The following is a 144,179-nucleotide window of genomic DNA, read 5'->3' as shown; positions in this document are numbered from 1 at the left end:
ACCAAATATCTCGGGAAATCATCGAAATGGTAGCGGAGAAACAACTATTGGTAGAACACGAAGTAGTTGCCCATCAGGCCATCAATGAAGAATGTATGTTTGAAGAAACAAGATTACGAGGCAAAATAGAAACAAGCGAAAATTGACAGTGATTATGTACCGCTGGATTACAAGATTAGGGTCTTCAACATAGCGGAAGATCATAAAAAAATGTTCAAATGTGTGTGAAATCTTATGGGACTTAACTGCTAAGGTCATCAGTCACTGAGGTTACACACTACTTAACTTAAATTATCCTAAGGACAAACACACACACCCATGCCCGAGGGAGGACTCTAATCTCAGCCGGAACCAGCCGCACAGTCCATGACTGCAGCGCCTGAGACCGCTCGGCTAATCCCATGCGGCAGAAGATCATTGAGGATGGAATTTCACCGCTCATCATAAAAGGGGAGCATCACGCCTTAAAAGCATTAAATATTTGAAAAAATGAGAGGAATACATAAAACAGTTGATTCGCGGACCTACGATCTTTTCGTAGACGCTCGAGAACATAATCATCAGGAGACGACGACAAACTTGCATAAGTGAGGTGTTGCTGCTGCTAGCCAATTTTCTCATTTGAATTTTGAAGCTTCTCACTAGTGGGTCGTGCTCTTCAAACGCAGACATCGGGTTCGATAGAGAAAAATCGCTAGATTTGTATTCGAGAGTGAAAGCGCTTGACTGTAGAAAGTCCTTCATGCAGCATCAAGTTTCCGAGTCTAGACTCGAACCCTTGTACCGACAAGAATTTGTGAGTAACACTGATCAAACGGGTATTACAGAGAGAAGTAGCTAATTCATTTACATCATTTGAAATACAATTTTTACATACTATACGACACTAATTTGTGAACTACATATGTTTTAAGGTGCCAATATCAGTCAACTTACGCCCAAACACACGCTAAACGCGGAACAAAGGTGATTCTTGTACAGCGAAAGGATAAACATGAGGTGAAACATCCGTACACTTCACAATAAGCTGTAACCTTATCCGGAAAATTACTATCGACGGTCTTTGTTTGGTTCAAAGAGATCATTGGCTCATTTGAACCAACGGTGATAAAATCAACTGATGACTAAGCACAAAATACAAAAATGTTACGGTAACATCTCCAAAGTCAGGAAAACTTACAACAGCGTTACACAAGAAATTTCTAATCGATATTTTGAAGCCGTACGTGAGAGAACAACAACGTATTTTGCTCCTCTATTTATGTTGGTAGCAAACGAACCCGGGTTTTCTCCGACGAAACTTTTCAAGAAGTATAGGGTCTGCCAACGTGCAGTACTAAAGTAATTCCTCCAAAATGTCCTCTTCTAGTGCAGCCTTGCGCCATTTACTTTTACAGGCAGGTGGAAAAACCTTACAAAGTGACTACAGAATTGATCACATATCAACGAACGAAATAGAAAGATAGATTCTAGAGCAGACTGCGTAAAAATGTAATCAGTCACACATCAGTTGTCTGCACCAGTTCAAATGGCTCTGAGCACTAGGACTTAACTGCTGAGGTCATCAGTCCCCTAGAACTTAGAACTACTTAAACCTAACTAACCTAAGGACATCACACACATCCATGCCCGAGGCAGGATTAGAACCTGCGACCGTAGCAGCAGCGCGGTTCCAGACTGTTGCGCCTAGAACCGCTCGGCCACCACGGCCGGCTCTGCACCAGTATTTGGTGATATGCTTCGATATGTGTGGAACGCTGCAAAATTGTGAGATGACTGTAAACGCTTTATGAACTTAAACCTAGTTTGTATTGGAACAGACACATTAAAAAGCCATGCACTTGCAAAAATTCGGCGTTCATTACATTGCTGTGTGTTGGAAAAATTATTGTTTTCCATGTTTTTACGCTCACTATCATGCTGATTCACGCATTTCTCCATAGGCTACATATTATGCTTGTCACATACGTAGTCACAATACACGAATAAGAAGACTATATTGATCTAATTGATTATTTCCAATCATCTTGCAAAAAATTGTTTTCCTTTTTAGAGATGAATATGAAAATAATAAATGAGTCATTAAATTTTGATAATTTGGACAGTGATAATAAATCTGTAGTCGGAATCATCTACTCGTGACCACATTCAGTTTAAAATCTCCCTGAAACTTTCAAACTCGATTTTCTCGAAGATAGTTGAGAGTTGCATCTTCCTGTTTACATATCTTGAAGTCATTCCCTCCACGCAGATATCAACTTGAACCAAACCGCTGACTGGAATTTGTGCAGTGCCCTTGTTAACCGCTTCTGTCACCGTTGGAATCTTGACAGTCAACTGCAACAAACATGTGTATTCTGACCAATGACAATTTAATAAACATGCAGATAAATTTCCTACTCTCACAGATTTTGTCGTGGTTAAGCAATACACTATATTTGGTATGTCTAAAAAGTTCGGCGAATGCTATCAGACAACCAACAAAACAAAAGATGCAAGCAATGTTTTTAATGCCCTTCAAAATAGTCGCCACCCGCTATAAAACACTTTTGACAACGTTCGTACAGCTTCTGGAAACTATCAGCAAAGGGCCCCTGTGGCAGAACTTCTTTCACACGATCTTTGATGCCATTCACGTCCGCACGACGTTCACCTTTCATGGCCACCTTCAAGCGGGGAAACAGGCAGAAGTCCGCAGAAAGTATATCAGGAGTGTACAGTGAGTATTAAAGAACACTTACCATCTCCTAAGCCAGGAACTGGCGCACGCGGTTCATGCAGTGTGCAGTGGCATTGTCATGGAGCAGCAACCATTTTGGCCAAACGTGCCGGATACACTATACTAATCGGTTGAAAACGAACTGGTAAAATGCAGCATTAATGGTTTGACCTGCAGGAACAAATTCCTTGTGGTTGATGCCATTGTTGTCGAAGAAGGCGATCAACAGCGTTTTCACCTTGGATTTTTGTAGATGGCTTTTTTTTATCACGGGGAAGATGGTGAACGCCTTATCGATTGCCGTTTTGATGCCGGATCGAACTGGTAGCACCAGGTCTCATCTCCAGTGACGTGTTCAGAAGCAAAGGAAATGAAATCGCCAGCAGTTTCCATCTATTTTACTTTCTACTCGTCTGTGAGCTTGTGCGGCACAAATCGGTAGCAGATCTTCCGCTTACCCAAATCATCGGCCAGTTCCTCCGCAATCAATCTGAGAGTCCGTCGCCGATCTTGTGCCAGCATTTGTCGCACTTTCTCGATCTTTTCTGGGGTTCTGCTTGTCGATGGCCGACCTGGACGTGGCTCATCCTCAGTTGTTTCCTCCCCTTCACGGAAGCGTTTAAACCATTCGCAAACACATTTTATAGTTACGGCTTCCCTACCGTACACCTGCACCAACATTCCATGTGTCTCCGCTGCAGTCTTCACCAACCTGTAGCAGACCTAGATGTTTAGACGTTGCTCCATTGCGCTGTGACACTTCCTCTTACACTGACTACGTTCAACTGTCGCAGCCTGTTTACACAGCCAGTCACATGCAGAGCATGCCGTGTGTCGATTCTCCTCAAGTCTCTGAAGACCCAAGTGCAAGCACCCACACATGCGCCAAGTTGCCGTTCAGATATGACACCATTCACTGTACTTTGTAGAAAGACCATGTATTTCTCCCTTGGTGCTGGGAAAAAAGCTAGAAAATCTACTGTACTGTGCAACGGAATTCTAGTTATGCCCAATGTGAAGATGTCCACACACACAAATGTGCGAGAACTCTACCCCGCTACCAAAATAATTACTATGCACTAACCACAGGTCTCCTTACTAAATTTTGAAGAAACGTTCCAGCTGGTTCCTCCAAGCCTAATGACTCACCCCCCGTTCAGACCCTCCTCTCCTGTCTTTCAAATCTCTATCTTTGCTAAAAGAGATTCTTTTTGCTTTGCGTACAATGATAGTGATATCGGGCTCTCCACATTGACTAGTTCCCCCCCCCCCCCCCCCTCCTGCTATTCTTGTTCGGAAGAGGGGTCTCCCCTGCATTTACATGTAAAAGAATCTGGCTTTCAGCAGAAACGTTTTTAAGACCTATGCGATCCCACCAAGTGGCTCTTCCCTAAAAAGCCCAATCGGTGATGTAATTACAAGACTCCTTCACGATACCATAAGGAAAAGACATGGAGTTGATTAGAATTTCAGTCATTGGCATTTGCTATTAATTCTTGTAGTTCTCATGTAGCAATAGTGATTTGATTGTATTTACTAGGCAGATATGCATATTGAATTATTAAACTGGCTACGTAAGACATTTTGGAAAAAGCTGGCACAGAACAAGAGCACTGAAAGATCTAAGCTGAACACCATTAGTTTAGTAAGTTATGGTTGTAAAATGCAGACATAAATTGTTTACACAAGATTGGAGGCACTGGAAGAAGCCGACTTTTGGGAAGATCAGCTTCTGTTTTGGAGAAATGTAGGAAGATACAAGGCACTATGAACCCTTACAGTGTGACATGGGATACTTTAGCATAACATGTTCCACTCTTATCCTCTTGGATCAACGAAAGATGTTTTTCAGAGCTGAAAACGTAATTTCAATTGTTGGTAAGGGTGAAACATCCCACTGTGTTTGCTCTCGTTTTTATGTCTGTGCAGGTAAAGTGTATGTCATATCAAATTCGAACATTGGCAAGGTGCGACAGTGAATAAATCTCTCCACCTGCAATGATAGAACGCTTGTTCTTTGGATGTAGCGGCTTGGTGGTACATTGGAGGTCAAGGAACAGAGAGACGCACCCAAGAGTGTAAACAAACAGAAAACAAATGAACATCGTTTCAGGAAAGGTTGCTTACTCAGCAATCGTTCTCTAACGTCAAAGCGAGATCATCGGAAAATCATCTTTTCCGACGAGTCGACTTTTCGTTTAAGTGGCAAGGTTAACACACATAACTGTAGGGTTTGGGGCAGTGAAAATCCACGTCAAACGTTGCAATATGTTCGTGATAGCCCTAAACTGAACGTTTTTCGTGCATTGAACAAGAACAAAGTGTACGCCCTTTTTTCCGTGAGAGAACCATCAATGTGATAGTATATTTGGTTAAGACAATTTTTGATACTACAGATCGATGAGAATCACCAAGAACGAAATGTCTGCTTCATGCAAGATGGTGCACCACCCCAATACCTAGCTGACATCTGGAATATCTCTGTGACCGCTTTCCAGGTCAATGGAGTGACCATGATGTGCCAATTGAATGGCCCCCACGTCCCCCAGACCCGGCACCACTCGATTTTTTTCTTGGGATTTATCAAAGATATTGTGTTTGTAACTCCGCTGCCGGATTCTCTACCTGAAGAGCAAGAATTCACGCTGCCGCTGAGCAAGTTATACCTCCAATGCAACAGCGAGTTTGGGAAGAAACTGTCTTCCAATTGGATGTGTGCAGGATAACCAACAAAGCCACGTACAAAAATTTTTAGTTTAAGATAAAAAAACTTAAGGGAATTTGGAACGCTCTATCCCGACAACGTTAAATTTAGTGACTTGGCTTCCCTGTATTTCAGGAACCACTGTAGTCATTGTCACGAAACTTTTACAGGGCATGTTCTGAGTCTACTAAACTACAACAATTGCATTCAGCCACTGCTTTCGGAAATACAATTTTTTAATTACACAGTTAAAATTTTGTGTACTTTTTTTGTACGTTATCCTAAATAATTATAATTATATATAAATTATGTTCTTGTTTCAGTTCAGTAGACTCAAAATATGTATGTTATTACTCCCTGAAAATTTGAATACTCTGCTTGAAGTGGTTTATGAGATTTAGGGTAAAATGCCACAGAAAATGTAAATTTTCAGGACCTGCTTCTAAAGTTTCAAAGACTGTAACTCACTTAATATATGCTTAATTTTTTATTTTTAGTAACTCAGAAGCGCCATGCACCATACTGTATGTCATCCTCTTGGTCTTATCCCAAGTTTTTTTCTTCTTTCCGTCTTTATGGACTCCGTAGTGGCCAACTGTGTTGTATACTCTACTTCATCAATGCGAATCTTGTCCATACGTTCAAGTTCTCTGATGCAGTTTGTTCCAGGATTAAATCCCATATGCTGTAGCCCTTTCACCCTACCAATTTTGCTATCATTAAAAGCAGCAACATCATCACTGAACCCCCACTTTAGTGTCTTCATTCCAACGAAAACATCTTTTAGTAAGTGAGTCCATATAAGATTATTGAACGACTCATTGGGATTTTGAGTCTGACCATGCAGACACTTCTTCGGTAATTCAGGATTTTCCAGGTCTCTGTAAATAGGTTTTATGATATCCATGACTGCTGCTGGATGGAATGTTTATGGCTGTATGAACTGTTTGAGTACTCGGCATTGCGGTAATTGCACCATGAATCAGGTCCAGGAGGGCAAAGGTGGTGTACTGGTTTTTCATCAGTTGACAGTCTGTGGAAGAAGGTAGCCAATACTGCCTGCTACATTTTCAACAAATCCTCAATATTATTTCTAATGGCCATTCCATAATTCTCCTGTAGTTCATCAATCATTTTGTCTGTCAGCCTGCCTCTTATGGTTTTACCATCAGAAAGTTTCTTGTCTCTCAAACTTTGTTCCAACTTCCTCAACCTGATGTCCACCCTCTTCTGGGCATGAGCAACATCCACAACTTTCTATATAAAAAAATGCCGATTTTATTAGATATTGAAGTAACACACGTAAAAAAAATGGCTCTGAGCACTATGGGACTTAACATCTGTGGTCATCAGTCCTCTAGAACTTAGAACTACTTAAACCTAACTAACCTAAGGACATCACACACATCCATGCCCGAGGCAGGATTCGAACCTGCGACCGTAGCAGTCGCGTGGTTCCGGACTGAGTGCCTAGAAACGCTCGGCCACCGCGGCCAGCTGCACGTAAAAATTTTAACATTTTCAACCGGTGTAGATTGTATTTAAAACAATAAAATAAAATACCTCCCATTTGAGTTTGTAATATTCGGAAAACTGCAAATTTTATAATGACACAAAAATCCGAAAACGTGAAGAAAAAAATTCCGTTCTAATCCACCTTAAAGTGTTTCCCTACAAAACAACACTAAACACAACTCTGTATTTTCTTTCAGTAAATTTAGATGAATATTTAAAGTTGTAAAGTCCTTTTTGAAAGACCCTGTATAAGTGACACAAGGTATAGCAACGCCCAAGCAAGCGCAGCCAGAAAGCATGTAAGTACCTAGACATTTTGTACTAATGTCACTTGTGTTAGTGTCGCAACACTTCCACGAAGGAGACTCTTACACTTGGAGTGCAATCTAGAATGCTGTTCCGGGGCCGCAACTCATCTCACCGTCAGGGCAGCCCCCTCTGAGGTCACGGGGCGATTGGTCGCGACCACATCGGGCCAGCCCGGCCCAGGGAACAGCGCGCTGACCATCAATGCCAGTCAGTGGGTCACAGCCATTACGTCACCCACCGTCGCCTGGTGGCTAACGAGAGGAGCGCAAGACGTGGTGCCGCTACACACCGCCACACTTGGAATTCTTGGCCAATTGGCTGGCGCCGCGTGGCGTCCCCATGCGCCTCCCTGGTTGTAGACCTCTTCACCGGTGTCAGAGTACTGAAATCGCCTTTTCAGTGCAGCATCTGAAGTTACTCCCAACGGCACAGTGAGGATACTGCCAATCTTAGATTTGTTGTCGAGAGTTTTCGAGACCATATGCCGCTTTAGTTGAAAGCGCCCGTGTGCATGTGCAGATGTAACTGACGGACCTACAAGATAATTCCAGTTTTTATTACAAGTTTTTAACGTTAAATTGTCCAGGAGGTCTACGTTGCTTTTCTGAGACAGATTTTCTAAGTCTCCATAATAAGTTTGCAAAAGTGTACAATCAATATCAAGACCTTTTGTGTGAAGTAACTGTTTTCAGTTATGAAACTAAATAAGTCACGATTAGGTGGCAACTTGAGAGAGAAAGTCCGTGAAATTGTCTGCGTCTTTCGGCATGCCGACCGTTTGTGCCAGACAAAAATTATACTGTGTCTTAAGCGAGCCAAAAATAATTAATTAATGCTGAAAAATAATTTTGTTTCTAGCTAAGAAACGTCAAATAAAAAACCAATTAGTATGCAATAAGACTGTACTGCCATTTACAGGGTGACAGTTACCGAACCATACGAAAAAAACGTAGATTAGTTACGAGCTACGGCGTACACACACTTTAGTCAGCATGTAAACGTCACTATAGATATTCCGATTTCGGTTATGACTTGTTCGATATGCCTGCCAACGTTGGCGATGTTGTGGTGCAGACGAACAACGAAATTACATGACACGCTGAAGTGTTGGGAAATCTATGCTGTCGATGACCTGTGTGGTGTCACCGCCAGACACCACACTTGCTAGGTGGTAGCTTAAATCGGCCGCGGTCCATTTAGTGCATGTCGGACCCGCGTGTCGCCACTGTGTGATCGCAGACCGAGCGCCACCACAAGGCAGGTCTCGAGATACGGAATAGCACTCGCCCCAGTTGTACGACGACTTTGCTAGCGACTACACTGACGAAGCCTTTCTCTCATTTGCCGAGAGATAGTTAGAATAGCCTTCAGCTAAGTCTATGGCTACGACCTAGCAAGGCGCCATTAGCCTTACAGAGTTTGATAGTTATCGTATGAAATGTCTCATCCAGAATGCTGTACTCACATGAAGGAATTAAAAGATAAGTATTCGAGGAGCTGCCTACTTTTCGTATTAGAATTCACTACTTATCCTGTTCCAGAATTCCCGCCCGTCTGCGTTAGATAGCGTGCATTTCGGCTTCCTCTATCTACAAGGTGTTGGCACATTTGCCAACACATCAACCTGAATGTCTGTTTTCAGCTCAGCAGTGGTTTTGCAGTTATTGCTGTACACCTTGTCTTTAATATAAGGGAGTCGCATGTGTTCAGACCCGTCCTCTGTATACCCCAGTGCCAGAATGCGGTGCCTAGATTACTCCTCCATGACATCAAAGACGCCTGCTTCGATGGGATCTAGCTCCGTCTTGCATGAACCACATCTTGTCGAAATCAAGGTCACTTTAGACAATGGGGATGAAATCATCTTCCAAAACCTTCACGTACCGTTCGGTAGTCACCGTGCTATCAAGGAATGTCGCACAGATTATTCTGTGACTGGACATTGGCACCACACAGTCACCTGTTCAGGGTGAAGAGACTTCTCGATCACTAAATGCGGATTCTCACCCCCCCCCCCCCCCCCCAATGGGCCAATTTTGCTTACTAGCAATCCCATCCAAACGAAAATGGCTTCGTCGCTAAACCGTGCATGCATGCATGCGCATACTAATTCACATCATGACCCGCGGCCAAAGGCGCAGTTTGAACGTCCTAACACAAAACGTTCAGAAGTTATTACAATTTTATTTCGCATAGTTAAATAATTGTCAGCCTGTAAATGCGGCGCTTTCGTTGTTTTCTCCTCTTCCCCCTCCTCAAGCTCAGACAGTGCGTCCTGGCAGTGGGGGAAACGTGAAGCGAGGCTGAGCGATTTTGCATTCGGGCTCGGGCGTGGCCCGCGAGCCGAAATTTTGGCCACCCCTGGACCAGAGCAAATGAAGTAAACAACGAAGTTTTTGCGAACACTTGCTGCAGTGTCATCCCATATAACTGCTGCAGTTGGTGTAGATTAGTTTAGGAACAGGTAAACTTGCATATACATAACACAAATAACAGCTATAGAGAACTAGTCACAATCAACTAGCAACCAAGATACACGTATAATAGAGTAATAGTAAATCAGAAATGCTTGTATTGGTGAAATAATAAAACTACATTGTAATATGACTATAAATTTAGGACCCACTGATGTAATTAGGTAGTGGGTTGATATGTATCATTGTAGTTATCTTTATATAATTGTTTTATTTAGGAAGAAGTTCTTTGGTGACTTGATGAAAACCAAAGAAGTGTGATTTAGCACAACAGAAGACATAAGTGAAATTAGTTGGCCATAGCAACCAGGTCAACTACAAAAATATTTATATGTTGAAATAACTGTCGACACAGGAGTGAAGAAACAATACATCTACAAAACAGAAGATTTCGACCTCCTACTTCCGTGCCTGCGATCTACAAGACAATTTTTGCGGCAACCGAGCAACATAATAGCAATGCAGCCTCACATCCCTGTGCAGGCAGTGTCTAGTTAGCTGACTAGGCTATCAGTGCACAGCAACTACCCAAGATATCGCATTGCCCGTGCCCGACGAAGTAGCAGTGCACTGCGTGGCCAATCAGGTGAGCTGTTAGCAGCTACAATATATTTTTTTAGTTAATCCGTTTGAGAAGTGTGGATCACATATGTGTTATTGGTCCTTTACGTTGCCATGTAAGCGAAGAAAATAGGCTTTAAGCGTTTGTAGGGGTAGATATTATTGTTGTTATTATTATCATTGTATGTCGGTCACCACTCCAAAAATGGGTTACAGAATGTGAGACATGTTATTTATGAAATAGCAGTAAAGCTCTAGCGGAGCAATTAAATAAATTAGTTGAAATATTTAATCGTATTAAAAATTTAATAACACCAGGGGGGAGATAAGTACGACCACAGTAAAATTACATAAGAATCTACAGTTTGAACAGGAAAATACCGTAGTTTACGCAGGAAGTAGATTCAAGAAAAGTTCGAAGAGGCAGACAATAAGATGAAACGTATGCAGGATTTCGGAGAAATGCACAGTCATATCTCAGATACTCAAGGCCAAGTAAAGGCAATAGAACAGAACAAACATTTTGTGGAAACATGTGGTGCCAAACGCTTTGAGAAGCTTGGAGGGCACTTATGCAGTTTAGCAGGTACGGAAAAAATTTTTCATTCCAAATGTATCTGGCTTGGAGAGCTTTGTGGGTGAATATGTAAAGTTTGTTGGTGATTGTACTTTGTATTTTCATAAATAAAGTGATCTGTAGCGTAGCCCACTTGAGGTTAGGTTGGGAGTTTTTTTTTTTTTTGAATGCGGCCGCGGCAGCGGCCGCCTGTGATTTGAAAATACTGATTAGTTAGTGTATTACGCAATGTTGCGTCATCGGCAGCGCCGCGCTTATCGGGCAGAAGATATCGCCGACGGTCAAGGCAAAATGAAAACGGATGTTATATTCGAAATCAGCGCATCAGAATTCACTATATCGACAAAATATTGAAAAATAAAAAAATTAAAAAAAATTTAAAACAATTTTTTTGATGTAAATAATTGACTGGGGCGAAAATAAATATCGTATTTGTAATCAGCGTATCAAATTTGACTATAATCGATCAAATTTTGAAAAAAATTGATAATTTTTTTCCGTACCTGCTAAACTCCATAAGTGCCGCTTGGAGGAATGGATAAAACAGTTAGTTAAACAAAACGTACAAAAGATGTTGTGTCTACTAGCTCTATCACCAATTCTTTGGGCAATATTATAGTAGGCCAGAAGGAATTTCTTAAGTGCAAAACTGATGGTACTGTGCATCCAGTTGCATTTTTCAAGTCAGGTTACCCTAGGATTTTGCGGATTCCACTAAAATTAACTTCACTGTAAAATATGTACAACGAGAAGCTGCAAATTTGAGTTCCAAATACCAGTATAAGTTGAAGACTTTGTTTCAATTTGAAACTGTGTTTGAAAGGGAACTTCTGTATCGTAATAAGTTTACTAAAGTCAGTGATAATAGAAAACGTATCTTAGACAAATACTTAAGATATAAAAAGTTTGAGACGGATGATTTATGCTTTGAAAACAATGTATTTGAAGATCGTGTAAGTACATGTAATAACATAATGTGTTTGTATTTCAAAATGAATGATAACAGGCGTTACTTTACGGATTTTCCCGAGGGTAACTTGAAGTAATAATTACGTAGTAAGCATGCAGTCATATTATTCGTCATTGAGGAGAAAAGGCAAGTTAATGAGCAGTGATTTTCGTAAGTATCAAGTATTCTACGTTACGTAGATGCAAGGTACTTTCTAAGAAGAAACGCACTAATTAACAGAAGAAAATAGATGGGGAAGATTTATGATGCATTTTCTCACCTACTCCTGGAGGAGGTGATCATATATTATTTTCAAGGCAGTTAAAGATCATTACGGATGCGGTGTGCCTCACATTACCAGTCACAGCGTTTGAAAATGGATTTTATTTATTTGTACTGTTTATTTTACTTACGCGATTATGTTGACTTGAATGATTTACCGGAGGCGAATTTGGCCTTAATTTCTTTTTTCCTTTTGGTTCGTAAACTAAAAGAATGTATTGCAAAAAGTTTACGTATTTTCGTAATTAAAAAAATGTTATTATGTGTTCTTAAGTTTTCGTCTGCCAAAAGCTGTGGAGGTAAAAATGCTTCCATGGCTACAGCAGGGAGTTAGTGTTAAATGTAATCGCTGGTTCAGCAATGAAGCATAAGCTGTCACGCGTCCGGGGCATCCAGAGAATTCGTTCATGACGTCAGCTGAAATGCCGAGAGCCTGTTACAGCCATAGAGGTAAAAATAATTGGATGTAGCACCACAGTCTTACACTGTACGTTGTTTTAAGACAGCGCCCTCACGCTATGCCCCAAATCATTAGCAGTCTACTGGTTACAGGGAGATTGTTCACGATTCCTTTCCGTTCGTAATTGCTGTTGTGTATATGCAACAGTTGTTTTAAATAGTAAATACAGTGCATACCTTAATAACACAGTGCCGAAAATGCATTTTCAAATCTTTTTCTAGTCTTAGATGCGTATTTGAACGAATAATACGACACACATGTCCCTGTAAATATTACTTTTTTTTATACATTCCAGATAACCAAGAAGAGAAGTAAGCTGATTTGAAAAGAATTCTTTTGTAATACTATTTTAATGTATGTGCGTCGATAGCTGATGAAGCTAGTACTCCAAAAACAATGCTTGTTTGATTAATTGTGCCGGTTCTTACTCGTTACGCTATCAACTTTCAAACCATATGCACAACGTGTTTCATGTTCACGTTTGCAAAATCTTAGCTACACTTTCTTTGTTAGCCCATAAATGTGTACAGTGAGGAAAGAAGTAAGCAAGTCATGCTATCACGACTTGTGTGTGTCAAAAAATTGGAAGATTCTTGAAATGTCGAAGGGACTGAAATGTCAAAGAGACTGAACTGCAAGGAGCTACGGGTATATCTCCATGCTGAAGAAAGTTCTAGTTTCATCAGATTGTCAATGCGTCGTTGTCATCATAGTTTATACATCTTCTCACTTCGAATTTTTGTCTATGAAACGTCATTCAGTGAGTGGCCAATAACAGCAAAAGACGACAAATTCATTTTTTGAAAGCATGTTCCAGCAATTCACAATTCAATAAATGTCACTATCTGGCAATTCTGATGGTATTAAAGAGCATTTAGACCAATACCTCCTATATTAGTTAGTGCAAAAGACCGCATTGTGAATAAAGGAATGGTCTCAATAGCCTAGGCCCCACAAAAGAATATTTTGTTCCAACAAGTAACTCGTTTTCTTACATAATAGCCTAACCTCTGTAAAATGTATATGTTTCTTAAACAGGTGTTTCACATGTATTTTAGAAAATAGCATGTAGTTTCACACTTCGTTTATTCTGTCTTTTTAACAGTAGCCTATTTGCTTTGTTGTCCGAAATACTTCTTGCCAGGACATCTCTGGTTCAGTTTTTCAGGAATAACTTGCTTGATTTTACTTTTTAATTTCATTTTGAGGTTTACAAAGTACATAAGCCTACACCAAGCTTTGTGATAAGAGAGTAGTAATAGTATGATGCAATGCAACTACTGCCTTTATTCGTTATTTCATCCATCATAGAAGAGATCAAATTTACTTCAATGTACTTGTCAGATACAATCATAATTAGAAATGCTTTGTGCGTATGAACGGCACACCGAATAACGATAATGTGGCAAGGTTTGTTTTTTTGTAAAAAACAGTCAAGGTGCTCGAACTATCTGTGCTAAGATTTTGTGGTACTTAGCTTCTTCCTTCTCCTTTTATGTTCCACCTTATAATACTGTAGCTTCATGTTACTAGGCTTCCAACAATACTTGCCAGTAACTAACACAAGGTATACGAAGTCCGAATTGTTAGTAACAAAGCAAAGACCAACATAAAATTGAGCCAAATTGTTCACTCAAAGTAGGCAGGAAAATAAGTTTTCTCAGTAAGTTGAACAGAAACACTCAATGACGCTGTTATCGATATTGCTCCGAAAGTTATTTCTTAAGGCTACAGAATACTTTTCTGGCTCAATATTATGTAAAAATCAACACGTGTTTCTTTCAGGCACTGTTTATAGTGAATATGTTTTACAGATTTTTTGTTGATATCAGGTAATGCAGCACACTTTCTAAACAAATTAGAAGTATTTTGAATATTTTTCAACCTGCTTAGGGTTATTAAAAAATTACAAAGAAATTGATGCAATTTTTTCCAAACACTTCCTCAAATTGAGGTACCATTTAATCCAATGTTATACATTTGAAGGAGACCAAATTTTTACCAGATATGCATGACATAATGGCTCAGGTACTAAAACTATTTAATTCCACCTATTATGTATATTACATGGATAAAAAATATCACATCTTACATTTTAATGTTTATAAAATTTCCAAATAAAATGTTATTTTTTCTATAATTTAGTTGATTCTGCAATAAAGCTTAGGTCTACTAAGTATGGTATGGACTATTGCAAGTTACAGAAAAATTAGAGCAATGCTTTATAAACTTTAGGAAATATTTATACTTGAATTCTGAAAAATACAACTTGCGGGAAATTGCAAATGAAGATATGAGTAGTTAAACTGTGCCTCGGAACACGCCTGAAGTATAGTCTTCATCCTGCAGCATTTCTTCATCTTCAAGCTTCCTCTTGGCATTCCTGTTAGCACTTCTTGCTTCTTTGGTAACTTGAAGAGCGAATCTTTTAGCTTCGTGCACCCGTTGTCTGTCACACACAAGCAATTGATCTACCATATTAGAGCCACATTTTATGCCTAAACTTCTCAGGACTTCCAAACTTCGTATCACTCCATCACTGAAACATATCACTGAATCTAGTACACCAACATTTAATGTATTTAGCCCTGCAAAGACATTCTTGGGTAATCTTCCCTATATGCAATGGTTGAAACTTTCACTTGTATTCTGAGTGCCCCCATGAAGACATTTACTAAGCAAAACATGGCCACTCAGGTCTATAAAAATTGGTTTTATTTATTTCATATCAGGCTCAGGAAGAGATTGCTTATGATGGTATATTTGACCACTTTCTTTTGCTTTTTGGTAACCACACCAAGAATCTGCTCCTTTAGGGCAAAGTCGGTGAACAGGGTGGTCATCTGTGGACAACTTATGAAAGTAGGTGGCCCATACAGCTTTTCTCATTGCTGTAACATCACTCAGACGTGCAGTTCGTCTAATGACTAGTCCATAATAACTCTGAAGAAGGTCTATATCAATTTATGTCAATTTGCTTTAGCCAGACAAAGATTTTCCATCATATAGCAACTTTCCTTTCATTTCTCTTCCTTTAATGCTCTTCGTAGCTTTCTTAATGTAGCACCCATCCTCTTTTGCACATGTCCACAATACTCCAGTTTCGTTTCCAGGTATCACCATAAACACTGAACTCATTAATTCTATTTGAAGCTTTAAGAGTCCCCATCGCCTAGGTACTTCGTATATCTAACGTTATAAACGGGCACTGACCTCTGAAATACTATTCGAGATCCATCACACTTCATACCATCATAATTCTTAGAACACTGATGTTCAGTATGTCCTTCAGTGTTACCATGGCAGGTGTGGCAGTACTTACATAAGTACTCAACATCAACAACTTTTCCGTTCTCCAGAGAAGTAGTACTTACAAAACCATTCAAGGAACGATGTCCTCGACATTGCCATGTCCCATCAAATGCAACAGCAATGTCCCTGGTTCGACTAATATTTGCAGTTTCTTTTACTGCACGTTTCATAGATGCTTTAGATATAACCATCAAGGGACCTAAAAGTGTTTTTATGTACTTGCTGAACATACTGGGAGGAGGAGAAAGGTCCATCAAATCACAAAACGTTTGAGCAGCATTTCTTTCTTTTCCTATTGCACGCATTGCATACACTAATTTCAAATTCGCATCATATGAATTATGCACAATGTTCGAAGTCATTTTCGAGGTAGATTTATTGCATTATCTACACAGGACAACTAATTTTGACGATAAATCCTTCCTGCTACTGTGTTGCTCAGCTATTTACAGATAGCCTACACCATCACATTGTTTACATTTCGCCACTTCCTTTATCAAAGAAGATAAGCTGCCCACATCAAGAACAACAAATCCGCTACAAATAGTGTCATTAAAAAATTTCGTGTGACTAGGGTCTCCCGTCAAGTAGACAGTTCCCCAGGTGCAAGTCTTTCCATTTGACGCCACTTCGGCGACATGCGCGTCGATAGGGATGAAATGATGATGATTAGGACAACATAACACGCAGTCCCTGAGCGGAGAAAATCTCCGACCCAGTCGGGAATCGAGCCCGGGCCCTTGGGGTTGACATTCTTTTGCGCTGATCACTCAGCTACCGGGAGTGGACACAGCATCTTTGTTAACACAAAAATTTGAATCACCAGGATGCGTGCCATGTGGGAGTTTCTTCCCTGAAGAACTGATACATAGGTTACTTTCGACAGTGTGGCTTGCTTTGTTTGTGAACTGGTTACCACGGCATTTCCTTTTATTGAATTTCTTGATGCGTGGCATAGTTCGTATTTATTGCAAACTAGAGGATATGCATTTCCACAAATATATGTAGCACTTGGGCAACAAACATTCAGTAAAACGTGAACAAACTGCTTCAGCGAAACAAAAGTAAATACTAGCGAAAATAATCATTTACAGACACTAGAAACCTGCACTGTTACCATCATATACAATGTATCATACGTATAATCGCTGGAAACAGAAAGTTCATAGTTCTTTTCGAAATAATACTGGTCTCTGTAACAGAAATAAAGGGGGCATGGAGGCACACATGAATGTAACTTTAAAATTTGGTATATGAGGGTAATTTTTCATTTGAAAACCTATAATTTACATATCAATGTAATCAGAAAGGACTATAGAATTTTATAACGTCATAAAAAATATCCATTTTTCCATCATTTACAAGTACCCTGTATCCTTAAATGAAGTGAAGGCATCAGAAACGTCAAAATATGGGAACGAATATTCCAGTCTAGTACAGAATAGAAATACAAAGAAAATTAAAGTGTTATTCCTAACACTCCCATCTCTCACTTCAGATTCTTCAAAAAGATTACAGGACAAGAATGTCGTTATAGATGCCCGTTATAAATGCTTCAGATTGAGACGTTTTCAGAATGTTTCATCTATAGAAAGAAACAGATTAATCAAGAAATTCATTCAAATAGCTTCCTATAGTACACTAAATTCGCCTGAATAGACTTCCCACGGTAAAATCTGTAATGCGAGGAAGACCAAAGAAAGGTCCACAAATACAGGATGTTTACATAAGTCAACCAGCATTGTCGGCATTGCGTAGCGTCACCAACAGACATCTTTTTACTCTTAAAAAGGCATTAGCTACAAGGTAAGCACATGAGGAGACCAGAGGAAAACATAACACTAGACCAAACAAACGTAACGAAGAAACCGTACCTAAAGTGTATCAGCATAATTATACGGTTACTGAGAGGTCACAAATCACATTTAGCATTCATGACCAGAAGAACTTAATATTCGAAAGTTACATCTGTTATATTCAGAGAAAAAATCTTGCAAAACCTGTGTCATACGAACAATATCAACTGATTTTTGTGAATAACTGCAAAATAAGTTTTGAGTACCAGTACCCTAGAACTGATACACGTTCAGCGTGTGACAAATTTAGAGCCGACTGTTCTAACTTGAGTTACAGATAAACAACGAGAAAGATGCAAGTCGGACACAAACTTTGAATGTGCAGAAACAACGCCTAAAGACTTAAAATGAATTAGATAAGAGGAAAGCAGACAAGTTTTACGAAATTACACGTCCAGAACGGTAATTTCCCAGAAGCGTTGTCTATGGAACGGGCGTGCTCCGAAGGTGCATATCGACAGCGTGCTCTTGTGGCGGCAAATATGGATACTAGGGCTAGGCAAACGATACTCGGGCTCGAGATTTCCTGACACGAAAACAATCACGTGACATTTCACTAGCGCGGCGCGTGCGGAAGGGATACGTGAGAAAATACGATTTAGCCACAATAATATGCTATGCTCGGCATAAATTTGACAGTTTTGTGAAACAGTTGAGGAAATGACACTAAATCCTACCACTGCACCAACTCCTATTGAGTTTGAACAAATTTATGGTACGAGTGCTCATAGAGTACCAGTATTTGTAGAGATATAAATATTATGCTGACTGTTAAGTAAAGATCCCCACCCTCTGGTTTCCTCCTTCCTCTCCACCCCTCGCCCGTTGCCGCGCCTCTATCGCTGTATCCCTCCCTCTCTCCACCTCCACACCCTCCATCTCCTTCATCAGGGCAATTTCCAACGCCTCCCCCTCCCGGATGACGAACTTCGCCGTGACATATACCCTTCCTTCCAACTATAACCCGGCCTTGTTCCCCCCCCCCCCCCCTCCCCAGGGCCCCCTTCTCCTCTTTCCTCCTTCTCCCAGAGCGGATTTTCCTCCATCCCCCCCTCCCCTGAGACCCTGCACCCCATACTTGCCTCTCTCCTTCCCACATCCCTCCCTACCTGGCCCTCTTCCGAGCGCCCCCCATTCCCCTCCCCCATCTCTTCCCCTCCCTCCCTTCTTCAGGTCTCCCTCATCTCCTTGAACCTGGCAGATCCTCTGTATTGATCATCATCAGTGTGCCACGTCAGTGTTGTGTTTCGTGCTGTTTCTCGTGTGCGTCCAGAGGTGTGATTTTAATTGTGTACTGCCTTGAGGTTCGCCGTCAGTGTTACGTTGTGTGCTATGCCATCCGTCAACACCTTTATGCTCCAGTCATACTGTGCCTTGTGTTCTTTTAATCGTCGCAGTGTGTGGCTTTTTGTGTGTGCTACTTTTAAACAGTTTTTTTTTATCTCCATTTTACAGTCACCCCGTTTTTTGTATATTGCCTTCCATGATGTTCTCCCTTTTTTATATCTATGTTCGCCTTCTTCTCTCCTTTGCTGTTTTTTAAATGTCTTCTATTGTTTTGTTCTATGTCTTTCGGCTGAAGAGCAGCGCATATGCTGCTGCCAGCCCGCCCCGATGGGGAATTGAAATACAATAAAGAAAAAAAAAAAAAATTAAGTAAAGATGACAGAGACGAACATATCGTCCTCCAAAAAATATTGCTTGAATGAACCCAGTGTCATATTTCATTCGTTTATGAGAGGTGGTCATTATTTACCAGATACGTTCATGTATTAGCGAAACAACAAAAATATTATCACATTTAAATCAGTTTGAAAACAAGACGGCAACTTTCAGATGAAACACCTGGGACAATTAATCAATAATTAAATGCAGAACAACGAAACATATCGTAATAAAGTGAACGTAATTTTTATGGCGAGAATAAATTACAACGGAATTACCCACCTTGGAAGTAGTATTGTCAGACCTCACTAGATCACGAGACGTACGAAAGCTCGAGAATTGGACAGAATCATGACTACAATATTTTATTTAGTCAGAAGTTGCCGGTGTTACGCTTGACTGTACCCTAGAAGAAATTTCAGTCTGTCTTTCATAGTTGCTTTTATTATTAAAATTCGCAGTGTTTTAAAAACTCTAAGACACGTCATTCTGACACTACCAACAAAAGCCACTAATCATAAGCCGATCAAAATATCGAACAGAAATCGAGATTTCCCGAATTGTGACTAGAGCGACGACAGAAACGAACTTTTACTAAGTTAACATTAATTACGAAGGAAACCAGTAATTTCACTTACTTTACTCGTCAGCTAAGTGTTCTTCACAAACCACTGCAGAAGTTGTTTACAACGCCGGAAGTATTCCATGTTTCCCATAACCTGGATATACTCAATATATGCCTCTGAGGAATGTTGGGAGAATTTCAGAAGATTGAACTTCCCCACGCCACCACAAACTGTGGAACTACAGATACTGGAAGCGGTACAATTCACTCCTCCCTCTCTTTCGATCAATAATGTGACATAATTCCACTCCATATTCTATGTGTGGACAGATTGATAGTCAAAAGAGACAAATTCCGCGGAATGATTGACAAATTCATGTTGGACTTCTTCTTTCTTCAAGATGTCGTAGGACTTAAAACATCAGTTATAACTTTGATCTCTGATATTGTGAAGTGCTTTATGAGAGACAATAAAGTTTCTTGCTCCTCGAATATACTCGAAGCATGAACCACTTTCGGGATCTCTTTCAGCACCTCTGAAGATTCTTGCTTCTTCAATTTCGTTTTTTCGTGGTTGTCCTTAGTAGTAGAGCTTACAGGGGTGTGGAGCCATTTTGTGGGTTGCCTACATTAGGGGTAGGTAAGCGTTCAGGGGCGAACATATTGTTCTCCTTTGATTGACAGGTACTTAACCTATTGTTCTGTTAAGTGGTTTTCCATGACACTGCACTTAACCTATTGTTCTCCCCACCCCCACCCACGCACTCACACCTTCCCCCGCCCCTTCACTGCTAGAGTATACTTTCAAGTCTGAGTTACCTATTGTTCTCATTTGATTGACATGTACTTAACCTTTTGCCCGGTTAAGTGGGTTTCCATGTGACCACACTTAACCTATTGTTCCCGCACCCCCTTCCCCCCTCACTGCTACAGGTATACTTTCAACCGCGGCCGATGTGGGCGAGTAGTTCTAGGCGCTTCAGCCTGGAACCATACAGCAGCTACGGTCGCAGGTTCGAATCCTGCCTCGGGGATGCATGTGTGTGATGTCCTTAGGTTAGTTAGGTTTAAGTAGTTCTAAGTTCTAGGGGACTGATGACCTCAGATGTTAAGTCCCATAGTGCTTAGAGCCATTTCAATCAATTAAACACTTGCAGGTCTGAGTTATTGGAATAGCCCCTGTCACTACTATCAGTTTGATTGACTACTAAATTAAGTTGATCAATTAATTAACCCCACTCCCTAGTAAACCGCCTCCCCACCCATCCTGCCTCTCTCCCAGAAAAAGGTTGCGGAAAAAGACTCAGTTGATCGGTCATTTGGAGCAAAATCGTTTGCTGTGTATGGAATATTGTTTTAGAGGATTCAAAGCTGTGTAAGGAATATATGGAAAGGGTATATCGTTTATTTATAAAAAAAATCATTTTTGGGGCGCTGGATTTCTCTTACTCATCATTCTCTGCTGTTTGGAAACATGTACGTCTTGCAAGAAGCAATTACATTGGGAAAACATGTTGCATAACCTAATGTTCAGCACTGTTCTCTGAGTGTCTTAACCTAATGTTTGGGCCTTTGTCAGCACTTAACCTATTGTTCTGTTAAGTGGTTTTCAGTGTCACCACACTTAAACTATTGTACCGCCACTGATACAAAATTAAGGAATCATGTATATCCTCCCACTATTTTCTGGTACACTTTGCGAATTTCACATGCTTTTGAATACCATCTCTGGCACATTCTTCTTTGCCACCCACCCCCTTAAATTATTGTACTATGTTTTACGTAAAAATTATTCTAATTAACTTAGTGTTATGCACTTAACTTGCTGTTATGCCCCATGTCACCCACTCACACACAGCCTCCCCTTAACTATTATACCGCTAACACCACGTTGATATAAAAAAATTATGCAAATTAATTAAACCGATATTCTTCACGTGTATGGGGTAGTTTTTTTAATTCGTGGCATCCTATTGATGTTGTCTTCATCATTATTTCATCCCCATCCAGCACGCAGGTTGCCCAATGTAGCGTCAAGGCGGCCGGACCTGTCTATAAGGGGCCTCCTGGCCAATGACACCAAACGCTCATTTCCATTTCTATTGGTCTTAGAGTATTGTTCGTCTGTATGAGGTCCTTACTAGTTGGGTCTGATTCAAGAAGTTGATAAGGTTCAAAGAAGAACGGCAAGATTCGTGACTGGTACATTTAACCATCGCAAGAGTGTTACAAATCTCATTGAAAGTTTGAAGTGAGGCACACTTGCAGATGGAAGGGGCTGCTCACTAAATTCCAAAATCCTATCTTCGCCACGGATGTAGAGCATATATTATTACCACCAACTTTCATATCACGCAATGATCACCATTCAAAGATAAAAGAAATTAGAGATCGTACTGAGACGTTCAGACAGTCGTTTTTCCCTCGTGCGAACCGCGAGTGGAACAGGAGGAGTGAAATATGACTTTGGTGTGAGTAGTGCCCTCCACCACACACCGCTTGGTGGTTAGCAGAGTATATATGTAGCTGTAGATGGAATACAGTTTAAACAAAAGGTCGCTAATAATAAAAAACACATCCCACCACTTGACGCCCGAAGCTGACGCAAGAGTCCGGGTGCACTCACTGCTGCTCCCAACGATGCTACGATGCGGACGTTCGGGCCCTGCAAGGATGAGGCAGCGACATCTCTTTCATACTTTACACTTGAGAAATTCCTATCAAAATACGTGTTCACCTAGTTACCACTGTTAGTGTGATGATGCATGCATAGCTGCGGTTCGGTCCACAGCGTAGAGATTTCACAATGCTTCCCAGAATAGCACGGGACACATTCCTAACGGGACAACTTGTCCGTCAGTGAATTTCCCCATCAAACTGTCAATCTGGGAGCACCGTTGTTTCTCGCAGACACTACATTCAGATGCAAAATTATTTTGTACAGATCGCTACATCGCACTGAGAGCTAAACCCCACAGAAGTTGTCTACAAATCATCAAATACATACAAGACTCACAAGAATATTTAACAGTCAAACTACAATTAACTATTACAATTGCTGCTGCAGTCTGACATCGGTTGATGTACAGGTAGGTTTCCTCTGGAAAAATCTCAGTATATATAGCGCACATAATTTTCCACGCAAAAAATCTCTTGCGGTTATCGATGTCCTTCATCCTTACGTCTCTCACGATAGGACACACACTCATTTTCTCTGGTCGTGCCACAACATAAGCCACAGTAACTTTACACTGCAATATATACACATTTTACACAAACAGTGCAGTTATCTTTTATATCTGTACAGCGCCCGAAAAAATTATGGTATACCTACACTCACACATGCTATATGTCTCGATTCTCCTCAGTCCTTGAAAATTATCTGACAAAGTCGTTGAATCAGCGCTTCTGGAAGGTGTTGCCAAGATTCTCTCAAACATGAGTTGTGAAGGACAGATGTCCGAAACTGTGTGTGATAACGAATACCGCACCCGCGGACGTAAACCTTCACTTTCAAGCAGCAGCATAACATTTCTGACCATCAATTATAGGTGTATAAAAAATTATGATACGTCCACACTTGCACCAGCTGGGTATCGTTTTCGCACTGCAAAAAAGCATCCCGCCATTGCGTTTTTGTCGATGAATAAAGGATGTAATTACAATTTAAGAGCCCTAGAGTATTTTCGCTTTATCGATTTCACCACTTCCACGAAGCCTTTTGGCATTTTCTATACTTGTAAATCCAGCCAACACACAGTGAAGTCTTTTATATATTCAGACAGCCAAGTTTGTGTCAGTGCGTCCCATGAATAGCTTCCACCGCACACAATTTTCCCCTGACTGAGAAATCACTGTGAGTGCGAAATATACTAGAGTACATTCATTCTGAGTTAATTTTCACAGGCGGAGCAGGTGGTGGAGAAACCGATAAACTGTTTTAATCTAAGCACCGTACCTGTTTAACGCTTTGGAGTAGGAGCAGGATCATCGCGGGACGGATATGTTGTTTCAATTGGTAAAATTGAGTTCGTTACGAAAAACGAAAGAGCCTGTTAGAGCGTCACACAAATATTTTGTTGGTTACATGTGCGAGAAATGGTGATACAGCCCTGCTTAGATCCTTTAACGAGTATGTGTGCAGGAGCTGAATTTTCAAAAACGAATACCATACCGGTATTATGTAGAAACCTCCTATAGACCTGAATGCAAATAATGCTTTAAAGGTAAGTACTGTAAGACCTTCGGTACACACACCATCAGATTATTTGACTTGTCACTCTAACGAAGTAGGCGAGTGTCAGCAATATGTCTCGTGGTCTTATCGTGGCGTGTTTATCTTCTGCCGTTAGGTCAGACGATAGAAATGCCACCTTCACACTCAGAGTAGCAGATTGACGGTGACCAACTTTAAACAGAACTTGATTAATTTTCACACACATTTATTAAAATAATAACAAGCATAAAAATAACTTAACTTGGTTCTGGATGCTATTTACAATTGACAATCTGAAGTTCCTTTGGTCTTAGTACGTTAATCTTATTCTCACATATCTCTGATACTTGTCTATACATTTACCTTCATGGCTATGTACAGGAATATGATAATCTTCTTAGGTGCAGACTGAAACTTGACTATAGACTGGTACAGATTAATGCAGACTAAGGCAGACTGGTACAGTCTGGTGCAGACTGACTAATTGGAGGCCTGTACACTCGTTATAATACCTCGCGTGTTCAGGTATCACTGCGCCAGTGTGATCCGCGAGGAGAAAAGGTTCTACGTTAGCAGCAACCTCATTGGCTGCGTTACATATTAATACGCGGATCGGTGGAAGCAGCATTTGGTCCATCTCTAAGACAGCGCCATCTCATAGTGCGGAGACGGACGAGCGCTGCGCCTGCGCTGTTGTGCTTAGCGGGGCGCGCTCTATTGGGAAAGTTGTGTACGCACTGACTACGTGGAACTATGTACACAACAGCTTTATTACAAGCATACTATAGACTCGTGATTATCCCTTTCAGCGCACTAGCTTTATCTAATTGAATAATCACTACGGTTCCATTGTCAATAACTTGTTGTGCCTCTTAAGGCTTGAATCACAAAATGCAGGACCAGCTAGAAAAAGCACTGATCACAAACAGACATAACTGCAGCAAAAATATTTCTTCTGAAAAGTGCAGGTAATGCACCACTTTTCTCCATATCATTGTAAAAGCCGGCCGGTGTGGGCGTGCGGTTCTAGGCGCTTCAGTCTGGGACCGCGTGACTCCTACAGTCGCAGGTTCGAATCCTGCCTCAGGCATGGATGTGTGTGATGTTCTTAGGTTAGTTAGTTTTAAGTAGTTCTAAGTTCTAGGGGACTGATGACCATAGATGTTAAGTCCCATAGTGCTCAGAGCCATCTGAACCATTGTAAATATTACAATAATGCGTGAAGTTGGTTTCACAAGCGGCCCTCGACCTAAATAAAACTGCAAGCGGCTTTCGATATTATATTTTTCTGAATCTTATTTTTTACAAAAAAATTATCACATTTGGTAACTATCATTATTATGAAGAAAATGATAAAAATGTGATTGAAAGTATTAAACATTTTCAGCTTTGCAACAGCACAAAAAATCAATTCGTATAGCTGCTGAGAATAAAATAATTTTATAACAAAATTATAATTCCATGTATATATTTTCAAGGGTACACTCAAAATTACAGCTATATCTGTAAATGGTCGTGGAGTATACAGTACTTTAATGTCATCGAATGACATCATAGACCGTTGTTCACGTTTAATTTTTGCATGTTCTTGTAGTAGAAGTTAACAGTCTGAAGATGATTAGGGGTGAACAGTGCTATCTAATGTAAGAAATATTGAGTCATGTATCTATATTATGAAAAGGAACGATTCCGCCCACCATATAGCGGAGATGATGAGACACAGATAGGCACAACAAAAAGACTGTCACAAATAAAGCCTTTGGCCCAGAAGGCCTTCATCAAAAGTAGATGACACACACACACACATTCGCGGAGACACAACTCACACACATGCATGACTACAGTCTCAGGCAACTGTAGACACACTCAGTGTGACTGCAGTTGCCTGAGACTGCAGTCATATGTGTGTGTCATCTATTTTTGACGAAACACTTACAGCCCAAAAGCTTTATTTGTGACAGTCTTTTTGTTGTGCCTATCTGCGACTCAACATCTTCACTATATGGTGAGTAGCAACTTTCCTTTTCGTAATGTTGTTACAGCCCATCCTGGATTTTCCATTGTTTTAGTCAGGTCTCTGTGTTTCAGTGTATTTTTAAGACTGACACAAATGTGAAAACAAAGATCTGAGTAACTTTGGTAATCAATACATGGATGTATATTGAATTCAATAGAAGATAAACAGAAGTCAGTAATAAATAGTGATCTGTTAAGGGAAATAATTAAAAGTAGTTCATGCATCACAGTGTGTACAAGGAATGGTATACCCTTCACAGCCCTGTAACACGGCTAATGATCAGTGATTGAAAAAAAATCCTAACCAGCCAAGACTGCAGACAAGTGTTACACATTTTCAGCGACATTTGGTTTCAAACCCGACAAGAATTGAGGCAGTTAGTGAATGACATGCCATGAATGGACTGGTTTTCCAATGGCTTCCAAGATGCACACACACACACACACGCACACACACACTCAGCCTTACACAGGTTTTGTAGAGCCCAACACGTGTCTGGTAATTTCAATGCGTTGCTAATGAGTATGTTAATTTTAGTGGGAGAAAAGTTGTGGACAGCTTCCGAGAGGCATTGAGGCTGGACAGGTATTATGCAAAGATCTGGTGTCTTTATATAAGCCATTTGGTAACATTTGCAACAAAAACTTCATTAATTGTGACACTTTGACTTGTGGATCACTGGCATAAGTGGAAGCAGTGACATTGGCAGAGGTGAATATTTAGCTGAGACTGGAAGAAAGGAAGGAAGAAAGAAAAATTTGGGATTAATATCCTGTTACCAATGTGGTCATTAGAAATGGAACTCCAGTTCAGATTGGGAGAGGATGGCAAAGGAAGTCAGCCATCTACTTGTCTCAGATGGATTAGGTTAACTGTAGAACACCTAAATCTGGATGGTCAGGCAGTGATAGAACTGCTGTCCTTGTGAATATTAGTCCTGGAATTATGGCTTACAGAAGGCTCTTGCCCTGGGAGAAGTGGTGAAGGCTGACTGCCAGTATAGGTACTGGGAACTAAATAATGAGGAATAGGGAATGGGAGAGGTGGCAGTTCACATCTATGTGGCTAGTGCCCAGTCATAATGAACAGAAAGTAAGAGGCAGATGGCACAAAGCCATCTTCTCTGGATGACAACAGTAATCTCATTTTATTGTGATGAGTGAGATTTTATCTACACTGCTGTGTTCCCCCAAAGGATTTCTTGAAAGGCAGTCAGTGTACTTGTGTTTGTGTCTGCTTTTGTATACCACTGTGACATCACATCTCCTGAAGCCTCAGCACCCATCTTGCCAGTAGACCTGATGAATCTGCAGGCTTGTCAGCCAGCATAGAGAATGGGGGTCCCTCACAATGGTGAACAGTTTGGCAAAGCAATACTGCTGGAACTTGGTGGCCCAAAAAACTATAGCTACTCTTTGTCAGTTGTAGAATAGTTTGAACTCTGCTTGGAGAGTACTCTGGGAGCATAAACATTTTTTCAGCATCAACCTGCACTTGCACTAGGACTGTACATATCCTATAACTGGTCTCAGTATGATGTCCTGGCTCTGTATTCTCATCATGCAATGCTAGGAGTGGAGATGGTGTTAGCACCTTCTTAAGGAAAATCCAGGATCTTCCTTTCTCTTCATTCCAGGAAAATTTTGTCTCCCTGCAGTAGTTCTTGCAAGGGACATGCCTCAGTACAGAAGTCCTTTACGAATCAGTGGTAGTATGGGCACATTCTGAGAATCCTTATCACATCATGAATGTGCTAAGGAGTCAGAAAACCTGTGACTGCTCTTATTTACTCTGGATTCAGAGGACTCGATCTCCATTTGCTAGGTGCCCAAAGACTTTTATTTCTTGGCTAGTGAATAGGCATTTTTTTTATTCAGATGGAGGCCTGCAGTTTGAACACGCTTAAACGCAGCTGTCAGATGACTTAGATCTTCTTCAAATATCTTGGAAAAAAGGATAGTGTCATTCAAATAGCAAAGACACATCTTCTATTTTAAGGTGTTGAAGCTTGTCATCCATTGTACACTGGAAGATGGCTGGAGCTTACACAATCCAAATAGAATAACTTTGAACTTGGAGACCTATCAGGAGTTATGAAGACAGTCTTTTCACTTTCAGCCGTGCCAGGCTCAATTTTCCTGTATCCTGTCTGCATGTTTGTAGCTGAGAAACACTTTGATCCTTTCAGACAGCCTACAGTGTCATGAACTTGTGCCAATGGGTAGGCATCATTTTTTTTTTTTATTCAGTCATTGGTAGATGAGTCAGTAATGCCATGGGTCATACTTCTCCTTAACAATAACCACAGGAGAGAACCAAAGACTCAACAGGTTTCATCAATGACAACTTGCATCTTTCTCACTTCCTTACGAATTACGTGTCATTCTGCTGCATTATGTAATAACTGACTAATTGATGGATGATCCCCAATATGGACAGGTTTCACCATGGGCTGTTTGAGTTGTCTTTTCTCCACTCTGGATTTTAAAGCATCTGAAAACTGGCAAAGAATGGTAACTTTGTTCGTTGGTCAGGCTAGTTTGATAATAGCATCACCCACTGCTTTAACAGTTGTGGTTTGGGAGCATGACTCTTTATTGATGGCACTCGGTTGCTCACCTGGATTGGTTTGCCTGTTCCTACACATGTACCTTTAGGAACATGTTGTGGCTGTTTGTGACAATTAGTGGTGTAAAGTTTTCCTCAATATCCTGAAATGCTTGTGATCATCACAGGCATGTAGATTTCTCTTGTGAGCCATAATAGCTTACTGCAGCTGACAAAAGCTTTGCAGTTTGACTGAGCATCTGCATAGACAGCTGGAAATCATTATGTTAATGATGATGGGATCAGAACCCCAGTCGGTGGTAAATGACTACCCAGAACAATCCTTGTGATTTGTATGTTCTGGAATAGCTTTGTCAGTCACAAGCTCAGATCTTCCACAGTCTATAACTGCTTGTCATGCTTGTGAGGTATCCCATCCGAGATTAACATTATGACTGCATTTTGTTAAAATGATAAATTTGTAGGGCCATGATCTGTCGTGGATAGTTGTTCTTGTAATACACTTCCTGTCAGCTGGTCTCGTATCCCTTTTGTGACCTCCAGCACAATTGCTTTTCTATCACAGGATGTTGTTCCTTTAACTGGTGATATTAAGCTTTCAATGTTATAGAAAAGAAGCCTAGAATCGATTTGTGTTCTGAGAGGTGATGCGATTTCCTGACTTCTTGGTACCTGTTGCCATGGAGGATTTTTGTCTATGGCAGCCTCATGTCCATAGACAACCACCTTATTGAATTTTGGTCCTAAGGTAATGGCTGGTACTTCAGTATGGCAATGGTTAATGGTGATGGCTACTTGGGGAGCGAACTCGTCCATTGTAAGGCGATGGGCTTTGTCTTGCAGATTGGCTGTAATTGCCTGCATTTGACTGAAGTAAATGGAACTGCAATGATGGTTGACATATTTTGGTGTTGACATATTTTATGTGTTGAGGGTAGAATGTACCAGTGTGTTGTTCCCTGTGATCCAAATGTTAGTTCTTGTATGGGGTATTATACTTGGCGGTTGTAGTGTCGCATGGATGCTGACTTGTCATTTGATGGCTGACGCATAAGTCAGAGTAGTGTAGTCCATTTCTCTAGATGCAGTGGACTGGTGGTGGAGAATGGTGCTAAAGATAAATACACCTCTACTTGAACAGTCTATAGTAGCTCCTGATATATGGGATTGATATTAATGGGTGCTATCTTCTGTGTACTTGGTCCCACATTTCTGGCTACTTCAAACTGCTGTCTCTCATCTTTTACTACCTGGTGCATGAAGAAGACAAGGTCGGGTGGTCTGCCACAACTACCAATTTAGTCCTGCCAACTCTCTTTCGCCAGACGTCCCCCCCCTCCCCCCGCTCCCCCTGCCTGTTACATATTCTTGATGGGCTGGTACCATATGATGGATTCCTCTTTCATTGTGACATCAGTGATCAGAAGAGCCTGATATAAAGCCTCTGTGACTACTTTCATCAAATGTGACTGTTTGTCATTTTCTATATTTTCCGGATTCACGATGTGGAAAATGATGAAAATGTTCTGCATTCAAGTCAGTGACGTTTCCATATTATGTTGAGCTCTGTTCTTGAATCTGTTCTGATAAGTAGACAAGCTGCTGATTATCACCAAATGTTTTCTTCAGTTGGACCTGGAATTTCTCTGAGCTACAGAGCAAATCACAGCTGTGCTATCCTATCCACATAAAAGAATATCTCTGCCAAATGTATCATGTCACTTGGCCAGGTCAAATTCTGTTGGCTGTTTCCTCAGGCCCTGAAGAGTGTCTTCAGGAGACACTATTGGATGTCTGACGTGCCGCTGACTTACTCATGGTTTGTGATCCATTGGTCTCTTGAATATACAGATGTTGGGAGCAATGTACTGCTTGTACTTTGGCTCTTGTCCATGCAGGCAATGGCTTTTGTGTTGCCTAATTGGAGTCATGGTGATGTAGATGTTATAAAGTATTCCATGCTTCCACCACATGAAAGCAGGATCATTAGTGAAGTATGATACTTAGCACTGGAAGCACATTGATTAGGAACACCACATACAGACAGAATAAATCTCAACTCCTGTATTGAGAATGCTGCTGTTTATACAAACATCTAATATTTCAGAGCATGCAAACGTTACAAACTTGGGAAATTTTGAGAACTTGCTGGAAATTATAAATATGGAATTACAAATATTTGCTGGTGATTGGATTTGTACTGGCAGTCTGCAGTATGCAAGCCAGTGATGTTAATCGACCACTAGTTATTATTCTTGTATTGTCATCATCATTACATCATCATACATGCACAAGTTGCTGAAGTGGCATGAAATAGAAAAACTAGAATTGGTAGCCAAATTAACATAGACGGGGGTCTTCTGGCCAATAATTCCATTGGGACATTTCATTGTCTATTGAAGGCATTTGATGGTGTAAATGAAAACACTTAAGAAAAGCTTGTGTTATGGAAAGATGGTGCTGCAGAGAGTAAAATCGGAATTTTTTTCTTGGAACAAATCTCAAAATGTCACACAAGGTTTATATTTTTGTCCTCTTTTTATTTCTTTTACATGTGAATGACTTTGACTCTTCACATATACAAAACAGTAGAAACAATTAAGCATGTTACAGAGACAGAATCAGAAACTTTTAATAATGTTGCAAGGACTCTACCTTCCCCTTGAAAAAGAAAAAAAAGAAGAAAATTATTCACTTATATGAAAAAAGAGACTAATAGCAATAATTTATGAATCAAGTTAACATGAATTAGTGGATAGGATGCACAAAATGTTTGTTTTTGCATGTTGTTGCATGTTTGATGTGGAAGAAACATGTTAGTGAGGCTGTCAGACAGCTAAATTAACAAATTTTGCTGCTTTTGTAATTGCTTGCTTTATTTTTTAGACAAGGAAGTCCATATCTTAACATATTTTACATATTGTCAGTAATGAATTGTAACATACATTTCTGGGATAACACACCACCTAGAAGAACAGTTTTGATTGCAAAAAGAAGGCAGTGAGAACAGCATGTGGTATTTGCCCACAAACATCTTTAGGAGCACATTCAAGAATTTAGGCATTCCAACTGCACAGGGGCACCTGCAAGGGGTTGGGGGTGGGCAATGGGGGCAAAATTTCCTAGTGAGAATCCATTTAGTGCACAAATATGAAAAACAGACCTTTAACTGCAGGACCTGATTTTGTGATCTGAAATATCTGGAAAATTATCACAAAATACCATAAAAGTATTGCTAAAATGTTTGGCACAATAATGATACAGATTATCAGTATTTTTGTTGCAGTACCTATATGTGGTCAAGTTAATAGGTAGTGTCCTGATGATGTTGGTCAGCAGATGAACCATCAGTTTATTTCCAATATGTACTAATATGTTTCCAAGCAACATAGTTGGGTTTTTCCCAGAGGCATGGGCATTGTTTGTTATTGCCAACATTAAGAGAATGCACTGTTATCATAAATGGATACAAAACACACACATATAAAGAATGAAGTAAAATCTTAAAAATGACTCCCTTCAAAATTTTTTAAAAATATAGGGTACATTTGACAAAAAATCAAAAATTGAAATGACATATTCTGTGACCAAATTATTTAAGATTTTAGTACTTATGCACAAGGCATAGCTCATAAGGAAAGAAAAAATACGTGTCAAAAAACCTCTAGGCATTACAATTAAACTGTAATAAAAGGAAATGAAGCTGCATATCGACTGAGTGACAAAACTGGTACTGTAAAGAAGAATTTTCATGTTGAGAGATTCATATAAAAAATATTGTCTTCCTAGGGAATGAAAGTCACCTTCAAATCCTATCACTAGGTGCACACACCTTCATAACCTGTGAATGGTTATTGGTGTAATGAAGCAATTGCATGACAATACACTTCAGCAAAAAGTCACTCTTTTGAAATTCAGAAACAGGTTAACAGCTTTCAGGCACTAATTTAAAGTAGTACATTGTGTTATGTTTCTTTTCATTTGCTGCAGGGGTGTTTGCCTGTACTTTATGGCCACTAGTCACTGCTTGGCTGAAGTAGGATGTTGTCATCATTGGAACTACTGCCGTATAACAAACGGTGGAACTCATTGAGTACCCATTCTACAGCAGCCTACACATAGTTAATTTCATAATAGTGCTCTTTGATCAGTATTTAAAATGTCAGAAATTATGTTGAGAGGGAGTATGTTGAGGGGGAGGGGGGATAACGATTCTTAAAGTACAGGGTTTTATTGAGTCAATGGTAACCTAATAAAAATTACAATTTTAAGAATGATATGGCTGTCATCAAGGGAACTTTCCAGTTGGTCATTATGCTGATGGTCCACCAATGTAAAGCAATTAAATGTCTGTTTCCTAAGTTATGTGCTTTCTGTTCATGTAAAATGTGTGGTAGTCATGGCATCTACATCTATATTCCGCAAACCACTGTGAAGTGCATGGGAAAGGGTAAATCCCATTGTACCTGTTGTTACAGTTTTTTCCTGTTCCATTCACTATGGAGCATGGGAAAAAATGATTGTTAAGATGGCTCTGTGCATGCTGTAATTAATCTAAACTTGTCCTTGTGATCCCTACAGAAGCATTGTGCAGGGAGTTGCAGTATATTATAGGATGGGTCGCATGAGGGACTTGTAAGAAATCTCCTTTGAATGACTGATAGCATTTCCCTAGTATTCTATCTGCTTTACCCATGACTGAGCCTATATGATGATTCGATTTCATATCCCTATGAAGTGTTACATTCATGTATTTGTACAAATTGATAGATTCCAATTACTAACTAATACTATAGGCATGATATACTACTTTTTTTTGTGTGTGTGTGAAGTGTGCAGTTTTACATTTCTGAACATCTAAAGCAAGTTTCCAGGCTTTGCATCACTGGCTGAATATGCATCTGCACATGAACAGCAAGGATCCCAACACACTTCCCTGATGTACACCTCAAGTTAAGTTGTCCGTTAATGACATGCTGCATCTGCAATATCTATGTCAGACCCTGTGCTCCATCTGCACCCATCTCCCTACCCTATGGCTCCTAGCCCCTGTGACCATATCCACTACAAGACTTGCCCTATGCACCCTTTTACAATCACCTATACCAGCCCTGTAACTCGAAAACCATATACTATCAAAAGGAGAGTCACCTGTGAAACGATACATCATATACCAGCCCTTATGTAAACAATGTTTGGCCTTTTACATCGGCATGACTGCTATCCAGATAACAGTTAGATTGAATGGGCATAGGCAAAGGGTGTGTACTGGCAACACACATTATCCTGTTGCAGAGCATGCTTTACAACATGACAGTTGTGACCTCAGTGCCTGTTTCGCCACATGCGCCATCTGGATTGTTCTCCCAGACCCCAGTTTCTTAGAACTCCACAGGTGGAAACCAGCACTACAACATGTCCTTGGTTCTTGCCACCCACTTGGCCTTAATTTATGTTAATTCCTTCCATTTCAGCATTTATTCATGGTAACTACTTCTTTCTCCACTCCATTTTAGTTTTCTACAGCTCTCATTTTCTGACCTGTCTATTTTTCGCCATCCCCCCATCCCATCTCTGTTAATGCAATGCACTTATCTTTTCACTCTTATTAACTCATACATGATGTTTTAGTAGTAATCTTGGTCTATAATTTTACCCTGTCTTCCAACTTTAAGCTCTCAGGTTTTTGAATCTTGTCCAGTGCAGTCCCCAACTACCATCTTTCCTTCTCATCTCATCTGGTAAATCTCCCCTGATCTGGGGTTCTGGTTGACTTTTCCAAACTGAACCCCTTTTTATGAACCTCTCCAGTCCTTTCCCTTCATGCCTCTTCCTTCCCCTTCAACACTTCTGTTGGAAGGAGGAGCCACTGACTCTGAAAGTTTGCTTAAGTTAAACCTTTGTGTGTGTGTGTGTGTGTGTGTGTGTGTGTGTGTGTGTGTGTGTGTGTATTTATGCAACTTCATTCATAGAGCACTTCATTATAGCTAGTTAACTTTATCATCTGCAAAAAGTCTGAGATGGGTACTATACTCGGGCCGGTGAAACATGTCACTTGACAGCTCGTGTGTGGTTGGCTACACTCTGATTGTGAGGTTGCAACAGCTGCCACCACAAACGCCCACAACTCCGTAGTATGTTTTGTATATGTAAGCTACAACCAATGTTTATATGTAAGTGCAACAAAGTATGTTTTTCTACCAATGGAGAGAACGACAACAGAGACTAAGCGTTTGATAGTATTGAAACCAGGAAATAAAAACACCCGAAGTAAATGACAATATCTATGAAAAGTCGTTTCAAATTGTTACAGTAATAGCTGGATGTAAAACATTGTATAATAATGTAAATATTAGCATACCAAATAACATGCTATCCACACTCATAAAAAGAAATAAAGCAAAACATGCAGAGCCTACACGATTGCAGAGAGAAAAAGAATTAATTCTGTATACATTTACGCTCACCAATTTATGATGTCAATGGCGCAATTCCATCCAGTTCTCCTTCACTATCATCAGAATCAGCTCCAAAACCGTTGTCATCATCATCATCATCATCACCATCAAGAGAAATCATTAATTGTTTGTTTTCATTTATAATGCCATCTATAGTCTGTGCTTTTCTTATGAGTTTAGCAATGTGGTCTACTTTTTTCCTCCATGAGGTACCATCTACCGTAGCAAGATCTTCAAGTAGCAGTCTTTCCACTTCTGTTGTAGTAAAGGTCTTGTTGTTACTTCTAATGTGTGCCTTGACTTCACTCCAATTCAATTGGATTAAAATGGCAGTGATAAGGTGGTAGCCTAATAACCAATTGCCCTTGTTCGCTTGCAATTTCATCTACAACATATTTAAGCGTGACAGGCTTATTTTGTTTCACGAGTGAGTATAACAGCAGCTTTGTCATGCTCATGTCCACAGCAAAGTCTCGTGCCTGCAACCACTGCACCATAGTTTCCTTACGGTGTGTTATGGTGCACTGTCCATCACAAAAACTGTCGGAACATTAAACTGGAGCAACAAATTTTTAAACCACGGTAGAAACCTTGGGTGATCCATATCCTCATGGTCATCAGTTTTTTTTATCCGAAAACTAGAAGACCTTCAGGCACAAAGCCGTTGGAAGATCCTGCATGGGCCACAATTAACCTTGATCCTCCTCCTGTTAGCTGGTGACCACTGCTATTCAGAGTATCATCTGTCCAGCACTTCTGGGCTGATTCTCCAGCATTCACTCAGGTTTTGTCTAACCATATTTTGTGTAAGAAAATGTTACGAGCTGCAATGACATGGGCTTTTTCTAGTAACAGTTTTCATCCATATAACTTTTTAAAATAGAAGACCATACTTTTTAATATCAACTTAACTGACGTTTTCCCCCTTGAGAAAAGTTCACTTTCTTTTAAAGAAATTAGCAACTTCGCTATTGTGGGGTATTCTTTCCTTTTTTAGTATCCGTATATGTGCCAACGAATTGAATCGGATTGGAAACTATCTATGAGGCTGCTTTTTTTTTGCCCGGAGTACTTAAAAACACACTGTTTCTTCCACAGGGGCTTTCTTCCACACTGTTTACTTCACTGTCTTGTAAGTCTTGAAGTAGCACCCCTTTCCTCATAACTGTTCTTTCACTGAGTCCTAGAGTTTTTGAGGTACGCTCTAAAACTTTATTGGCAGGAATTGACGCATGTCCATGAACAGAAACTTTCTTTTTCTTGTTCATAAAACACACACATTCTGCATAGCAGTTCCAAAGACTGACTTTTCAATGGCACTCCACGGCACAACGGACTGTCGCTTGGTGAACGACATCGTTTTGGTGACATTGTTTAACAAACAAAAACTGTAGTCGAGGTGGTAACACAACACAACAGCAGGATTTCATGGACTAACATGCAATGTTTACACGGAAGCCAGCAACATGTAGTGTTGGCGCTGGAACCGACTTCTGTTCGGTGCTGTTATTGGTTCACCTCCCGTTCCTCAGTTGTTTGTTAGTTATACTACCAACTCTACAGCGCTTGGGGAGTGACCTTGAAGTGAAATGTTTCAGCGTCCCAGGTTTAATATTGTCACAAGGTCATTAATATACAATATGAACACAAGGATTCCAACACAGTTCCCTGGTGCACACCTGAAATTAATTCATCTGTTGATAACCCTCCATCAAAGATAACATGCCTCGTCCTCACTACTCACTACCCAAGAATCCTTAATCCAGTCACAAATTTTGTTTGATAGTTTCAATAATAGGTGTGGATGGGAAACAGAGTGAAATTCTTCTAGGAAATCAAGAAATACTGCATCTACTCGACTGTCATGATCCAAAGTCTAAGTACGTCCTTTGAGAAAAGTGTGGCAGTAGGGAGCTGGTACCAAAATAAACACAGTCTAAGGCTAACACTAAATTAGTTAACAATTTTAGGAAAAAAGAATCTTTCCAGAAGTTCACAAATTTTTGATCATGAATTTAAGACAGCCAAAATTAATCTCAGTTTAACTTTACCATGCATACACACTTCACCAAATTTTTAGTAAGTTGTTTGTAATACAAAAATTTAAATGATGGAGCCAAACTACAATAATTAACAGCTGTCCAAATTTAGACACAGTGCTCAAATAACACACTCCAAACAACAATAATTACCATAGGAATAGCAACAAAAAAAGAAGAGCCAGTTTGTGGGGCTTGAGGGTGGCTAACAAGAGTCCAAAATAGTCCTAATCTGAAACACAAAGCAACAAGTCTCCATATAAATGACAAACAGTACAATAACAATTATGACAGGTTGGTGACATAGCTTTATCATTAAACACTATGGGGCTCTGGATCCCAAACAGGAGCATAAACATTTTGCTGGATTTTACATGTGACAGAGGCAATTTTAATTGAATTTATGCAAGAGTTGAATCTGACACCTGGGTGTTTGAACCTCCACCCTGAGCAAGGGCATAAAACATGTTACAAAATTAATTTGCATTTAATATGATAGAGGGAATTAAGATACTTTTTATTTGTGAGACCACACTGTTTTGTATTAATTAATTAATTAACACACAGAGACCTGCTAAATTTCAATTAAATTACTTGATAATTAAGATAATTGCACATGGCATGGCTCAAACCTGGAAGCTTTAGTCTCGACAGCTTAGAATTAGCTATCAACATATACCATTGGGCACTTACACTATTATGTTACGGCAGTGGAGGCCAATTCACACACACACACAAGATCATGAATCACAGGAAACCAGATAGTGGACAACTCAGATTGGTCTGGCTGTCATTATACCAATGTCTGGTATATTTTGAAGCAGATAAATGTGTGATGTCAAAGCTGTGTGTGATTTTTCAGTCATATTTAATGAATGGCAGTCATCATAGCAGAACTGAAAGCCATCCACTCATCAGTTTCAGAAAGTTTCACAAATCTGCAAAATTTCATGTGAATTTCAAATCATATATATATATGCAGTTGAAAAGTCAAGTAATTTTGTCAATATTATGACAAACCAAACTAAGAGTGTAGATAATGAATTAGAATCTTGTGAAATTATTACAAACTAATAAAATGTTTCTTGCATATAGTTTTGTATGCTACATGACTTGCCTTTAAGAGGAAAAACAAATTTAAATGCTGTATTTGATGATTTATTGCAGTGTAGAGTAGGGAAGAATATTTTCAGAATTTCCTAAGTCCATTTTTAAATTATTGCATTCACTTTGTGTATTGCAATCTTTTTCTGAAAGTACAATAATTACTGCGGAGAAGTAAGACTGCTGAAAATGTGAAAAACTATTGCAAATTTTCATGTGGTCATGTACTTTGGAACAAATGTCCTATTCAAATTTGAAAATGTTGTAATTGGGAAAATTGTGTTAATACTGTATTTAATAGTGTGTGTTATGTTGTTGATCTACTACACACTGATTATAAGTAAGCAATATCATTTTAGGAAGTTGTATTATCAGAACTCAGTTAAAAGTTTAAAATATTTTGAAATACAAGCTGTTGGCAGCTAACACAAATTTCCATTTTCAAGACAAGGGAAATCATTTAGACATCATTAAAGAAACTGACTTGGTATGAAAACATCAGCATGGTACAAGGCCTCCTCCTGTTTCAAGGTACAAGATGGTGCACAGCTGATGACACGTGGATAAAAGTGCACCTGTTATGTAATATATTTAAAAAATGTATTAATTACATTCACCACAGATCTCTGTAGATGAAGAATGAACAATTTCTTCCAAATAGCCATTACTATAAATTACTTAAATATGTAGAACTCATAATATTTACAAAAGCTGCACCCGTGTCTCAAAAAAAGCAAAAACAATGACCAAAGTAGTTTATGGCACATTCTACTGTACATTCCATTATGTGATTGTAAAATTGGTCAATGAACCTCATCTTTCACCTCGTCATCGGAGCTGAATTGCTTTCCGGCCAAATGTTCTTTTAACCTAGGGAACAGGTGATAGTCACTGGGAGGCAAGTCAGGACTGTAAGGTGGGTGGGTGATTATGTTCCACTGAAACTGTTGCAGGAGAGCAACGATTTGCCAAGCAATGTGTGGGTGAGCATTGTCATGGAGAATGTGTATGCCATTCCTCTTTTCTGGTTTTGAACTGCCCGTTTGAGTTTTTTCAGAGTCTCACAGTACCAGTGAGAATTAATTGTCGTCCCAGCTATTCAGCTCCGAGGACGAGATGAAAGAAGAAGTTAAAAACTTTCTGAACAGCATGGCGGTGAGCTGCTATGACATGGGCATATAAAAACTGCCACAGCGTCTACAAAAATGCATCAACAGAAATGGTGATTATGTCAAAAAATAGCTAAATGTTCAAGCTGTAAACTAATGTAAACCATTGCAGAAATAAAGAGGTCTATGTACTTATAAAAAAAATAGGAGACCTTACTTTTGGGATTGCCCTCATAGTATATTTACAACTGGGAGAGTAACTAGTGCTTCATGGACAAGCCTCACTCTCGACTTTGAAGAGTACATCATTCATCACTAAGAAGGGAACCCGTTGAAGAGTACTCAAAACACAGTCCATGCCTTGGCCCCCTGTTCAGCCCACAGGTCAGAGGTAATCATTTCTGCTGTTTGTTAATCCTAAGCAGGAAAATTGAAAGTGCTGCAATCTTCAAACCAAGTTCCAGTGAAGCATTTTGTGCTTAAATTTTCTTATTTCGTTTTCTTTTTTGTGTATAGTTTAATGTAAAATAATACACAAATCTAACTCTTTTTTTTATTTCTACGTTTCTTAGAAACCTCAGCAGCACCAAAATGCCATATGTGACTGCAGCAATGAAGACCAGAGTTGTCGAAAGCTGCAGTCACATGACGCTTGAGCCTGCCAACTTGTCAGTGAGTTGCATGATGTTTGTAATCGTAAGTATTTCAAAGATTACATATACCATCAAGCAGCTGTAATTTTTAGAAATGTATGCATTTGGAACTTGCTTTCTTTCTGATGTTTTAACTTTTATTTGTTAATTTTTTTCTACCTACTATTAATTGGCATTCTCATTCATGTAATGACATCTGGGGAACTAAAAAAATTTATGGAGGGGAAATTAGAAAACGCTGAATAAGTAGCAAAATAACCAGGTGTTTGTGTTTCCTGTAGTAAACACACTGTCACAGCAATAGTGTCGTGCAAGCAGATCAGGATCAGAGCTGACTGATGTTAAGTTGCAGTTGTGTAGTAGGCTCACCCAATTCTTAGGGTCACTGTCTAAAAGGATAAGCTGGAAAGTTTCCAAGCTAGGAAACTTGGTGAAGAAGGACAAGGAAACTCTGACCAATATCTGAGAGCAGACAGCTGTGTAGGATAAGAAACTGAAATTATTCCCATGAGGTAGTAGCACACTGACTTTGCACGAGGTGTGATCAAAAACTAACAGGAATTTTTTTAATTTTGTGGGCTTTATACACCCTATTCTCTTGTTTTTGTCTTGTTAGTCACATATTCTTGGTGTATGTTTGCATTTTCAGCTGTTTTGAATATTTAATTTCCTTGTTGACAGTTGAAAAGGTTACACATTGTTGTCTAATGCTCGATGAATTTTTACTTTCTAAACAGATGGATCAAAGGATTTGCATTAAAATTTACTTAAAAATGGAATAAAGTGCAGCACCACATTCAAAATGTTGGCTGTGGGTTTTGGAAAATCTTGTCAAGTTAGAAAAGAGCATATTAGTGGTGTAAACATATTAAAGAGCGTCGAAGATATTAAAGACAGTGACTGCCCTCTACATTCTAGCATACGAATTACAGATGATGACGTAGAAGTACTAAGGAAAATGATAGTGGAAAATCAGAGAGGTTGCTGATAATCTCAGCATATCCTTTGGCTTGTGCCAAGCAATTTTTTTTTTGGATGTTTTAGGCACGAAACTTGTAGCAGAAAAGTTTGTTTCTGAAATTGCCGAATTTTTATAAAAAATGTTGCATAGACAACAGTGATCCAGAACTTCCAAAGAAGAGTATAATAGGTTACAAAACATGGGTATATGGGTATGATGTCAAAACCAAGGCCCAGTTGTAGCAATGGAAACTGTGTGAAGAGCCAAAACTGAAAAAAAATTCTAGAAGTTTGATCTCCTGTGAAGATTCTCCTCACAGTTTTCTTAGATTAAAATGGGATAGTGCATCAGGAGTTCCTGTCTTATGATTGTACAGTCAGTAAGGAATGCTACCTGGATGTTAACCACCATTTGTGTGAAGTCATTCAAAGAATATCACCAGAATTGTGGCAGAACTACTCATGGAAATTGCATCATGATAATGATCCCACTCACACCTCAGTGCCTGTTCATGATTTTTTGGCATAAAACAAAACCGCTATGTTGCCTCAGCCACCATATTTGCCAGACATGGTCCCCTGCAACGTCTTCCTATTCCTGAGCCTGAAGAGAACCAAGTATGAAAGTTGTTTTGCTACTATGAGGTGATAACAAAATTTATGAAGGAGCTGAACAACATACAAAAAGTGAGTTTCATAAGTGCTTCCAAGATTGGAAAAAGCACTGGCACCAAATGTATTATACCTTTCGGGGATTACTTTGAAGAGGAAAAATTTGATGTTGATGACTAAATAAATTGTCTTTAACAAAAACAAAAAAATTCCCATTACTGTAACACCTTGTACATTGCACAATTCTGTGTCTATGTGGTGCAGCTAAGTGCTGTGAGGAAGTCTGTCCCAGCCAAGAAGCAGAATATTGCAGGTACAGTGTCAGAGGCAAGCTGTCGTCAGAATCCCTCACAAATTCTGTTGCACTGTCTATATAGGCTCCAAATGTGACACACGTGCATCACGTGCCACCCGTTTCACTTGGGCTTCTTCAATCCCAACTTCTGTTTCTTGCCATGTAGCCATGCTATTCTGAGCCAAAGGACAGCTTCTCAGCACACTAGTTGACATTAAGCTTTCCTTCTGCATGTATACATTGTGTATTATTATTATTATTATTATTCCTTGAAACTACATGAGATACCTAATGTGAATCATTTGCAATACTTCCTCCTTGAGTGGAAAATTTTGTGGTCTGTCCTCAGACTGCAAAATTTTTTTTCAGTCAGTTTTGTGTTGAAACTTCCTGGCAGATTAAAACTGTGTGCCTGACCGAGACTTGAACTCGGGACCTTTGCCTCACGCGGGCAAGTGCTCTACCAACTGAGCTACCGAAGCACGACTCACGCCCGGTACTCACAGCTTTACTTCTGCCAGTACCTCGTCTCCTACCTTCCAAACTTTACAGAAGCTCTCCTGCGAACCTTGCAGAACTGGCACTCCTGAAAGAAAGGATATTGTGGAGACATGGCTTAGCCACAGCCTGGGGGATGTTTCCAGAATGAGATTTTCACTCTGCAGCAGAGTGTGCGCTGATATGAAACTTCCTGGCAGATTAAAACTGTGTGCCCGACCGAGACTCGAACTCGGGACCTTTGCCTCTTTTGTGTTGCTCTGTTCTTCCTGAGATCATATTCTTTATTTACAGTTTTCTTTACAGATGTACATATGTTTCTCTTCTTTACGTAATTATTTTTTCTTTAATTTCTCCATAATTTCTTCAATATAGATATTAACTTCTGTGTATATTACTTTGTCTCTTTCAAGTACCCATAAATCCTTCATGAAATAATTTTACCAGTATGCATAATGAATTCATCTTTTTCGGTTAGCAGTACTCCTTTCATACATGACTATTTAAGAAGCAATCTTTTATCCTGAACATAGAAAATAGTTCTTTATACTGATTTATATGTAACCTTCTTCAGTACATGCATTTATATACATTAATTTATCATCCTCTTATCAAGAATAATGCATAATACCAGTATAGTATGTACTTATATATAAAGGACCATTATAATTACAATATTAATATACTTGTATCTTTTAACACCTGTTTACCTCTCCTTTTCATCTCTTGTCTGTTCTTGACATTATCGTCAGCAGTTGCCTTCTCTATAAAACTCTGAATATTGAATATTGCCTTGCCACTTTGTTTATTTCAGATGTTTCTCACTTTATCTAATGGGTATTCTTTTAAACACTTCTTCCTTATCATCTCTGAAATAGTTGTTTTATATTTCACCGTTTCTCTTTTAGCATAATGATTCATAGTTGTACCTTGCCACAGCATTCATAGCCCACAGTTCTAAACAGGAACAAAAAGGAATCTCGACAACATTTGCAGTGTCAACAGATAAACAAAAATGTAAGTATAATCAGTACACCTGATCTACATAACTCCTTATTGGGATATGTCTTAGTGAAAGGACATTTCAAAGCAGTCATTTACTGATACAAGATTTCATTTTCTAGCTCAGCAGGCTTATGTCCTGCTCTAACTGCTGAACCTGGTCAACAAGACAGTACCCTATATCCATATTCAGCTTTGGCATTGTATCATTCTTTGTTACATTTCTCTGAATAATCTGCTCTGGTACTATCACTATTTGACCACCATATTCTCTGCGTTTAAAAAGAAAATTCAATTTGTCTGCAAGCTTAATAACAATGTCAATGGTTTTATCATCACTACAGAACACAGTAAGTCTTTCAGTCTGTAGTGCCACAACCAACCACCCATTACTCTTTATCCACATCCAAACACTTTCATTTATTACATTATATTTTGAATGCATTCTTTATGGGTCTCTGTTATAGACTGCAATGTTCTTGGTTCAGATATCTCATGGTCACATGTGGGAAAAAGGAACAAATGTCTGTTTTCATATGCTGACTGTGATCATTTTTAAATGATTATCACTTAAATATGCTTCCTTAAGTTTGATTATTGTCTTTTGGCATCATGTATTAACAGCATTTCCTTTTCTTCTGCTATGTAAGAAATTACTGTTTCATAGCATCAATTTCAATGGCAAGTGACAAAATTTTGTGTAAATGAAACACACCCTTGTCTGCCACAGAAATATTTAACACATAAATTAAAATATTACAAACAGTGAATAAATAAAGTTCAATTGTTAAAGGCAATTGGTAACTGTTGTCCCCTCCAAGTTCTATTATGAATGATTTGTCTCAAATGTCATCCTTCATCAACTCCAAACATCTAACTACTGGAACAGAATGAATTAATTGTTGTTCTAAAATACTCTTTTGTGCATTTATAGTATCTATAATTAGTGAGTCATACTCATTTTCCAGTTTTCTAAAGATAGATGTGAGCAGAATTCACTACAAATTCATGGTATTAATACAACAGCTCTTCACAGCATTCGATCAGTGTTGTTTTTGAGTTGTTGCTGACTGAGCCTTTTCAGTCCCTGACTAATAATTTGTTCACTTCTTTCTATAAAGCTTACTGAATAACTGACATTTGTTAAAGTGGCTCTTGTTATCATTATCTGTTGCCTGGTCAACCTCAACAGGAACACACATGACAGCATGTGCTACCAAGCCATTCCACATTGCATAAAAATGGGACTTTTCCAGGACTAGACTTTGGGGTCTGTTGCTGACGGAAAGGTAGGGTCCTGTGTTTTGGATAGGCCTTGGGCTAGGGACCATTTGTGTGCCCAGTAGAATGATCATCTTACTGTAATTATCTTACAGTGCAGGATCAATTTTTTGAATACTACACATGTCCTCCAGCTTAGGCAAAAGGAGTAAATAGTTTGGTTGTTTTTGTGTTCAATGAGGTCTACAGTGTACCTTAAGGGGCTTATAAACGCACAATTTAGTTCACGGGCAGTTCCTTGAAAGACCTAAGAAAAGTGTTTTTCAGCCTTTTCTTTGACATCAGCAGCAGAACTAGGCACAGCAAATTGTTCAAGTTTTAAGGATATATTCTCTATGCATTTATCTAGAGCTGCCATCTTCCTGTTTACAAACATAATTATTCATTATCGTGAAATACTCCAAGATGGCTATGCACAGCAAATGGTTGTAATTTTTATGACACATCCTAAGTTTCCAGTTCTGAACAACCTTGAAAATTTTCTTGATATCTTTATCCATTTCCAAGATACGGAGTTTCAAAGTACCCTACCTGTCTATGTAAAATACATGTAAAATGCAGTGTCAGGCAAAAACGTAGTTCACGAAGTGAATAAAGTAACTTAGTATGGAGTATGGAGACTGGAGATGTAAAGCATCTTTTGTCATCAGAAGTTGTAGGACTGTACTTAAGCACATGCAAAAGTTTTGTTAATGTAAATTCTGGACTGAGGTATAAAATTAACTTTGCGTTGTTTCAATTTGCATAAGTACATTGTCAAAATTTTACTGACTCTTGAAGTTCTTGTCATTTGAGTGACATTTCCTATCATAGTGGGGAAAAGAATGGAACCAGCAGTAAAATGCTGTAAAAGTAATAAATAATGGAAGATTATATACAGTATTTGTGGTATAGAAGGAGCAAAGGATACAATGGCAGTGTGAGAGAAAGTGAGGGACACAGTGGCTGTGGAACACAGTTGACAGTGATGGAATAATGCTAGGAAAAGAGTGAAAGAGATAGTGCCAGTGGGAGAGAAGTACAAAGAAGAAGAAATTGGTGCAAGACAGAATCAGTAATAATGAAAGACAGTCCAAGACAATGGCAACAAGAAAGAGAGGCAAATAATGACAGTGAGAAGACAGCAGCAGTGGAAAGGAAAGAATGAGATAGTTATCAGTTAGAGGGGGACAGTGACAGTGGGAGGAGACAGTAGTAGAACAGAAGGAAGGACACTGTGGCTATGTCACAGGAGACATTGACTGAGAGACAGAGAGATAATGAGTGTGACTGGATGAAAGACAGAATGGGCAAGTGGGAAATAATAGGTATGAGTGAATTACAGTGATGGCTAGTGAGTGTGTGTTGCAGTTAGTGGAGATCATGGGAGTGAGAAGTGAGATGTGTATTGAAAAGACAGTGATATGTCTGCCTGCCAAAATTTTTGGGAACATTTTTAAAGGGAATCAAGAAGGTAGAATAAGGTAACTGGTACCCCACTTTTCAGTCAGTATAAAAACAGGAGCATGTTTGCCTTTTTGTGCTCCAATAGGAGAATTTTTCTGCTGGTAACTGATTTTTTTCCGCTTCTGATACCTCATCTTTGCATTCCAAATAGAATTTTATGTATTTCTCCAAGGAAATTCACTCCTCCCCAGTTTCTTAATTTTTGCTCATGTTGGTCCAATTGTCTAATTAGATTTTGTGACTTTCTCTCTTTCCTTCAGTGCTGCTCTAAAGTCTGCTTTGTGCCAATGCACTCAAAGGCACCCATGTTAATTACAAAGGTTCCCATGACAAAATTCTACAGCTCTCTTAGCAAGTATCCCTGTGGTTTCAAATTTATTCCTTAATTCCATCAAATTAAAATTACTTAGGACTCTCTATATCTGGCTGTAAACAGTGACTACTCCTATCATCACAGTGTGATTCTGGGGATGAATGGACTTCAGTAAGTTGTAGATCTGGATGATACTCCACATTGTGACCAAAGAAATCCTGAGTTCCATTATAGTTATTCTCACTTCCAGATATGCTTCTCCCATCCTGTAATTCTAAGAACTCTTTCAGGCAATTTGTGTGCCCTATATGATATTTATTTGCTCTTAATTGAATTACTACATTGAATCCTTTAATTTGTTTCTCAATATGTGGGCTGTGCCACTGACTGGTTTCTTTGGCCTCCCATGCCATAGACTTTCATCAAATAAAAGAACTTATTCTCCATTTCTGATACTGCGTACCACAGCAAGATGTGTATTCACTGAAAACTCTCATTTGTGGCTGCATCTGGCAGTGATTGTCTTTAGCTTGTGGTGCTGTTGTGGTGCACCAGCTGTAACCTGGGACCTCACTCTTTAGACAACACAACTACAGAACTATTTTGGATGCTAGGGCAACTGCAGTGGGATAGGAGAAGAGATTCTTAGTGCAATGTGCCCAGGCTATGTAGGTTACATGTAAAAGACATGAAGATCACTGGACAAAAGGCAAAGATTTGTGCCCTTTAAGCTCAGATTGAGGCAGCATAAATTGAATTAGAGATGTTGAAGGGGGAAAACAGAATAAAGAAAGGGAAGGAAAGGGAGTAGTTTGGGTAATATCCCTTACTGTTGAACTAAAGAATGAATACAGCCTGTTACCGGTTCAAGGGAAGGAGCCCCATTCAGCTCCAGAAAAAAGTAGGGTGTAGTGTACTATTAAGTTCTTATCATAAGGGATATCAGAAATGATGTGAGTAGGAAAACCAAGATCTGGCTGCTAGGTAGCAATCATGGTACAGGTACAACTGCAGAAAAGCTGTGGTTGGGGTATCCACATTACATGTCTATGATAGTCTCAGACAAGAAATAGGGAATATTGAGTCACTGACTAAGAATGTGGATGAAGTAGTCTGGTGGAATGAATAGTTGGGGACTGCAGGAAACATACAGCCAAGAAGAGATAGTATATTATCTGTAGTCATGTGGCTAAGCTAGGTGCAACAACATCACAAACAAAATTTAAGTTTTGTAGAGGTTATCGTGGCATGATCAATCCTAGATGACAGCTGCCAGTGAGATAACACAGAACTGAAGGAGTTGCTGCTGATTTAGGTGGGACTCAAATTTCAGCTGTACCAGTATCTGCTATTAACAGACAGATAGGGATGGAAAAGACACAGAAGAAGGGAGAAAGTTTGACTGAACTGATAGCTGAAAATATAAGGAAGTGTACTGACATCATCTGTAGAATTCTTGTGTGTGTGTGTGTGTGTGTGTGTGTGTGTGTGTGAGAGAGAGAGAGAGAGAGAGAGAGAGAGAGAGAGAGAGAATAAAAGGCATGTCTTCGAAACATATACATATTGCACATGTTGTTAAAACAGCTGCATATAAGGCAATATATCATAAACAATGTTTGTACATCTGTTCTGACATTACATGAACTTAGTTTGACAGATGAAAGATAGTTCTAAAACTGACTGACCTGCCACACATCTTCACAACAGGACACTGTAGTATGAAATAATGGAATGTCTTGCAGGTACCATGCTGTACCATGGTGTAAATCGTGGTAAAGCTGCATGCGCTATCCTATCCTGAAGAGGTGTGGTGCTGGTCCCTATCAGCTTTTATTCATGAACAATAACAAAGCTTATAAATTATGTAAGTAATAAAAATACCTTTAACTGTTGTGATTACCTTTCATTGGTTAGGTAGATGTTGAGTAACACATGACTTTACCAGAGTGATATGTGATACACTACAAGTCAAATGCTGATTCTTCCCCCCCCCCCCCCCCCCCCATGTGCACACACACACACACACACACACACACACACACACACACACACACACACACACACACAAAACACAACACAACACAACACATATGTGCACTGTACTGTTAAACATTAAAGGTTTTGGACAAAGCCTTCTTCAACAAAGAAGATAATAAGATTGTGTCTAAGGTAACTGCCCATAGCTACCTTTCCCTTATTGGTTCCAACATAGCACTACAAATTTCACTCATTCCTCAAAGCTGCACACATTGTAAATGTCATTTTACTGCCAAGCACAAGCAACAACATACATAGCTCCAGCTACAGTGACTCATTGCCACTGACCAAAGGACAAATATACATCACTTATTGTGTGGGGCAGGCACAAGTAGAAGTGGCCTCACACACACTCCAACTCTCTTTCTTCATGTCACATAAACAAATTGTGGATGATTTACTTATACAGGGTTATTACTAATGATTGAAGCGATTTCACAGCTCTACAATAACTTTATTATTTGAGACATTTTCACAATGCTTTGCACACACATACAAAAACTCAAAAAAGTTTTTTTAGGCATTCACAAATGTTCGATATGTGCCCCTTTAGTAATTCGGCAGACATCAAGCCGATAATCAAGTTCCTCCCACACTTGGTGCAGCATGTCCCCATCAATGAGTTTGAAAGCATCGTTGATGCGAGCTCGCAGTTCTGGCACGTTTCTTGGTAGAGGAGGTTTAAACACTGAATCTTTCACATAACCCCACAGAAAGAAATCACGTGGGGTTAAGTCGGGAGAGCGTGGAGGCCATGGCATGAATTCCTGATCATGATCTCCACCACGACCGATCGATCGGTTTTCCAATCTCCTGTTTAAGAAATGCCGAACATCATGATGAAAGTGTGGTGGAGCACCATCCTGTTGAAAGATGAAGTCAGCCCTGTCGGTCTCCAGTTGTGGCATGAGCCAATTTTCCAGCATGTCCAGATACACATGTCCTGTAACGTTTTTTCCGCGAAGAAAAAGGGGCCGTAAACTTTAAACCGTGAGATTGCACAAAACACGTTAACTTTTGGTGAATTGCGAATTTGCTGCATGAATGCGTGAGGATTCTCTACCGCCCAGATTCGCACATTGTGTCTGTTCCCTTCACCATTAAGAAAAAATGTTGCTTCATCACTGAAAACAAGTTTTGCACTGAACGCATCCTTTTCCATGAGCTGTTGCAACCGCGCCGAAAATTCAAAGCGTTTGACTTTGTCATCGGGTGTCAGGGCTTGTAGCAATTGTAAACAGCAAGGCTTCTGCTTTAGCCTTTTCTGTAAGATTTTCCAAACCGTCGGCTGTGGTACGTTTAGCTCCCTGCTTGCTTTATTCGTCGACTTCCGCGGGCTACGCGTGAAACTTGCCCGCACGCGTTCAACCGTTTCTTCACTCACTGTAGGCCGACCCGTTGATTTCCCCTTACAGAGGCATCCAGAAGCTTTAAACTGCGCATACCATCGCCGAATGGAGTTAGCAGTTGGTGGATCTTTGTTGAACTTAGTCCTTAGGCACTGTTATGACTGACTGATGTGAGTGCATTTCAAGCACGACATACACTTTCTCGGCTCCTGTCGCCATTTTGTCTCACTGCGCTCTCGAGCACTCTGGCGGCAGAAACCTGAAGTGCGGCTTCAGCCGAACAAAACTTTATGGGTTTTTCTACATATCTGTAGTGTGTTGTAACCATATGTCAACGAATGGAGCTACAGTGAATTTATGAAATCGCTTCAATCATTTGTAATAGCCCTGTAGATGTGGTTCTCTATTTGCATAATTCTCCCTGCAAATAGTAAGCAATTTCTATGCTACAGTCACAAAGGAGAATTGCATATCCTTGATGTGGTACTGAAAAGACAGTTCAGATTATTTCATTTACATTTATCAAATGAAATAAGGAAAAGGTGCACTGAGAGGTGGAATAAGGATGGGATGAACAGAGGGGGGAGGGAGGATGAGATTTATGAAATACGAGTCAAATGCATATGCAGGTGAAGCCATGAGGAAAAGCAAAATTTATATATAATCCTGACTATTCACTATACTGCAGCTGTGCTCACATATGCGTTTTACACATACATTACACACATCACTGTCTCCCCTCTTACTGTATCTACTTCTTCCTCCCCTGTCTTTGATCACTGAACAATCTCACCTCTATACATCCATCTCCTCCATCCATCTCTTCCCCTCCAGCTCTGTCCACCTCCTTGTACCCTGCCCCGTCCACCTCCTAGTACCCCGCCCTGCCCACCTCCTAGTACCCCGCCTTGTTGCTTCTGCGCCGCCCACCCCGTAGTCCCTCATCCTGTCCTCATCTCAGACTCCCTGTTCATCTCCTCCTCCCTATCACCCCCTGCCCTCATCACCTTCTCCATCCTGTACATCTCCTCACCCCCTCTCCTCCCACCCCTCGCCATATTACCGTCTGCAGCCACCTCACTAGACATCTCTTCCACTTCCTCTGTAACCCGCTCTCTGTATCATCCTCCTCTGTGCTTGCCCTGTTCATCTTCCTTCTCCACCCACTCCTGCCGCATCTCTGTGTCCATTACTGTTTCTCTCCATCTCAGCTTTGCACCAGTCATTGCCATCTGCATGTGTAGCCCTGCAAAACAGTTAAATAAAGAAGGGTGATACTACTCCAACAAGCACACCTGCTGAGAACGGGGGTCTACTCATCAGGTGCTGAGGAAACTTTTTTGCCTGCCCACATCTCAGTTCCTCTATGAGCCTGGAGTTTGTAACACCCACACTGCAGATGCCTGTGAAGTGTACTGTTAGTGTGCGAAATCTGGTTGAAATAGATCCAGGGGTATTGGTGTAGATGATTGGGAGGGGGCAGTAGATAATAATAATAATAATAATAATAATAATAAAAGAAACCTGATTCAATCTGCAGCCTGGTGAGTTGTCACATTTGAAGTCATCAAACATGCCAATAACCAACTGGATTAAGAATACTTATTCGCTGCAATTAAAACGCTTGAAGTGTTAGTTATAAATCAATGCTTGTATGTTAAAAAAGATTACTTGTGACAATTATGTAAGCTTTTAGCAAGTTACCATATCTTGACTTAAAAAGCGTACAGTCATTCTAAACCTACCCCAATATACAGCCTAGTGAGAGCTCGCATTTTAAGCCATCAAACAAGCCCGTAACAAATTGGATTTACAACAGCTACTTCCCTACAACTAAAACTTTGAAAGCAAGGGGAAAAAGTAGTCTGTCAAGGTAGCTGAGATTGTAAATATGTTCATTTAGTAAACTGTAAATATGTTCATTGAGTTATTATTTATTCCCTCCCACATCCAGCAAACTAGTCCAGGTCTGCAACCACATTCTCAAACGTTATTTCTTGTAATGAGCCAAGCTGTTCGGCTGGACCAGGTGTGAATATTAATACACATTTCTGACCTTGACATCGTATTCATGTACATCCAGTTGGTTCTCACCCTCAAGTAGCATTTCAGGATTATCACAGAAGTATGGAAATCCAGTAACAGGTGTAGATGCACACTGGAATCCAGTTGATAAATTACCCAATGCCACATATTAGTCAGGTTATACATCAGCGAAAAGCTACTGTTACATTGTTGGATTTTGGTAGTTGTTTTTTATCTGGTTGGTTGTAACTGAGCCAGACACTTAATAAAAAGCACATAAAATATACTAAATCTCCAGTGAGACAGGAAGACAGCTGAAACTGTTCTTTTCACAGAGTAGCCACATTAACATCAGCTTTTGTCTAAACAAGCTGGGATGATTTTAATTCCCCTCTTGTTTTGTCATCTGCCTCCTTAAAATTCATTTTTTCATTTTGACCCAATTAACATTAACATAAGTGGGTATAATTTGTATTTTCATAAAAGAGAAAGATTGGTCCTTAGTTTTTAAAGAATAGAACACCAGATCTAATTTTGTGCTTAGTTTTACGTATGTAATTGATTTTCTAATTTATTTTGACTATTACTAGTTAGTATCTCTCATTATATGGCAAAATCGTAGGTAATTGTTTCGTAACTTAAATTATATTGTTGACATATAAACAAATGTAAATTCTGCACTAAGTATAAACATTTGGAGGAACAGCTAATAGTAATTTTAAAGGATCTATTTGGATCTATTTGAAAATATGTTAGCAAAGGAAGCCCTTAATTAATTCCAAAGTAATTAACAGATTTGTCAAAAGTATTGTTTGCAAAACTATATATGTTAATTTCATGATTTAAACAAATAATTCGGCATAACCTTTGTAGTTGAAGAAACTGTTAAGAAGATGCAATTTTTTGATGTATTCAGTTAATTTAATGAGTTAAGTTTTAATTGCAATTTCTGTAAATTAAGCTTCAAGCAGTGTGTAGTTTCAGCACCTGCTATTGCAAGGATATACAAGGGCTCGATTTTTGGTCGTGAGACAGTCAGTCCATGGATGAGTTTCAGACAAATAAACTGTGCTGGTTAGAACAACAACAATGATTCAAATTGACTGTGGTTGGTTGGTTGTTTGGGGGAAGAGACCAAACAGCGAGGTCATCAGTCTCATCGGGTTAGGGAAGGATGGGGAACGAAATCGGCTGTGCCCTTTCAAAGGAACCATCCCAGCATTTGCCTGGAGTGATTTAGGGAAATCACGGAAAACCTAAATCAGGATGGCCGGACGCGGGATTGAACCGTCGCCGTCCTGAATGCGCAAAGTAACTGTGGAATAAGTGTTAAACAATTAGGCCATGTGTAAAAAAATGACAGTGTCTGCTCCAGACATACCCGTTTATTCTTAAAGAACTGTGAATTATGTGGTTACATTTTTATTGCTCGTAGATATTCATCTGTAAACTATTGTAGCAGTATGTGGAGATTCAGATGAAAACTATTAATGAGGCTTATGGAAAGTTTAAACAATAGTACACTGGCCATATAACTGTTTAATACTGGTGGGTTGTGCAAAGTGAAAGTAAAAGACAGTGAAACACAACTGTGCATATGTCGGCTACATTATTTACAGTAGTCAGTGTCCAAATTACAAACCCCATTTTTCAGCCAGTGTAGCAACGTAGTACATCAACACTGAGGACAAAAAATGATCAACAGAATAAATAAAGTAGGTAGCTCTGCTAAAAGCTAGTGAGCCACTGCTGTATGTCTCCTCTCTCATTGCCATAGTAATGCCCAAGAGAGTTAGGCAACATAAAAGATGGAACTATTAACAATTTTTCTTTAAGATAACTCTCCTAGACTAGCAAACATAAATTTACTAAGACCTTAGAATTATAAAGAATATTAAATCAAAATTAAGAGAAAAATCAAATGAATTTAGCAGGACGATTCTGTGCTATGCCAGGAAGTACGTCGGTATAGTGTTGCCAAAAATTGTGTAATACTGCCAAGTCTCCTTTATACTAGTGACGAGAATAATGTTGCCATAGCTGATCTATTTCTGGAGCGAGTGCAAAACACCTCGCATTTGAGGAGTGTAGTGGTGGAGACAGCAACTAAAATGACTGCAGGTTGGAATACCAGACTATTAGACCAACATGTTCTCTTTCCATTTCAATGATCAGGTTTAGGAACTAAAGCATAATTAAGAATAATCCTCATACTGCAAACTGAAAAGCTCAATCACCAGGTGTGATATGCTATTTTATAGAAACAACAGTGGCTATACCACAAAACCTTAGAAGTAAATAAACTAAATTACTTTTGATTATTATATACTGTAAAATGATTTTTCATGTGCATACTGTCATTGGCTCTATCCCAGAAATGGAGGAACACAAATAAAAAGACAGCACAATATTGTTGACAGGACAAGATTTTACACAGAGAGATTTTTAAGCTGTGAAGAACATGCAGATTCAAATCCAGAAAATGAACTGTGCACAATGACACAAAAATTGGTTCAAAAAGCCATTGTTAGATAAAAATCAGTAAATTTGTGCAGTCAAGTTTGATGCCAGTATCTGTTGTGATGAAATAATGAGGAAGAGTTGCCATCAGGACATGTAAAATGGATCACAAAACACTGACACCAACTTCTAGAATATACCTACCATTCATAAGCAAAACTGGCACTTAGGAGTAGATGGAACTTTTAGTAATTCTCTCAAAAACTACTTATCTTTGGTGTGCTGTTAATCCTTTCCTATATCTTCACCCTTAATCCCACATTAGGAGTAGATGGAACTTCTAGTTATTCTCTCAAAAACTATTTATCTTTGGTCTGCTTTTAATCCTTTCCTATATCTTTGCCCTTAACCCCACACTGGGCTACCCATATAACCTTTAGAACTGTAACTGGCAATTTATGAAGCATATTTAAGCTAATACATACAAGCTTCAGGTCATTCATCATTTACATCTGTATAAATGTGGTAGTAAAAGCGAAAGTTAAATACTTTCATTTACCATGGAAAGGAATATAGTGCACTCTTTAACAATGTTCAGGTTATCCAGGTTGGCACATATCTCCATTAGGACAGGTGTAAAGTTTGCAAATGAAACTTTATTCAATATAAAACATTAGCAGTTTCATTGTTTATTAGGTAATAATGTAGCCATCAATGTGTGCAAAATCCAGCAGTTGTTTACTAATTGTGACAGAGTAAATTACGTAATAAAGTTTGCTGCTTGGTATAAGAAAAAGATAAACTTGATATTATGATTTATTCACAAAGTCCACACAGTATTACTGTAATGCAATGATCATTGTATATTGGGTTTTTACATTTCTTGCAACTTTTTCTTGTTTTGCTATTCCTCTTGTTTGACTGTGATTTACATACAAAAGTCACCAATCATTTTTCAGCTGTTCATAAGCATATTGTTTTGGCTGAGCCTCCACTCATTTGGAAACCACAATTAGAGGTGTTCCCACCATGCACCCAGTACCTGATTTCACTGAAAATTTTCTCAGAGAATCTGATTATCTGAAGACAATGGAAGGCATATCCAGTAGAAACAGTCTTGTTCTTAGTTTAATTTTTTGTTCGAGGATTGTTTCCTGTGTAAATAATGTATGCTGATAAGCAAGTAATATGGATATTGTTGTAAAAAATGCTACGAGCCATCTCTGTTCTCCTTTTCACACTGTAATCAGAACACAGTTTATGCATATTACCAGTAACCCTTTTGTACTTTTATAATAATGTTTAACTTCTGGCTTTGAAAGAGGGCTAAAAATGAATGCATTATAATGTGTTATGAATAACTTTAGAACTACTTTTTTCTTATTTGGATATTTTTATGCAGAGAACCATTACCTTCACTCAGTCCAAAGTCAGCTAACAGTTCTTGGCATGGAAATTTCAGTTCTGGGGGTATATGGTGCTTGTTTCTTTTCGTAGTACCAACTAAGGATAAATCCTTAGTCATCGACAGCCTTGCTAATGGCAGAGTTTCGAGATGGTAACGTAAATCTCTTACTACCCTCTACCCTTCATTTGTTTCTCTTCTAGAAACTGATTTACCTGTATAAATTTGGCCAGTTATTGGATAAGAATTTTGTGAATCACAAACCCACTGAGCCTTCGAGCCATACTCCGTTGGTTTTGAGGGTGTGGATGAGTAAATATTTTCTTTACTTTCTATGAAAAAAGCTACTTGTCAACAGGGAGGCAGTCAGTAAGAATATAGTCTCTCTGAAGATTTGAATTTAGCATTTCACATATTACAATTATCGCAGCATCTTTGTCATTAATAATTTGCCTCCCTGGTGGTTTCATATACTATTATATGAAATATTTTGTCTGTAAGTATAATCTTGAAGGTATCTTTTATAGAAAGATTTTTTGTTGCATTTGTTGCACCAGCCCTTCCCCACAAAAAATTTATTCTGCAGAACGTTCCTTATCCCATACAGTTCTATGTTTGCCACACAGAGTGTCTGCAGAAGACACAATAGCTTGACTGTCTTCATTAGCTCTGTCAGTGTCATTGCTACTATTATCCCTCATCTCACTTTTGACTTCATTATCACTAGAAGCGTGAACAGCATCTTCAACACCTGAAGCAGCAGCACCTTTCTTACTTGGAATCCATTCATCTGTAGAATTTTCTTCACTAAGATCAGTAATTTTCATCCTCTTATGGACCAATAGTAGACAATTGAATCGTAGTATAGTCTTTGTTGCTTTGTAGTTTAACCTGCTGTATTCAGATTCAGAGAACCCTTGTATAATGTCTGCAAGAATCCAAAGTTAAGATTCACTGTAGCAAAATTAACACTATAAAGTTGTGCAACACTAGCCAACAATGATTACACTACATTCTTGTAATGATTATGTATATACCGTGGGCTGAGTGTTTCCAACCGTGCATGTACAGTTTATTTACTGGCTTAACCTCTTAACCTCGTTATAGAACAAAGTATAATTTGTTGTGTGGATACAAGGGTTAATGCAACATACTTTTACCAATTGTGGATAGCTCGACATATACATCAGTTGTAGAAGTCTGCATTTTGATTGTTCACAAAATGTTCACTTCCATTTGTAAAATGGCTGCCACCCTATGGTTTCTTTGTCAGAGGAAAAAATCACTGGGTGGAGAATACAAGGACGAGCCAAATTTGATACTCAAAAGAAGCAGCAAATCTGTCCTGTACAGAATCAACTGGGACATTGTCATGGAGCAAAAATATGACCTCAGGGAGAGAGCTCCTTGTGACTCTTGACCTCAACAGACTTGCATTACATCATCAAGAGATTTTGCCAGTATGTTCCTGTGGAGATTTGCCCCTTATCATTATAATCTGTTAGCACCACACAAATGCATTTTCAAAGAACACTCAAAATCAACTTACTCGATGATGTTCAGGTCTTTGCCTGTTTCAGCGGTTGTGAATCCACGTTTTCACTGCTTTCTTTGCTCCTTTCTTTTGGAATAATGGTGAACAGAAGAGGAAATCACTAGCAGTGGTGCAAGATATCTTCACTGTGTACCGTATGGTGGTGTGTGGATTATGTATGTAGGTGTAGATGGATGTAGATACACCCAGCACTCGTTCTCACTGATTAAACAGCTGAAGAAGCCATCTGTGTTAGCCAAACACAGCTGCAATGTACCCATTGCTGCTTCAGTTTGGTGGGCTTTTCCAGTGGGAATGAGTATCTGTGGAATCCTGTAGATGACAATCATTGTCTTATTCAAAATGTCATGCACCATGTTGGAAATGAGCGTTTGGCATCATCAGCCAGGAGGCCCCTTGTGGGGAAGGTCCGGTTGCCTTGGTGCAGGTCTTATTACATTTGACGCCACATTGGGTGACTTGCACGCCGGATGGGGAAGAAATGATGATGAAGATATGCAACACACAACACAACACGCAGTCCTGAGCTTAGAAAATCTCCGACCCAGCCGGGAATGAAACCCAGGCCCATAGGATGGCAATCCATCACACTGACCACTCAGCTATTGGAGCGGAAATGCACCATGATGAAAACTGACCAGTATGTGGTTTCCATTCTTTCCACTACATGGATGCTGGTTGATGTGGAGGAGGTCATTCTCTTTGAGATATATCATCATGTTTGCATTCAGGATTCTAGAAAAGATGGATGTTGGTATACTGGATTTAAGTTTTCTACCACTCTTCTCAAGACAGATTTGATCCATGTTTTCTTTCACTAACCGGTGACACGTTTTTTGCTTGAGGGATGTACAGTATATAGTAGCTAAAACAGGAGCAAACTCATCTGCAAATTCTGTATAGATTCTTACAAGGATTCCACTGGGCCCTGTAGTTTTGTATGATTTACTACTTCAGTTTCCATTCCTGTATCTCCGGATACTAACATGGGCGCCACTGATAGCGTTCATGCATAAGCAGAATTTATGTTGGCTTTGTGGGAGATCTTTCAATAAGTGGTGGCTACAGTTGTTTTTGAAGGGAGCACCTCTCTATTTATAGTCTTAAGCTTTGTTTTACATGTTTCATGCAGTAATTTGTTTGTTTAGAAGTGGTTTCACAGTGAATCCATACTATCAAATGTATCTCCATCAAGAATGATTCTAGTAGGTAGATATATATCTAGTGCATGGTTGACTTTACTTTTAAACTTTAGCCACAATCCTTCTACATGCTTCAAGATTCTTTTGAAATCCTCTTGGAGATATGACATGACAGCTTTTTTATCTAGTTTATCGGATGTGTAGAGCTTCCTGCTAGTTCTAACTGACCTCTGTGCTTTAGGATTTGAGAGTCTGTGAATGTGAAGCAGTTGTAGTGACAAAAAGTTCAGAAATAGGGATTCCATTTAGTCAGATATATGTTTCGATCATGAGTGGGCCGTTAATGGTGTTTAACAGTATGTCATGTCACATTGGAAATTACAATATGATGATTTTTTCAAATGGTTTCTGGCTGTTTAAAGCCCCCTCCAGCAATGACAGTATGGTTGGGGAACTTAAGTGCAAGTGAACTGTTTTTTCTGAAGTTTTTGTTACATCTGATGGAGAGTCTGGTGATTGATGGAAAAGTCTAATTAAGGGCATGCGCTCACTAAGTACTGAGTCTTGCTAAATCAGTCTTGCATGCAGCTTCAGTTCCTATTTGGATGGGTTTGATTGTCTACTTTGATCAATATACCACCTCAAAAAACTGGAAGTCCAGGTTGGAATATCGACAATATTATGAAAAGGATAGAATGCTACTCACCATAAAGATGACACATTGAGTGGCAGACGGGCACAACAAAATGACAGTTGCACATAATGCTTTTGGCCAAAGTCTTCTTCAGAATGGAAAATGCACACACATTCTCTCAAGCACATATTGTGCAGTCATAACCACTGCTTCTGGCTTCTGTGGCTAGAATGTGACAATCACTTTGAATGAAAGCAGCAATCCAAAGTGGTCTGGGGAAGGGGCAGGGATAGCAGGATGCATCTGGGGAAAGAGAAGAATGTTGTCTGGTGGAGCATGCAGAGACCAGATGGCAGCATGATAAGGCTGCCAGGTGCAGCATCTGAAGTCTGTGGGGGAGGGAGGGGGGAGAAAGTGAGTGGAAGAGGTGAGGAGCAGAGAAGGGGAAAAAGACTGCTGGGTGCATTGGCAGAGAGCAACACACTGTGAGGGTGAGAGGACATGAATTTTGAGGTGTAGGACAGAGGAGGAAGGAACTGTTGGGTGGAGGTGTGAGAACAGTGGGTTAATGTTGGTTAATGCCAGGATAATTTTAGAAGTAGGGATTGTGCAGTAAAGATAACTCCCATCTGCACAGTACAGAAAAGCTGGTGGTAGAGGGGAGGATTCAGGTGGATGAGGTTTTGAAGCAGCCACATAAATAAAGCACTTTACATTCAGCAACATGTTGTTCCTCAAGGTGGTCCACATAGTTCTTAGCCAGAGTTTGACGGGAGCCATTTATCCTGGTTGACACCTGGTTGGTAACCCTACCAGTGTATGAGGAGGTACCCAAAATAACCTGGAATAACATTGCTGTGTGCAGAGCTTGTGTAGTATGCATTTCTGCTGCTAAGCACATATAGTGCACCTTGTTGCCAGATCAATGCCATCTTGTTGTCGACCTGGCTTTTTCTGTTAATCTACAGTGATCATTTTTGCTAGCACTGTATTGTTCTTGTTTCATTTTTCATGGTGGCAAGTTAAAGTGGACAATGTTCAATTATGAAATTTTGTTTTCTACTCAGTAAAAATAATGCTAAAACTGTTTTAATTTTGAAAACAGCTTAACAAGAGATGTTATGGGAAAAATGCATGTGTATGAGCAGTTTGCTTGGTTTAAAAATAGTGACATTTCGATTCATGGCAAACCTCATTCTGGACATCTGTCAACTGCCCGAATCGACGAAAATATTGAAAAAATGGAGGAGCTTGTGCTCACAGACCATCGGCAGATATTTGATCAACTGTCAGAGGTTTGTGGGTTATCTTGGAGTTCAGTTTGGTGAAATTTAATAGAAGATTTGGGAATGGAAAGGGTTACTGCCAAGTTTGTTTCTCAGGTTCTGATTGACAGTCAAAAGGAACATCGAATTGAAGCATGTCATGCTTTGAACCAACAGCTTGAAACTGATCCAGAGTCTAGTAGCTATTTTTACAACCCAGAAACAAAGCAACAGTCAAGCCAATGAAAGACGATGTCATTACCTCATCCAAAAAAATCTCATCAGGTCAAATCAAACATCAAAATAATGCTTATTTGCTCTTTGATGCTAAGAGCTTAGTTCATTCATAGTTTGTTCCCCCTGGTCAAACCATCAATCAAACCTTATATATGAAAGTTTTAAGAAGATTGCACAAGAGCGTTCACCAAAAATGATCTGATTTGTGGCAGATAAGAGACCACAACAACGCACCTGTAAACACAGCCATCTCTGATAGACAGTTTTTGGCTGAAAATGGCATGGTATTGCTGCCCCACCACCTTACTCACCAGAACTGGCTCTGTATGACTTTTTCTTATTTCTATGCATGAAAAGGGCCATGAAAGGACACCAATTTGACAACACTGAAGAAAATGAGGGGGCGAGCTGTTGGCTATTTCTAAAGATGACTTCAAAAATGTTTTGAACAGTGAAAGCACAGGTGGGATAAAATGTATTAGTTTTAATGAAGAGTATTTTGAAGGAGATGAGGTTGTTTTGTAAACAATTTGAAAATATATAGCTTTTAAAAGTAATTACTTTTTACTAAAATGTAAACTTTCATGGCCGGAAATATCATGTCCATTATAATTACCCGGGCTGTTATGCCGTGGTCGGTTGATGAATTCTGTGGTGATTCCCAACGTTTCGTCTCCGACTGCAGGAGACATCTTCAAGCGGGTCCGTAGCTTGATGGAAGGTTCAACACACAGACTGGCTCGCTACTGTCTCAGTCAGTCAGTCAGTCAGTAGTGAGCCAGTGTGTGTGTGTTGGACCTTCCATCAAGCTACGGACCCCCTTGAAGATGTCTCCCGCAGTCGGAGACGAAACGTTGGGAATCACCACAGAATTCATCAACCGACCACGGCATAACAGCCCGGATAATTATAATGGACATAATTGCTTTTTGTATTTTTTAATTTGTTTTTTAATGGATACCTCCTTATAAAAAGCTCTTCAATGATTCCATTGGAGACAGTGTATAATAAGGCTGTTTCTCCATGTGGCCTGCCCTCTGATAGGATTGGGTAAGCCTGTGACAGGACTGGAAATGCTTGGTGGTTGGATAGGGTAGGTTTTGCAGCTAGGTCTTTCACAGGCGTATGATCCCCATGGCAAAGGTCTGTGATTGGGAAGTGGTAGAGGAATGGATTAAGATGTTGCAGAGGTAGGGTAGGGAATGGAACTTCATTTTAGGACAGGTAAGAAGGGTCTTGGGTAGGTAGTACCTCACTTCATGGCATGATGATAGATGTAGCCCTTTGATGGGGCTTTGATTGTCTATCATTGTGCCCTGAAACAAGGGACATCCTAACTGAGATCCTTCACCTCCTAAAGCGGTGTTCTATCCCAACACAAGCTCCACAACATCTTAGTCTATCCCTTCAACACACCTTTACTGCTCCACAGGGATATTATCTCCGTGGAAGACATCGGTGCGAAACCTGTCCAATCCTCCAGCACAGTGCTTCCAGTTGCAGTCCTGTCAGAGGCTTATCCCACCACATTAGAGGGCAAGCCACATGTGAAAACAGCCTTATCAGATACCAGCTCTGCTGCAATCATTGCACAGCTTGTTATGTTGGTGAGACTATCAGCCAGCTGTCTACCAGTATGAATGGCCACTGTCAAACATGGAACAATACGCAGCAGGATAGAAAAAACACCCAAACATGCCACGAAGGCCCAATGGTACAGACCAGCCGCTGTGTCACCCTCAGTCTACAGGTGTCACTGGATGCAGATATGGAGGGGCATGTGGTCAGCAAACTGCTCACTGTACATATGTCAGTTTCCAAGACAGGAGCCACTACTTCTCAATCAAGTAGCTCCTGAGATTACCTATCAAGAACTGAGTGTACCTTGCTTGGCAACAGTGATTGGCAGACCGAATGGTCACCCATCCAAGTGGTAGCCCATCCTGACAGTTTGTAACATCAGTGTCCTCAGGGGAACTGCTATTACCACTGCAACATTGGTACAGCTGAATATAACATGCTTGATTTATGTGCCTCCTTCATAACCTTGGCCCTGGATTATCCCCTCCAACACCAGCTTTCCTGCATTGTGCAGATGGTAGTTCAACACTTTCTCCACTCTTGAAATTATCCTGTCCTCAATCTGCTGTAACCTGTTGTTCCCACACACTCTACCCAACAGTTTCTGCTGAATCTGTCCTACACCACCTCCCTATACATGGCCACTCACCTTCATTGTATGCTGTTCTCTGCCAATGCAGCCACTGGTCTTTCTCTCCTTCTCTGCTCCTCTCATTTTGCACTCCTCTTTCCTCCCCAGTCCCTCCTCACTTGTTCCCTCACAGCCCCCAGATTCTGCGCCTGGCAGCCCTGTTCTGCCGTCATCTAGACCCAGCATGCTCTGTCAGACAGTGCTATTTCCCTCACCACACCTGAACCCTGCTAGCCCTCCCCCTTCTGTGCCCCATTCTGGTTTGCTGCTTTCATTCAATGTGACCGTTGCATTGTGGCTGGAGCAGCCAGAGACAGCAGTAACATGTGCTTGATTGTGTGAATGTGTGTTTTCTTTTCTGAAGAAAGCTTTGGCTGAAATCAAAATGAGTAACATTTTTCAGTGTGCTGGTCTGCAACTCAATGTGTCATCTTTATGGTGAACAGCTAATACTCTGTTTTCCATTACATTATCCTCTGGATGGGGTCAGATTACCCCCAAAAGTGTCACTGCTGATATTTTTTGATTTTGTAGCCTTTTCTCTCTACTTAGTGGTATGAGCTCCACTGCTTAAAACAAGAGAGACAGGAAGAAGAGATATGAGTAATACAATTAAGAATTGGAGGGGTGAGGGGAGGAGTTGGATAGAGAAAAGGAAGGAAGGCTGAAAAGAAAAAGGTCCTAGCAGTAAAGGAAATAAAGAAATGCAGTAGATACAAACGAGGAGACTGTAATGATGATGAGGTAAAAGGGGAGGTATTAATGGAGGCCAATTTCATAAGGCTGTTGGGATGCAAAGGTTTGTGGGAGGACAAGTTCTCATCTTTGGAATCCATAAAAACCACTATCTAGTACAAGGATCCCAACAGTCCATGTGCTGTAGCATGCACTGAGGTCTGTGGGGTAGACAGATCCTCCTACCTGATAAGTTTCCTTGGACTCTTCAGGTGGGCACTTACCCTCCAACACACCCCTACATAATGATATCTTACAGGACTTGACCTTTGTTACCTCTGTTAACCTATTCCTGCCATAATTTCTCATTATCATCTTTTCATTGAATTTCACAAATTTTTTTCTATTTATTATGTCACATTATTTTCTTTATTGATTTCACTTTTTTTGCCTCTGTTCTTCTCCCTTGCCACTCTGTTTATCTATTTTTTTCTTCATTCATATATGCATTACTATGTCTCTCCCACATAATCCATGATTACTTCTCACTCTGTCATTACCACTGTATTGAATCAGACACAGTGGTTACCAAATTACAGTCTGTGATTACTCTCTCTCCAACAACCCCCCCCCCTTCCCCCCCCCCCCCCTCCCTGCAAGCCCTCTTCTTTTCATAACCTCTTCATCTTTGTATTTCTTCATCCTCACCGCAACTTATCCTCGTTTGATTGACCCACATTTTTAACCTTTCCCAACCCGTACCAGTCCACTCTCTGAGGAAAGAAGTAAAAGTTCTGAAAGCTAGGATAATAATATGTGCCCACCAGCTGTACTAATATTACCGCTACTGGTTAGCTATTTTCTCATATTTTTGTAATAGTCTTGCATGCAGTTTACTTTCAGTGAAATATACCATGTAGGAAAAGGGAGGTTATGCTGATGGAAGGTTAAATTTAGAAGGGTCGTGGTATGAGATTATATGCTAAAGAGCAGGTTTTCTAACTAGTGCTGGGTCTGAGGGATCCAAATGAGACTTATGTGCAACTCAACTCTTCTGCCAACTGCCGCCCAATGTCCCAGAGGTGGGTAGTTCTCGGGGTCTGTTTCTGAATGTGGCCTATTTGATGCTTGTCATCCACATATCAAAGAGCATTGTTGGGAACATCTCAGTTATTAAACAGTATCTTGTTTGATTTTGTGTAACTCATCTCATTCTTCCACTAATGCACCATTAGATACTTAAAATTCTGTAATTTATTATGAGAAGTAGTAGAAGCAGTTAGGTTTAAGGTCCAGCTTACCACTGTCCAACTGAAAGTAATGTGTGAAGTACAGGTGGGGCAGAAGCTGGACATGGTTGGAGAATTAAAGCTGTTGCCTGAGTTCTGTCATTCTGTTCGTTGTCCTGGGCAAAATACAGACATCAGAGGAATGCTCATGGGATGGTAGGGAGACTGGTAACCCGACTAGTCTGTAATGACCTGCAGTTTTTGGTGAGGCATGTGAGCAGTGCTGAGCCTTGATACAGCTGTGTTCAAAGGATTCTCGGTCCAGACAGGAGTGTTTCTATGTCCCAGCCCCAAGGGTCAACATGACCAGTCTACTTGCTGATCACAAACTGGCAAAGCTTTCAAGTCGGTATTGTCATCTTACAGTCAGTCTATCTGTCTGGATATCTTTGTGTTACCTGTACCACATTTAAGTGTAGAGGTATAGAGATGGTGACTCCTCACTGTGCTGTCAGAAGTGCAGGTTGTCAAGCAGCCTATCTTAATTGTTTTCCATGAAGTGCCCTTAGAGCCTGAGAGACAGTTACTCAGTGGTCAGCTGCATGGCATTGAAACAGTTCACATTTTATCAATTATAAATCTTGTACAGCTCCTCCAACAACACAGATGAATCACTGCTGATCATAATTTCAAATACACTACACACACAATAAAATATTCTAAAGTGACAATTCTGTAGCGACAATAGGATATTGTTATTGACCCTATTGTGTCCCCTTCATCGTTACTGAGGTATTACAGGCTCTCCTCATACTAATTAGTAGTCAGGTTGTGTAGCACAGTGAGAGAGTGTGATAGCTGAACCAGATCTGATACCTGTTTAAAAGACACGTCAATCTCATGTGTGCTGTTGTAAACTGTAGGGTTACAGCAGCTGATTGTGAGCAATCTTAATCTGCAGTACACATGTTGTCTTAGTCTCCCTCAGGTGTTCAAGGCTCCATTTGATTGTGTTAATGTTTGCCATGCTGCAAGTAGATACAGATCTTTCTTTATCTTATAATTAAAAAAAAGCATTAAATGTAAAAAGAAAAAAAAATGATAAAACCCCTCTAAGTGCACAGTATGAAACAGTGATGAACATTAACTACAAAGGGTGAAGTTTCATCTGATATGTGTTTCTGATACACTTGTGTGCTTCCTTCGTGTGTTCAACAGGTACCATTAAACTGTTACAACCTTATGAAGTTAGAGCTGGCAACACAAAAATTGTCTTAGTGTGCTGTGCCTGCTCACACAATGTCTGATAAGTCTTTTTAGACATTCAGATAAAGATAACATTCAGTGCTACTCAGAAAGAAATTTGAAGGTATTACATCCAGCCCTGTTGTCAAATATAGGGTGTATAGGAAACCTTTGTACTCAGTTCAAGAATAATCAATCTTTTTCAGTATAAACAATTCCAAGTCTGTGCTATATAATGTACAAGTAAAGTAATAGAGTTGATGCTGTTATATAACTCTTTAATCTTGAAGCTACTACTGAACTGGGGCATCACCTGTTGATCGCAGTGCTTATGTCCTCTTCACATAGAGGCCGCTGCGTCATGTTGTCGTCCTGTAGAGGGTCAGTCAGCGTGCGATTGGCTGATGTCTTCTCACAGCCATCTCTTCTCTATTGTTCCCAACTGGTGTGCTGGTGCTTGATTTTATGCCATAACATTCCTTGTCCCCAAAGCAATGGACTGTCATCATATAGGGAGCATGACAACAACATTGGAGGCAGGAGCATGAACGCCCTGAGGGACTGGAAGCTGTGGCTGCAGTGGACGTCAGACTTCCGGTCATACCCTACCATCTGGCCTTTGCTCTGGTAGAAATATCTCCCGGAAAATGCCCAGAAGAGTATGCGCCCACCTCCTGAGGTGCATACCACAATGTAGAAGGCGTGGCTGTTGTGGGTGGTTCCAGCTCCATCGGTAGGATGAGAGGAGGAGGAGGAGGAGGAGGAGGAGGAGGAGAAAAAGAAGAAGGCTTCGTTTCCATGGATTCGCCAATAGCGTCATTACAACACCCTCTGGCAGCTGTTGTGGCCATGCTGTCCTAGAGATCTGTGAATCTGGGGGAAGAGACACAGAAGGATCACTGTGCGCATGACAGTGGCGAATTTGATAGTGATATTGGCACTGCAATCTATCTGGACCTGATATGAGATACACGCATATGCCAAGTTGATGAAGGATCTCACCTCATGCCCACTGTCTCTTGCTTCTAAAAACCCTGAAAAACACAATATCATCCAGCATGAAGTGATACTTGTGGCCTTCCTTCAGTGCTGGATGCAGAGAAGGGTGGAGCAGTGTCTGATTGTGGTGGTCGTGAAGCAATTCTGCCAGCGATGGTCATCTTGTGGATATGAACAATAGGAGGTGAGAAACAGTTGCAGTGCTTGCTTGTTGATGTGTGTGGTGCAAAGTTTGGTCATCTGCTGCTTGAAGGTTCTGACAAAACATTCTGCTTTGTTGTTTGACTGTGAATTGAATGGCACACTATTTAGATGCTGTATGCCATTGTGTTAACAGAATGTTTAAAATACATTTGACATTAATTGAGGGCCATGTCCAGCACAATGACTTCAGGAAAACCTTTGAGGAAAAAATAGAGCACAATGCCTGAACTGTGCTACATGATGTTGTTGAGTTAATTGGCACAATAATTGGAAACTTGCTATAAGAGTCTCCCACAATCAACCACCTTGTGTTCCAAAAAGGTCTCACAAAATCTATGTGCACTCCTTGCCTTGGTGATTGTGACTTAGGCTAAGAAGAGAATTTTTGGGGCAGAGCAGACTGATTTTCCACACATCCATGACACTGTGATGTCATCTGTTCTGGTGTCCATACCTGCCAAGTACAGTGTGTACATGTTAACTGTTTCATATGAACAGTCCCCCAGTGTTCCTGGTGAAATAACTGCAACACTTCTTTTTGCAAAGCTTTTTGGGGTCTACAGAAATGACTGTCAAATGCCATTATGAACAAGAACTGCACCTTGCTAGCAAGGCTAAGCCAATGTGCAGAGTATGAGCACACTACAGAGTTCTTTATGCCATGTAGTGAGCAAAGCCAAGATGTGCAAATGTGTTTTAGCAAAATGTTCAAATCTGAATCTGCTTCCATGGCCTGTGCAATTTTCCTATATTTCAGAGAAAAGGATTGAAGCAGTTCAGAGTCATGAGCATCAATGTGATGACATGATGCAGCAGAAGCATCAAAGTCTGTGTCAGGGCCAATCGGAAGACGTGAAAGTGTGTCCGCATTTCCACGTTGAGCTGTCGGACGATACACAATCTCATACTGGTACTGAGACCACAACAAACCCCATCTTTGCAATTTTTTGACATTTCAAAGAGGAACTGACTTCATTGGATAAAACGGGGGTGGCAATGGCTTGTGGTCCATCAGTAAGTAGAATTTCCTGCCATACAAATAGTGATGGAATTTGGTGACACTGTACACAATAGCCAATGCCTCTTTCTCTATTTGTGAATAGTTACACTGAGTTTGGACAACACTTTTGATGAAAAAGAATAGGCCTCTCTTTATCACCAAATCTGTGTGAAAGCATGGCACCAATTCTGTATGAGAAAGTGCCAGCTTGCAACACAACGGGTTTGTAAGGATCAAAGAGAACCAAGCATCGATCACTGAGCAATGCATCTTTAAGTTTTTGAAAAGCATCTTGTCACTTATCTGTCCAAACAAAGAAGATGTTCTTGTGATGCAATGGAGCTATGATTTGTGCAGCTTTCGGTATGAACCGATTATAATATTTAATTTTCGCTAATACTGACTGCAATTCTGTGACATTGTGAGGAACTGGCAGGTCCCGTATGGCTAACAAATATGACTGAAGAGGATGTATATCTTGACTGTTCATGAAATGATCAAGATAATACAACTCAGGTTAAAAAAAATCACACTTGTCCAGTCCACACTTTAGTCCTGTATCAGATAACACACAAAACAAAGCACGCAAATTTGCAATGTGTTCTTCTTGTGTACGACCCACTGTGACAATATTGTCCAAATAGTTTGAACAGTTTATTACTTGGCCAATCAGCTGTTCCAAACACCCTTGGAAAATGGCAGGTGCATAAGCACTGCAAAAAGCCAAACCCATTTATTTAAACAAGTCCAAATGACTGTTCACAACACACATGTTTTGAGATTCTTCATATAGTAGTATTTGAAGATGTGTGTCAGTTGGAATACACTGCATTGATTACATGTGCCTTCTGACTAGATTTATGTGAGTGAGGAGTATTCTTATATTTGTTCCACTGCAAACATACAGATTGTACGTGACCTTTCTTGCCACAAGTATAATGTTGTGCTTGTCTGGAAGGGCAGTCTTGGTGTTTGTGCCGTGAATAGCACCAAGGCAAATTAATTCCATTTGCCTGCGTAGAGAACTGTTTACATGGCTTGGCACATGTGGGCTGTTGCTGCCTAATGGGCCAGTCAGAAGCAAGCGATGACAACCTGACAAACTGTGGCTGGTCAGATTTCTCGGCCGCTACGGCACCTGATCTAGAATTTGCACTACATGCTGAAATGGTGGATCAGACTGTTTCAAAATCTGTTCTGGAAGTCTTGACATCAGTTACATTGTACACAATCACATCATACAACATAATGATGGAATTTAAAGCACCACAAGCACATTTGAATTTGCATTTCCTTCTCATACCCTGCAAATCTGTTACCCACTCATGATAAGTTTGTTCTGACCTTTTCTTTCAATTAAAGAATTGGTACCTAGCTGCCACCACATTCGCTTGTTGGTCATAATCATTAGTTATAGACTCTACAACCTGATCATAGGAAAATGCACTTGGAGAAGCATTAGGAAACAATTTCTGAAGGAGGCAAAAGACTACATTTCCTAAGGTGAAAGACTGCACTTCCTACCATTGACAAAAAGTAATGTAGTTTCACAGTACCTGACACATTATGAGAAATGATGTGGGCTTCATACTGTCACAAACACTCAAGCCATTCCTCGTCTTTTTCGTTAAACTGGCAAAATGGCGGTATGGCACTCGGAGCTACAGTTGTCTGTTACACTGTAGTGGTGTCTTGATTCAACAGGAGCTGCTGTACTGTGTTTAGTAGAGCAGCTATCTGCTGCACCTGACACTGAAACATCTGTGTTAGCTTCATTGCATTTATTGCTTGCAGCTGAGGTGCCTGAGCAGGAAGTGGGAGAGGTGGGTTGTTCATTTTGGAATATACAAATGTAATAAACAGACATGGCAAGCAATAAAAATAAGCACACAAGCAAAGGAAATTTCTGCAACATGCACCTGAAAATGCTGAATAGAAGAAACACTATAAGAGACACTGTTAAAACATGTAAACACACACGTGCAAAGAAAAGACAAGGTAGAATTAAGGCATCAGTAAAACACAAAAGCCCAGGCTTTGGGTGCAAAACATGAACAGGTCACTACATTGGTGTTAATTCTCCTTCTCATTGCCAAATATTAGGTCCAGCCTTCTCATCAAATAAGGGGTGATTAAGAAACCTGAGTACTTGGTTCGAGAATAATTGATCTTATTCAGTATAAATAATTCCAAATCTGTGCAACATAGTGTACAAGCGAAGTAATATAGTTGATGCTGCTATTCAAATCTCTAATCTTGAAGCTTTTGTTGAACTGGGGTGCTGCCAGCCGGTCACGGCACTTATATCCTCTTCGCATAGGGGCCGCTACTGTCGCGTTGTCATCCTGGAGAGGGGTTGGTCAGTGTGCGATTGGCTGAATTCTTCTCACAGCCATCTCTTCTCTGTCATCCTGACTGGTGTGACAGCGCTTGGGTTTATGCTGTAACAGATAATATCACAAGAAAGTTTTTATGAGCAGTTATGAGTATTATACAGAATGTCATGGCTGTCAATATCCTTTAGTAAAATGATACCTTTAAAATAATTTTCTCCAGAAGAACTGTACCCATCTGGAGAGAGGTTTGAGTGTGGTGGGATTTGCTTTTGTATTAAACAGGATATGTGGACATAGAGTTGGAATTTACTGGTGACTTTTAAGTTTTTAGCACATCCTCCAAACTGGCATCTACAGAATGTTGCTTGCAGTAGTATGTTGTGAGACCTGAGGAATGTGCAAAAGAATTGGTTTCCAAATAATTGAAATAAAAGGCAAGACATGTCATGGTTCAAAATGATACTTTAACTTAAGGCAGTTAAGTTTGGCCAGAAACACACATGGCTTCAAGTGAAGGTTGTGAAATAAGTTCCTCAATGTGGGGTAGACAGGTCCTAAATGTTGCATTTTTGTTATGATTAACTGTGGCTCCACTTAGACTGTAACTGTTTCTTTTTTTATGATTTGGTGTGATCTATTTACTTGAAGATGCAGTCCATCATAAGAGCTTAAGAGTAACGATTGAGGCTTACAGAATGGCATTCATTATGGGTCTGTTTGCAAGGAGTCTTCCATCAAAATAATGGAAACAGTCTATGTTGAAGCACAAACAAGACTCATTGTGTTTGCAGATCTTGTATGTCACAATACACTCTGGTCATAGGGGATCACTTCAAAGCAGGACTCATCACTGAAGAAGACAATTCTACTACAGTCAGTGAGATTCCTGCCAGAAGATATGTCAGGAGATGGTGTAGGCAGCAGTAAGATACCAACCTGACTGTCACTAGCCATATAGCCCAACAACCAGTGCTGCTCTGGGGTGCTATTTCTATTCATAGTAGGATCCCTTCAGAAGTCATCCACTGCATACTTACAGCATGGTGGTACACAAAAATAGTCTATGCTCCATTTAATAGCCCTTCTGGGCTTACATTTCATCAGTATAATGTCTGCTCACACATGGCAAGAGTTTTACAACTTGTCTTCATGTTTAGCGAGTGTTACCTCGGCCAGCAACATTGCTGGATCTCTTCTGACTTGAGAACATTTGGAGCATTGGCACAGCACTCAAACCGTCTTGGGATTTTGATGACATTACACACCACTTGGCCAGAATTTGGCATGGTATCCCTCATAAGGATATTCAACATCTCTATCAGCCAATAACAAGCTGAAAACTGCTTGTATAAGGGCCAGAGTTGGACTGTTGCTCAATTTGTGAAGCTCTTTTTCTGGGATAAATCATCCAATTTTTATAAAATTGTAATCATTTGTTTATCAGTATATATACTTCAAAATTCAAACTGCAAAAGAAGATAGTCAGAACAATTATGTTCAAAAAACAGAGAGACACTAGTAAACCATTATTTAAGAAGCTAAATATTTTGCCCCTCCCATGCCAATATATACTAGAATTATTATTCTTTACCAAAAAAAGTATCAACAAAATTAGCAAAAATATGGACTACCACGATTATGACACAAGATCAAAAACCTCTCTAAGAATACTTCCCCACTCAACAAAACTGTACAGTGATGGTGTCAAGTGCATGGGAATAAAATTATATAATCATCTTCCAACTTTTATACAGGAAATCCAAGAAATAAATAAATTCAAACAGGCAGTGAAATCTCTTTTAATAAAAGAATGCTTTTATACCATCCAGGAATATTTGGAATCAAAATTGTCTTAGTGCATGATAATGTATCAAAGCTGAATGTTGTTAAGTCAGTCTTGTCACATCATGTAACAATTCTCTGTAAAGCTGTAACTTTAAGTAACATAATTTGGTAGGTAATGTAAAATAATCTTTCTTCTATACTGTTGTTTACTATTTTAGACTCCTGTAAACTGTATATTTGTATTGACTTATCCCATATCAGTTGTACAAGCCATTGTACTGATTTGATCTACGGGACAAATAATAAATAAATAAATAAATAAAATTCACCTATTTCTGTCCCATTCAGATAATTCCTTCATGGTGTTTCATTTTATTTGCCTCGGAATACTTGTGTGAGAAGAATTTGTTATAGAGGGGCAATATTCTGTGGGTACTCTTCAGAGGTGGGAATTTTTTGTGTAACCTGTAGCTAGTTAAACCTCCCCCCATCATCGACTACACTTGTACTGTGTGGTGCCACCCAATTCAGAGGTAAGCCAGCTCAAATCCCAATGGTGTATGAAATTTTCACTGCCAGTATTTGGCCACCATGGGGAGTGGGACTGAACATCAGTTTTTCAATCACTGTCCCAGATTAAATTCCAAACCTCTTCACAGTGTGTTACAGTGTGAAGACTGACTGTATTGTTGATGGTAATCCATCTGTCAGATAGGGATTTGAAGCTTGATACCCCTGTCAATGTTAATTGAGAGGAGTAGGCTATGAACTAGTACCATGTTTCATCCTCTTTCTTCTTCTCTCCTCATCATCAAATGGCATACACACACTTCTGAAGAACCAGGCACATCCAAGCCATGTTGCTATAGGCTTATTTGGCACATAGTAATCAGTTTAATTGGACTGTACATTTTTTTAACGTTCTGTGGTATGTATATAATAGTTCAAATTCTACTTCTCAAACATTCACTGAATTTTGTCTTCCATTGTCTTCCATTTTGTCTTCCATTCCATCTGAATTTTGTCTTATATTTTTTCTTCCATTCCATTTTGTCTTCCAACAAAACACTTGGTGAGAGAATATAGGCAGCAAGTATAATTTTAAAATTAAGTATAGATGATAGCAAGAGTAACAAAATATGAATCTATATTCATACCAAACAGGAAACAAAATGTGGACAAATGAGCAAAAAGTAAATATTAAAAAAGTGAGTGTTATAGAGAGGATGATGGTGATGATGATGATGATACAAAAATTGGGTTCATTGCTGCACTCTTAGTGGTAATGGTGTCAAGGATTGATCTACATTCCCCATTTGGCACATGTGACTGTTGTTTTGGTGTTTCAGATGAGCAATAATTTCAGAGGGTAACTTTGTAAATGAAGTGATTTGACACAAGATGACTTATTACTTCTTTATTTATTCTTTATAGATTACTCAAACTTTTACTTCTACTAACAAAACGTTCAGAACTTGTGGATGGGCTAACTAGAAAGTCCTGCTGTGATTTCTTTGTATGGAGTTCTGATTGACTTAATTCATGTGTAATCTTCTCTGCAATACCTCTCTTTCTTTTGCTAAATGGAGGGAACTCTGTATCTGAAATATTTGTCAGCTTTCATTCCTTTTTGTCTCTGTGTGCTGTGATGCAGAACTTCTTTTTACAGTGTAGATAAGATCTACATCTACATTTATATTCTGCAAGCCACCCAACGGTGTGTGGCGGAGGGCACTTTACGTGCCACTGTCATTACCTCCCTTTCCTGTTCCAGTCGCGTATGGTTCGCGGGAAGAACGACTGTCTGAAAGCCTCCGTGCGCGCTCCAATCTCTCTAATTTTACATTCGTGATCTCCTCGGGAGGTATAAGTAGGGAAGAGCAATATATTCTATACCTCATCCAGCAACGCACCCTCTCAAAACCCGGCGAGCAAGCTACACCGTGATGCAGAGCGCCTCTCTTGCAGAGTCTGGCACTTGAGTTTGTTAAACATCTCCGTAACGCTATCACGGTTACCAAATAACCCTGTGACGAAATGCGCCGCCCTTCTTTGGATCTTCTCTATCTCCTCTGTCAACCCGATCTGGTACGGATCCCACACTGATGAGCAATACTCAAGTATAGGTCGAACGAGTGTTTTGTAAGCCACCTCCTTTGTTGATGGACTACATTTTCTAAGGACTCTCCCAATGAATCTCAACCTGGTACCCGCCTTACCAACAACTAATTTTATATGATCATTCCACTTCAAATCGTTCCGCACGCATACTCCCAGATATTTTACAGAAGTAACTGCTACCAGGTTTGTTCCGCTATCATATAATCATACAATAAAGGATCCTTCTTTCTGTGTATTCGCAATACATTACATTCGTCTATGTTGTGGGTGAGTTGCCACTCCCTGCACCAAGTGCCTATGCACTGCAGATCTTCCTGCATTTCACTACAATTTTCTAATGCTGCAACTTCTCTGTATACTACAGCGTCATCCGCGAAAAGCCACATGGGATTTCTGACACTATCTACTAGGTCATTTATATATATTGTGAAAAGCAATGGTCCCATAACACTCCCCTGTGGCACGCCAGAGGTTAATTTACATTGATAACAACATGCTGTGTTCTGTTTGCTATAAACTCTTCAATTCAGCCACACAACGGTCATTAAAATACAAGATTGCCTAGTAAATGCAGTAATGCTGCTACTTGCGCACTGCTGACACACTGCTTGGCGGCGGAAGGAGACTACACAATTTTACACTATTCAGGTACTAAAATGCGATGCCACAACTCTCAAATACTATTATACACCCGAAATTTATGAATTAAACAATGCAAGTACCAAAAACACGCAAAGAAATTAAGAATTAAACTATGTAACAAATGAGTGAGCTAGGAGTATACGACTTGCTGCTGCAGCTGCTTATCCAACGGCGGCAGGGAGTTGATGGTAATTACTGATATGTCTTCATTTATATTTTCAGGATTGCCTGACAAGATAAAGAAAAGAATGTGGCATGGGCCTCCATGGTTTTGAAACCAGTTTGCTTCCAAATGGAGAGTGAATGAAGATACTTATTTCATTTGTTGTTTTTCAGTTCATAATGACACATAGTAGGTGAATATGGAATGGGGGAAGGAATGAAAGAGGAAGCCGCCTGGTAGAATTTTGCACAGAGCATAACTTAATCATAGCTAACACTTGGTTTGAGAATCATGAAAGAAGGTTGTATACATGGAAGAGGCCTGGAGATACGAGAAGGTTTTAGATAGATTATATAATGGTAAGACAGAGATTTAGGAACCAGGTTTTAAATTATAAGACATTTCCAGGGGTAGATGTGGACTCTGACCACAATCTATTGGTCATGAACTGCAGATTAAAACTGAAGAAACTGCAAAAAGATGTGAATTTAAGGAGGTGGGACCTGGATAAACTGACAGAACCAGAGATTGTAGAGAGTTTCAGAGAGAGCATTAGGGAACAAATGACAAGAATGGGGGCAAGAAACACAGTAGAAGAAGAATGGGTAGCTTTGAGAGATGAAATATTGAAGGCAGCAGAGGATCAAGTAGATAAAAGACAAGGGCTAATAGAAATACTAGGGTAACCAAAGATATATAGAATTTAATTGATGAAAGGAGAAAATATAAAAATGCAGTAAATGAAGCAGACAAAAAGGAATACAAGCGTCTCAAAAATGAGATCGACAGGAAGTGCAAAATGGCTAAGCAGCGATGGCTAGAGGGCAAATGTAAGGATGTACGTGCATATATCACTAGGGGTAAGATAGATACTGCCTACAGGGAAATTAAAGAGACCTTTGGAGAAAAGAGAACCACTTGTACAAATATCAAGAGCTCAGATGTAAACCCAGTTCTAAGCAAAGAAGGGAAAGCAGAAAGGTGGAAGGAGTATATAGAGGGTCTACACAAGGGTGATTTACTTGAGGACAGTATTATGGAAATGGAAGAGAATGTAGATGAAGATGTAATGGGAGATATGATACTGCGTGTTGAGTTTGACAGAGCACTGAAAGACCTGAGTTGAATCAAGGCCCCGTGAGTAGACAACATTAAATTAGAACTACTGACAGCCTTGGGAGAGCCAGTCCTGACAAAACTCTACCATCTGGCAAGCAAGATATTTGAGACAGGCAAAATACCCTCAGACTTCAAGAAGAATACAATAATTCTAATCCCAAAGAAAGCAGGTGTTGACAGATGCAAAAATTACTGAACTATCAGTTTAATAAGTCACGGCTGCATAATACTAACACGAATTCTTTACAGACGAATGGAAAAACTAGTAGAAGCTGACCTCCTTGAAGATCAGTTTGGATTCCGTAGAAATGTTGGAACACGTGAGCCAATACTGACCCTATCTTAGGATCTTAGAAAGTAGATTAAGGAAAGGCAAACCTACGTTTCTAGCATTTGTAGACTTAAAGAAAGCTTTTGACAATGTTGACTGGAATACTCTCTTTCAAATTCTGAAGGTGGCAAGGGTAAAATACAGGGAATGAAAGGCTATTTACACTCCTGGAAATGGAAAAAAGAACACATTGACACCGGTGTGTCAGACCCACCATACTTGCCCCGGACACTGCGAGAGGGCTGTACAAGCAATGATCACACGCACGGCACAGCGGACACACCAGGAACCGTGGTGTTGGCCGTCGAATGGCGCTAGCTGCGCAGCATTTGTGCACCGCCGCCGTCAGTGTCAGCCAGTTTGCCGTGGCATACGGAGCTCCATCGCACTCTTTAACACTGGTAGCATGCCGTGACAGCGTGGACGTGAATCGTATGTGCAGTTGACGGAATTTGAGCGAGGGCGTATAGTAGGCATGAGGGAGGCCGGGTGGACGTACCGCCAAATTGCTCAACACGTGGGGCGTGAGGTCTCCACAGTACATCGATGTTGTCGCCAGTGGTCGGCGGAAGGTGCACGTGCCCGTCGACCTGGGACCGGACCGCAGCGATGCATGGATGCACGCCAAGACCGTAGGATCCTACGCAGTGCCGTAGGGGACCGCACCGCCACTTCCCAGCAAATTAGGGACACTGTTGCTCCTGGGGTATCGGCGAGGACCATTCGCAACCGTCTCCATGAAGCTGGGCTACGGTCCCGCACACCGTTAGGCCATCTTCCGCTCACGCCCCAACATCGTGCAGCCCGCCTCCAGTGGTGTCGCGACAGGCGTGAATGGAGGGACGAATGGAGACGTGTCGTCTTCAGCGATGAGAGTCGCTTCTGCCTTGGTGCCAATGATGGTCGTATGCGTGTTTGGCGTCGTGCAGGTGAGCGCCACAATCAGGACTGCATACGACCGAGGCACACAGGGCCAACACCCGGCATCGTGGTGTGGGGAGTGATCTCCTGCACTGGCCGTACACCACTGGTGATCGTCGAGGGGACACTGAATAGTGCACGGTACATCCAAACCGTCATCGAACCCATCGTTCTACCATTCCTAGACCAGCAAGGGAACTTGCTGTTCCAACAGGACAATGCACGTCCGCATGTATCCCGTGCCACCCAACGTGCTCTAGAAGGTGTAAGTCAACTACCCTGGCCAGCAAGATCTCCGGATCTGTCCCCCATTGAGCATGTTTGGGACTGGATGAAGCGTCGTCTCACGCGGTCTGCACGTCCAGCACGAACGCTGGTCCAACTGTGGCGCCAGGTGGAAATGGCATGGCAAGCCGTTCCACAGGACTACATCCAGCACCTCTACGATCGTCTCCATGGGAGAATAGCAGCCTGCATTGCTGCGAAAGGTGGATATACACTGTACTAGTGCCGACATTGTGCATGCTCTGTTGCCTGTGTCTATGTGCCTGTGGTTCTGTCAGTGTGATCATGTGATGTATCTGACCCCAGGAATGTGTCAATAAAGTTTCCCCTTCCTGGGACAATGAATTCACGGTGTTCTTATTTCAATTTCCAGGAGTGTACAATTTGTACAGAAACCAGATGGCAGTTATAAGAGTTGGCGGGCATGAAAGGGAAGCAGAGGTTGGGAAGGGAGTGAGACAGGGTTGTGACCTATCCCTGATGTTATTCAATCTGTATATTGAACAAGCAGTAAAGGAAACAAAAGAAAAATTCGGAGTAAAAATTAAAATCCATCGAGAAGAAATAAAAACTTTGAGGTTCACCAATGACATTGTAATTCTCTCAGAGACAGCAAAGGACCTGGAAGAGCAGTTGAATGGAATGGACAGTGTCCTGAAAGGAGGATATAAGATGAACATCAAGAAAAGCAAAACAAGAATAATAGAATGTAGTTGAGTTAACTTGTGTGACGCTGAGGGAATTAGATTAGGAAATGAGACACTTGAGGTAGTAAATGAGTTTTGCTATTTGGGGAGCAAAATAACGAATGATGGTCGAAGTAGAGAGGATATAAAATGTAGACTGGCAATGACAAAGAAAGTGTTTCTGAAAAAGAGATATTTGTTAACATCAGTATAGATTTAAGTGTCAGGAAGTCATTTCTGAAAGTATTAGTACGGAGTGTAGCCATGTATGGAAGTGAAACATGGATGATAAATAGTTTGGATAAGAAGAGGATAGTAGCTTTTGAAATGTGGTGCTACAGGAGAATGCTGAAGATTAGATGGGTAGATCACATAACTAATGAGGAGGTATTGAACAGAATTGGGGAGAAGAGAAATTTGTGGCACAACTTGACTAGAAGAAGGGATCTGTTGGTAGGACATGATCTGAGGCATTGAGGGATCACCAATTTAGTATTGGAGGGCAGTGTGGAGGGTAAAAGTTGTAGAGGAAGACCAATAGATGAATACACTAAGCAGATTCAGAAGGGTGTAGGTTGCAGTAAGTACTGGGAGATGAAGAAACTTGCACAGGATAGAGTAGCATGGAGAGCCGCATCAAACTAGTCTCTGAACTGAAGACCGTAACAGTAACAATAAACTCACCATTGGCAAAACCTTCTGGATTAGGGAAGAAGGTAAGTAGGAGAAACAGATGGAATAACCAATTTTTTGTAAGGTTTAACAGATTTTCAATCAAATGACACATATATAATGATTACTGAAATGCTACATATCAACATTTCAACACAGCTCTCAAGCATTATATGTCACAAATGGCCATAAGTCTAAGAGAATATTGAGCTCTATTATACAGTTCATCACACTAATCATCACTGTCAGGAATCCTTCAAAATGACCATTGCAGGCCCCTGTGGGACATGATAACAAATGATTAACTATCTGCTATCCCACACCAGAGTCCCAAGACCGTAATGAACATTTGCCTCACTTGTGGAATGTGTGTACACATCTTCCATACCCCATTCACTTCCACAAATTTCCCAAGGCTTGTCATGCCCATAGGTTTTCTCCTGCATGTAGGAAACTTTCAGGCATGGCAGAGAACACTTTTGTTGCCAGCAGCATTTCCATTTATCAGTGGCATTGAATTAATTTTCAGTAAGAAACCTGGCCACAATAAGAATGAGATGCCCTGATCTTAATTGTTTTTTATTGACAGGGACCACATCATTCAATGTTTGATAGTTAATGTTATCAACAGTCATCTGGTATAAGTACAGTATCTCACTTTTCTGTCTGATATAAGGGAGTGGAATGTGGCAAAAGATAGGTAACCAATGTGTGGAAACAGATTGTACACACTTACTGACAGTGGGCAAGGACTGTTTAAGCCATATACGTATCTTTTTTGCATATGGACTATGAAGCTAGATGGATACACAGTAGACCTACTCTGCTATTGAGTTAAGTGTGTTTGCTGAGTTGCATGTATAATTCAGTGCAGAAGGATTACTCCCCTAAGGGGCAACTGAATACAGCATTTAACTATAGGTTAAGATAGAAAATGACCTTAGATCAAACTTAACCTAGAAATCTGCATTGCTTAAATGTTATATCTGGACCATACTTGACTGGTGAAAATTCACAGTTCAGAGTCAGGTTCAGCTATAATCATCAGTTTATAGTGTAGTGCCACTACGAGTCATCACTTTTGTTTTTAGCTGATACCAATTGAAATAATAAAAAAAAAGTTATTAACACAAAAATGATTGGTAAATACATGACTTTGCTATTCCCACATTACTGATGCTAAAAAAAAAGGTAAAAATAAAAATAAAAATAAAAATAAAAATAAAATAAAAAATTATGTGGAATGTTAGGTTAAGGAAATTACCAACTACTATGTGTACTTAATGATCAATCTCATAGTAGCTCTTGAGAGACGACTCGTAATTTATGTGATTAGTTCAAAGGCATTTATAGACACTTAGTAGCAGAGCAAGAAAGGAAAATTTGAAATATTTGCAGTGAATAGCTAAGTATGAGAATTTTGACAGCAGCCAGTAACAATTTGATATCACTTATATCTTCTCTTTTGGCTCAAGTAACAGTAACTGTGCAATTCAAAAAAATGGTTCAAATGGCTCTGAGCACTATGGGATGTAACCTCTGTGGTCATCAGTCCCCTAGAACTTAAAACTACTTAAACCTAACTAACCTAAGGACATCACACACATGCCTGAGGCAAGATTCGAACTTGCGACCATGGCGGTCACGTGGTTCCAGACTGTAGTGCCTAGAACCGCTCGGCCACTCCGGCTGGCTGTGCAATTCATATTAAATTGTTAACTACCAAACACATCCTTAAACTGCCATGACGGTTCCACCTGCATTGATAAGGAGAACAGAAGCAAAATTTGTGAAATATACTAACCACATATTTTTGCTACTCTCATTTCAGTGGCACAGAGGTTGCATTGCTGAAGATCACATTTTTGAACATGTCTGTTCTTGAAATTTTTTTTTTCCATTTGTTACTACTTTCTCTACATTATTGGTCATAAAGACAATTATAACAGCATTACCATGCCATTACATACCAGTGACAAAGTGAAAAGATAAATTCAGCTATTCTGTAAATTTTAGCTATTAATAACGAATACACTTTGCAAGAGGAGGAGGCCTAGAGACATAAGGTTATAGCTGAATTACATCATTTTTTGACAAATTGAAAAATCAGATAGTGGATTGTAAGGTGTACCCAGGAGCAGATATAGATTCATATCACAATTTAATAATGACATAACTATTAATGGTGAAGGAAGTGGGTATTGAGCTACTGAGGACAATGATGTTTGTTTGAAGTTCTCTGAGGCATAAACAGTGTGCTAATTGATACCACAACAGGCAGGTCAATTGAAAAGGAATGGAAATATCTGATAAGCACAATCACAGAAATTAGGCAGATAAATTTAGGTACAGGGAAGGTAGCTGTGAAGAAACCTTGTAACAGAAGTAGGACATTAACTGATCAGTGAAAGAAGGAAGTAAGAAATGTGCAGGAAATAAGTAACTTATGTGTGAAATAAGTAGGAAAGTAGTGAGGTCAAGGTGAAATAATTCCAGAAAATATGTAAATAAATCAGAAATGAAATGGTTGTTGGAAGGACTGATTCAGCATATAAAAAAAAAGTCAAAGCAACCTTCTGTAAATTAAGAGCAAATGCAACAGCACAAAGAGTGTGAAAGGGATTCCAGTGTTGAACTCAGAGACATGAACTGCTAGGTGTACAGAGTACTAGGCCTCTACATGTGGGAGGATGTGTCTGATGACATGATAAAAGAAAAGTTAGAAGACTTAGGTGATCCTTTGTTGGAATAAGTTTAACAAAGCTTTGGGAGGCCTGCAATCAAATAAGGCTAAAGGCATAGATGACATTCCATCAGGAATCCCAAACTGACCGGGGCAGAGAGGGGGGTTGACAACCATACCTTCAGCCTTTTGGAAAATGTAATCCATGCAGTTCTGAAGGTAGCAAGGGCATTTAGTGCAAGAACTATCACACAATCAGCTTAGCATCACAAGTTTCTGACAAGAGTGATGTACAGAATAGCAATGAAGAAATTTAAGGATATAATAGATGACAGTCTGTTTGGCTTTAGGAAAAGTACAGGTACCAGCCGACAGTTCTGACTATATGCTTGATAATGAAAGCAAGACTTCAGAAAAATCAAAACGTGTTCATAGGATTAGTACATCTAGAGCAGTTTCTGATGCTATAAAATGGTGTATCATGTTTGAAATTCTGAGGAAACTAGGTGTAATCTGCAGGGAAATAGGGGTAATATACAATGTGTATATGAACAAAAAAGGGAAAAATAGGACTGAAGATCAGAAACAAAGTGCTTGGATTAGAAAGGGGACATGTATATAGTCTTCCATCTCATACTGTTCAGTCTACACATTAAAAGAGCAATAACAGAAATGTTGTTGTTGTGGTCTTCAGTCCTGAGACTGGTTTGATGCAGCTCTCCATGCTACTCTATCCTGTGCAAGCTTTTTCATCTCCCAGTACCTACTGCAACCTACATCCTTCTGAATCTGCTTAGTGTATTCATCTCTTGGTCTCCCTCTACGATTTTTACCCTCCACGCTGCCCTCCAATACTAAATTGGTGATCCCTTGATGCCTCAGAACATGTCCTACCAACCGATCCCTTCTTCTGGTCAAGTTGTGCCACAAACTTCTCTTCTCCCCAATCCTATTCAATACTTCCTCATTAGTTATGTGATCTACCCATCTAATCTTCAGCATTCTTCTGTAGCACCACATTTCGAAAGCTTCTATTCTCTTCTTGTCCAAACTATTTATCGTCCATGTTTCACTTCCATACATGGCTACACTCCATACAAATACTTTCAGAAATGACTTCCTGACACTTAAATCAATACTGGATGTTAACAAATTTCTCTTCTTCAGAAACGCTTTCCTTGCCATTGCCAGCCTACATTTTATATCCTCTCTACTTCGACCATCATCAGTTACTTTGCTCCCCAAATAGCAAAACTCCTTTACTACTTTAAGTGCCTCATTTCCTAAACTAATTCCCTCAGCATCACCCGACTTAATTAGACTACATTCCATTATCCTTGTTTTGCTTTTGTTGATGTTCATCTTATATCCTCCTTTCAAGACACTGTCCATTCCATTCAACTGCTCTTCCAAGTCCTTTGCTGTCTCTGACAGAATTACAATGTCATCGGCGAACCTCAAAGTTTTTATTTCTTCTCCATGGATTTTAATACCTACTCCGAATTTTTCTTTTGTTTCCTTTACTGCTTGCTCAATATACAGATTGAACAACATCGGGGAGAGGCTACAACCCTGTCTTACTCCCTTCCCAACCACTGCTTCCCTTATATGTCCCTCGACTCTTATAACTGCCATCTGGTTTCTGTACAAATTGTAAATAGCCTTTCGCTCCCTGTATTTTACCCCTGCCACCTTTAGAATTTGAAAGAGAGTATTCCAGTCAACATTGTCAAAAGCTTTCTCTAAGTCTACAAATGCTAGAAATGTAGGTTTGCCTTTCCTTAATCTTTCTTCTACGATAAGTCGTAAGGTCAGTATTGCCTCACGTGTTCCAGCGTTTCTACGGAATCCAAACTGATCTTCCCCGAGGTTGGCTTCTACTAGTTTTTCCATTCGTCTGTAAAGAATTCGTGTTAGTATTTTGCAGCTGTGACTTATTACACTGATAGTTCGGTAATTTTCACATCTGTCAACACCTGCTTTCTTTGGTATTGGAATTATTATATTCTTCTTGAAGTCTGAGGGTACTTCGCCTGTTTCATACATCTTGCTCACCAGATGGAAGAGTTTTGTCAGGACTGGCTTTTCCACGGCCGTCAGTAGTTCCAATGGAATATTGTCTACTCCGGGGGCCTTGTTTCGACTCAGGTCTTTCAGTGCTCTGTCAAACTCTTCACGCAGTATCATATCTCCCATTTCATCTTCATCTGCATCTTCCATTTCCATAATATTGTCCTCAAGTACATCGCCCTTGTATAGACCCTCTATATACTCCTTCCACCTTTCTGCTCTCCCTTCTTTGCTTAGAACTGGGTTTCCATCTGAACTCTTGATATTCAGGCAAGTCCTTCTCTTATCTTCAAAGGTCTCTTTAATTTTCCTGTAGGCGGTGTCTATCTTACCCCTAGTGAGATACGCCTCTACATCCTTACATTTGTCCTCTAGCCATCCCTGCTTAGCCATTTTGCACTTCCTGTCGATTTCATTTTTGAGACGTTTGTATTCCTTTTTGCCTGTTTCACTTACTGCATTTTTATATTTTCTCCTTTCATCAATTAAATTCAATACTTCTTCTGTTACCCAAGGATTTCTACTAGCCCTCGTCTTTTTACCTACTTGATCCTCTGCTGCCTTCACTACTTCATCCCTCAAAGCTACCCATTCTTCTTCTACTGTATTTATTTCCCCCATTCCTGTCAATTGCTCCCTTATGCTCTCCCTTAATCTCTGTACAACCTCTGGTTCTTTTAGTTTATCCAGGTCCCATCTCCTTAAATTCCCACCTTTTTGCAGTTTCTTCAGTTTTAATCTACAGGCCATAACCAATAGATTGTGGTCAGAGTCCACATCTGCCCCTGGAAATGTCTTACAATTTAAAACCTGGTTCCTAAATCTCTGTCTTACCATTATATAATCTATCTGATACCTTTTAGTATCTCCAGGGTTCTTCCATGTATACAACCTTCTTTCATGATTCTTAAACCAAGTGTTAGTTATGATTATGTTGTGCTCTGTGCAAAATTCTACCAGGCGGCTTCCTCTTTCATTTCTTAGCCCCAATCCATATTCACCTACTATGTTTCCTTCTCTCCCTTTTCCTACACTCGAATTCCAGTCACCCATGACTATTAAATTTTCGTCTCCCTTCACAATCTGAATAATTTCTTTTATTTCATCATACATTTCTTCAATTTCTTCGTCATCTGCAGAGCTAGTTGGCATATAAACTTGTACTACTGTAGTAGGTGTGGGCTTCGTATCTATCTTGGCCACAATAATGCGTTCACTATGCTGTTTGTAGTAGCTTACCCGCATTCCTATTTTCCTATTCATTATTAAACCAACTCCTGCATTACCCCTATTTGATTTTGTGTTTATAACCCTGTAGTCACCTGACCAGAAGTCTTGTTCCTCCTGCCACCGAACTTCACTAATTCCCACTATATCTAACTTCAACCTATCCATTTCCCTTTTTAAATTTTCTAACCTACCTGCCCGATTAAGGGATCTGACATTCCACGCTCCGATCCGTAGAACGCCACATTAAAAGAGCAATAACAGAAATAAAAGGAAAAATTCAGGAGTGAGTTTCAAATCCAGAATGAAAGAATATGTAATAAGATTTGCTGTTGACATTGCTATGCTCTATGAAAGAGAGGAAGAATTATAGAACTTGTTGAATGGTGTGCTGTCCAATGAGTAAGGAAGACAGTTTAAGAGTAAATCAAAGAAAGAGGTAATGACGAGTAGCAGAAATGAACCGACTAGCACAGGGCATTACTAGACAAAAGAAGCCTACTAGTATTAAATATTGTCCTTAATTTAAGGAGGATATGTAAAATAGGTCAAAAATGTTGCAACTCTTTTTGCCACCATGTTATCCTGTAGCGTGTTTGAAATAATGTGTCCAACTTTCAGAGTTTAATTCATGCTACAAATGATGTCAATACAATCTTGTTTCAATAAGAGTGCAGTGCCAAACCTGTTTTCTACATGACCCTGTCCTTGTTGGTCATATTTTATTGTTTCCTGCCATCAGAGGAGACATCTTTATAGTACAGAAGGCCATGAGATCTTTTGAAAAGTGAGGAATTAAAATTTACTAAAGGAATGCACATGCAGTGGATCACACAAAACCTGAATTAATGCCTTTGTTGTTGTTGTTGTGGTCTTCAGTCCTGAGACTGGTTTGATGCAGCTCTCCATGCTACTCTATCCTGTGCAAGCTTCTTCATTTCCCAGTACCTACTGCAACCTACATCCTTCTGAACCTGCTTAGTGCATTCATCTCTTGGTCTCCCTCTACGATTTTTACCCTCCAATACTAAATTGGTGATCCCTTGATGCCTCAGAACATGTCCTACCAACCGATCCCTTCTTCTGGTCAAGTTGTGCCACAAACTTCTCTTCTCCCCAATCCTATTCAATACTTCCTCATTAGTTATGTGATCTACCCATCTAATCTTTAGCATTCTTCTGTAGCACCACATTTCAAAAGCTTCTATTCTCTTCTTGTCCAAACTATTTATCGTCCATGTTTCACTTCCATACATGGCTACACTCCATACAAATACTTTCAGAAATGACTTCCTGACACTTAAATCTATACTCGATGTAAACAAATTTCTCGTCTTCAGAAACGCTTTCCTTGCCATTGCCAGTCTACATTTTATATCCTCTCTACTTTGACCATCATCAGTTATTTTGCTCCCCAAATAGCAAAACTCCTTTACTACTTTAAGTGTCTCATTTCCTAATCTAATTCCCTCAGCAAGACCCGACTTAATTCGACTACATTCCATTATCCTCGTTTTGCTTTTGTTGATGTTCATCTTATATCCTACTTTCAAGACACTGTCCATTCCATTCAACTGCTCTTCCAAGTCCTCTGCTGTCTCTGACAGAATTACAATGTCATCGGCGAACCTCAAAGTTTTTATTTCTTCTCCATGGATTTTAATACCTACTCCAAATTTTTCTTTTGTTTCCTTTACTGCTTGCTCAATATTCAGATTGACTAACATCGGGGAGAGGCTACAACCCTGTCTTACTCCCTTCCCAACCACTGCTTCCCTTTCATGTCCCTCGACTCTTATAACTGCCATCTGGTTTTTGTACAAATTGTAAATAGCCTTTCGCTCCCTGTATTTTACCACTGCCTCTTTTAGAATTTCAAAGAGAGTATTCAAGTCAACATTGTCAAAAGCTTTCTCTAAGTCTACAAATGATAGAAACGTAGGTTTGCCTTTCCTTAATCTTTCTTCTAAGATAAGTCGTAAGGTCAGTATTGCCTCACGTGTTCCAGTATTTCTACGGAATCCAAACTGATCTTCCCCGAGGTCAGCTTCTACCAGTTTTTCCATTCGTCTGTAAATAATTCGTGTTAGTATTTTGCAGCTGTGGCTTATTAAACTGATTGTTCAGTAATTTTCACATCTGTCAACACCTGCTTTCTTTGGGATTGGAATTATTATATTCTTCTTGAAGTCTGAGGTTATTTCGCCTGTTTCATACATCTTGCTCACCAGATGGTAGAGTTTTGTCAGGACTGGCTCTCCCAAGGCCGTCAGTAGTTCCAATGGAATGTTGTCTACTCCGGGGGCCTTGTTTCGACTCAGGTCTTTCAGTGCTCTGTCAAACTCTTCACGCAGTAACGTATCTCCCATTTCATCTTCATCTACATCCTCTTCCATTTCCATAATATTGTCCTCGAGTACATCGCCCTTGTATAGACCCTCTATATACTCCTTCCACCTTTCTGCATTCCCTTCTTTGCTTAGAACTGGGTTTCCATCTGAGCTCTTGATGTTCATGCAAGTGGTTCTCTTATCTCCAAAGGTCTCTTTAATTTTCCTGTAGGCAGTATCTATCTTACCCCTAGTGAGATAAGCCTCTACATCCTTACATTTGTCCTCTAGCCATCGCTGCTTAGCCATTTTGCACTTCCTGTCGATCTCATTTTTGAGACGTTTGTATTCATTTTTGCCTGCTTCATTTACTTTGCTCTCCAAGAAACTCTGTACAACCTCTGGTTCTTTCAGTTTATCCAGGTCCCATCTCCTTAAATTACCACCTTTTTGCAGTTTATTCAGTTTTAATCTACAGGTCATTACCAATAGATTGTGGTCAGAGTCCACATCTGCCCCTGGAAATGTCTTACAATTTAAAACCTGGTTCCTAAATCTCTGTCTTGCCATTATATAATCTATCTGATACCTTTTAGTATCTCCAGGGTTCTTCCATGTATACAACCTTCTTTTATGATTCTTAAACCAAGTGTTAGCTATGAATAAGTTGTGCTCTGTGCAAAATTCTACCAGGCGGCTTCCTCTTTCATTTCTTAGCCCCAATCCATATTCACCTACTATGTTTCCTTCTCTCCCTTTTCCTACACTCGAATTCCAGTCACCCATGACTATTAAATTTTCGTCTCCCTTCACAATCTGAATAATTTCTTTTATTTCATCATACATTTCTTCAATTTCTTCGTCATCTGCAGAGCTAGTTGGCATATAAACTTGTACTACTGTAGTAGGTGTGGGCTTCGTATCTATCTTGGCCACAATAATGCGTTCACTATGCTGTTTGTAGTAGCTTACCCGCATTCCTATTTTCCTATTCATTATTAAACCAACTCCTGCATTACCCCTATTTGATTTTGTGTTTATAACCCTGTAGTCACCTGACCAGAAGTCTTGTTCCTCCTGCCACCGAACTTCACTAATTCCCACTATATCTAACTTCAACCTATCCATTTCCCTTTTTAAATTTTCTAACCTACCTGCCCGATTAAGGGATCTGACATTCCACGCTCCGATCCGTAGAACGCCACATTAAAAGAGCAATAACAGAAATAAAAGGAAAAATTCAGGAGTGAGTTTCAAATCCAGAATGAAAGAATATGTAATAAGATTTGCTGTTGACATTGCTATGCTCTATGAAAGAGAGGAAGAATTATAGAACTTGTTGAATGGTGTGCTGTCCAATGAGTAAGGAAGACAGTTTAAGAGTAAATCAAAGAAAGAGGTAATGACGAGTAGCAGAAATGAACCGACTAGCACAGGGCATTACTAGACAAAAGAAGCCTACTAGTATTAAATATTGTCCTTAATTTAAGGAGGATATGTAAAATAGGTCAAAAATGTTGCAACTCTTTTTGCCACCATGTTATCCTGTAGCGTGTTTGAAATAATGTGTCCAACTTTCAGAGTTTAATTCATGCTACAAATGATGTCAATACAATCTTGTTTCAATAAGAGTGCAGTGCCAAACCTGTTTTCTACATGACCCTGTCCTTGTTGGTCATATTTTATTGTTTCCTGCCATCAGAGGAGACATCTTTATAGTACAGAAGGCCATGAGATCTTTTGAAAAGTGAGGAATTAAAATTTACTAAAGGAATGCACATGCAGTGGATCACACAAAACCTGAATTAATGCCTTTGTTGTTGTTGTTGTGGTCTTCAGTCCTGAGACTGGTTTGATGCAGCTCTCCATGCTACTCTATCCTGTGCAAGCTTCTTCATTTCCCAGTACCTACTGCAACCTACATCCTTCTGAACCTGCTTAGTGCATTCATCTCTTGGTCTCCCTCTACGATTTTTACCCTCCAATACTAAATTGGTGATCCCTTGATGCCTCAGAACATGTCCTACCAACCGATCCCTTCTTCTGGTCAAGTTGTGCCACAAACTTCTCTTCTCCCCAATCCTATTCAATACTTCCTCATTAGTTATGTGATCTACCCATCTAATCTTTAGCATTCTTCTGTAGCACCACATTTCAAAAGCTTCTATTCTCTTCTTGTCCAAACTATTTATCGTCCATGTTTCACTTCCATACATGGCTACACTCCATACAAATACTTTCAGAAATGACTTCCTGACACTTAAATCTATACTCGATGTAAACAAATTTCTCGTCTTCAGAAACGCTTTCCTTGCCATTGCCAGTCTACATTTTATATCCTCTCTACTTTGACCATCATCAGTTATTTTGCTCCCCAAATAGCAAAACTCCTTTACTACTTTAAGTGTCTCATTTCCTAATCTAATTCCCTCAGCAAGACCCGACTTAATTCGACTACATTCCATTATCCTCGTTTTGCTTTTGTTGATGTTCATCTTATATCCTACTTTCAAGACACTGTCCATTCCATTCAACTGCTCTTCCAAGTCCTCTGCTGTCTCTGACAGAATTACAATGTCATCGGCGAACCTCAAAGTTTTTATTTCTTCTCCATGGATTTTAATACCTACTCCAAATTTTTCTTTTGTTTCCTTTACTGCTTGCTCAATATTCAGATTGACTAACATCGGGGAGAGGCTACAACCCTGTCTTACTCCCTTCCCAACCACTGCTTCCCTTTCATGTCCCTCGACTCTTATAACTGCCATCTGGTTTTTGTACAAATTGTAAATAGCCTTTCGCTCCCTGTATTTTACCACTGCCTCTTTTAGAATTTCAAAGAGAGTATTCAAGTCAACATTGTCAAAAGCTTTCTCTAAGTCTACAAATGATAGAAACGTAGGTTTGCCTTTCCTTAATCTTTCTTCTAAGATAAGTCGTAAGGTCAGTATTGCCTCACGTGTTCCAGTATTTCTACGGAATCCAAACTGATCTTCCCCGAGGTCAGCTTCTACCAGTTTTTCCATTCGTCTGTAAATAATTCGTGTTAGTATTTTGCAGCTGTGGCTTATTAAACTGATTGTTCAGTAATTTTCACATCTGTCAACACCTGCTTTCTTTGGGATTGGAATTATTATATTCTTCTTGAAGTCTGAGGTTATTTCGCCTGTTTCATACATCTTGCTCACCAGATGGTAGAGTTTTGTCAGGACTGGCTCTCCCAAGGCCGTCAGTAGTTCCAATGGAATGTTGTCTACTCCGGGGGCCTTGTTTCGACTCAGGTCTTTCAGTGCTCTGTCAAACTCTTCACGCAGTAACGTATCTCCCATTTCATCTTCATCTACATCCTCTTCCATTTCCATAATATTGTCCTCGAGTACATCGCCCTTGTATAGACCCTCTATATACTCCTTCCACCTTTCTGCATTCCCTTCTTTGCTTAGAACTGGGTTTCCATCTGAGCTCTTGATGTTCATGCAAGTGGTTCTCTTATCTCCAAAGGTCTCTTTAATTTTCCTGTAGGCAGTATCTATCTTACCCCTAGTGAGATAAGCCTCTACATCCTTACATTTGTCCTCTAGCCATCGCTGCTTAGCCATTTTGCACTTCCTGTCGATCTCATTTTTGAGACGTTTGTATTCATTTTTGCCTGCTTCATTTACTTTGCTCTCCAAGAAACTCTGTACAACCTCTGGTTCTTTCAGTTTATCCAGGTCCCATCTCCTTAAATTACCACCTTTTTGCAGTTTATTCAGTTTTAATCTACAGGTCATTACCAATAGATTGTGGTCAGAGTCCACATCTGCCCCTGGAAATGTCTTACAATTTAAAACCTGGTTCCTAAATCTCTGTCTTGCCATTATATAATCTATCTGATACCTTTTAGTATCTCCAGGGTTCTTCCATGTATACAACCTTCTTTTATGATTCTTAAACCAAGTGTTAGCTATGAATAAGTTGTGCTCTGTGCAAAATTCTACCAGGCGGCTTCCTCTTTCATTTCTTAGCCCCAATCCATATTCACCTACTACGTTTCCTTCTTTCCCTTTTCCTACTACCGAATTCCAGTCACCTATGACTAATACATTTTCATCACCCTTCACTATCTGAATAATTTCTTTTATTTCATCACACATTTCTTCAATTTCTTCGTCATCTGCAGAGCTAGTTGGCATATAAACTTGTACTACTGTAGTAGGTGTGGGCTTCGTATCTATCTTGGCCACAATAATGCGTTCACTATGCTGTTTGTAGTAGCTTACCCGCATTCCTATTTTCCTATTCATTATTAAACCTACTCCTGCATGACCCCTATTTGATTTTGTGTTTATAACCCTGTAGTCACCTGACCAAAAGTCTAGTTCCTCCTGCCACCAAACTTCACTAATTCCCAATATATCTAACTTTAACCTATCCATTTCCCTTTTTAAATTTTCTAACCTACCTGCCCGATTAAGGGATCTGACATTGCATGCTTCAATCCGTAGAACGCCAGTTTTCTTTCTCCTGATAACGACATGCCTTTATAACCTCATTTAGAAGAGATACCCAAAGGGAACATTGTGTGTTTTTGTAATATCTCCATGCAAGATACTGTTACGTATAGTGAAATGTTTTCAGTTTTAAAGCTGGCAAAAACACTTTAATTGGCAACACCTACTACTGTTTCAGCTATTTACTTTGCATTTTGAAACAAAAGAATTGCAGCAGTTAGTCCTGTAAATTCAAAATAGTTCAGAGATATTGTTGGCAGAACTGCCAAGTATTGAGGACTGTACATAATTGTTACAGATTTGTCACCTTAATTATGGAGTTATGGGAAGTTACTAGAAAATTATGGAAGTAAACACTTTACAATTTGATGTTTTAAGAAAACAGAAAAAGTAGTGTTTATTTTTCACTAATCATATGCTGCTAAAGTGTTTAATGATTTCCTTCCTGAGTAAGTAGAAAACATATCTACAAATGATTTGTTCACCACAGTTTACTAAGATTGGTTATGGTGAGTGCTGCCAAAAATTTTTCATTGTGTTCATGTCAGCTTAAAGGATAGGTATAGAACTGCTTTCAAAGCAAATGGAATCATAAGGTTCAAGGCATTTGTCTGTAACATGTTGCAGTTTTCTTAACCAACTGATGTCACAAGAAGCACAGTTCATCTGTTTACCCATACTTAATAATCCACACCACATGGTATTATTATAGTAAGTGCCATCTCCTTCAATTTTTTAAAAATTGTGCTGGGAGTAAAATATTATGTATCAATGAAATTTTTGGTTAATTATAACATTATTGTGTTTGGTGGTTGTATTAATACTTTTAGAATTGAAAAACACTATGCGCAGTGTTAACTACTAAGGTTTTTTTAGTTGTTCTGTCAAAAATACAAGGAGTTAGACTACTTTCAGCAACTAGTAATAATTCTGTAAGGACAAGCCTGGCACAAATGATACTGTGACATTAAGCAGTGGAAATTATATCAATAATATGAGCAGAGACTATATACCTTTCATTTACTCAAGCCCATTGCTTGCATTCTGGACATCACATCTCACATTCACATTTGAATAATCATTAGAAGTGGAGTTCCCTATGGCTAGTCTTCATCTCGATTCATCTATAAAGTTCAGTATGGCTTCTTTAGGGTCAACAGACATTGTTGCACATAAATCACCTCATAGCATAACAACAACAGTGTACAAAATGAAATGCACACAGGCACTAGTTAGTCACAAGGATGTGTCATCCTCTAAGCAGTGCAAGAGATTCCCTTGAGACATGGTCTCCAGTTTGAACAAAATTTGCATGCGTGCTTGTGTTAAGACATGTGGAGCACACTTGCAAAGTTGAACAGAAAAGAGGCATTGTATGGGTGCACGTTAATAGAACTGGTGAGTATATGTTGGAAAGGCTAAAAGAGGGGAGAGGGGGGCTCATTGTCAGACCATATGACTTTTGGTTTTTATGAGTCAGATTTATGTTACATATGATAGCGTTTTAAAGGATTGAGCTCCTAAATAATCTTTCACAGTATGTTACACTAATACAAAAATTTTATTCCAGTGTACATTGATCAGTTTAAGCAGTGGAAGAGCTCTACTGGCTGCACAGTAGTTTTTCCTGACAAATTTGAAAACTGTGCCACCAGTAATGGACTGTTAATAAAATTTGGCTGCTCGTTAGTTTTTACTTACCAATTTAAATATTGTACTGCTGTTAACAGGCAGTTAATAAAATAACAGAAGCTGTGGACCCTCAAGCAAGCAAAATTGTGTTAATAGTGTTTGTCTTCCAACCGAATTAGCAGTTTATGGTGGAGTCATGAGGCCATAGGGGCAGACAAGCCATGAAAGAGTTCAGAATTGCCTCATGTACACCAGTTTCATTGGTTCCCTGGCTGTGAGTTTTGTAGATACACCTCACAAAGAAGGTGAACCTTATTTGACTATGTGACTGTGATAAGAAAGTAGTATTTTGCTGTGTACGAGGACTCATTGAAATAGGGGGAAATGAGGAAGCTGACATAGCAACTGTAGAAGCTTGTCAGAAACACTCTGAAAAAAGAACTTTCCCCTGTGAGCCGATTTGTTGCGCCTGAGAGTTTTAAGCCATTGGGAGGAAGACTGCGGAAAAGGCAGAAAATAAAGTGAAAGCAGTGAACCAGCTGTGTGACCATGATGATCTTGCTCCTGACGATTGAGACAGGATAAGATGCTATTGATTAGTCTTTGTATTGCTCATTGTCATCTGATTCATGGCTTTCTACTACAACAAGAGTTTGTGGCTTATACATTTTAATGCATCACATTTTAATTGGGTGTGCTTTACATTCTTACAAGGGGGCAGCCCTCAGTTTTAGCTGATGCGAAGTCGAGTATGGCATTGGCCAGACTCCAGCCTATAACATTAGGTTAGATGTTTTAATGGTTGATAGGATGTCTTTATATATAGTCTGACTTTATTGAAATGCAGGCTCTGATGAGATAGTGTTCATAGTAAAAATTAATACTTTAATATTGCAGTTGTCCAAGTATAAACAGCATGAGATTACAATTGCAGATGATATTAACATAGGTATAGGGGGGAAAAAGGAAAAAAAATTGTGATTCATATGGTTAATTCCTTGATGTCTCTGAACAATCACCATTTTTGCAAGTCTAGCATATGGCACATTAATTGTAGTCCACTTGTTGTGTCATGGTCATGAACTGTCCTGCTTAGGTCAGATTTCCTTAGATTGTCTTAAACAAAGACAAGGCATTTGTAAACATAAAGACTAGGCACAGTGATTTTATATAGTCTTTTTAAATAATCTTGATATAATTCATATGGGCTGAGTCCTGCAATGTACCTTACTGCTTTCTTTTTCATTTAAATACTAATTTTTATTGTACAGAATTGCCCCATAATAGTATCCCATAACTGAGGTGGGAATGGAAGAATACAAAATATGGTATACGTATAACAGAAGTTCTTTACTGACACTGCTCCTCAACTCGTCCAGCAGGTAGATGATACATACTGGTCTGCCATATAATTTCCCTGTGTGAGTATCCCAGCTGAGCTTTTGATCTATGTGAAATCCTAATATGTTTTGTTATCATGACGTGGAGCATTCACACTGAATACAAAGTCTTCAGTTTTGCTATCATTCTTCTGATGATGTCTTCAGTTTTACTATCATTCTTGTGTAATACATTTGCCTCAAACCAAGCAGTACATCTTTCCATTGCCACTACCATGCCGTGTTCCACATTTTCAAGGTTGGTACCACATGTGATGAGTGTTGTATCATCTGCATGTAACACTGCATCACAACGTACAACTGTGGGTAAATCATTTATGTAAATAATGAAATGGAAATATCCAAGAACTGGAAGATATTCTGACATTTCATTATTTACCTTAAGTAACTGTTTTCTGTTGTCTTAAGTAAGACTGCATTAGGCATAGAGCATTCTTTCTCACTCCGTAATTGTTGAGTTATTTTTTTTTATGGGAATAGTGTGGAAATATGAAAAGCTTACCTGAGGTTCAACAGTGTGGCACAGATAAAATCTTTAAACTTAAGTTGCGAAGGAAATATGCCATTTACATTAAAAAAAACACACACACACAAGTGTCTGCCAACATCAAAATGTGTCAAAGATAAGCATGAAGACTATGCAATACTTCATAATAACAAACTGCTTCAATGAGTGTGATGTCACAATTGTTTGCACTAGGTTCATTTGAGCAGTTGCCAGCGGGCTCACAGGCACACACAATTCCTTCTCCTGCTCCTGGCTGTGATGTCTAAGCAGTAGCCACAAGCAGCCAGATGCTACCTGGAAAAATTTTTCTGGTGTGCCCAAGTTCCCAGATTCATGTGTGCGCAAACCAGTTTGAGATGTAGTGGGAAGAGAGTACTCTCCATGTGACCCATGTTCAGTGATTTTGCAGGTTTTACTTTGTTTACAGTTTTTTTCTCACATCAAGTGAAAAAAATGGATATCTGTGGCCATCAAGTGAATTAAAATACATTCACATAATTCCAGAAAGCTAAAATAGGTTATTAGTTTCAGTGTTCTGATTTTATTGTATTTCCACATTTTTGACAGTCAAGTATTATCGCCTTACAGAACAATAAAGTTATTTTTGTCAGTTTCTAAAGAAATTTGGCTTTTATTATTGTTATCCACAGAGACAATCAATTTATTTGAAATGAAATGTTTCATTTGACACTGTTGGCTAGTTTCAAATGGTCATTGAATTTCAGTTGCATGTTTTCATAATAAAGAACCAAACATGAGTTAATAAATTACCAGTACTCCAAGAAAATTTGCATCTTAAAAACAACACTTAAAAGCTAATATCAGGTTGGGGCCTACTTCATTGTGAATCTGGACACACAATGTGCACTTTGAGCCAAATTATGCATTTTAGTATGGTTTATGAAATCCCAGTACTTTTGGATTATCCTCAAATGTCCTGTTTCTCTTATGATATAATGTAAGAACTCTTAATGCTATATGCATATGAACAAATGACCTTCCTACATCATTGTAGCTGCGCATGAACAATAACATCTATTTTCTGGCTGTCTCTGGCAAATGCTGAAAATAACCTGCTTCTAAAAGGTTGCAGGAAAATATTATGAATGGTGGTTAGAAAGGAGTTACTTTCAAAGTAAATTTCCCTTTACACAAGATATAATGGAAATGCCACATGGCTATGGCCTCCTGGTGGGTAGACCATTCGCCTGGTGCAAATCTGTGACTTGCTTGTTGATGGGGATGAAATGACTATGCTAAGGACAACACAACACCCAGTCCCTGATTGGAGAAAATCTCTGACCCATCCGGGCATTGAACCCAGTCTGTTAGGTATGACATTCCGTTGCACTGACCACTCAGCTACCAGGGGCGGACTTTACACAAGATGAATTAAGTTATGTGTGAGCATGTGTGATGAATTTCCTAAACTGCAAACTCATAAAACTTAACACTCTGAGGATGAACCACTTAGAAGAATTTTTTATGCCAGAAGACCTCACAATTACGTCAGTATTTAATATTTACTGACACATTTGTGTGATGTATTTTAAACTATAAAACATGCAAAAAATACCAAAATTGTATCTGAAAGCTTGCTTTTCTTGTAGCTGCACTATGTATGTTAATTTAAAACATTAGCTTTTCCTATTTGTATGTTCATGCTACTTACATGTCGTCGATTGGCTTACTACCTTGCGCTTGTCCTATGCTTCGAATATCTGATATTGTCTTGCAAGATCACGTGACATGAGCTACAATTGGCTTACAAAAGCAAGTCACAAACTCAATTTCAGTGCTTCAGAAACTAGCATGCTGTGTTTGGTGGAATTTGAGTTTATACTTTTGTAACATGAAATATGAAGTGTATCATACAAGAATATGCAGTGTACATGTTGCTACACATCAAAGATCTTCCCAAAACACCTTTTTTTTTAAGTATGGCCAAGTTCTGTGCTGGAGTATAAAAGCCTAACCACTTAAAGAATTGATAAGTTTTATAGTTCAGAGGGAAAGTATACTGTCACTTAACACAGAAAAAGTGTATTTTCGCCTAGGAAACAGTGTATCTTTATCCTGGAAATCCAGGAAAAATTTGGAATATTTTTTCCCTTGTCCTTGTATACACCCTGAATTAGTAACATACACAGAGGCCGTCCTGAATGCAATGTTATAGATTTAGGAATATCAGACCATGCAAGACTTAGGCTCCAAATGGAAAATTTAGCTCTCAGCATTGGAAAAAGGCAAGTGACATATAGACTTAACAGAACAATCCAATAGTAATAATGTTATAGACCAGTTAAAGGGAACTGATTAGTCTCATGTAATGGATAATAATAAAACAGTTGCAAAATGCTTTTTTTCACAGTGTCCCACTGTAACCAAAAGATTATGTACTAACATTACACGTTATCTGCATCATACCAACAAATAGTACACTCCACACCTTAACAAACTCCAGATAGTACTAATTCTGAAAGATAAATCTCATAAAATTACCAGGCCAAGGAAAATTACATTAATATGTGAAAACTCTACAGATTCAGAATAAAAATGTTAACTGCGGTGCAAATGAGAAGAATATTTTAAATTCCAAAAATAAATAGAAATTTTGTAAAGAGTGCAAGTACCACTGTTCCACCCAATAATTCTATTTCAGATATAGAAGTGAGAAATTTACCTGCATTGTAATCATTATAAATGACATTCATAGCCGGCCGGAGTGGTCGAGCAGTTCTAGGCGCTACAGTCTGGAACCACGCGACCGCTACGGTCGCAGGTTCAAATCCTGCCTCAGGCATGGATGTGTCTGATGTCCTTAGGTTAGTTAGGTTTAAGTAGTTCTAAGTTCTACGGGACTGATGACGTCAGAAGTTAAGTCCCATAGTGCTCAGAGCCATTTGAACCATTTTTTCACATTCATAAGTCAGTATATAAATTGAGCAATTCCAAAACAGAAGACTATTTTGGACTCAGTAATTTCATCATAAAGTGTATAGCAATGGAAATAAAAACGCCACTTCTCTCACTGTCTGAGTGCTAGATGGATAAATTTTTGCATAATGTCTTAAGCTTACTGATGAGCCAAAACATTATGACCACCTGTTTAATATCTTGTTTGTCAGTCTTTAGAACAAAATACATCACTCATTCTGCATATCAGGGATTGGACAGTATGTTGGTTGGTTTGTGGAGGTATGTGGCATTGGATGTTTACACACAGATTATGTAATTTGCATAAGTAATGGGCTGCCGATTTGTGTACATGGTGATTGTGCTTGATAGTGAATGAGGTGGGTTACATAGTATTTACATCAGATGAATTTGGTTGCTGAGACATAAATGTGTGCTTGGTACAGTGCCCCTGAAACCACTTTAGCATGGTTCTGGCTCTGAGACACAGACAGTTGTACTGCTGAATGATGCCATCACCGTTAGGGAAGACATGGAGTATGAGGGATGTAGGTGGTTTGCAATTGTCAGCGTGCCATTGATTACTACCACAGGTTCCATGCAACCACAGGAGGATCTCTCCCATACCATATTACATTTTCCACCAGCCTGTGTCTGTGGTGTCTGCATGTTTTGAGCTGCCATTCACCTAGGTGACGGCGTTTGTGGAGATGACTGTCAACCTACTGTAGCAAAAATGCGATTCACTCAAAGGGCTGATACGTTTTTATTGATCAATGGTCAAATCCTGACCCAAGCCCACTGCAATCATAATTGACTATGTCAGTGGATCAACATGAGAGCACATAGGGATGGTCTACTGCAGAGCTCAAAGTTCAACAATGTACAGTGGACAGAATGCTCCAAAACATTTGTGTGTGCTCCAGCATTATGCTCTTTGGCCAGAGGTGCCACAGATCAACAGATGACCTACTTTACAGAACAGACAAGCCACCAAATCTTTCATTCTGTGATGAGTCATGGATTTCCATCAATAGTTCCTTTTCAAGATACTTATTCAGAGGCTCTGCATAATAAATATCTGCCCTCAATGCATTTCCCCATTTGCAGTTTATATCTTCGCTAGAATGATCCCCTATCCATGTCTGCTCCACTTACATGCTTTTGTTACATTGTCACATGCCCACAACTCCATCAGGTGGCATCCACTGTAGTGATGGGCAGTGGTAATAATGTTTTGGCTTATCATTGTTCATTATCTATGTATAAAAGGGGTGATACAAACCTTCCAAATAACTACAGACCAATTTCAACAGTATCAATCATATCCAGATTAATAGAAAAATGTGTGCATGAACAGACATATTGCTATTTTGAACCTCAAAAAATTTTAAATGTGCAACAGTTGGGACTCAGGTCTCCCCAACCACCTGTAAAGGCAATTGAAGCTTTGGTGAATAATGTTTATGAAGGCCATGGGAAAAGGTTATCTATGTCTGAAAACTTGTTGATTCAAACAAAGCATTTGAGTTGGTGTCTCATTATGTACTTATCAAAAAATTACAGTATTAAGATAAATCAATCAGTTTATTCAAATCTTATTTGAGCAGTAAGTTACGGCTTTTGCATAAAAATTAGGAGAGATCAGCAATACACCCAGCAAAAAGAGGAATATGCCATGGCTCTGTTATTGTGTATTTTGTGTTTGTTGTCTACATTAATGATTTTTTGAATTATATACAATGTACAATATGCTGATGACCATTGTTAGTTTGACATTATGTGCAAGCCAAATGTGGCTCCGCTAACAGCAGCTGTGCAGTCCCATACTGACAATATATATACTATCTCCATTAATATTGATGTTGAATTAGCTTTGCAGGATATTAATAGTCTTGTCACATTTTTAAGCAGTAAATGATGACTGACAACCTCAGCTGACGACAGGTGTTGTTGTTATACCTCGATGTGGACAGCTGAAAATGTGTGCCCCGACCGGGACTCAAACCCGGGATTTCCTGCTTACATGGCAGACGCTCTATCCATCTGAGCCACCAAGGGCACAGATGAATAGCATGACCACAGGGACTTATCCCTTGCACGCTTCCCGTGTGATTCACATTCCCACCTGTCCACAATTCTACATATGTATTGTACCTTATACACATTTGCCCACCCACTCATTACTCACGCACGCTTTGGCGATTCCCATAAGAGTTTGGGCAACATGTGCACATTCACACAGATGAAGGTCAATGGCTGGGTAGCCTTTAACTATATATACGAAGACAGTAACAAGTTCTCGAAAGAACAGTTACTGTTGATGACCGTGCAGCTTTTCCCTGGAATAAATGATGACTGACAATCTCAGCTGGTGACAGGTGTTGTAGTTATACCTCGATGTGGACAGCTAAAAATGTGTGCCCCAACTGGGACTCGAACCCGGGATCTCCTGCTTACATGGCAGATGTTCTATCCATCTGAGCCACTGAGGACACAGATGAATAGCGCGACTGCAGGGACTTATCCCTTGCACGCTTCCCGTGAGATTCACATTCCCACCTGTCCACAATTCTGCATATTTATTGTACCTTATAGACATTTGCCCACCCACTCATTACTCGCACACGCTTTGGCGATTCCCGTAAGTATTTGGGCAACCTGTACGCATTCGCACAGACGGAGGTCAATGACTGGGTAACCTTTAACTATATATACGAAGACAGTAACTAGTTCTCGAAAGAACAGTTACTGTTGACCGTGCAGCTTTTTCCTGGAATAAATGATGACTGACAACCTCAGTTGCCGACAGGTGTTGTAGTTATACCTCGATGTGGACAGCTGAAAATGTGTGCCCCGACTGGGACTCGAACCCGGGATCTCCTGCTTAATGTCAGTCATCATTTATTCCAGGGAAAAGCTGCACGGTCATCAACAGTAACTTTTCTTTCGAGAGCTAGTTACTGTCTTCGTATATATTTTTAAGCAGTTTCACTTTCAGTCACACACATTTCTTAAAACAAAATTACTACACAGAGAAACAAACAATATGAAAAAAATTCATGGCAATTACGTTACAGGCTACAATCATCCACAGTTGACTGATAGGCAGTCGAGATAGCAGAGCAATATGACAACTATGCGTGTGACAGAGCCCATGACCAAATTTTTGCTCCAATTGATTGATGCTATGTAGCTGTCCTGTCAACAATTAGCTGTCAATCAATTCGTTATTCTGATCCAGGTATAGATGGGCATATACCAGTGAAAGCTGAATGTGAGCCAATGTTTGATGTAATATCACGTATCAGTACAAAGAACATGAAAAAATTCATATAGTGTTTACAACAGAAGTCAGTTCCTGTGGATGTAGATACCACAACCAGGATCACATAGTTGAGATAAATTCATATCACATATGAATTTGTCTTAATTATGTGATCCAGAGTGTGGTACTGACATCCACATAAATTGACTTGTATTGTAAATTACATTCAAATATAATTTTTTTTTTCTTATACTGAAAATCTCTTTTATTCTCCTTTCAACATTCTGTATGATCTCTAAAATTTTCTCCACTACATTTCAAGACAACATAGTCCTAACCATAACTTCATTCTCTTGTTTCCCAAAATACATCATTTTGCTCAAAGTAATCTCCAATTCATTATCATCAACTTCAACATGACTTTATTTTACAAAATCTGCATTGTACCCTAATCAAAATAACCACTTCAGACTTAACCACAGTCATGTGAAAGTGGTATGAACAATTTCATAAATGTAGCACAATATTCCACTTAATTATCTAATTGGGTCACAACAGTTCATCACCACATATTGCCTGTTGTTACATAATATTCCTTCACACACATCAACTTTACCAGAGACTAAGTGTAATACTAGAAACAAGATGTTTTTCATAAGTGAAAAATGCGCCATAACAAATTATGTATGTATATTGTTGTTGTTGTTGTTGTTGTTGTTGTTGTTGTGGTCTTCAGTCCTGAGACTGGTTTGATGCAGCTCTCTATGCTACCCTATCCTGTGCAAGCTTCTTAATCTTCCAGTACTTACATCAACTTTCATCCTTCTGAATCTGCTTAGTGTATTCATCTCTTGGTTTCCCTCTACAATTTTTAGCCTCCACACTGTCATCCCACAAAATAATTCCTTGAAGGATTCTATTCCTCAGGCACACAAATTATGCCATTTAATGTAATTGGATAAATAAAAAATCTACTCACTAAGTGGCAACAGAACTCACACGCATAAAAGAAGATTATAATTTGGCAAGCTTTTGGCGCCAATGGCTCCTTCTTCAGTCAGAAGGGCTGAAGGGGAAGGAAGAGGGGTGAAGGAAAAGGACTGGAGAGGTTGGCAAGAAGGGGTAGATTTCAAAAAGTTCAGGGGATAGTTACTGTGCAGGATGAGGAGGGAAGACTGACTGGTAGGGACTACATTGGATAAGATTTGAAAACCTGAGAGCTTAAAGGTGGAAGACAGGGTAATATGCAAGACAGAGATTCCTGCTTAAACATCATGCATAAGTTAATAAAAGTGAAAAGCTAAGTGCATTGTACAGGGTGTTTCAAAAATGACCAGTATATTTGAAACGGCAATAAAAACTAAACGAGCAGCGATAGAAATACACCGTTTGTTGCAATATGCTTGGGACAACAGTACATTTTCAGGCGGACAAACTTTCGAAATTACAGTAGTTACAATTTTCAACAACAGATGGCGCTGCAAGTGATGTGAAAGATATAGAAGACAACGCAGTCTGTGGGTGCGCCATTCTGTACGTCGTCTTTCTGCTGTAAGCGTGTGCTGTTCACAACATGCAAGTGTGCTGTGGACAACATGGTTTATTCCTTAGAACAGAGGATTTTTCTGGTGTTGGAATTCCACCGCCTAGAACACAGTGTTGTTGCAACAAGACGAAGTTTTCAACGGAGGTGTAATGTAACCAAAGGACCGAAAAGCGATACAATAAAGGATCTGTTTGAAAAAATTCAACGGACTGGGAATGTGACGGATGAACGTGCTGGAAATGTAGGGCGACCGCGTACGGCAACCACAGAGGGCAACGCGCAGCTAGTTCAGCAGGTGATCCAACAGCGGCCTCGGGTTTCCGTTCGCCGTGTTGCAGCTGCGGTCCAAATGACGGCAACGTCCATGTATCATCTCATGCGCCAGAGTTTACACCTCTATCCATACAAAATTCAAATGCGGCAACCCCTCAGTGGCGCTACCATTTCTGCACGAGAGACATTCGCTAACGATATAGTGCACAGGATTGATGACGGCTTCGTCAATAAACAGAACTGGCGCATATGGGGAACCGAAAAGCCCCATGTTGCAGTCCCATCGTCCCTGGATCCTCAAAAAGTACTGGTCTGGGCCGCCATTTCTTCCAAAGGAATCATTGGCCCAATTTTCAGATCCGAAACGATTACTGCATCTCGCTATCTGGACATTCTTCGTGAATTTGTGGTGGTACAAACTGCCTTAGACGACACTGCGAACACCTCGTGGTTTATGCAAGATGGTGCCCGGCCACATCACACGGCCGATGTCTTTAATTTCCTGAATGAATATTTCAATGATCGTGTGATTGCTTTGGGCTATCCGAAACATACAGGAGGCGGCGTGGATTGGCCTCCCTATTCGCCAGACATGAACCCCTGTGACTTCTTTCTGTGGGGGCACTTGAAAGACCAGGTGTACCGCCAGAATCCAGAAACAATTGAACATCTGAAGCAGTACATCTCATCTGCATGTGAAGCCATTCCGCCAGACACGTTGTCAAAGGTTTCGGGTAATTTCATTCAGAGACTACGCCATATTATTGCTACGCATGGTGGATATGTGGAAAATATCGTACTATAGAGTTTCCCAGACCGCAGCGCCATCTGTTGTTGACAATTGTAACTACTGTAATTTCGAAAGTTTGTCTGCCTGAAAATGTACTGTTGTCCCAAGCATATTGCAACAAACGGTGTATTTCTATCGCTGCTCGTTTAGTTTGTATTGCCGTTTCAAATATACCGGTCATTTTTGAAACACCCTGTACATAACATGCTTGGTAGGGGCGCACTGAAATATAGATGAGTAAGACAGTGGAAGATGTAGAAAACTAAATAGGAGTGAAGAAAAGAATAGTTACTATGAAGAAATGCTGAGACAGATAAAATTAACATAAATTAAGGCCACATAGGTGGCGAGAAGCAAGGATATATTGTAGTGCTAGTTCCTACCTACAGAGTTCTGAGAAACTGGTGTTTGGGGGAAGAATCCAGAGGGTGCATATGGTGAAACAGGCAGCCAGGTCATGATTGTCATGTTGTAGAACATTCTCTGCAACAGGATATTGCATGTTGCCAGTATACACACTCTGCCTATGACAATTCATCCTAAATGATAATTTGGTGGTAGTCATGCCAATATAAAAGGCCGAACGGCATTTACATAACAGCAGGTATATGATGTGTTATTTCACAGGTGGCTCTGCCTTTGATGGCATATGTTTTGCTAGTTATAGGGCTGGTATAGGTGGTGGTAGGAGGGTGCATAGGGCAAGTCTTGCAGTCGGGACAGCCACAGGGGCTATATGGTAGGGAGATGGGTGCTGAAGGAGCATCGAGTCTGACAAGAATATTGTGTAGATTGGGAGGGTGATGAAAAGCTATTCTAGGTATGGTGGGCAAAAATTCAGACAGAATGGATCTAATTTCAGGGCTTGTCAAAGTAGCTGATTAATGCATTCCAGATCAAGATAATACTGAGATACCAGCGGTGTGCCTCAAAGTTCTTTTTTGGAGGGATTAGAAGTACCAGGATTGGATGTGATGGGCTGGGAAATCTGATTTTGGGCTAGACTGGTGGCGTAATTATGTCCAGTGAAGTCTGAGGTGAGAATGGTGGTGTACTGATGTAAAGAATCTGCATCCAAACAAATATGTTTGCCTCAAATGCCAAGGCTGTATGGGAGGGAACGTTTGACATGGAAATGATGGCAACTGTCAAAATGTAAGTACTGTTGTTTGTTATTAGGTTTAATGTGGACAGAAGTTTGTAGCTGGTCTTTGGTGAGGACGAGATCAACATCAAGGAAAGCAGCACAGGATTTGGAATAGGACCATGTGAAATTTAACTGGGAGAAGATATTCAGAGATTTCAGGAATTTTAACAGGTTAGCCTTACTATGAGTCCATATGGTAAAGGTGTCATCAATGTATCTAAACTAAACCAGGGGTTGAAGACTTATGGATCCCAGGAAAGCCCCATTTAAACAACACATAAGCAGGCTGGCATAGGAAGGAACCATACTGTTTCCCATGGCCCTACCTGTGATCTATTTGTATGTCCACTCCTCAAAGATGAACTAGTTGTTAGTATATATAAAGTTGATTAAGGTGAGTAGGAAGAATGTCATTGGTTTGGAATCAGGTTGTCACTGTCTGAGGAAATGTTCATCAGCACTTGCAACCCACAGTACAAAGACTTCGCTCCCATATCAAAGATACCAACCATTTCCTAGATTGTCTGAAATCTGTGCCCATCCCACTCCCACCACACACCTTGCTTGTCACCATTGATGTTACCTCCCTCTATACCGACATCCCCTATGTATGTGGTGTGTCTGCTACTGTACATTTCCTCAGTCATCACCCACCTGATTCCAAACAGTTCAGAAAATTCCCCTATCTGTAGCCAAAGGCCGGTCCCATATCCTGTTCCTTAAATGCTGCATAAGCCATAGAATTCCCCTCCCCTCCATCCTCCCACCCCCAATGGCTTAACCACAAAAATTCCTCTTTCTGGATACCAACCCTCCTTTCACAATGACATTCACCTTTCAAGGTTCTGCCACTTCCCTTCCCTCAAAAACCTGGGTCTACAAAAACATGTCTCCATGGCACAGGTGGCACAGGCATCCCTAAAACACCTCCACCCCTCTGCAAACTACTGTTCCTATTCAAGATCCACTACCTACACCTCATCACCCACGTTGAAATCTTGGCACTCCAACATCTAGAATAACATTCCAAACACCATCTCCACAACTTACCCAGCTTGCTGAAATCCTACTCCCACCTTTGGGCACCATATCGAACTCCAATCCTGCTCACAGTGTTCCTCCTCATCAACCCCTCATAGCACCCACATGTTATCTAGATGACCTTTTCAAGCTACCACATCCGCCAAAAACCCCTACCAACACTTCAAAAAATCCAGAACCAAAACAGTCATAGAACACTGTTGTTAACCTCTCCACCAAAATCCTCAGTATCACAGAAGTTCATTCCTATCCAACAGCCTCATATTCAGTACCACTCCCAGGTTTAACCATGTTGGACTTGTGAAAGACCTTCTCCCACATCCTACAGTGGAAAAATTTGCCTCAAGCCCTCCACCTAAAGCCAATCAAATGCTAACATTGAACACTGCCTGTCCCAGTTCATACCACCATCCAACTGTGACCTTCCCACACTCCCATCTAACCATCCCCTGGTCACCTACCAGGAATTCTGAACTTCCAATCTGACCTTACCATCCTTCCCCATGTCCCTCCTCAAGAACAACTACCTTTCAGCAGAAGAAAGGACTGCCCTACACAACCTAAAAATGGATCCCGACCTGATTATCCTTCAGGCAGACCAAGGTTCCACCACTGTTGCAATGAACTGAGGTGACTATCTGGCAGAGGGCCTCCACCAATTCTCTGACATCTCCACCTACAAGCTCTGCCAAAGTGACACCATCCCAGAAGCCCAAAATAACCTCAATCCTCGATGAAAAGCTCAGGCCCTTCCCAGAACCTCTCCCTTGAATTTTTCTCCCTACTCACCCCAGTAACAGTCTGCACAGCACCTTCTACATGCTCCCCAAAATCCACAAACCTAACAATCCTGGGCGCCCCATTGTGGCTGGCTACAGGCCCCCACTGAAAGAACCTCAGCCCTTGTTCACCAACATCCGCAACCAACTGTCCAAGACCTAGCCTCCCACATTAAAGTTACCAACCACTTCCTGCACAGGCTCTCCTCCATCCCCTACAACTTTACCTCTTGGGTCCCTACTCGTCACTGTAGAAGCAACCTCCTTATACACAAATATCCCTCATGCCCATGGCTTTGCCATGACAGTGATACCTCACCCAATGCCCTGCAGATTCCAAACCCACCACTTCATTCCTCTTACACTTAATCAACTACATCCTAACCCATAACTACTTTACCTTTGAAGGAAGGTATACAGACAAATTCATGGTAGCCTCCTATGCCCGTCTCTTCAAGGACCATGTAGAGGAAAAATTCCTATCTTCCCAAAATCCCAAACCCCTGGTCTGGTTCAGGTTTATTGATGACATCTTTATAATTTGGGCCCAAGGCTTCGACACTTTATCCTCATTTCTCCACAGTCCCAACACCTTCTCTCCCATCCACTTCACCTGGTCCTCCTCTACCCATCGTGCCATCTTTCTGGATGTCAATCTCCTCCTCTCAGATGGCTTCATTCACACCTCGATCCACATGAACCCCAACAATCACCAACAGCATCTGCACTTTGACGGCTGCTACCTCTTTCACACCAAAAAATCCCTCCCATACAACCTGGCCACCCATGGCAGACACATGCAGTGATGAGAACTCCATCTCCCAGTATGCTGAAGGCCTCACAAAGGCCTTTGCAGACAGGGAGTAACCTCCAGACCTAATATGCAAATCGATCTTTTATGCAATATCCCTACACACACCTGATCCTTACATCCATATCATGAACCAATCACAAAGAAGTGCTCTCCTTGGGGACCAGTACCACCTGGGACTGGAATGACTGAACCATGTTCTTCTCAGGGCTTTGATTATCTAACATCATGCCCGGAAATGAGGGACATCCTACCTAAGATACTTCTGTCCCCTCCCAAAGAAGTGTTCCACTGCCCACCCTACCTCCACAACATCCTGGTCTATCCCTATGCCACTAGCACCCCAAATCCCCTACCACAGGGATCATACCCTTTTTGGAAGACCCAAATGCAAGACATGCCCAATCCACCCACCCAGCACCACCTACTCCAGTCCCGTCACAGGCTTACCCTACCACTATCAGAGGCTGGGCCACCTTTGAAAGCAGCCATGTGATGTACCATCTCTGTTGCAACCACTGCACATCATTTTACATTGGTATTACAATCAACCAGCTGTCTAGTAGAATGAATGGCCACCATCAAACTGTTGCCAAAAACATGGTGGACCACTCAGTGTCACAAAACGCTGGAGAGCACAACATGCAGAGCACTGAGTGTTCATTTCTTACGTTTCTGCCTTCCACTATAATCTTTTGTATGTAATAGATTCCTCAAACAATTTCCAGTGCAAGCTGTTGCTGTGTTTCAGAATTTGCACATCAGATTTTTTGTGTATGGGGTGGTATTCCTTTATCGGGTGTACTGCAAAACTATGGTGTGTGCTGTCATTCTAAGAGATTTCATGTGCTCTCTGTACTGTACCTTGTTCAGAAAGCACAAGAGGTAGATGACGCAGAACACAGCACAGCATATATCACACCACGCCACACCACACCTAAAAAAGAAGCTCATGCTGCACACTAAAATAAAACAATAAAACAGTACACAGAATTGGAAATACAATGAAGAAGCAGACAGTGGAACTCCAGCAATGCAGGAATATACCAACTCACATGCTATTCTTGTTAACCCCAGTACAAAGGACATACACGTAGGAATTTCTGAACAAGGTAAACAGAGCACACAAGAGCTATAAAGAGTGACAGCAAACATTCCACTCTCTCAGAACACTTAATAAACAAAATACCACCTTCCCACAAATATCAAACTGATCTACACATTCTAAGACACATGAACAGCTTACATTGTAAATTAACATTAGAAGAAAATTAGCACATACAAAAAACTGAAGTGGAAGGCAGAAGTGTAATAAATAATAAATCAACACAATGCCTTGCAACACAATAGAATATGTTACAACCTAGTACCTGCCAAAACTGTATGACAATACAAATACAAATTCCATTTGTAATTAGGCAGTGCATTAAAGCAGAAATGTACTATCTGGAGCCAAACAGTACACATATAATAATGTTAGTTCATAATGTAGTGTAATGATAGAAATATTTCAAGTTATAGGATAAAGTCCCTTTCATGATAGTATTTCACTGACACTACTTTGGGTAACTAAATAAACAAAAAGTGTTTGCAGATCCATATCCCAGATTGTTTAACAAATGCCATTTGCAATTTTGTAAGAGTTCAGATACATAATCCTTTTCTTTTAAAATGGTTTCACATCATTTCTGTAAACACAAGTGCAGAAGATGCAAATTTTTAGTACAAAATTTAGTAAAATACCTATTTGAAACAATCAGTGTGGGAAAGACATTATTTATGTTTTAATTACATTACAATTTTAATGCTGTTGTCCTCATATAGCCTTATTTTTCTTTTAATTGACACTTTACAACACTCATTTCCAAGTTATATAATATAAGAATGCTATTAACAATAACAGATATTTAACAGTAAGCATCTATTTAAACTTAAGGAGATTTGCAAACTCATAATCTAATGCAACTGAGACTGGTAATATTTGCAATAGTTTAGAAAGCATTTGCTCCAATCAGTGCCGGTGTATTGTGGTGCAATCAGCAAATAATATAGAGCAAATAAATGAGACACGTTTCATACTGTTGTAGTGCAAATCTGACATACTTTGATAACTAATACAATCAGCTTTTATTTTGTTTCTTCAAAGAGCTATTTCACTTTTGATGGAAAGATCAAACTAGCCATCTCCTGGCTCACCTTGCCCTATAAGGTAGACCAGTAGGTCCAGTAAGTGAACCGTATGTGTTTCATACTGTTACAGAACAATAATTGAGACAATTTGGACAAGGAAATAACCTTGTGGCACTTAATTTGTGTGTTCACTGATCCATGCAACAAGTGTGTACCAGGATCTAATGATAGTTGTATTTGGGTACCAAGCAGGGTACAGAGAACAAGATGGCTGGCTCTGGAGGACTGGGGTTATGTACTGACTGATGGGTCATTCCACATCAAATCACACAAGTCATGTCACCCATCATCTCAGATTTTCATCAAACTTTGCACATTTGCTTATACTTATAAGAAGTTGTACAAAATCTTTTTGCTCGCAGACTAAAACAATTTTATATTGAATTTTAAATGTAGTGATGTTACATTTATGATAGTTTTAGGCTTCAAGAAGAGATTGCACTTGTCTGTATTTTATGTTTTATTTCACACGTTCAAACACTAAGACACAAAGACACACAGGAAAGTTTACATCACTCAGTTCACCAAAGAGTCTACAGCAGTATTGCTGCCAACCTCACTTTTACATTTAATTAAATACAAACAAATGTAACTGCAACACTGTCCCTAATTTGATTAAGAAAAAAGGAGGAAATGAGAAACACAAACATATCAATATGAAAGACCCAATATTTGACATAAAACTAACGGTCTTGGTTTTTCCAGAGGCTTTGTCAGTATATCTGCTAACTGAGCCTCCATTGAAATGTGCTGAGTGTCCAACTCTCCTTCCAACACTTTTTCTCTTATGAAAATATTATTTCTCTTCATATGTTTTGCCCGATGGTAGAACTGTTATAACGTCAAGTTTAACACATATATTTCAGAACGACACAACACATATAAGTCACAGAGCAAGTTGACAAGCAAGACATGTGTGCATGTTAGCATTCGAATGAGCACTGAGTCCCAGGCTAGCGGCCGCTGCTCGGCTGGCCGCTTAGGTGGCACAGCTGCTGCATGGCTGGCAGACAGCGCCGCACGTAGAGGACACACATAATTGCGCGGCGGCTCATTGAATGATCGGCGATTCACAACACTTTTCCCCCCTTTGAAATTGTTGCACTGGTCTTGATGGAGGTGTCCTGGAGATGGCTAACGTCCATAGGCGTTGTTTGACTCTCCGTAAAGTCTCGAGGAGGAGGCTTCCCATACGGACGGAAGTATCCCCGATGATAACGGGTCGAGATGACAGGAGACGTAGGGGTCGAATCTGCTGGGGCCCCATGCACCAATCTGCCCATTGCGGCAAGTCCAGTTGATATGACAGGAGACATGGGCGATGTGTCGGCGTCCGTTGGAGGAGGAGGCGAGTAGATTTGCTCTCACATAGGATGGTCATCCGGTTCCTGCATGGGCACGTCTCCTGGTGGCATCCGTTCTTGTGCTGGCATTGCGATGACGGTGAGAGGGCTGCGTTGTGAGTATTGAGAGATGGCAAGATCCTGAGCGTCAGGTAAAGCCGAAGGTGGTGTAGTGGCATTCGGAACAGGCATTGCCAGCACACGAGGCCGAAGCTGGTCCGAATGACGCACTGCAACACCCGTGTCCATCTGGATTTCATACAGGCGTCTGGCACGGTGTCTTAAGATGCGGCCCGGGCTCCATTTTGGCTGCTGGCCATATCCCCGTACCCAGATGAGGTTGTCGGCGGTGAACCAGCCAAGTGAAGGCACCTGCGGCCGTGAGGTGGAAGGCCGCAGAAGATGAAGTAGCGTGCGGGGCTGTCGGCCATGTAAGAGCTCAACCGGGCTGTGGTCGCCCATGGAGGTGAAACGGTAAGACGCCAGAAACTGGAGAAGCGCATCATCAGCAGCAGTAGAAGAAGTCAGAAGTTTCCGCATCTGAGCCTTAAATGTGCGGACCAGTCGTTCAGCCTCACCATTGGATTGTGGATGGAACGGCGGGCCGTGACATGCATAACACTGTGACAAGCACAAAAATCCGCAAATTCGGAAGAGGCAAATTGCGGACCATTATCAATAACAAGAGTAGACGGGAGGCCTTCCAAAGAAAAAATGCGGGCGAGAGCACTGGTGGTTGCCGCAGTGGTAGGCGACATGCAACGGACAATGAAAGGAAAGCTAGAGTAGGCATCAATTATGAGGAGCCAATAAGTACCTAAAAGAGGGCCCCCAAAGTCAGCATGAATGCGCTTCCAGGGCTTCTCAGGCAAAGGCCATGGTGACAAAGATGACTTCGGGGCAGTGGCCTGTGACGCACAAGGGCCACAGGCAGCGACCATGTGTGGTAGTTCAGAGTTGATGCCAGGCCAGTACACACGACGGTGCACCAGAGATTTTGTGCGAGACACACCCCAGTGCCCTTGGTGAAGGAGGCACAAGACCGAAGCACGCAAAGACGCATGTACCACAACACGCGGCAAAGCATTGCAGTGGAAAGGAGGATAACACCATCCGTAGCCATGAGGCAGTAGCGCAAAGCATAGTAGTTTCGCAACGGATCAGAAGTCTTAGCGGATGGGCGATCTGGCCAACCCTTTTGAATACAGCATAAAACCCGGGAGAGGGTAGGGTCAGAACCTGTAGCAGCCGCCAGCCTGTCCCCAGTGGTGGGGAACCCGTCCACAACCCGCTGCTCGGCCACATCCAGGTGGAAACACAAACGTTCGTCCCTATCGAATGCCTGATCAGGACCCATGGGAAGGCGAGACAGAGCATCAGCATTTGCATGTTGACCCATTGGCCGGAAATGAATCTCATAATTGAAATGAGGCAAGTAAAGAGCCCAACACTGGAGGCAGTGTGCAGCCTTGTCGGGAAGTGATGTTGATGGATGAAACAAGGAAACAAGTGGTTTGTGATCCGTAACAAGATGAAATTTTGAGCCATAGAGAAAAACACCAAACTTATGAAGAGCGTAAATAATGGCCAAAGCTTTCTCAATTTGAGAATACTTTTGTTGAGCATCCGTGAGCGTTTTGGAGGCATAAGCAATGGGTTGTTCCGAACCGTCAGAAAAACGATGCGCAAGGACTGCACCGACGCCGTATTGAGAGGTGTCTGTGGCAAGAACAAGATGTTGGCCAGGTCGATAAGTAGCCAGGCATGGGGCCTGTTTCAGCATAGTCTTCAATTTCTGGACAGCCACATCGCATGACACGGACCAGTGAAAACGCACGTTTTTATGCAACAGGCGATGCAACGGCTGAGCCACCAAAGCCGCAGACGGTAAAAACTTGTGATAGTATGTTATTTTCCGCAAGAAGGCCTGCAGTTCCTTAACAGATGTAGGGTGAGGAAGGGCATCGATCGCAGTGACAGTTTGCTGAAGCGGACGAATACCATCCCGAGAGAGTTGAAACTCCAAGTACGTGATAGATGACTGAAAAAATTGCGATTTCGGAAGATTACACTTAAGACTGGCAGTCTGTAAGACATTAAAAAGCATGCAGAGATTTTGAAGATGTTCTTCAGTGGTGGAGCCAGTGACCTCAATGTCGTCCATGTATTTGATACACCCAGGAACAGGGAGCAATAATTGTTCCAAGAATCGCTGAAAGAGAGCAGGGGCGCTAGGAACCCTGAATGGCAAGCATTGGTATTGATAGAGGCCGAAAGGCGTGTTAAGGACCAGAAACTGCCGGGAAGCAGCATCGAGAGGAAGTTGATGATAAGCTTCTGACAGGTCAATTTTATAAAAATACTGGCTTCCAGCAAGTTTAGTGAACAGTTCTTCAGGACGGGGCATAGAGTAAGTGTCGATGAGGTATTGAGAATTTACAGTGGCTTTGAAATCGCCACAGAGATGAATATCACCATTTGGCTTAGCAACGACAACAACAGGAGAGGACCACTCACTGGAAGTGACAGGAAGCAAGACCCCTGAAGCAGTGAGACGATCCAACTCCCGTTTTATCCGATCATGAAGCACCACAGGAATGGTCCGAGCCCGAAAAAACTTAGGCCGAGCAGTGGGTTTGAGCGTGATATGAGCTTCAAAGTCGCTTGCACGGCCTAACCCAGGAGAAAAAAGGGACGAAAATGTCGTCGACAAGAAATCCAGTTGAGCATAAGGAATAGCATCAGAGACAATACTGACAGGGTCATCTATGGAGAACCCAAAAACGCGAAAGACATCGAAACCAAAAAGATTTTCTGCGTTGCTCTGGTCGACCACAAATATGGGAACAGTGCGAACGACGGATTTGTAACATACCTCAGCATGAAACTGCCCCAAGAGAGAAATCTTCTGTTTATTGTACGTCCGCAATTTCCGAGTGACAGGTGACAGGAGTGGAGAAACCAACTGAAGATATGTCTGAGACATCTTCAACTTTTGTAGTCCTGTCTTCCTCAGTTGCATGTAATATTACGGTATATTGATAATTTTTACTTATGGACCGTCTGACAGCAACTGAATAAAAAAATTTTAGTGCCATACGCGTTTCGCCTTTATTTTCTGCAAGGCATCATCAGTGGCCTGGAATATGTACATATGTTAGCTATTTTATTTACATTTTTGTCACTGTGCCTATAGGTTATAAACAGTTCTGGTGTTTGGTATTTCCTATTAAGTAGTAATGTTTTGAACTGTACTTACAGGTTGCGTGGACAATTTCTTACATATTACGCTCCTGTTGCATTTTTGGTGTTGTTCTTCTTCTTATGAACGCCAATTTGCAGTTTTTTCCACATTCTACAGCACTATGCACTGAACGCTTGTTTTAATGCAATGTTTTGGTTTCTGTTGCCGACTGTCAAATGTTTTTGCCAAAGATCGAAACTTATGAGTATAATTGTTAAAGTATCTCTGGTCTGTTCGTTTATGCATTTGTGTGTGTGTTTGTGTGTGTGTGTGTGTGTGTGTGTGTGTGTGTGTGTGTATGTGTGTGTGTGTTTTGGTGTGATATTATTTTAACCTTTTTTTTTTTTTTTTTTTTTGTGCTCTGTGTGTGCGTGTGTGTGTATGTGTGTATGTGTTTTGGTGTGAGATATATTTTTTTATGCTCTGTGTGTGTGTGTGTCTGTATTTTGGTGTGGTATAATTTTTTTTTCTGTGTGTGTGTGTGTGTGTGTGTGTGTGTGTGTGTGTCCAGATGGTGTGGGGAAGAGTTTTCTTGTTTTATGTTATCATTTCCTTTATTAAGTGTAGTAGGGAGCTTGTGCTGATGTGTGTTTGTTCATTTATCACATGTTTGTTTTCTGCTATGGCTTTCTGGATGTGGAAGTTTTCTTGTGTTTGTATAAAATGTTTGTCATGGTTGCTTATTCTAATTATTTTCATTTCTTGTTCCGTGTTTGTAGTATGATGGTTGTAGTGTTTTAAATGCTCTGCAAATGTGGAATGGTTTGTTTCATACTTCCAACATCTGATATGTTCTTTGTATCTTGTTTCAAAATTCCTGCATGTCATGCCTATGTATACTGCATCACAACTTTGACATTCAAGTTTATATATTCCTGATTGTTGGAATTTGTCCCTCTTGGTAGCTGGCTGGCTTAGGTGTGATTGAAGGGTTTGCCCAGGCTTATATGCTATTTTGAAGCCCTGTCTCTTTAGGATGTTTGCAACTCTGTGTGTTAGTTTATGTGTGTAGGTCATGGTGTACCATCTGGTTCTTTTCTGTGTGGTGTTGTCATTGTGTGTGTTTGTTGAGTGTGTTTGTAAGTTTTCAGTTTGTGAGTTCTTTTGTATTCTGGAAAAGGTGTGTTTGTTTTTTATTTGTGTTTTTATTTTTTGATTGAGCCCGTGTACCACATGTGTGTCATACCCGTTGTTCCTAGCTATTTGTATGATTATACTCATTTCTTGTTCATAGTTTCTCTTGCTGAGTGGGATTCTGTTTAATCTATGTAACATGTGTCTTAGTGCTGCAAGTATCTGGCTGTGGGGATGGTTGGATGTGGAATGTATTATTGTCTCTGTGGCTGTTGGTTTTCTAAAGATGTTAAATGTATGTTTGCCATTTTCTTTTTTAATTGTAATGTCAAGAAAATTTATTTCATTTTCTTTTTCTTTTTCAAGTGTGAATTTTATGTTCTGATGAGCTTTGTTTATTTCTGAATGGAGTTCATCTATTTTTTCACTTGGCTCATCTACCAGACAAATAATGTCATCCACGTATCTGTACCAATATATGATTTTGAAACTTTCATTTGTGGTTATCTTTTCAAATATCTGATTTTCTAGGTGACTGATGAAAATATTTGCTAGTGTTCCTGATATTGGGGATCCCATGGGCAGTCCATCAGTTTGTAGATAATATTCTTTCTCAAACTGAAAGTAGTTTTGTTCAGTTGTCAGTCTGAGCATATCTGTTATTTCTTTTATTGCGTCTGTGGTGAGGTTGCTGTGGGATGAGAGATTTTGTTCTATGATTTCTATTGTTTCTGTGATAAGGATGGAGGTATACATATTTTCTATATCAAATGAAATCAGTGATGCTGTGTGTGGTACCTGTATGTTCTGTATGTTTTCTATTAGGTTTCCTGTGTTTATCACTGTTCTGTTGTTTTCTACTCTGATGTAACTGGTACTTTAGCAAATTCTGTACTCTCACCAGTATCATTGTCAACATATATAATTTTGCAGTTAGCTTCTGGACAGCTTACTTTTGCTCTGTTTTCTGATATGATAGTTGGTAGTGATGTGATGCTGCGAGTTTGCTTCTGATACTTTCCCCAATGCTGCTTTGAATAGCAAATTTGCAAAGATGTGCTTCACATATGTTTGTGTTGTTGAGGAGGAAATTTTCTCATTTCATTGGTGATGAACTCCCCATACACACTCCACTCATCTCTGTTGTCAACAGTTTTTAAAATCTGGTAAGCTTCCTCAGCTCAAGCATCTCTCTCCATTTGCTGACATGTTCTTTTTATGGTTTAGTAATTCTCATTCACTGTGTTTCCTCATGAGGCATGGTTGGTGTTTTAGGTGAATTTTCTTCAGAAGGCTGACTTGTATCTTCATCTTTTGTTTCTGTGTCCTCTGTGTTGTCATTCTGAAAAAAAGCAGGGAAAGTAATGTTTTACTTTTCAGATTCCAAAGGATGCTGAAGAAAGGAAGAATGTTGCCAGAAATTTCGAGGTGAAGTGGAACTTCCTTTCCTGTATAGGAGCCATAGATGGCAAACATGTGCAAATTATGTCCTGCCAACACTGGAAGTGAATATAGTAACTGTAAAAAGATTTAGCATTGCCTTTATGGTGACGACAGATGCAAATTACTGCTTTCAATATGTACATGTTGGCTGTCAGTGCCGCATATCAGAAGGAGGAGTTTTTAAGAACTCTTCGTTTCATAAAGTGTTAACAGAAAATAAATTAAACATTCCTTCCCCAGAATCTCTTCCAGGAAGAGAAAACTTGACACCATGGACAAGCATTTCCATTGACCATAAATATAATGAAACCATATACGGGCAGTTACCAAGGTCGGAGGAAATAATATTTAATTGCTGACTCTTTCGGGTACAATGTATTATCAAAAATAGTTTCAAAATAATGTCCTCAGCTTTTAGAGTGTTCAGGAAAGCAAATGTTACTTAATGTTGAGAATGCTGGAAAGTTATGAAAGCTTGTATGTATCTCCACAATTTTTTAAGGCAAAGTACTACTTCCAGAACTAGTTATTCACCTCCAAGGAGTTTGGACACAGAAGATATAGATGATGATGTAATTACTTTTGGAGAGTAGAGACAAGCTACTCATAGCTATACATTTTTAACAAATTTGTTAAAGGTACCTTGAAGACCTTTCTGTGATGCACAGGCAGTACGAAAGGGATTCAAAGAATATTTTATGGCACTACATGGAAAGATTGAGTGGCAAGGCAGATACCAATAGTATCATCCTGCATCAGGTATATTAATTATGTTCATCCTATAATATATATTCATTTGTGTAAATAAATAGAATTATCTAGACAAATTCAAACTTTTTAGTTACTTTTTTCGTACAAACTTGTTTGTGTGGTCTACCATAGTAAAATGATTTTTAAAACTACTTTTTACATGTGTTGACTACATATTTATTCAAATCCATTTGGTGGAAGGTACTACATGTAGCTTATTCATTACAACAATTTAAAAACAGTGGGACTTTCTAAGAATAGAATAAAATTTCCTATTTCACAAATATTGATCTTTCTTGATAATTTTCTGGCCATGTATTGGTGTACTGCACTACTCACTTAATAAATTTGAATAGTTATTGAAATCAAGATACTTACAATTGAGCTGTCCATTCTTGCATGTGGTTCCATCACATCTAGGGTGAGTTTTAATTATACATATCTGTATTAGGCATAGAGCTGCTTTTTTTCTTTGCCACACTTGTGTGTTTGCGATGAAGTGCACTTCTCAGATTTTTAATCTTCTTCTTGACAATGTTCTCATCAATTTCATATTTTGAAGTGAGATTTTGTTTAACAACTCTTTCCACTGCATTATTTTTAAAATTACTTTCATGTACATTCCACAGAACCTAAGCTTGTTGTAGTTCCGTATCAATGTTAAATATTTTCGAATTTACTGCTGTCTCACAGAAAAAGTCGCGCATGAATCCACTAAACTTGGGAGCTACAGCTACAGCACACTGTAGCAGCTTGGAACATGACGCACGATGTTGTCTATGCCACATGACTCATACGACGACAAGGGCACTATTGCATGCCACAATGTCGCAAGATGTTGCCCCAGTGTAAATGAGGCTTAAGACACAAGACACACAACAAAGTTTACATTGCTCAGTTCACCTAAGCGTCTACAGCAGTAGTGCTGCCAACCTCACCTTGACACTTAATTAAATACAAACAAAGATAACTGCAATAAGTGATATTCTGACAACTGGGCTCAGCAAGAATGTCAATGCAAAATGATACTTATATATCTGAAAACAAAGATGATGTGACTTACCAAATGAAAGTGCTGGCAGGTCGTCAGACACACAAACAAACACAAACATACACACAAAATTCAAGCTTTCGCAACAAACTGTTGCCTCATCAGGAAAAAGGGAAGGAGAGGGAAAGACGAAAGGATGTGGGTTTTAAGGGAGAGAGTAAGGAGTCATTCCAATCTCGGGAGCGGAAAGACTTACCTTAGGGGGAAAAAAGGACGGGTATACACTTGCACACACACACATATCCATCCACCAAGTCAGAGCTCGTGGAAACTTCCATGGTACCCCATGCACCACCACCATGCATTGGCCATGCTGGCAGCTGCATGCCCACCTCCCAGACACTCATAGGTCACAGACACTACCATTGTGTCCATCAAGCTGTCAACTAATCATTTCATGCAGGAGGGAATTATTGTACAACACAAACACTCACCATTTTGAATCTTCTCAAATTTCCACATAAATACAACACATGCAACTGTGAAGGCTGTACAGCACATACTGCATATTAGTTCACTGTTCTTTGGTCTAGAGAGTGACACGGTTAGGTCAACTGTGTTCTTGTACCCCGATTTTCAGTTCAGGAGACTCAGCTGTGGCTTGTGCCTTAAGCTGGAAGTGTCCAATCCTTCAGGTCAACGGCTACCTCCACCATGTTCCCAGAGCTGTCCTAGGAATTCAGCCACATATTTATCAGTTTAAATACAGTTAAATATTTTGATGATATTTGACAATAAGTGAAGTATCGCAAATACCTCCTTGTGATAAATCTCACAGCGAAATATCAATATCTATATCACTCATGAATGGACATAATTTTCCATGGAGAAACTCTCATACTCCTTACGGCTATTGAAGTATCAAAATCGTGTTTTTCCTTGTCAAACCCATACATCTCTTATAACTGGACATAGTTATTTTCTTTGCACATGTCGGAACATAAGCCACAGTGACTTTATGTTCAAGCAGTATAACATTTCTATCATTTATGGGCATGTAGCATTCATAAAAATTATGGTACATCCACACTCACAGCAGCTAGATGTCTTGATTTTCCTCATATCTAGGAAATTTTTTGACTTTTAAGTCTTCCAGCCAACTGGATTTGAGAAGAGACTGCAAGTATTTTCAGTCATCACTCCCAAAAGATGCCACATCCTGCCAGGACTCTGTCAAACAAGTGTTGTAAAGCACAGGAGTCTGGGACTATGCAATAATGAACAGTGGTCCCATGGATGAATGGGTTGTAAAGACGTCACCCATGTGGGTTAATGTACTGTAATGAACAGCACAGTCAATAATGCGACAAAGAACATGTGGGGATCTTCTTAGGGGAGCCAATGAGAGGACATCCTGCATAACCATGATGTTACAGCCGTATTGTCTGCCGTGTTGTATACTATAGCAGATCCAGTTGAACCCTTGCACTGTTACATTGTGTGGGTGTTTACAAAATGAATCTATCTTACAGTTGGATATACTCATCAATGCTTTGAAATCACAATTCCCCACATCAGATCAAATCTCCCGTTACTGTTAGACATACGTAATTTTCTACAGGAATAGTAGTTTGATCACTTCCCACACACATCTGGGGATATGTAGGAAGACTAACCTGAATAGTGTTATGTTCCAACAGCATAATGTTCCCGACAGGTAGTGTGATTATCATATGTAGGTATATAGCATCCAAAAAATTATGTTATGTCCACATGCTGGGTGTCAAATATCAACGATCTAGGAGAAGATAGATTGCTGATTGCTGTAAAGACAACATGCCCAATTTGCAGACAGGTGCAAATAAACATAAGCTTTCAGCCTCAGCCTTTGTTGTAAAAAGAGAAACACATAACATTAATTCATTCCCACAAGCAACACACCTCAATCACCCATGACCACCTACTCTGGCTGCTTGGACATTCTGGCCTGAGCTGTTGGAGATGGTGGTCATGTTTGCATGAGATGTGCTTGCTTGTGCAAGTGATTGGTGTGCTTTTCTCTTTTTCTTATGAAGGCTGAGGTTGAAAGCTTATGTGCAGGTGTCTTTTAATTGTGCCTGTCTGCAACTTAAGTGTTACCTTTACAGTAAGTAGCAATTTATTTTTTCCTACAGTGTTCATGGATTCACTTAGTTTTGTTTTGCAACCAGAAGTGGATATGCTGATTTTTGCAGCTGTAGCCTATTTTGCAAGCACATTTTAGGGCAGGCTCAAACTGTTTTGTTCATGTTTTAAGGGCATAATTTACAGATGGCAGCACAGAGAACAAAATGGTGCAGACAAATCATTTCTGAGAAAAAGTGGATTTACAACAGTTTGCTTCTGGGTGTCATTCTAATAACTGTCAACACATGGTTTAAGCATTGTGAAAAAATTTGTAAAAGGCCTGGATACACCAAAAAGTTTCAGATAGTTTATATAACTTTGGTAAGACAGAGGTTTCAATACTGCAAAATACTCCTATTTTCAGTGGTTGATGTAAGCGCTTAACTGTAATTTATTGGTTATGAAGAAGCAGCAGGAAGGCAGGAAGTTAAGGAGAAGGGTTCTGGATAAACTGAATGAACCAATAGATGGTTGAAAGTTTCAGAGGTCATATTACACAACAAGTAACTGAAACAGGTGAAAGGAATACAATGGATGTTGAATGGATTCCTTTGAGAGATGAAATAGTGAAGGCAGAAAAAGACGAAATGGACAAAAAAGACAGGCTCAGTTGAAATCCTTGGATACCACACAGTAAACTGAATTTATCTGATGAAAGGAGAAAACATAAAAAAATGAGCAAAGTGCAATAGGCAACAGGGAATACAAACATCTAAAAATGAGGGTGAAGGGAAGTGAAAAGTGTCAAAGCAGGAATTCAAGTTTGTACAGCCATGTCTGACAATGTGAAAGATAGATGACACCTTTGAAGTTTTGAAAGTTGTGGGGATACAATACATGGAGCAAAAGCTTATATACAAGTTTTACCAGAAGCAGTCTGCAATTATAAGTCAGAAAACATCAGTGGTTGACAATGAAGTGAGCCAGGATTGTAGCCCATCTCCTATGTTGTTCTATCTGTATACTGAACAAGCAGTAAAAGAAACCAAGAGGAAATTTGGAAAGGGAATTTAAATTCATGGAGAATAAATAAAAGCCTTCTACTTGGCCAATGGCATTGTAACTGTGTAAGAGACTTCCAAATTTATGAACATGTGGTTGAAAAGAATAAATAGTGTCTTTTAATGTAACATAATGTTACTAATGTCTTCTGACATATCACCAGATGTGGGTTGGAAGTGATAAGACTACTAATATTACAGTAAAAAATTATGTATGTCTAAGAGTAATGGGAGAATTGACTTGATGTGGGGAATTGTGATTTTAAAGCATTTATGAGTATATATGACCTAAAATAGTAATGCAAATAGAGGTTCGTCAAGTTTCTATTCTTGTGAGAGAATAATGAAAATATATGTCGCAGAGTGTTTAGACAGTAGAAATGGATGTGCTTACAACACAAAGATCATACATACATAATCAGAAGGAAGTAGTCAACTGCAATGTCAGTGTAAGAATTACCAGCTTATTAAATAAATTAACTGGATGGTTTTCTTTTCAATTAAAATACTTTTGATCACCAACTCAGTCGTCTAATTGTGTACACATTTCTGACAGTGTCTATGTTAGAATTTATCAAGAAGTTATGGAGATTATTAACAAGATTTGTTTTGAAATATTGTATTTTATATGAACCAATAAAAATAAAACAGAGATAATCAGGGAAAAACACAGCAAGTAAAAGAAAAATCATGCACCAAGTAACAGCAGACAAATCAGTGCTATTATACTCCACTTATTTGATATAATTATTCAAGTTACTTGTATATTTAAGGTTAAGCAAGGGACTGAGAGAATTGTGGCAATCATTCCAAATTAAGCTGATGTCCACAAATGCATCCATCAAAGCAGGTTAAATCTTAAGAAGAAAAAGATAGGTAGATCTTATTTAGAGAACATAATAATAATCAAACAGTGGAGATGCTGAGTCGCAGACAGGCACATTAAAAATGCTCTCACAATTATAGCTTTTGGGCGTTAAAACCTTCATCAGCAATAGACAAACATATGTGTGTGCACACACACACACACACACACACACACACACACATACACACACACTCGTGCAAACACAACTCACTCACATGACTGCAGTCTCAGGCAACGAAACCACACTACGAGCAACAGCACCAGTGCATGATGGGAGTGGTGACTTGATGGGGGTAAGGAGGAGGCTAGAGTGGGGTGGGGGAGGTATAGTACGGTGGGGATGGCAGACAGTAAAGTGGTGCAGGTTCGACTGTGGGCAGGGGAGAGGTGGGGAGGGAGAGAAGTAGCAGAAAAGGAGAGAAATAAATAAAAAGACTGGATGTGGTGGTCAAATGATGGCTGTGTAGTGCTGGGATGGGAACAGAAAAGGGACTGTATGGGTAAGGACAGTTTTTAATCAAGGTTGAGGCCAGGAGGGTTATGGGAACGTAGGACATATTGCAGAGAAAGTTCCCACCTGCGCAATTCAGAATAGCTGGTGTTGGTGGGAAGCATCTATATGGCTCAGGCTGTGAAGCAGCCATTCAAATGAAGGATATCATCTTTGGCAGTGTGTTCAGCAGCAGGGTGGTCCATTTGTTTCTTGGTCACAGTTTGTCGGTGGCCATTTATGCAGACAGACAGCTTGTTGGTTGTCATGCCTACATAGAATGCAGTACAGTGGTTGCAGATTAGCTTGTAGACCACATGAATGGTTTCACAGATAGCCCTGCCTTTGAAGGCATAGGTGATGTTAGTGACTGGACTGGAGTAGGTGGTGGTGGAAGGATGTGTGGGCCAGGTCTTGCATCTAGGTCTATTACGGGGGTACGAACTGTGACATAAGGGACTGGGAGCAGGAGTTGTGTAAGGATGGATGAGTATATTGTGAAGGTTTGGTGGATGACAGAATACCACTTTGGGAGGGATGGGGAGCGGGGTATATGGGCAGGACATTTCTCATTTCAGGGCACGATGAGAGGTAATCAAAATCCTGGCAGAATGTAATTCCGTTGCTCCATTCCTGGATGGTACTGAGTTATGAGGGGAATGCTCCTCTGTGACCAGACAGTGGTACTTTGAGTTGTGGTGGGAGACTGGAAAGGTAAGGCATGGGTGATTTGTTTTTGTACAAAGTTGGGAGGATAATTACGGTCAGTGAAGGCTTCAGTGAGACCATCGATATATTTCGAGAGGGATTGCTTGTCACTGCAGATGTAACAACCACAGGTGGCTAGGCTGTATGGAAGGGACTTCTTGGTATGGAATGGGTGGCAGCTGTCTAAGTGGAGGTATTGCTGGAAGTTAGTAGGTTTGACATGGATGGTGGTACTTATGTAGCCATCTTCGAGGTGGAGGTCAACATCTAGGAAGGTGTCATGTTTGATTGAGTAGGACTAGGTAAAGCAAATGGGGGAGAAGTAGTTGAGGTTCTGGAGTAAGGTAGATAGGGTGTCCTCACCTTTGATCCAGATAACAAAGATGTCATTAGTGAACCTGAACCAGGTGAGGGGTTTAGGATTCTGGGTTTTTAGGAAATCCATAAACCTAATCACCCACGATGCCCCATTGTGGCCAGTTTCTGTGCCCACACTGAGAGAATTTCTGCTCTCATATACCAACTCCTTCAACCTATTACTTGGAACCTATTCTCCTATATAAAAGATACCAACCATTTCCTCCATTGACTCTCCAGAATTCTTGTCCCTTTACCACATGGTGCCCTGCTCATTACTTTTGATGGTACCTCCCTGTACGCTAACATGCCCAATGCCCATGGCCTTACTACTATTGAACACTACCTTTCCCAATGTCCAATAGATCCAAACCAACAACCTCCTTCCTAGTCGCCATGACCAACTATATCCTTAACCACAATTACTTCTCTTTGAAGGCATTACCTACAAACAAATCTGGGGTACAGCTATGAGCACCCACATGGCACCATCCTATGCCAACCTATTCATGGACCATCTACCATCTAGAGGAATCCTTCCATAAAACCCAGAATTCTAAACCCTTCATCTGGGCCAGATTCATTGATGACATCTCTGCTATCTGGATCAAAGGGCACTCTATCCACATTCCTCCAGAACCTCAACAACTTGCCCCCATTTTCTTCACCTGGTCCTACTCAACCCAACATGCCACCTTCCTAGATGTTGGCCTCCACCTCAAAGATGGCTATATCAGTATCTCCATCCATATCAAACCTACTAACTACCAGCAATACCTCCTCTTAGACAGCTGCCACCCATTCCATACCAAGAAGTCCCTTCCATACAGCCTAGCCACCCATGGTTGTTGCATCTGCAGTGACAAGCAATCCCTCTCAAAATATACTGAGGGGCTCACTGAAGCCTTCAATGACTGTAATTATCCTCATAGCCTCATACAAAAACAAATATCTCGTGCCTTATCTTTCCAGTCTCCCACCACTTCCCAAAGTCCCACTGTCTGGCCACAGTGGAGCATTCCCCTTGTAACTCAGTATGACCCAGGAATGGAGTAACTGAATTACATTCTCTGCCAGGGTTTCGATTACCTCATGTCATGTCCCGAAATGAGAAATGTCCTGTCCACTATCCTCTCCACTCCTCCCACAGTGGTATTCTGCCATCCACAGAACCTACACAATATACTTGTCCATCCTTACACAAATCTTGCTCCCAATCCCTCACCTCATTGCTCATACCCCTGTAATAGACCTACATGCAAGACCTGCCCCATATATCCTCCCATCACCACCTACTCCGGTCCAGTCACTAACATCACCTATCCCATCAAAGGCAGGGCCGTCAGTGAAACCAGTCATGTGGTCTACAAGCTAAGCTGCAATCATTGTGCTGCATTCCATGCAGACATGTCAAACAACAAGCTGTCTGTCTGCATGAATGGCCACCGACAAAAGGTGGCCAAGAAACAAGTGGACCACCCTGTTGCTGACCAAGCAGCCAAACATAATATCCTCCATTTCAGTGACTGCTTCATAGCCTGTGCCATATGGATCCTTCCCACCAACACCAGCTATTCTGAATTGCGCAGATGGGAACATTCCCTACAATACATCCTTTGTTCCCATATCCCTCCTGGCCTCAACCTTTGTTTGTCACTGTCCTCACCATCCTCACCCATCCAGCACTATGCAATCATCATTCCACCACCACACCCAGTCTCTTTATTTATTTCTCTCCTTTTCCTCTATTCCCGCCCCCCCCCCCCCCTCCTCCCTCACCCATGCCCCCTGTCTAACCTGCAGCACTTCACTGTCTGCCACCCCCACCATACTAGGCTTCCCCCTCCCAGCTCCAGCCTCCTCCTTACCCGTGTGTGTGTGTGTGTGTGTGTGTGTGTGTGTGTGTGTGTGTGTGTGTGTGTATCTGTTTTGTCTATTGTTCAGGAAGGCCTTAATGGCCGAAAGCTATAATTGTGAGAGTCTTTTTGTTGTCTCTATCTGTGACTCAGCATCTCCACTATATGGCAACTTTCCTTCTCATAATATTGTTACACTCCATACCGGATTTTCCATTGTTTGATAACAATCATGAACTCTATTTGAAACTCCAAAACATTGAGCAGAGAAGAAGGGTAGGATGATGAAGATTGCTGATGAAACATTTTTGACAAGGAGAACTAAGGTACACAGATGACACAACCATGAATGTGATGAAGCACTGACAAAATGGAAACAGGTATGGCCAGAGCATTTTGCAAACAAGAAGAGAAATTTGTTTTTAATATTTAAGCAAGCTTGACAACAAAAGTGATATGAAAGATTAAGTACATGCACAATAAAGATCAATTCCATGAAATTTAAAATGATTTTTATCTGAACAAGACCCAAGATTTTTATGAAGTGTTTAAATACAACCTCTCAAGGTACAACTCCAAATCATGGGTTTTTAAAAGAAAATGGAAAGCTAGCATTATCCCAGTGGCATGCATTCAGAGGAAGTTACTCAAGAACTACATCATTTACAATAATTGCAACAACAAATTATGTACTTAAAATCACACAGTTATTCTACAATACTCTTAAGTGCATTGCACTCAATAGGATGAGAGATGGTGACAGGAGACCTAGTGGAAATACTGCTGACCAAAAGAAAGGTGTTTATTCAACTTGAATTACATGTTGTGTCATTAGCTCAGTGAGGCAAACATGGCTCATTGTGTTGATCCTGGTCAGTGCTGGCCCAAGGTCAGCTGCTTCCACCCATTGAGGAGATGTTCATATAGGTACCACATGATGCTAACCCAAGACTGGAGAATGGCTCGCAACTGCAGTAGGCCACAGCCATTGTGTCAGGGGCACTGCATGTTGTGGTGCAAAGGTGTTCCATCAGTAAACACCCTCTTCTTGTGAATCAGCCCATCATGCACTCACAGCAGTGGTGCGTGATGACTGCTGTGTGTGGGATGTGACCTGCTTCCCTCTAACAGGAGTCAGGCAGTGGCTGATATTAAGCACCAAGTCCCACAAGGGAAGCAATGCTGGAAGAGACTTTGGTCTTGCAGTGCTCATTCTCTTCGCCACGGTCAAGGTCACCTGCAGTGCTCTCCTTATGTACTCGTTCCTGATTGTTTCTCCTGGTTTTTTGTAGAGCTGACCTAAAGAGCTTCATTTCACATGCCTGTAACTGATTCTCTTCTCTCATATTTATGATGCATGGTCTCTTTAGCTCTTAATGGACTCCCTGGCCCAGGTTAGGTTTTGTACTTGGTGGAAAAAGATGGATCCTTTTGCTACTCCATTTAAGGCTGCTTGTTTGGCACTTCCGTCACTTGATATAACACTACCAAAGTAACGGAAACTTCCCACACAATCAATCTTCTCTCCTTCCAGTATGATGTCATAAGGTTTTGGTGTCCACTCATCTCAATTCCCATGTTACTTCTGAATCCATGCTTGTCTCCTGTAAAATGATGTTCTAGGATTTTCCTCATTCTCTTTTCTACGTTCTTTTCTATTGTCTTAACACAATGTAATAGGAGTGTGGTTCCTTGACAGATGGTGGACTTCCTTTTACTTTCTTTCATAAACTATAGTATTCTAATTCCCTTCTTCCAATCATCTGGAACTTTGTCTGTATCCATATCACTGCTAGCATCCAATGTAACCATTATATTCCTTGGATTCCAGATGCCTTAATCATATCTGCTGCCAGTTCTTCTACTCTTGCTGCCTTCTCACTTTTCATGTGTTTCAGGGCATTTTCAGTTTCTGCTCAAGAAAGTGGATGCTGTTCTTCCTCTACTTCAGTGAATTTGGTTTCACATTCTTGTTCATTTTCCATTTTCAGTAAGATTTCAAAATAATTCCTCATCTCTTCCTCAATGCTTTTCACATTCCTGATGTTCTGTTTGAATCACTATTATACCTCCCCTGACAGATCTTGTACTTTTCAGCAATCAATATAACAGTTTTTGGTTCCCCACGCTACCTTCCTCTAGTTTCTAGATGAATATTTCCCAACTCTTTCCCTTTTCTTTGTTAACTACTCTCTTTGCTTGGAATTTTGTCCATCAGTATTCCTGCTCCAATGTTATCACAAAGTATTTTATATTCTAGGCATCTGTAGCCATTGAAAGACATAATGTTATGAAGAATTCCACTTACAGCTGGTAAAATTCTTGTTTTATTGATACACAACCAGTTTTGTGGCCTAAATACACATCGTCAGTTGCAGCCTACATGGTAAAGAGATACATACAATGTATCAGCCTTGTGAACAATAAAATTAATGAAGGTGATATGTAAAATATACTCACAATGCTAAAAAGTCATGAATACACCCGTCACTCCAAGTTCAGATATATTATTCAGCAAATATTGTCACTTTATGTTGGAAAATGAAGGGTTCCTTGCTTTAAAATTTGCTTGGATCTAAAAGAATAAAAAGTATTTTATGGCAAGAGGATAATAATTAAAAAAGAAATAAAAGAATTGGATTAGCAATAAAAAATTGTCTCTACTAACATGGTTAGTGAGGGCACAATGCAAATTACTGCGTGCAATTGTATAAGGTGGCACTTTGTTATTGGTATGACGGCAGGCTACCTGGGAAGGGTAGAAGCAGCCCATACAGGCAACCAAGATGGACTAACAGGTAGGTGGAATGAAGATTATCATGTGGATGATGAGATGTCAGGCACTCATTTATATGAATGATTGGTGTCTGTTATTTTGGACGTGTCTGAAAGAACAGACAGCACATGGAGCCCACAGCTGTGATGCGTTATATGAACACTGAAAATGGAGAGGGGAGAAAGGAAAGAAAAGGAAAGGTCATATTGATGTCAGCTGCATCGGGGCTTTACATGGAATGAGTGGTGAAGAGTAAAAATGTGTGCCAGAATAGAACTCGAACCGGGGATGCCCTGATTGCTAGGCAGTTGCATTAAGCACTGCACCACCAGAACACAATGTTTATCGCAACTGCATGGACTTGTGTACTCGTGACCAGGTGTGCTGCGTCTCTGCTGTTACAAGCCAAAATACTATGGAATATTATTACATGTTAATACTTAATTATATAATCAGAGTTAGCCAGAATGCTATGGTGCTTTAATTCTAATTGATTGTTCAAAGTGAACTGTGCATTTCCTTTGCTGTACTTAGATATTTTTAATTCCTCTAATATATTCCAAATGTGCCTTGTTTTTTTATGAAGTATTTTCAAATTTTCTGAAGTTCTTGTGATGTTGTGTTCCACTTCATGTAAGTGCTTTGTTGATACCGATTGGTGGTTACCTAAGTTAAGGCACTCTTTAAATCTTTCTTGAAATGACCTACCTGTTTGCCCTATATATTTCTCAAGGTAATCATTGCATGTAATGCAGTACACACCCACTTAATCATATTTATTTACCACACCTTTTTCCTTTTGCTTGAATATATTACCTAGATCCAAAGATGTAAAATAGACTGGAATTATATTTTTAGATCTCATACACCTGCCTATTTTTCTGGATACTGTGCCCAAATATGGTATTGTACTAAAAATAGAGCCTTCCTTTGTCTGACAAGCTGGCCTAAGCACTTTAGGATCTGTCTCTGATCCACCATTGGGAGAACATTTTCCTTTCTTAATACACTTCTATTAATTCTGTTAACAAATTGTAAATCATAAATATTTTGATATGCTATTTATTGTATAACCTCATATTCATCCTTTTGTCTCACTAGTAAGGGACACTCCATAAATATGGGTTAATATGTTTTGGAATGCTGTGGGTTTGTATTTCATTGGGTTACATAACTACCTATGTACAACAAAATTTGTTGTGGTTGGCTTTCAATAAATATCAAAGTCAATATTTCCATTTTTCATGGTCATCCGTAGGTGCAAAAAAAGGAAATGTCATTATCCGTATACTGCCCAGTAAACTGTATCTTTTGATTTACATTTTTTAGATCACAAAGGAACTGATCCCTGTCAATGATCATTACCATCATGTAGTACAAAAACATTGATGATACACCTGACTCATAAAATTAATCTTCTAGCATGCTTAGGGAATTTTGTCCTAAATTCTTACTCAAAGCAAGAGTGCCACTGGAATATTTGAAGAGATCTGAGTCCTAAAGATTAGCCTTCATTGGCTTCACAGCATCAGGGATTTCTCTTCTTGATTGTCTAATAGTTTAAACAATGCTAGTACCATTAATTCTCAACTTCTCACCCAGTTTCACTGTTGTGAAAAGGTAGTCCGTAGTCACGTTTCACTCTTCTTTTGAAACGGATCCGTCACATACATTACTATACTTTCATGAAGAGTCTGGTCTCATGGTCTGTGGTCATGTTTTCCTAAATAAGAGAACCCATTGCACAGAAACTTTGAGCGAACATTGACAAGACGTCAAAATTTTATACCACATTTATCTGGTTTGTTTTGTATATACTGTAAGGATGGGCACTTTGTTTTGCTTGGAAAAAACAATCAGATTTTCACCTGGAATATAGGTCAAATGGCAATTTTCAATAAATTTGTTCCAAACTTTTGATACTAAAGTGAATTTCTCTGTTTTCAAACGTTCTGATTTTGTGTTTCTAACATTGAAGCACAAAAATCTTGGAACTTCTTGAAAGCAGTTTCTCCCCATAGCATCACTGAAGATAGGTGGTCCCCACTTTTTAGACCACAGTTCATCAAGTTCAGTACTACGAGTACTGGCACTAAGAACACGAGCATACAATAAAGCAATAGAAGCCTGCAGTTTTTCCAAACTTACCACTCTACAATTCGTTTCCTAGAACACATTTTGCCTCCATTTCCAAACAGTGTTTTATGTTTTTCAGTATTGGTTCATCAATAAACAGATGCCACACACTCACTACACTAGCATCAGAAACATACCACTTTGAATATGGTGTACATCCCGGATTTTCTCTCATGATCTTAAGACTCACCAATCTGCCAGGTGTGGTCTTTCCAAACTCTGCTACAGTCTACTCCATGATACCATCACTACTCAGAAACATATTATGTGGCCCTGGGAGGCATGTGTTGATCTGTCCCTTCTGCTATCTTCTTTTACATGAATCATTTTTTACTGCTGTAATAGAACAATAGAAAACTTCAAATTAGAAGTGTCTGCTCAGAGTAATTGTCTTCTAAATCCTGCATTTTATATGAAAATTGAATTTTGACATGTAAATAATGCATTTCATAATTGAGCTGCTCGGGAGAACACAATGGTAAGCGCCATCGCCGTGTATTTTGCGGTAGATGGCTAATGACACCACCTGTGGTATGCACAATGCAGTAAACTTACTCAACAGATGTCAGGGCCGAGCTTAATGGTAAGTGCCACTGTCCGTCTATTGTGGAAACATAATGGTAAGTGACAGTGAGAATGGCAGCAAATAAAAACATCTCCGAGATTATGGCAACAGTGAACATGGCAGAAGACGAGAAATATACTTCCAATGATACTAATATCTTCGAGAGGGATTCAGAATACATTCCTAATGATTCAGATGACTCAAAGGTATGTTATTTTGTAAATATACTGTCTTTAGTACGTTTCATGAACATAATGGTAAGTGCGTGTACATACCATTATGTTCCTGAAGTACGTTAATTTTGAGGTTATTTTAGAATGGCTACATCTTTTCGGCTAAGAGGTGTGTGAATGCACATTTCTCATTTATATTGTTACATGTAATAATAGTAATGATAACAGTAATAGTAGTGTCATTGTTATACAGGTTAATAGCGCATCAGATCATATTTCCCAAAACAACGAACAGTGTATCTCTCCTGCAGAAAACATTCAGGAACAGACAAAGAAGTTGTCCCGGAAAAGGTGCTGCTGTGGCCAAAATAAGAAGTGGAACATGGTACTGTTTTGGAAATATCTTATTTCAATTGGTAGATTTCGTGTGATTGAATACCACTTCCCCGTGAGCGGGCACTCAATGTTGCCGTCCGATAGAGATTTCGTGACAATTGAAAATTACGTTCGCCGAAAAGTAAAAGATGTGTACAGTCCAGATCAGTGGTGCAAGATCATCAAGAAGTCGGCTAAGAAGAACCCATTGCTTGTATATAATATGAAGAGAGAGGATTTCTATCAAATACGATACTCTAAAGAAGTGTTTGTCTTCAGCAAGAAGACAGTTGATGGTCGAGATGTCAACCTAAGGAAAGTGTGTAGGTGGAAGGTGACCTCCGAATATCCATCATCTTTATTCATCAGCGAGACATTTTGTCATGACATTTGGCATGAAATAAGCTTCAGGAAATGTGGAAGGCAAGGACCAGTTCCTATGCTTCGACTTAAATGCAATGGGCCAAGGCTTATTGAAAAGAAGAAAGTTGCTGACGTCCTGTCACTCCTAAATTACATACCTCCTGTCAACCATGGATTTATTCTGTCACTAAAGCCAACAGTTTTGGATGAAGAAGACATTAGTAATGAGACTGATGAATGATTTTTGCAGTTTCAGTAAAGTGTTGAAGAATTACTGAAAAATTTAATTTGTCATGTTCTATCACTATGTGTTGTTAATGGTGTATGGTAATGTAATAATTTTTGTATATTTCATTTATTTTAGACAGTTCTGTATAGTAGAAGATAGATGTTAGAATCACTACAGAATAAAAGGACTCTTCAAAAAAAAATTATTCAGATTTGCAGATCAATTGAAAGTTTAGATATGCTGTATCTCGAAACTGTGATTTTGGCATTTACCATTTTGTTCCCCCGAGTAGCTCAATTATTACTAACCTGGCTGAACAATACATTTTCAAGATAATCTGAATCACTGCTTCCAGAGTGATTGTTTGGTTGAGAGAATCTTCACCTGCATCTTCTCTTAGGTCTTCCTCATCTAGTTCACCACAATCTGCTCCAGACTCATCATCTTGAATATCATGTTAGAGTGAACAATTCTGTGTTGGTAAGTGACAGAGATCTGCAAGCCATGATTACTATTTTGCTATGAGCTAATGGAAAACAATATGACTGGAGACACAAACAGTGGAGATAAGTAAATTAAAAGGGTTTCATTATTGTGTGTATTATTGTTGCTTAGAGGCTGATTCTTAAAGGATTTAATTTCAACCAGAGGAGGAAGGACACATTGTAAATCATTTTATTACAATAATCAATACAGTGGTCAAAATGACCGCTTTAGCAGTTTTAGGTATACTTGTTAAAATGTTCTAACCATTTTTCAAAAAATAAATAATTCAGTATTGGTGATTCTGACTTTTAACCTGGAACAGTCACTGAAGCTCACTGCAATACGACAAAAACTGCAGTCAAAATAACATTTTGAAAAAGTGTTGTGCTCATTTTGACCACTCTGGTGGTTCTAATGTTAAGGCATTCCATGTTAAAGTTTATAGTAGTTTTTGGAATTACTATTGTCTTGCATAGATTTAAATATTTGTGATGTGCCCCCTTTGCATGCTTGCATAAATGCATGCTTGGCGCTGGCAGCTGTTGAAAAGAATGAAGTTAAGAAGAAGTCTGCTGAAAGGTGTTAAAATGCTTGTTTTATTGATACACAAGTAGTTTCACATCTTAAAGCTGCCTATCATAGATATACCATTGCTTCTAGTCAAGCTATTTTAGTCAGGGAATATTATCACTCTATATTGGGAAGCAAATGGTCCATTATTTTAAAATTTGCCTGCGTGTAATGTCGAAAGCAATCTTCTTTTCTGTAATCTAAACAGTTTGAACCAGAAGATACAGTTTACTGGGCACCATACAGAGAATAACACTTTACTTTTTTGGACCTACAGTTGATCATATAAAATGGAAGTATTGGCTTTGATATTTAACAAAAGCCAACCATGACAGGTCTTGATATTTATAGGCAGTCACGTTGCTCAATGAAATATAAATCTGCAGCATTTCAAGACACATTATGAATTTGTTAATGCAATTAACAGAAGTATATTTACAAAGAAAAATGTTCTCCCCACAGTCGGTCAAAGATAGGTCTTACAGTGTTCAGAGCTGCTGATCAGACAAATGGACACTCTATTTTTAGTAGAATACCATTTTTGGATGCAGTATCTGAAAAAATAGGCAGGTTTATCAGACCTAAAAATATCATTCCAGTGTATTTCACTTCTCTGGATCTCTGTAATAAAGTCAGGCACAAGGAAAAAGGTGTGGCAATTAAATATAATGAGGTGGGTGTGTACTGCATTACATACAATGATTCTCTTAAAAAATATGTAGGGCAAACCAGTTCGTTATTTCAAGAAAGATTTCAAGAACACCTTAACTTAAGTAATCACCAATCTGCATTAACAATGGACTTATGTGAAGTGGGGCACAGCATTACAAGCCTTTAAAAATATTTCACAAAAAAGAAGCAAGCCATATTTTGAACATATTAGAGGAAGCAGAGAATTTTAGGAAAAAAACTGCACAGTTCACATTGATTTATCAATTAGAATTAAAGCAACATAGCATTCTGGCTAACTCTGATTGTTTATACAATAATATTACAGCAAGAACAAACAAAATTTATGGAACATTGTACTTTATAGAGTAAAAAACTAGTCTCTTCTCACTCATGCTATTAATGTGGGAAACCTGCAAGGTACCAGCTGACTTGACGAACTCCACAATTGTCACCATCTTCAAGAAGGGCGACAGAAGCATCCATGGTAACTACCGGGGAATACCTCTACTCTCTGTCACTGGCAAAATTTTTGCAAGAATCCTTTTAAATTGCCTCCAGACACTTTCAGAGACTATACTACCTGAGTCTCAGTATGGGTTTCAACCTTCAAGAGGGACAATTGACATGATTTTCTGTGCACAACAACTACAGGAGAAGTGCAGAGAACAGCAAAAGCCTTTACTACTTGTTTTCCATTATCTAAAAAAAGGCCCTTGTTACAGTTCCCAGAGAATGGTATTAAAACGCTTTGGCTGCCCTGAACATTTTGTTGACTTGATTGAAGCTCTCCACGATGATATGACTGGACAGGTCCTCTGCCAGAATGAAACAAATGGTGAATTCCCAATAACAAGTGGGCTTAAACAAGGATGCATTCTTGCACCAACATTATTTGCATTGTATCTGGCAGCTATGCTTTAGGAGACATCTGTAAACAATGCAGTAATAGAACTAAAGTACAGGTTTGAAGGAGGATTATTCAACCAGTCCAGACTCCATTCAAAAAGGTTCACCAGTACCACTCGTGTGACAGAGCTGCAGTGTGCTAATGACAATGCTTCTCCAGCTCATTCACCTGCAGAGTTGCAGCTGTCAGTTGATTCCTTCAGCAGGGCGTACGAACAATTTGGTCTCTCCATCAATATTCCAGAGACAAAGGTGATGGCGCAGCCAACTCCTGGCTCCTCCATTCCTGATTTCAGCATATCCATTTATGATACACCCTGGGAACAAGTGGACCATTTCCTCTACCTAGGAAGCATACAGTTATCTAACTGCTCATCTGGAAAAGATGTGGAGAATAGATTATGTGCTGCCCACCTAGCATTTGGACGTCTTACAAAGCTTGTCTTCCTGAATAAAGACCTAACACTGTACGCCAAACTGATGGTGTACAAAGCTATAGTCATTTCCACTCTGCGATATGGTTGCGAAATGTGGACGTTATGTTGCTGTGATCTGAAGAAACTAGAATGCTTCAACCAACAGAAGCTAAGATATATCATGAACCTGAAATGGGTTGACTTCATATCCAACACGGCTGTTCTTGAGAAAGCAAAATTGTATAGCATGGAAGCTCTTATCATTGGGCACAAACTCAGATGGGCAGACATGTCCAGCAGATGAAAAATGATAGACTTTCACGCCAAATGCTGTACAGTGAAGTAAGCACAGGTAAAAGGCCACGAGGTGTCCCTCTCAAATGTTATAAGGATCAGTACAAGAAAAATCTGAAAAACTTGAACATAAATCAGAGTAACTGGTCCACAATAGCAGATGATAGAAGTTGCTGGTGCTCAGTTACCTCAAATGCTCTTCAAAACTTTGAGCTGGAACGTCGAAGAATGGAGAATGACAAATGCCGGAGACGTAAACTCCTCCAGGCTCAGCCATGTCCTACACCTTCCATCAGCTGTAATGTTTGTGGCCGCCTGTTCCACGCTAGGATTGGATTGCTAAGCCATCATCGACACTTCCATGCCTGAACTGTGACAAAGGAATTCTCAGGAGAGAAATGAAAACTCGGATACGAGTATCAGCAGCTGCTGCCACCTCCGCTGACAGGTTGCACATAGCACTGAATTGGACAACAGTAATACAGTGTAAAGAAGAGGTCAAGCTCTCATTTGTGATCATTTAAATAATTCTATTTCTTTGATGGCTCACCAGAGTGTGCAGGGGGACTGACCCAGATGGCCTCTATAAGAGGGCCTGGGAACTGTATGGATGCACGTACTTTGGAATTGAATGCATCATGAGTGAAGATACATCACCCTTCCATTGTAGATGGTGGGTCACATAAAACACTAATGACAGCACTGACATCCATTCCATCACCCAAGGATGCACATCCACTGGCCAGTAGGGACGGACATGGTAAGGGGTAGGTTGACATGCCTGCCCCACTCGTGTGAGGGTATATTGCAGGACCAGGGATGGTGTCTCCATAGTAACCATCCTGTTAAGGTCAGCGGTAGGCACCAGAGGTGTCAGCAGGGCTGTGGGAGACAAGGGCTGTAAAGGACCCAGAAATGGCAGTGGCAGCTGTGGCGTCAGGTGCAATGAGGCTGCACCAGCAGCAACAGTTTGTGGGTTGGGTCAGAGGCAGGAACCCCAGACAATGATCTGCAGTGCAAACTGGGCTGTCTGTGACACAGGAACAGGAATGGGCTGCAGCAAGGGCATGGGAGGTGGTGGGTCCTCTGGAATATCCACTGCTATTGGCAACCACAGCTGGTTGAAATGATGAGATGTCCACCCATTAGGAGTGTGGACAACAAACAGCTGCTGGCCCTGGTGACACTTACCGGTGGATGTGGCATTGGATACAGTAGTTGAAGGTGGGTCAATGGTTGGCATCCATGTAGCAGCTCCATCGCCCCAATAGAAGTGAAATGGTATGAACTCAAAAAATGGTCTAAAACAGCTTCAGGGGATCTGCCAGGTATATACATGTGCATCTGAGTTTTAAGTGTGTGAACCATGTGTTCAACCTCATCATTAGTATGAGGATGAAACAAGGGAGCTGTGAGATGGCAAACACCACTAGCCTGACAAAAAGTAGCAAATACTCAAAAATCTAGTCAGGGCCCAAATAGTGACCACTGCAGACATGGACAGACAACACATCACCAAGAGAAACTTGGAATAGGCATCCACTACAATGAGCAAATACTGATTTAGTAAGGGCCCAGCAAAATCAACATGTAGACACTCCAATGGGTGCTGTGGCAATGACGAGGGGGGAAAAGTTACCCTCAGGGCTGTCTGTTGCCGAACACTGAGTGCAAGTGGTGATAATGTTCCCATCTATGCCCAGCCAATACACATGCCAGAAGGCTAAATCTCTGGTGCAAGATGTGCCCCAATGATCAACATGTAGAAGCTGCAGCATATTATGACATGAGGAAGCAGTAATCACAACCCAGGGAGCAGCATCCTCCACAGCTAACAAAGGAACCCCATCAAACACAGTAAAGCAGTGCTGGAGGGAGAAGTAATTACACAAGGGAACCGAGGCATTGCTTGGGGTTTTTTCAGCCAACTGTGCTACACAAAAAAAAGGACCCACTGAAGATCAGGATCCATGATGACAGCTGATGCAAATGTGGGACTAGTGATGGAAAAACCATCGACCACATTCTGGTTCTCAATATCTAATGCTGGGTCTAGCCCGATCAGAAGGAAACGTAAAGCATCAGCATTGGTGTGTTGCACCCATGGCAGGTAATGGATAATAGGAGAAGATGTGAGACCACCTCTGCAAATGAGTCACTGTCTTGTCTGGCACAGAAACTGAAGGTTCAAAAAGAGCAACCAATGACTTGTGATCTGTCATTAAATGGAACTTAGAACCGTACAAGAAAATGTGAAATTTCTTTAGAGGGAACACAGTCACTAAGGCCTCATTTTCAGTCTCATAATACTGCTGCTGAGCAGGAGCTATAGTCTTACAAGTGTGAACAATGGGTTGTTCAGACCCATCTACTTATTTGTGTACCTACACCAAGCTGGGACCATGCTGAGAGCCATCTGTAGCCAACATGAGATGCTGACCCGGCTGAAAAGTGGCCAGACACATGACAGACTAAACCTTAGATGACAGTAACAATGGGGACCAGAGAAGAGGCACATTCTTCCACAAAGCCACATGCAGTGGCTGAGCAACAGTGGATGCATCTGGTAAAAATTTATGATATTACACAACTTTACCTAGAAACGCCTGTAGTCCTTAAATGCAGGTTGGCCAGGGCAAAGCTGCAATTGTGTCAACAGGGTGATGCAACAGCTTAACCCTTGTGCAAGATACCTCGAAACCTACATACTCATTTGACAACTGAAAAAAAAAAAAAGAGATTTGGCAAGGTTGACCCAAAGATTCCAAAAAAGAAAACAATGATCAGAAATTGCTAATGTGGTCTTCAGTGGAAGAACCCAAAACAATGATACTATTGAGGTAATTGATGCAGATGGCTATAGAGGCTGTCAGGTGTTCTAAGAAATTTTGAAAAATTGTGGGTGCACTACTAGAAAGTAGATGCAAGCAACTCATCAGGGTGGGGCAAAGGGAATGTATCTATTAGGGACTGTGCACTGACGAATGCACATTGATTCCCTGCAAAGGAGAAGCTTACCCATCAACTTCTTAATGATGACCAGTAGTGTAGCCCATTCACTATAAGAAGTAGGCTGAATTACATCGAGCAGTGTTGGATGGTCTAATTGTTCCTCAACAGAGCCATGCAACTCAACAGGCACCTGCTGCTCCCAAAAAAAGAGGGTGGGCAGACTCTTTCATGGTAATGTGTGCCTGGAAATCTGTAGCACAACCTAGTCTAGGGGCAAACAGAGATGAAAACTCAGAGCAGAGGACTCCATTTGCTGATACAGGTCTTGATCTGACACTAAATTTTGGAGAAACCAAAAGTGTCAAATGCATCTAACTCATACAGATCTGCACTGTGGGAATGATCCACAACAAGGAAGGTAAGAGGGCAAACAACAGATTTGTAAGATACAGGAGTGGAGAACTGATCTAGGATCAGAATCTGCTGTTTATTGTAGCTAACCAAATCTTATGAAACGTGTGTAAGGGGTGGGGAGTCCAAGTCCATGTACAATTGTGTTTTTACTAAATTCATATCAGTTCCTGTTTCCACTTGCATTTTTAATGGTTCATTTAACAGACACAAGTCAGAAACAAATTGTTCGGAGAAACAGTAATTGTAGAGATACAGTTTATGTCCATCAGTACTTCTGTTTCCACCATGTTTGAAGAGGAGTTACACACCAGTGTAAAGTGGCCTTTGGTTTGACACTTGTTGCTAACTGCCCAACACTTAGGGCATGCAGAACGCTCATGTTGGGTGAAGCAGTATGAGTAGGATGGAAGGGGGCATGTGGCCACTGCTGTGATACTGCCTATTGCTGCTGTGGCTTTAATTGATGCTACCCCATGCAATGCAGAGTTGAAGCTTGTACAGCTGCAGTGGCATCCCCCTCATCCTGAACACATGCAGTGTGCCTAACAGGGGTTGACTGAGCAAATTCCAGTACCTCCCCACATGCAGCAATCTGATCCCCTGTGACGTGTGATACTTTAAAGGACTGATACTTCAAAGGACTGAGCTCATCTGTAAGCATTGGATTCTCACACTGAAATGCTTTTTTGTGGACTTCCCTATCTGGGGCAGACAAATAATAACATAGGGCACCATGTGATCACCATGGGATTCGTGGTTGGTACCACTGACAAATTTACAATAAAGACTCAACAGATGTAATTCTGCAGCCCACACTTTGTAAGATTGGTTTGGGCATTTCTGACAACAGTAAAATTCTACATGTGTTGCAATGACATGCATAGTGTCCCAGTAATAGGTGGGAGGAACTTGCACATTTCGTCAAATGATAAGCTGGCCACTTCTTGCAAAGATGCAAGTTGGCACAACTGATACATGTGTGGTGAAATCCAGGATAGAAAGAAAGCCCTGCAAAGGTTTGCATTGTCCATATGAACAACCTGGAAATATTGGCATAATTGTGTCTTGTAGGAGTCCCAAATTCATCATATGCTGGAAAGGGTGATGGTCGCACTGACACGAGTGTAACTTGCTACGTACAGATGTCACTTGATTGAGAGTGGTGACAAGAGCCTGCTGTTGTTCCATGAAAGCTTGCTGCTGGGCAATGAGATGTTGGATTATTTCTTCCATCAGGAGAAAACGTAACCCTCACTTCTCGCCAAGTTTGTTATAGCAAGAACAAACACGATTTATGGAACACAGTACTTTATAGAGCAACTCATAAGATACAGGTTGTGCATAGCATTAAAAAGAATAGACGAAGTTCTCATTTGCAATTGCTTAAATAATGCTGTTTCTTTGATGGTTCACCAGAGGGCATTAGGATGCTGACTCAGGTGGCCTCTATAAGCAGGCCTGTGAACTGTATGGATGCATATTCTCTGAAATTATGTGCATTATGAGTAAAGATACTTTAAATTATTTATTAGTGTGTACTAAAATTCAGCATTGTTCTGGCTTGTAAAGTGAGAGAACCAGTGTTCTTCATGAGTGCATGATGTCACACCATCCATAAGATAGTTTAAATTCCATCAGCCTTAGAGTCCACCTTCATCATATTTGTGAACTGCTTCTACACTTCCCAAATCTGGATTGCCCTGCCATCATACTGGTATGAAAGTGTCACCTCATATGATTTCACACAGTAATTTGCATTGTTCCCCAACTAACAACATTCGTTGAGACTAATTTTTATTGACAATCTTGTTTCTTTCTTTCATTTTTTCTTTTTCTTTTTTAATTTGCATCCTCTTGTCATAAAATATTTTTTCTGCTTTTAGATGCAGGAAAATTTTAAAACAAGGGACTCTTCATTTGCCAATATAAAGTGACAACATTCACTGAATAAAATATCCTGATTACAAGGGATGGGTATGCCTATGACCTTTTAATACTGTGAGTATAATTTAGACATCATCTTTGTTAATTTTATTATCTGCAAGGTTATGTCTCTGTACCATGTTGGTTGCACCAGATGATGTGACTTTAGGCCACAAACGTTTGGAAACTTGTCTGATTTTCTTCTTTTTTCAACATCCATTACTTAATTTTAGGCATTATTTGAACAGCTGTCAGTGTTCTAATCTCATAACTTAGGGGAGCTACTAGTGACCTGTGATCACTATTCAAACACTCACTTGGTATAATTTTGTAGTCTCTCACTTTTTCTTCAATTAATTTGTCTGTTAAGACGTAGTCAATAACTGCCTTCGATTTGCCATCGCAACCACATCCAATAATCTTACTGTTTCCTCATGCTTTGAAGAATTTGTTCTTTACTAAATGCTTATTCTTTGTGGATGAATTTCACTTCTTCATCCTTACTGCCCCCCCCCCCTCCCCCACCCCATGGAGATGTGTATACATGGAGTATAGTGAAACTATTCTTTCCCATGTTTGCTCTGGCTTTAATTATCCTCTATGAAATACAAGGCCCACTCCATTCTTCGCACCTTCATTCTGACCATGTCAGTACAATTTATAACACCTCTCAACAGTTTTAATATTTCCCTCCCATTTGGTCACTTTCAAGAATATGTATCTTACTCCTCTCCATCTTTACTGTCAACGTTATTATTACGTTTAATGTTCCAACTACTATCAACTCTTTTTTTTTTTTTTTTTTTTTTTTTTTTAGATCACTTAATGGACTTGAGCTTTTTTACCAAGATCTCCCAAATGTGTTAAATATTTGGATAAACTTTTGCAATATTGTCTTACATATGTTGTCAGACCATCATGGCATAATAAACACTGTAAGCAGTTACAGACCAAAACTTTATGGTATTCTTAGTGCTGTGTTAGAACATCTTAACAAAATTGATTTAGATATTTTAGCAGCAATTAATGGTTTTTTGGCATTTCTGGAATATTTCAAACTTATTTATCTCTTGGATCCATTTGAAAAAATATTTACCTTCACCAACATGTTATACAAAACACTTCAGGACCAAGGAAGTGATAGTTTGCACTGTGAACAGAAAATCCAAGAAACTCAGTGCTCCATAGCTGCACTATGTGACAATTGTGAACAGTTCTTCCAAAAAAACCATGTCTCACGTAGGAGAACCTTCGAATATGAAAAATGTCAGTTATAAATGCATCTATTTTGAAGTGCTTTACAACATTGATAGCCACTTCGATCTGATGTTTCAAGATTATTCTAAACTGAAATTTTTAAATTTTTTAATCACGTGAAACTATGGATGATATTCTAACCAGTTGCCTCAAAGCAGTTTCCAAAATCTCTTAGATTCAAAACAATTTGATTGAAAATTCAGCTAACTATATTGTAAAGCACTGAAGCATTTAGCAATGAAACCATGAATAAACTTGAAAAACTGCTGAACACTAATTCAGTGCTAAACAAAAGTTTTCAGGAGTTCAATATATTAGCATCATTATTGTCTATCCTCATAGAAAGATCACATTCACTGCTGATGAGAATCAAAACCTACTCTCAGAATACTATGGGAGAAGAGATACTGTCTCATCTTAGAATTATTTCAATTGAAGCTTGCCTACTAGGAGATATAAAAAAGAACACTTAGTTAACACAAAAATTTGCTGCCCAAGAGAGATGTATGAAAATTCAATTCCATTGATCTCACAGAGGTGATCTATAGAAGTGCCAAGAGTGGGTTTAAAGCCAGAATGTAGTTATTTTCTATAAAAGTTTGCTTGTAGTAATATAAATTGACATTAGGTCTAATTATTTCAATATCTGTTCTTTCAAATTAAACTATTACCAGTGGTGATTTCAGACTTTAATATTAAAATATTTTCAGTTTTAAGTTACTGATATGAGCCTGTTCCTTGATTAACCAATGTTTCCTTCAATTATGATATTAATATTATTATGTAATTAATCATGCTGCATTAGAATAATAAGATTAATAACATAATAATAATATTTTCAAATTTTGTGTATGGCTGGAGCAGCAGTTGTTGGTTGGAATCTTCATAAAGAAAAATTATCAGTCAGTCAATTGCAAAATGGAAGGTTTATTTAAACCCCTTGACCATGATTTTGACATTTCCTTCTTCAAAAGGATATTAGAGACAACTGGGTTACATGTTGTAGTGGAAGGGTGGGGGGGTA

The sequence above is a fragment of the Schistocerca americana genome, chromosome 1 (assembly GCF_021461395.2).
Source record: "Schistocerca americana isolate TAMUIC-IGC-003095 chromosome 1, iqSchAmer2.1, whole genome shotgun sequence".
Classification (NCBI taxonomy): Eukaryota; Metazoa; Arthropoda; class Insecta; order Orthoptera; family Acrididae; genus Schistocerca; species Schistocerca americana.
This window is presented reverse-complemented; position numbering follows the sequence as displayed.